The sequence below is a fragment of the Podarcis filfolensis genome (genome assembly GCF_964270895.1).
Source record: "Podarcis filfolensis genome assembly, chromosome: 1".
Lineage (NCBI taxonomy): Eukaryota > Metazoa > Chordata > Lepidosauria > Squamata > Lacertidae > Podarcis > Podarcis filfolensis.
Window position 1 is genome coordinate 5244041 of NC_139604.1, and position 122672 is coordinate 5366712.

Here is a 122672-nt window from a genome sequence, read left to right on the forward strand (position 1 = left end):
AGGGAAAGCGGGATAGTCCAGGATCAAATCAGAAACCAGGATGGCTTCTCTAAATCAGGGATGTCCCAGGAAAATAGGGACACTTGGATAGGGTTACCAAATGTCCCCGTTTCCCAGGGGCAGTCCCCGGATTTGCGAATAAGTCCCCGGAAAAATTGCATCCCCGGAATGTCCCCGGCTTTCATCTAATGTCCCCAGGAAACGCAGCAGCGGCAGTCTCAGCAGCCCGGAGCAGTTGGCTCTGGCTAGCTTCAGGAGCTGCTCGGAAGACCCCATATGATGGTGGTGCAGGGGCTGTAAGATGCAGCTTCCGGGCTGCCTCCACCTTCCTTGACCCCAGCAACTAAGCTGTGAAGGGAGGTTTCACGCTGCCTATCAGAGCTTGCGTGCAAGCAGGAGGGGGCAGGGATCTCAGTTTGGCAACAGGAAGCCTCCCTTCCCAGCTGAGGGATCCCTGCCCCCTCCTGCTTGCACGCAAGTAGGAATGGGACTGGGGCTGCTCCAATGGGAAGGGAGGCATCGCGCTGCCCGAGCCTCGCCGCCGCTCTCGGCCCTCCTTCTCCGCCTTCCATGCCTGACCCACCGCGCACCGCTTCCCCACCACAACCACCACCAAAGAACCAACAACTCAGGGGCTACCCAGGCTCATGGAGAAAGGAGACAGAAGCCTCGGAGGAAGGGGAAACGTGGCGGTTGAGGTCAAGGCAGTGGTCACCTCTCTGCCACCGCCATCACTGCAGCATCAACGTCCCGAACGTGTAGTAATTAATTAATTAATTGAAGTGTCCCCGGATTCATTGAAAAAAATCTGGTAACTTTATACTTGGAGGGCCTGTGCTTTGCACCCCCCCTTGAGTATCTTTGCTTGGAGGGAAGTGTTCCTGAACTCTGATAGCGCTTCTCACTCCCCAGGATGGAGGGCCGAGAGGGGTGTGTGAATGTGTGTGCAAACTAGCCTAGTGTCCAAAGTTCACGTTTGTTGCCTCACCCCACTTTTCCCTCTGGCCCTTCCCCTCCTCCCCCCCAGGGCACGTGGCTCCTGGAAAACTTTCCAAAAAGAAATGTGGTCCTCAGACTGGAAGAGGTTCTCCACCTGAACTGCAGTCACTGATTTACTCCAAACTACGGTGGTGTTTTGTAGACAGTAAGCAAGCTCTTTGTTTTCTGCCTTCAGTCTTTGCAGTCTGAATCTCCCCTTCTCTACTTTTGGACTGTCAGATGTGACTTATTGCAAAATGTCAGGGCTGTACATGTGAGCACAAGTGTGTTTGGTTAAGCATCGCTTTTCTAAAACAGTGAAGTGACGTCCCGTTTGAGAAACAGCCATGATGAATGATTTTAGGTCAAGGAAAGTCATTTAGTATTTGTTGTGTAAATATCTATCTATTATGGACTATGAGTCTGTGAATTATGCAAGCGCATGCGAAATAACTTTCTCCCTTCCCTCTCATTTATTCAACAGAATATAAATGGGTCCTTCAAATCAATTAGGGCCCTTTGTGTTAGAAGCTATTGTGTACTTAAAAACATTTTTTTTAAAAAAGGGAGCATGCATTATTTACTTAAAATAAGCTGATATTCAAGAGTTCTGTTAGCACAGATGCCTTTTAGGATTGTGGCTAGACGGCTTAAATCTATTAGGCTGCATCCAACCAAGAGATACTCCAAGTAGACCTGTTGGAATAGATAGCTTTAAGTTAGCTATCTTCAATGGGCCTCCTCGGAGTATGATTTAATCATACGTATAATGCACTGTGTTATAACTATCAAATCATAAGCAGTCTTTTTTTTTTTTGCCTTGATTCCTTGTACAGATAGTTGCTTAAGGCACTCTCTTCATAGGCACTGGACTGGAGACTAGTGCCGATGCCTTTTCATGGCTTGTGGCTTGCCTGGGCAGGCAAGTCTAGTTAGGTCCTCCAGGCCTTCCCAATTGGCTTGTGAGGCCATTTTGACCAGCCCACACCCACCAAGCCCTACATCTGAGGTCAGATATGATGTCAGGCAAAAGCACAGCTGGACCAAAGGAGACCTGCAGACCTCATCACCTGCCAAGACCTGTGCAAGGTGCTTTGGCTGTCAGCTGATTGCTGGGACTTGCAAAGTGCCGCGGGTGACATTTTGTAAGTCCTGATGATCAGCTGGTTGCCTGTGCAAAAGCAGGCCACCTGACACTATTGGGGTGTCAGGTGACTAACAAGTGTGAGGCCCTGCCCATCTGTCTAACTTGGCCTTGCAAAGGTGAAGGAGATTGGATCTGGCCTGTTTTAGGAGTTGGAAGGTAGTCAATGAAGAAGACAGGAGTCCTGAATTTTGGGCATTGGCTGCCTGTGTGTTGTTTACTTATGGAGGAGCTGATGTGGCCGAAACCCTAATCCTGTGTGTTTGCCTTATTAATGTTATTATTTATACCCTGCCCACCTGGCTGGGTCTCCTGAGCCACTCTGAGCGGCTTCCAGCACATATAAAAACATAATAAAATGCCAAACATGAAAACCTTCCCGATACAGGGCTGCCTTCAGATGTCTTCTAAAAGTTCTGTAGTTCTTTATCTCTTTAAGGAGGGAGCCACTGCTGAGAAGGCCCTCTGCCTGGTTCCCTCTTAACTTCACTTCTCACAGTGAGGGTACTCCATCTATTCAATTTGCATTATTGTAAATAAAAATATTACAATAAGCCTCCATGTCCCCAGTAAACTTTCTTTGCAAGGGGCACAGGATGCCCTAGAACTTCCTACTACTCAGGGAAGTGGGAAGCATAAAAAAACTAGTAGCAGCAGCCAACTACGTTTAACTCAGAGTATTTCCATTGATATGAATGAACATGGCTAAGCTAGGTCCATTCATGTAAATGGGTTTCCTCTGAGTAAAAGCATGCCTTAGGCTTTTCTGGAGAGCCAGTGTGGTGTAGTGGTTAAGAGCGATAGACTCGTAATCTGGTGAACCGGGTTCGCGTCTCCGCTCCTCCACATGCAGCTGCTGGGTGACCTTGGGCCAGTCACACTTCTCTGAAGTCTCTCAGCCCCACTCACCTCACAGAGTGTTTGTTGTGGGGGAGGAGGGAAAAGGAGAATGTTAGTCACTTTGAGACTCCTTCAGGTAGTGATAAAGCGGGATATCAAATCCAAATTCTTCTTCTGGATGATCAAGACTAATGCCCATTTGTATTTTCACTAAATGACAACGATTATTATATAATGTAAAGTTCCTACTGGCCTTCAGCTTTACTTTTGACAAGGCGGGCTGATGGGGAAGAAACAACGAAATCTCTCTGCCCCAAACAATCCAACCTCCAAAGTGCCATCACCTGGCAGGCTGCTTGTTCTGCAAAGACATGCTTGCAATGATAAACTTATCTTGGGCTTATCAAGAATGGGAGGAGGTGCATGGCTACCCCAAGGGGGCAGGGTTGACCCTGCCATGAGCCAAGGTGAATGCCTTGCTTCAGGTGGAGCCAAGGCCCACCTGCTGCCACCTGTCTCCTAAATGAAAAGGCAACTGGAAGACTTTCTCCTGCACCTGAAAGGAGCTCTGCACTGGCCACTGGCAGAGGGAGGCAAGTTCAATATTAATCCAAGATCAAGGCTGGCAGCGGCTGCCATCATTTCAGATCTCACCCCAGAGCCTCCCTCTCTGGGGATGGACAGAGAGAAAGAAGCATTTTAGGGCGAGCTGAAGCAAAGCACTGTGTGGAGCCCCACTGACTTCAGTGGGTGAGAGCTGCGCTTGTGCTGCTCAACTCCCCCCACCCCTTAAATCAAGGGGCCCTAAAAGTGTCCAGAAGTTTTGGCTGAACACCGAGTCACCAATGTAGCCTTGCAAAACGTGCTGACACATTGACTGCTGTCATAATAATAATAATAATAATAATAATAATAATAATAATAATAGGGGGAGAGATGGGGACCTTTTAAAGATTCCCGAAACACGAAAAACATTGACTCCCCAAAATCGGACCCCCGGATGTCACAACCATGCCCAAATCTCCACTTGCGTAATTGGCCCCAAGATTTCGGAGAGAATAAAATCCAATTTACCTGTCAAAAAAGTAGGTCTGAATAGGTTGCAGCCAAATGGGCCCCGGGAATGGAGTGCCACTGGCTGCCTCCAAGCCCCCGTTTCGCTTCTTTTCACTCTCCTCTCCGCAGGCCGCCCTTTTCTCGCAGAGCAGAGAGAGGAGGAAAAGTTGGAACAATCTGCTAAAGAGGCACAATGTTCTTTGCACAGTTAGTCCACTAATTACTATTAAGCTCTAGTTCCCTTTTGTGTTCCAATGGGGAGCCTTCAATGAGATGCTACCTCTTGGGCCTTTCATGGGGCTGGCCTACCCCTTGAATAGCAGACTTCTCCCCCACGTCTTTTCCCATATTAGTTGTCCCCCCTCCCCTCATTCTTTCCTCCCCTCCTTCGCCCCCATTTTCTTCAGATGCCTCTTTCCGCCCCCCCCCCACTTCTTTACTTTTCCTCTCTTTTTTTGTCCATGTTGTGTAAGGCCCTAAATGAATCTTGACTGCCCCCACGGCCGACTGGAGACGCACAAAAGCGTCCCGTTCCCCCAGCTACAGCGCCATTATGCGCCCTAACAATGTACTAATTGGCAGTGACAATCGTGCTGTTGGGGGAGGAAGGGATTGTAAGGGGGGGGGCTTGGTTCTTTTCTAATCAGCAAGCCCACTAAATAATAAAAAATAAGATAAAATAAAGAAAGGGAGGAAGGAAGGGGAGAGAGAGGCAGAGAAAGGTATGGGCTGGAGGGAGAGCAACACTTTGCAAGACATGAGGTTATTTTGTTTGGGTCAGAAAAAGAATTAAATCATTTTGGTAGGGGGGTAACGTGAAGCAAGGGGTGGTGGTAACGGCACATAAATCGACATTCTCTCCTTTCTGCATGGGGGCATTATTCTGCCAAGAAAACTTGAGGAGAAGGTGGCAGCGCATGCAGGTGTAAAAGGAGCGAATGCTTCGCGAATGATTCCCACACGAACTTTTTGGCACTGATCTTTTTTCCCTACAGGAACGTGTTTGGGGAAGAAGTAACCTGTAAATGCGTTTCCTGCACCTCAGGACCAGTATCTGACAGAGAAACAATTCCCATTCCGTTACTTGAGGTGCTTCCAGCTGGTTGTGATATTGTGGGTCAGATTCAATAGTGCACCAGCGAGCTCTGGTTGTGCAATTCCAAGTAGATTTTTGTGCTCTCTCACCATAAAACCACATCTTCCCTCTCCCTCCCCCCGCAGAAAAAGAAAACAGTGACAGCAAAACACACCTGGTGGCTTTAATTAGAAAGATGCAAGTGTCTGCTTAACAGTACAATTAACACCCCGTGTTGTCGATACACTTCTTTTTATGCCTCTTAGCAAAACATATCACTCAACTCTGCCAACTCTGGAACCCCAAAGGCTTATGAGGACACAGTGACTGCAGTTCTGGATGGGCCGTGAATATGCATTCATATCCATACTGTGAATTTGCTGGATGCCATTTCTTTTTACGTGTGGCTTGTTGTGCATGACAGGAGCAAGGACATGGCTGATATCTGCTTATTCCTTATTGTCAATGCTGCCCTGAGCCACAGCTAGATTTAACCCAACACTCGCTCCTTCTTCAACTGACAGGTCTTCTCTTGCTACCAGTGCTTGGAACCGAACTTGAGATATCATGCATGCCAAACACGTGATCTTCCACTGAGCTCTAGGACCCTCTCCGAAGACTTTAAGTATCAAAAACTAGGTGGCATTTACTTTTTTTAAAAAAATAGCACCTATTCACAACATGTTGTTGAAAAGTACATCGCAAAATGATTAAGCTTTGTAATACACCAGCCATTGCCTGCCTGAGGCCTTCCAGATGTGTTGGGCTAGAACTCTTTAGTCGTAGTCAAAAACATATGGAGGGTGCCAGGTTGTTGAAGGCTGTGTCATAGGAGCACTTGGAAATTCTACTGTGCTGACTTTTTTTTTTAAGGCATGCTAGCAATAAGAGGTCGTCCTATTCCAAATATTCCACAATGGGGATTCAGAGGCATAATATTACCTGCGCAAGATCTCACCCTACTCTCAGTGGTAGAGAAAGTTAATGGAAATAACCCAGATAATTATATTTTATGAACATCTAATCTACCAAGACTCTGGCCTCATTCAAGAGTTGCAGGGAGCAAAGCATTGAATGTTCTGTGTATGCAAATAATGATCTGGTACAGGGAAACATGTTTTCACCAAGTATCAGGACTGATTGAAAACTTTGCCCAGTTCCTATCTTTACAAGACCAGTTCCCAGGTTGCCCTTTGTCCTGGGATCCCATAGCAGCCGCAGCAGAATCTGTAATTACCAGATCACACAAATTATGCCAGACATGTCTGTAGTTGGGAAATTACAGAGATATGTGCTCTGACCTAATCTGAAGACACATCTGGTAAGTGCCATATAAAAAAAGTTTTGATGTAAAGCTGGAAATATACATGAAAACAGCAATGTAGGCACTGTTGCCTTATGATTTCTGTCACCCAGCTCTGAAAAGACTGCTGTGAACCACTTCTTTTTGCCATACACCTGTGTAAAATTTTGGACCTTATACTACGATGCTTTCTAACACCTTGTCCTTCCTTAAATGCTTTCCCCCATTTGCCTTGTGCCCCTTTCGAGTCCTAGGAGCCTTCATAAGGGCTTGGTGGTTATTTTAACCTGACCTGTTGGTAAGCTGTATGCTCACTTAAATGTTCATGTATCCTAAATTAACGGTTAAATGTTGATTGTTACTATTTTAGTATTATCTTGTTGTGATTTTATTACATATTGTTATTGTATTACTGTCTTTAGACACCAATTTCTGTGTGAACCACTTTGAGCCCAGATTTACCAAATGTGGTATATAAATAGAGTATAAATTCCAGTTCTGGGAAAGCATGAATTCAGGGCAGCTGTTTGGCAAGTAATTTGAAATGTGACAATGGTAGGTGGGGAAAGGGATTCGTGCCCCTCCCTTCTCCTGTCCCACATGCCCCACTGCAAGTGGCTTTCTCTGACTCAAGGAATGTTGCATTCATCTTCATGAGGTGTCTAGTTTGGCTTTGAGATTTCGTTCTTCTGCATGAATCTTTTTATTTTTTAGCAACATGATTCATGCAAAGTTGACCATATTCTATTCAGCAAAACAAATAGTGCCCCCCCCTTTAATATAATTTTTCGGATGCAAACAACTTCTTCAAATTACATAAGCATCTACATGTCCACAAGCATATATGTTTCGAATCAGTTCCACTTGCTACTTTGCCTCCCAACAGATCCATGAACTGGAAATCATAGTAGGTGTTCTAGAGCCGAACGCAAATAGTTTTAGTTTTCAGTGGCATGTAAACCAGGAAGTGACTTCTGAAAAGCGTGTGCTTTCTGCCAAAAAATAATATCTCAAGATAATACAATCTCCAGGGATAGAATGGCCGGGAATGGCAGCCTGTCAGTTCTCTTCGGGCAACTCCCAAGAAGGACAAGAAGTTATTGCTTTGCTCTGTTGTTTGTTCCATTATTGGGAACCAGAGGCAATGTGTTGTTGAACAGAGATGTTTAGCTGCAGAGGTGTCTGGGGCAGTGGCGTAGCGTGGGTTGTCAGCACCTGGGGCAAGGCAAGTAATTTGCGCCCCCTAACCCGTGGATTTGCGCCCCCTAGCCCATGGATTTGCCCTAACCCCAGATGTTGCGCCCGGTGTGCCCGGCCCCCCCTGCACCCCCCACGCTACGCCACTGGTCTGGGGTGCCCGTTTGGCCAGGTGGAGTGGAGGACTGGGCAGCTATGGGGGAAGGGAGGAGCCACAGGAAGACACAGTACAGCAGCAGCAGCAACTTTTGCCAGGACTCCTTGCTGGGCAGAACCCACCCAGCGGGAAATGCAAGTAACTGGATGGGTTCACCTGTCTTAGATGAATTCATCTCAACTTTTTTGTAAGTCACTGGAGGCTATCGCTGCATGCAATGAGTGCTGCAAGTTAATTACACGTATGGAGAAGTTCTGACAAATCAGTTACGCCTGCTCAAAAATGTTTCTCCAAGCCTAATTCTTGTTATGAAGATGAGAAGCAAAGAGTTGCAACAAAGGCCCAGGTACAGCAAGCGAAGAGTACTCATCCCATGAGTATCGCACATGGCTTTTTTGTTGTTCTTCTATGAACAGGTTGCTTTTCAGAGAGGCTTGTTTCCTTGTTGAGAAGTATTCTCTCAATGCTGGCTAAGGTACAGCGTGTGAAATACTGAATTATTTTTAATACGCTATCTTTCCCTCTCGTGGCAAAGGGCAGGTGTCTTAACATTATTTTAAAAATTGCAAGTCTTTTTGCCTTCCTTGTAAACAGTCGGCTCTAAAATATACAGCTATTCTTGAACCACCTGTCTAAACAGTAACTTTAAAATGTGTTTTTTTAAAAAACATGCAAAATCAGCATTTTGGGAGGCCTCTCTGAAGGAGGAAGTTCCATAAGGCCAGGGCCCTGGCTTTACCCTTGCAGTCATTATTTGCTACATACAGTGGTCGGATCTGAAGCAAGGTTGCCGCAGATTTCAATGATCGTGTGGTTCAGGGCTTTTCTGGTCCACTCACACTCAAGAGGTTGTGCAGAGACAACCAATCCGTGCCATTCTGCAGGGCAAGTCTGATCTTTTCTCGACAGTGGCAGGCCGTCTCCTCTTCTCCATGTTATGGAGAACAACAAGCCCCCCATTTCTGTACTTTCTGGCTGCACACACCGCTCTGCTTTGTGCCTTAATTTTGTCCACTTAGTTAAAGCAAAAGGATGTCTTACCCTGGTCCTCTCTAGATATTGTGGTATGGCAGCTCCCAGATCTGGGAGGGTACCAGAATAGTCACCTCTCAGTTACAGCAGCACTGGGAATGGAGAGCAACAATATGCAGCTCTGCCCATGTGTTCAGGCTCGCATTGGAGAGATTCCTTGAGCCATGGTTCTTGTTTCTTGCAATGGGTTTTGCCCGCATAGTTTGAATGCACAGCATCTGTAAGTTGTACTTCCATGGAAAACCTTCCCCCGTGAAAAGGCTTGGGAGAGACAGGTTAGATGCCAGTGGAATAATCCATGGCAAGAACTCACATCTGTGGCACTGTGGCTCTGCAGGAAGAAGTGCATTTCTCCCTCCCAGACCAGTCAGTGCAAAACTGGACATTTGGCAAATCCTTTAAGCCTCTGAAAAACCTCAGCTGCTGCAAACAATGGATTCGTTTAATGCCAACTGTAATGGGATTTTTATTAGGAACCAGAACAAAACCAGGACTTACTTTCACAGTAGGCTCAATCAACACTCATCAGGTGGTAGGAATTTTTAACTGTACTGAGTACCAACTTGGGTTGCCTATGAACAAACTGCAAAAACAACTATTTCAATGTCAGCTGCCCCTCTTCTCTGCCATTCACCAGGTCTCTTGCTAATCATTCCCAAAGTGAAACCTGACATTAAGAAGCCTATAAATCCACCTCTTCCACGGTCAAGTGGTGGATCAACTAGATGCCAGGAAAAGGAAACCCCAATGCTTTTTATTAATAAAGACTGATAAAGTGTCTAAGCATTGTGCAGCAACGAAAAGAGATAACACTTGCCTACAGACACCATATAGGAAGGCCTGTGAACAGATTCTCACAGAAAGAGCATCTGGAGACTTGCTGCAATTCATTGTAGACATGAAGGACTGATGGTCTTCCTCGATATATTAATAATAATTTATTTACACCCTGCCCATCTGGCTGGGTTTCCACAGCCACTCAGGGCGGCTCCCAACAGAATATTAAAAACACGATAAAACACCAAACATTCAAAACTTCCCTAAACAGGGCTGCCTTCAGATGTCTTCTAAAAGTCAGATAGTTGTTTATTTCCTTTTATATCTCTGATGGGAGGGAGTTCCACAGGGCGGGCACCACTACCGAGAAGGCCCTCTGCCTGGTTCCCTGTAGCTTCACTACAGTGAGGGAACCGCCAGAAGGCCCTCGGAGGAGGACCTCAGGGTCCGGGCAGAACGATGGGGGTGGAAACGCTCCTTCAGGTATAAGCTAACTGTTGTCTTAACAGTGAAAAAGGATGGGGGAAAGCATTAGAGTAGCTTCTGCTTCTCTCGACAATGGATGTTCTTGCTGTGTGCAGCCTCCATTAGCTATTGGATGGAGCCAGAGTGTAGTCGCATCCTGCTCTCCAAACCCCAAGCAACTGGCAGTTGTGGGACCAAGTTTTGGTGTGTTTTTTTCTGGTAGAGGGGAATGAAAAGCAAGTTCTCTGCATCTGCTTCTTCTCTGGCTGATGGGCGAGGCCAATGCATTTGTATCACAATCTACTGAATTTCTAGATTGTCGACAATGCATTTATTCATTCCACACGGGGGAATGGCCACAGGAGGGAAAGCAAAAATGAGTCCAGCCATTGGTTGCAATTAGCTGAACTGACAAGAGGAGCAGAGGCAGCCCAAGACATTTTGTAGCCTGAGGATAAGTCAAAATGGCACCACCCTGTCCATGATGGTATGCATGATCCAGCCCAAAGTTAAAGCACGTTGAAACCCCACTGACTTCATTGGGAAAGCTAAGCAGGCGCTATAATCTCGCTCATTAAAGTCAACGGGACTTCGAAGAGCTAAACTTCATGCTCGCTGTTTAAGAAGCACCTTGCACTTTAAATGGTTTCAATAACGACTATTGTGAAGATACCCATTTTATATTGAACTGTTTATTGAGTGTTGCCTTTTGTACAGTAGGGGTCAGTCGCCCTCAGCAATGTGTTATGGACCACTTAGGTTTACCTGGGAACAAGTGCCTTTGAACTCAAGGGATCTGCCTCACACTAGAGGAGGTTAGGAATGCAGTGTAAGAGATCAAACCCAGATACATTATCAACACATAATCTAACTCATTTGAGTGGAACTAATAATATAACATGTATTATTCATAAATTAAGCACACTGACGTGATAGCAAATAATTTAAAACATAACAATACAAAACAATACATGTAAACGACAAAGGTGTTGGCTCCATTGCAGTTTTTTAAAAAAAAAACAGGTTTAACACACTTACAACAAAGTAAAATTAAAAATAGCAAACTGTCTCCAGAAATAAACAAGCAATTGTCTGGTTTTGATTACCAGCTATAAAATAATGCTATGTTGTATTTCCCTCACTCAAACTGGGGAGAAAAAGGTTTGCATTTTCCAGGTTTGTAGGTAAAATGGCTGAATGTTAAGTAAAGGTTAGAGCAGGGGATGGACTTAGATCCCTCAAACACTACAAAAGTACATTTCAGTACAGCTTCTCCTCATACTGGGTTGTTTTAACAGGGCACAATTTTAGAGCAGCTTATTTCTTCCAAAGCAAATGAAATCACTTTTATTAGAAGATTTGGACTGCCAATCTGACCAACCAATGAATTATTATAGCATGTGAGGTTAAGTTAATTAGATACATCCATTCCATTTGCTGATTCTCTGCTTTTATTGACTATTCAGTTAATCGTTGGCTGCTAGCAGACCAAATTATTTAGCTATTTGGGCTGGATTAGCCAACAACCCATTTAACTGGATAATTCACATACATACTAAGATCAAATAAAGTTAAATAATACTAACAATCTATAAATGCAATGCCTCTAGAGTAAAAGCAGCTTTATTATTCTAAGACACAGAGAAATTCACTGACTGTGTGGAATAGTGACATGGATCATGTGGACTTAAGGTTTTCAAAAACAAAAAAAACTACCCAATGTGTTATAGAGTAGGGTGGGGAATTGTGTTAGCGAAAATGCTGCTGAGCTAAATATAAACTGATTAACAGCTTCATATCAGCAAAAAGCTGGATGAATTCGGAGCATTCATCAGAGGGGCAAGCAGCAACTTGCAGGACAGGAAAAGGGAGAGAATTCAATTGATTTCTTTTTTTAACATTTGGTTACCATTTATAAGTGTTAATCAAGACATGACATGAATGTTGCTTACCCCTGCTTTAGATAGTGAGGGGAGCAACCGTACAAATGTTACTGGACTACATCACCCCAAATCATGGATGTCTGAGGGCCACGGGCTGCTCCCTCCTGCTTTAGATAATGACATTTTTTGTACATCGCAACAATTTTAGAAATCATTGCTATTCAATTATCAGTGTTACCAGCACACCTTTAAAGTTTTGTTGATATTTACTGCAATTCAACTGACTCAAATAATGATGAAATACTGTACACTGATAATTAAATCCATACAGAAATGGTCATATTCAGGGTTAGTCACCTGATTGTTTTTAAAAACACCTATTTTGTAAATCCATGATATCCTGCATCTACCCATGCAATCTAATGCCCTTCTTTTCTTAAGAGTAACTAGCTAATTTCAAATACCCTGGGCGGGATTCAGCATTGTGCTCAAGCTACCAAAGATGTTGACTTGTTTTTCATAGGGGTTGACATTGGCTTCAAAATTACCCTCTTTTCTGTGAGCCAATAATTTGCCCATGTCTCAAATTGGCTCATAGCTACTCTAAGTAAAAGAAAAAATAAATAAATAAAAAGTTTACATAAAAAGTAGGAAGAGATGTTTCCTAAAGGCTGTTAGAATGTATTTTAAGGAAACCAGTAATTTGAAATAACTCCTTTCTCTCATAGCATGGAAGTCAATGGGGCTCAACACTGAAACTCAATAAACACGACTTGGCACTTTCTCTTTCTCATGCAGAGACTCAGAAAGAAGAGCAACTGTCTATGGCTTGGGAAACACATGGCTACATATTCTGAAAGTTCCTGCTGACAAAGCAGGAATTTAAGAACAGCAGATTTGTGGTGCACCTTTTTATATTAAGTGCTCAAGCATCCCTCGCTGCCCTATTCTATTCTGCCATTGCAACCCATGTGACAGTGGAGACTGCTGCTCAGCTCCCAGCTTCCAAGGGAAAGAAGAGGCATCCCATGGTATTGTGCTGCAAACACAAGAAACAAAATTCTGCTCTCTGCCATGTGGACAGGACACCTCCAGCATAAAAGTCCACCAAAGAAAGACCACTACTATCAGTAACAAGCCATAGGCAGTGTGAAATATGAGGCACGCCTATTCACTTCGGTTAGTCTTTCCAAGTGGCATCAACAGTTGGCACTTCAATGTTAGGTTAGAGCCTTTGGAGCTGCTGACAGTGCCACAGTCAAGAAGTTACCTGGTGTGTGCTATTTCCTTCTACAAATGGCTGCTATTTCCTTCCTTTCCTTTCAACATTATATTGTTTTCAGGTGTGCCCCCCCCCTTCTCATGTTACGGTAGATTCTCAGGTTACATATTTCAAAGCAGGGGACAATTCTCACGTATCACACCTGTATCTGAATACATTTGCAGAGCTCTTAAGTAAATGAGTAAAAACATTACTAATGGACACCATTTTACAGGTGTGTCCTGGAGCACGTTTCACAGGATAACATGTTTGTACATGTGCACATATGCAGATGCAGGGGTGACTTCCAGAAAAGTAATGTGGACAGCAGCTGTAAGATCCTGCCATTCTTTTCTCTAAAGCTTTTAGCTATAGAAAAACTCTATATCCCTACCCCTGCTATTTCTTCCCAAACCTCTCATTTATAAAATTCCCGTTTCAGACAGAAGTTTTTAATTTCCTGTTTAAAAGGCACGTTAAGGTTTGGTTTACTCAGTATCCTCCATTTTAAATATATTTGTTGCCTTAAATCTGAAATCTATAAGATACTGGATTAACCTAGTACAGTGGTGCCCCGCAAGACGAATGCCTCACAAGACGAAAAACCCGCTAGACGAAAGGGTTTTCCGTTTTTCGATGTGCTTCGCAAGACGAATTTCCCTATGGGCTTGCTTCGCAAGATGTTTTCGATTTGCGAAAGCCGCTAAACCACTAATAGCGCTAATCCGCTAAGAGGGTTGCTTCGCAAGACGAAAAAACCGCTAGACGAAGAGACTCGCGGAACGGATTATTTTCGTCTTGCGAGGCACCACTGTACTCTCCAGATGTTTCAGACTAGAACTCCCAAAACACCTGACCACTGAGCCTGATGGGACCTGTAGTCTAAAATACCCGGAGAGTACCACAGGGAAGGATGCATTAACAGGTTGGTATAAATACAGCTATGCATTATTTTCACAGAACAATGCACTTCCTACAAATTAGTAACCACATTTGCATCAATATATATGCACTGGAGGAAGAACAGGAAATATGGAGAAACTAACTGCACTGAATAATAAAAGATCTCAGAGACTGAGCATTTGGACCTAATACAGTGGTGCCTCGCAAGACGAAAATAATCCGTTCTGCGAGTCTCTTCGTCTAGCGGTTTTTTCGTCTTGCGAAGCAACCCTATTAGCGGCTTAGCGGATTAGCGCTATTAGCGGTTTAGCGGCTTAGTGGCTATTAAAGGCTTAGCGGCTTAGCGGCTAAAAGGCTATTAGCGGCTTAGCGGCTTAGAAAAAAGGGGGGGAGAGCGAAAAAAATCGTCTTGCGAAGCAAGCCCATAGGGAAATTCGTCTTGCGAAGTGCATCGAAAAACGGAAAACTCTTTCGTCTAGCGGGTTTTTCGTCTTGCGAGGCATTCGTCTTGCGGGGGCACCACTGTAATAACCTAAGGTTCACTGCGGTTTGCTACAGGAACACGCCCAGGGAAGCCTCAGGCTCTATCTTTGATTAATCTCAGTTTAGTGTTTACGCCCAAACCCTAAACTATGGTTAAGCTTAACTGGTTTACTGAAACAGGTCGGCAGCATCAACCAAGATGTGAAGTTGGCTTGTTTCACTAAACCATCGTTCAAACCAACAAAGGCCAAACTGCAGTTATCCAAAAGGGGAAGCAACAGCTTCCAATCTCTTCCTTGAGTAGGAAGCACATGAGCCTGAGATTCTCCTAAGCATGTTGCTCAAATGATAAACCATAAACCTCTGAACACAGCCTCAAAGTGGCTAAAAACAAAGAAACAAAATCAGGCTCAGAGGAAACATTTATGAGTGCCAGTAAATTCTGCTACCTTTTTATGACTCCCTGCCTTCAATGTACAGACTCAATAAGAATGAAGGCTGGAATTCTCCAAAGCTTACATAAGCTACCAGTAGGTGAATCTAGGTGCACAAGACTGGTCTGGATAAGGGCAAAATAAACGCAGCATTCGCAAACTTCATTTGACATATCTTTAAATACCAGATACACAGAACAGGGAGGATTAATGGGCCTCACTCCAAAGACAGATGAATAAGTGGGCAAAATGTTATGTTCTACTAGGATCCCATGGCAAATCCTCAGGCAAAAGACAAGGAAGCACGTTCCAATCTCTATCATAAGACACATGGAAAGTGCATCGCTATTCACAGTATGCAGTGCTGTGTGCACAGTGAGTGTGGATGCACACCTGACAATCTGCAGCCACCATGTGCCGTGTTCTGTACATGCACTTCCTTATGCAGAATTAGAAACTGCACAAGTCCCAATTTCTCAGCCAAGGTGTTCCAAGATGTGCCTCCTCCTCACTGCGCTGAAGCATTTGTCCCCAGCAATTGCTCAGGCTGCTATTCAGAGTCCCCATATGAAGTGCCGCCAAAAGCATACAGCAGCAGAGAGAGAGACGAAGCAGACCCCGGCCCTGCGAAACCCTCAGCTTACCATTTCAAAGTGTAAGAAGGTGGAGAAAGGTACTTAGAAAAAGTGGTCAACTTCCAAAGCAGCAGCAAAGCAGTGTGTACATTGTTTAACATCAAAATAGATGCATTTTGGTGTTTAATCGTGCTACATGTGAGAAAAATCACAGGGATTTGCATTGTTGACTTAGTAGGAGATTGGAATGTTGTGCAGATGTAAAGCTGTGCATGTTCTACAACCATGAGCTGCTGTTCCAGTAGTCAAGAACAGTAACGCAGGAACTAAACAGCATTTAGCACTTGGTTCATATAGCATACAAGGATTGCTATTCTAGTCATCTAGATGTGGATCTATAATTGAGTTTACTTTCTGAGAGGTGGGAGAGGAATGTAGTCTTAAGGACGGTTTACTAAAACATCCTTCTAAGCTGGAAAAGACTCCACAAATACATCTCATAGGCCCCCTGTGCAAAGTACTTTGGGGCCCTTAAGTTCCAGTGCCACCTTTGCTACTTCTGCAAAATAGTTCACTTGGAAACATAATAATAAATAATGCACACAATATTTCTATTTCTAACAATAAATGCAAAGAGAATAGGAAATATTTCAAGTAAACTACATTTGGCTTTAGACCACCTGGTTGACCTAGACTTCATGAATGCGTTCTGCCTTCAACCTTCTTAGCAACATTGACCCTTGCTATTCAATAACCGAAAAGGTGAATATTAGCCAATCTTTCTGCAGGAAAGGATTCTGCCTGGCAGTGGAACGTTGCCTTGTAAGCATTCATTCTACAGTAGGAAAGGGATCTCTGCAGGTTGCCAGCTTCCTCCTTGGAGTCAAGTGTTCTGATAGGACAGTTCAAACATGTTGCAGGCCTCTTCCAGGCTTTCATCCATGTTGAGTCTTCTCCAGAAAGACTTCTGCTTCATCTGAAGCTCCCTTCGCACACACCTGGGGCATGGCACCGACTTCACCTTGCACTCTGAATGGAAGACAGCACCACAGCTGTCACATCTGTGAAAACAAAATCAGGTATTTGTATATTAATATGTAGGTTCCTAGCTTCTCTTCCCCACCCCACTATGCAGAGGAAAGAAGTTCTGTGATAAGACTGTTCCTGTGCTGGCTGTATTCTGACCTCTGAAAGCCAGCCACACCGAGAAACGCTCAGAGGGTTCTCAGACATTGTTGAGTCCAGTGAGAAGCTGTCTTGTAGTGTTGGAACACTGAGTTATACTATGGCAGTGGTTTAGCGAGGCAGTTAGGGCACAATGCTATGTGCAGTTAATGAAGTCACTGGGATTTAAGCAGCCTGACCGGATGCAAGGTTGCAGCTGTTAGTATTTGCTTTAATCTCAAAATCTCTGGAAGATTTTACAAGCTTAATTACTTAAGCATGTTATCCATTCTTTACTGGATTGGAGCACATGCAGGCAACCCAAGTGGGAGCCAAGATGACAGCCAAAGAAAACAGTTGTGCCTTTAGAAATTTTAAATCATCCACATCTGACACTAATGCTGACTTTATCAAGCTAATTCCCCTTTCGTTAGTGATTTACAATTCCTTGGGAAACGCTGGAGACCAATGATTGATGAGAGTGTCATTTTGCATTCATTCATGGCCTCTCCCTTTTCCCTCTTTTGATCACTCTTCTCAGTCAACTGGAGAATGTAAACGCTTATCAGGAATTTCTGTCGAAATGGACGCCTGCAGGATTATGGAAGAGTGAAACACACCTGCCGTTGCTACCCAGATGCATTAAATCAGGGGGCGGGGAGGGGCAAGAGAAGATTGATGATTTCAAAATTAAGAGCAAATACATCATTCAAACCATTTGAAAAAGTTGCAAAGCACACAAAAAACCCCACCCACCACCCAAAACTTCTGTATGATCAATAATCAACTTGTTCCTTGATAAAAGGGAACAGATGATTACAAGCAGGAGGACAGGGAAAAGCAGGCATGAATGACACTCTTCATGGGCTTTGCTTAAAATCCCACCAGCACTTATGCTTCTAGCTCCCAAAGCCTTCCATAAATCAGCTTCTTCATTTTAACCACTACAGGTCCAATTGTTGTTTTCTCACTATCAAATTAACCCTTAATATACCCAGTCATTCCAGAACAGTAGTTGCATTAGCGTATAGCACCCTAATCCCATTCATAGATTGTTTGCTCAGAAACAACTCCTACTGCTTAATGGGATTTGGTTCCCAACATGCATACAATTGTGGCCTTCATTAGGGACTAACTGAATCACTGCCGCATAAGCTTTTGCAGGAAAACTCATATTTCCTGTGATAACTGCTGCATGCAGAAACAGAAAAGTGCAAACAGAGAATCCCTCCTGGACAAAGACAGCCTGGTCACTGTGACCCATGCCCTGCTAAAATCCAGATCAAACCTTTGCTCTGTGTTGTACATGGGTCTGTCTTTCAACACCACATGGACATTTCAGCTCAGTACATGGCTGAATTCCATTACCAGATTGAATCCCGTAATTTTAAAGCAGCTCCTCATTAACTTGCCCTCTTTAAGTCTGTGGTCATTAGAAGTCTTTCTCTGGATAACTCTGGCAACACAAGTTAGAAGGATGCCTACTGAGGAGAGGCACCTCTCTCTGGCGGGGTCCCAAGTAGCTCTTCCTAGGGCTCCCTGCCTGATGCCTCCGCTGCTGAGCTTTGGGTCCCAGATCAATTATCAGCATTAGCAGAACTTGTTACTTGCTTCTTACACAAAAAAGGTCTCTCCATGACTTAAAACCTATTTAAGATCATAGACCAAAGTAAAAATGCATTATAATAAAAACACATTTACACCAAGCATGTGCAATTCATTAAAATTGCCAAAAGTAACCTCCAGTAACATCAGCATAAAATTTTGGCTGCACAACCAGCAGTAAATAACAGCAAACAAACATACAAGATCAAGACTTTTCTATCTGGCCAGGCTTTTCATTAGTATTTTTACTAATAGGATCTATACTAAGTTATCACCATCTTCTATGTTACACAATAATTTGGATTAAGCCTTTTGAAAATCTTTCTTAGAGGCTAAACACTTGTTACCTAGTACAGATTTTCAGGTATGGGTTGTGGGACAAAGTGTTAAGGGTGAGCTGATGGTAGAGAGAACAGTGACAGAGAGATTGGAGAGAATACGATTGTTTCCTTCCCACAATGTTAGCACTCAAACGGCAAATTTCCCATGCAGTTTTCAGGTACTCGTGTGACCCAGAAGTTTCTTAAGATCAGGAAGATGGAGGGAAACGTGAGGTTCCTAATAAAAAGCAGGTAGTTTCTTTTGTGGGCTGGAAGTTCCACAAGGCCAATCCAGACCATTTTTTTTAAAAAAATAATTTTTTGCTGGTTTGCCCAATTCTATTCCAGTAATATATGGCAACGGTGATAACTTAGGTTGAAAATTTGAGTCAAGTGCATTGTGAAAATCCATTGGATCTGCTGTGCTCTGTTTGCCAGGAGCTATTCTGACTGGGAAGTAACACTTCAATTGCTCAGACATCTTAATTGCTGAGACAGTGAACAGAAGAAATCCAAATCAACGAATTGGCCAGAGGGTCCATGAATCCGCCTTGCAGTGAAACTGGTGGCAGCAACTTCCACAAGCATCTAATTACCATAGCTTTATTTTCAGGAGAAGGAGGTGGTTTTCAGTGTTGTGGTTGTGTAGAAAAGCCAGGAACACCTCTGAACAGTTTCTGATGAAAACTTGCTAAGACACAAGGATCTCAATGAAGCAAATATCCAAGGAATGAAGCCCACAAGCTCCACACATTTCCCCATTTCTACAGGATTTTAATGTGTGTTCCTGAATACCCACTGCCAACCAGCATTTCACGAGTCCTATTTCTCTTTCCTATTAGGATTATTTCACACCTTCCAAAAGTGGCAAACCTAGGTTTGCTACCAAATGTACACTCGTCAGTTAGCTGCAGTCAGTCAAGGCTCTTATACGCATTTGCAGGTGAAAATTTGACATAGTCACACGTAACATTTAAAACATCATTGATGTCAGGCCGAGCACCATGGGTTGGCATCACTGGGCATCTGCCCAGGTCCATGCCCCGGCAAGGGCCCACCATAAACCAGATTCTCCTGACACATACAAATTGCTGCTGGACAATGGAAATGGTTCTACTTCCTGCTCTTCTTGCAAACATGGACAGCTCCTTCTTCCTTGCCACTTCTGCTTGCTTCTTCTTCAGACCCAGTGGCAGCAATGAGGTAGAGGATATGTTGTTGCTGCTGCTGCTGGTGCTGCCATTTACATTACTTACCTGCTCCCAATGGTAGAGAAGCCCGCCCCGCTCCCCGCAGCCACTCATGCCATCGCATTGGGTAAGGAAGAAGAGACTGCAGCTACTATCTTCCGCCCCACTTCCAGATTGGGCCCAAAGAGGAAGAGAATAGAGTGGAAGTTGTGGGTGATGGTGAGATGAATGAGGAGGAGCTGCCGGTACTGGGGTGGACCAGAGTGAGTCCTGGCTAGCCCTGCCAGCCCAGTTAGGACCACCTGCACATGTGGTAGAGGACCTGATACACAAACGGAATGCGTGAAGTCAACTGCAGTCTCCCCAAGGGACTGACAAGTGAAAGCGAAATATGGCACTTAAGCACTCTGTTAATTTTGTATTGCACAATTCACTATACGGCTTAAGGAGAGAAGGAATCATGAAGCTGAGATGAACCTGCAAAACTTAAAAGCTGAAATCTTTCCCAGCTGCAACCTACTCTAACTTCCATGGAAAATTACAAAGGTGTATCTCCTGGCTGTGGCTGCAAGACCGCTCAGCATTTCAATCAAGCGATCAAACACCTGCTTCTTATCTGGCCAAGGCCACAGCTCGGTGCTGCGTCACCCACTTCTCTAACATCTGAGGGCAATGAGAAGCACCTGTGTTGGGAAAGAGGGTGTTCCTTTTATGGCACTTATTTACAAAACAGTCTCATTATTACTAAGCCTTTATTCTCCTTTTCTCAGATCCTTTTGAGCACAAATACAATGACATTGTGGAGAAGACATTTGTTGCTTTGAAGATGACAAAAAGATGAGACCTTAAAAACAAGCAACCGTGGACTCATTCATGTCTTCCGTTTTGCCTGCAGCAGTCCCAGAGGGGGAAAGTCCACTTTTCATGTTCGGCTTCCTATGGTCACAGCTGCTGTAGGAGTGCAATCGTATGGCTCATTGCCTAGATTATGCACATAGCGCCAGTGCCTGAAACACCTCTGAATCTCCGTGAAGGTTTTTGCATTTTAAATGATCAGGCTCCTGTAGGGCAGCCATTCTTAACACGGGAGATTTGGGGTGGGTGAAATGGTGGGTGGAGGTGCTGGAAACTGATAGCGGAGGCACATATTTCTCCTTAAACTTGTGTCCCAGCCAGCCCCATCCTTAACCAACTTCCTCCCTTCTAGCATTCTTTCCTAGAAGCCACAAGATAATTTCAGCTCTGAAGTGCAGAAGATTATACTTGTTTGCATGCCCTGAAACATATAACACAATAACACTTTTTTTTTTAAAAGCAAGATGATTCATTAGTATGGTAGTCAGTGAGATGCTTGAGCAAGTTATTTCATTTTCTGCATAGGCTGGAGTCATGATTGTACAGAAGGGTTGTTCTTGTGTTGCTGTTTTTTTTAAAAAAAGTAATACTGAAAAATTAGTTTTCCTATGACCCATTGCATGCAACAGCATGTGGGGCTTAACGCTTGTGCAGAGTTTATGGGCACATAGACAGTACATGTGTATATAGGCTCAAAAGTGGGAGGCAGCTATGCACAGCGACCCTGCATGCTCACAGTTGTCCTTAGGTCCATGTATCAAGGTTTGCTAAGATCCGACAAGTGATAGCCAGGGTCAGGAGTGAGAAAGTTCTCGGCCGGTGGGGGTCAAAGGCAAGTGGTATGATCTACAGCAGGCAAAAGTCAGTTCTCAGAATGGCTACTAGCACGCAGATGGGACAGAGGTAACCAGTGTCATCTAGAAAAGCAAATGGTCAAGTTCTAGAGGCAGAGGGTTCTGTGAAGGAAGGGGAAGAGCAGAAATTCAGCCCAGCAGGTTCTTCTCAATGGGAGTCAGGTTGTTTAGGGTGGGCCGAAGAGGATATCCTGGGGTAAAGGCTTTGCAAGGCCAAGTGGAACTGCACTGATTCCACCTGACTGGGTGATGCACCAGCCAGTGGGTCTTCTAATGCTTTCTAGAGGACACCTCTGGGTAAAGCAAGCCATTCCTTCAGCAGATGGGCTGCGTTGGTGGTAGAGGAAGAAAGGCACTGGGTCTTGGTTGTCTGTGTGGAATACCAGTTTGAGACCCCTATCCCTGAAGTTGATCTGAGAAACCAGATCAACAATGATCCAACAACAAAATGTTTCGCAGCACTGAAAGGTAGCAGAACTTGGAATTTCGCCATACTAAACATTTATCAGCATTTTACTTTGCAAGGAAGAACTCATTTTTTTGAATCCTTGCAGTAAAAGGTGAAGGAGATCTCAGCGACAAGAGCTTGTATCCGAAAGCTGCAAAAAATTCACAATGCAGTATCTTCAAGCATGTGCAGTGCTATTCCACCACCCCAGTGAGTAACTACCACCTGACACTCTGCCCCCTGGAAAGTAAAGCTTTCCTGAGAACACTGTTTCCAGCAGGTTTAAGTCAATTTCCATGTCTACTTAAAAACTAATTGCTGGAGCTGACAGGAAAAAATCAGAAGACCCAACTATTACAACATTTCCACTTGCACTTTACTATTCTTCTATTTTTAGTTTTCATTCCAAAACCCGACACCCAGGAAATCCAAGGAAGGGGAATACGTTAGCTTAAGCAATGTAAAACCAAGCAAGAAAAAAAGAGATCGAATTATTTGAGCATTCTACAACAGTGCTAAGACAGCAGACTTGGAAGTTGTGTATTGTCGGACAGGATGTAAGGAGCTTGCCAGGCACAGCCCACAAAACCCTGCTAATTAACTGAAATGATTGTGTTTGTTTTGGAACCATTTAGCCAACAAAGGAATGTGTCACACCGATTAGCAAGAAAAGGGTATGTAATATATGTGCATTCAAAGCCAGATGAGTGCATTATCCAGGTATTTGCTCTGTTTGCTCAAGGATTGACAAAAAATGAATGCTGAGCAAACAGCCTCCATGCAAATGGAAACTCCAGCTCTTTAAAAGCGGGGGGGGGGGGGGTGTCCTTCTGCCCTGAGATTTATCTGTCTCAGTAAGAGACAGGCCTTGAGAAATCACATCTGGAAATGGACCCACAGAAAAACTACTTTTCTACCAGAACTTGTTCTCTCCACAAGGCCCCTGTGAGGATGCCATTATATCAGGATGGTCGTCATCCAGTGCTGACCCTCTGGCAGGTCTTGGCAGGGGCACCTGAGACTCATCGCTTTGCTTTCTTCTTTGTCAAGCGGAAAGGTCAAGGCAAAAAGGCAAAGGGAAAATATATGCAAAGCAAGGTGCAAACACACTTCAATTCCTAGTCATTCAAGAATGCTGTGAATGCAGGGAAACTCTTTCACACAGTACAAACAGCTTCTTATTAAGGCAATTTATTGTTGGGGGGTTTTTTATACCACTCTAACAGAGGCTCAAGATTTATTAAAAGTCCAGTTTTGCACTCATTTAAAACGCAAGAGGCATTCATTTTGTTTAGATTTAGTGAAGCTGAACACATGCAAGTGAAGGAGCAGAAACAAAGACATTAGGACAACAGTAAGTTCATCACAATGCACATGGGTTAATATTTATTTTCATCTCCATTTAGGGACAAAGCTTTAGAAAACTAATTCGTGGATCTACAAAACTGTAAGTGTTATATATCCCTCTTAGATGGTTGTGGGAGGGGGTGGAGGTGTTAGCAGAACTTGCTGAACATGCCAGATTAAATTACCCTGTCCTTCTTACCGAAAAAAATGGGAAAACTCCTTAGTTAAAACAAAACCTAAGGTTTTCCCACCCAGGAATAATGTTTGGTTGACGGGACTCAACCTTCTCAATCTGTTTTGGGCACCTACTCCAATTCAAAGGCTATGCATTGTTTTTTGCTGCAACGGACTAACAAGGCCACTCCTCTGAAATTCAACGCCAGGGCATGTGTTTGCTGATACAGGTATAAACCTTTCAGGAGAACTACCAGCAAGGGGAATATCACTGTTTGATATTACTGATCAAACTAATTCACTTTTGTTCCTTGCCTATTCAAAAGTGGAAATGCGGAATCAGGCGCCAGGGTCCAACTTGTTCGTAACTCTGCTATCCTAGCAGGGGCTCAGGGTACAGAGGCCTATGAACATCCCAAGGCAGAGAGTAATATAAGAACTAGAACAGAACATCAGAATCCTAGTTAAATGGGGCAAACATTTAAGGCAATGATTACCTAAATAAGGGAATGCAACCCTACCAACAGAAATCTCAATATATTGAAATATTTGTGGGGTTTTTCTTTGGGGCGGGGGCAGGAGCACATAAGCCCCTGACTCATACCAAGTTGAAACACCCCACCTCCCCCCCCCAAAAAAAAATATATATAATGGACAAAGAGGGTTATAATTTAATTCAGAGTGAAACATATGAATCTGCAATGACTGGGGTTGCCAAGACCTGTCTTGGAATTAAAAGGCAGCCCACTTGATTTCTTTTAACAAACCTAAATTCAAAGCATTGCCTATGTGGCAATCTTACGAATGAATCCTATGTTAAAAAGAAATAGGCTATTACATCTGTTAATGGGCAACCTGCTTTCTATCAACACAGTGCCCCAACAAAAGAACATTATCCAATATGCAGACAGATAATGTTCAAACTAATTGCCAAAATAAAAATTAACTGATCAAACTAATTCACTTTTGTTACTGAACCACGACTTCACTGGTACAGCAATACTAAATATTATTTTGAAAATGATGTGGTTATATCAGTGTCATTAAATCTGTTTTTTGTATTGAATGTGTACACATATATATTACTGGCTGCCAGTGTAATAAGCACCAACAGAAGTCATTACACCCAGATATTACTGATCTGAGATGTACTGCAAATTCTCTCAGGGCATTTAAGATTTCAGAATTCTAAGGCATTTACCCTGTGATTTTAATGCACAGCAAACAGAGTAATCAAATCATTCTGCAGAGAAACTACATGCATTGCACTGGGAAACCTTCTTACATCAAGTATTTTGCCCCTTTCATTATCCTCAGGAGTCTCTTGCAGAAATCTTTGCCTTATATAGCCATGATCTTAGTTCTCCTTAATTCTTTTTCATTCACAACTTTCCGTCCCAGAAATTACTGTTTTGCAAGTGTTCTCTTTCCTTTCCTAATCAGTGTTTGCGCAGTTGTGCTGCACACCTCATTTAATATACGTTCAGGGCTTGGACCTCATACTAAAAACAAGGTACTGAAGCAAAATCAGGGAAAGGTGGGGCAAATATTAGCAGTAAAAGAGGTGCCAGTCAAAAATCCCAGTAAAAGGTGGCCTTGGGCTGCACTGGCACGGAACTCTTCTCCCAACTGGGAAGAAAAACAACTCTCAACAAATTATGCCAGCAAAGTAATCCTGGCCATCTCACAAACTGCCAACAATGCCCAAGGGAGGATCAACATCATGAATATACAAAACTTAGTTATTTATGACTCACTCCTGGACACTCCGTTGAAAAACTCAACTGGGGTGACATAGATGTTTAATCTGTGCCTGAATGACACAGGCATGATATGCAGTCAGATTAAGGGATAAGCATGCATGTATGAATCAGCCCCAACATGCAGCCTGGTCAGCTCCTTTATCTAACAATCCCCGAGTCCAATATGAAGCAAGATGATGCGCTCAGTTGCCAATGCACAATTACTTACGGGCTAATGAAAGACAAGCGTCAAGTGCCTGTCTCCTTTTCTCCTATCCTCAGGCTTCCCGTACGTCCAGGGGGCCATGAGAAGGGAAGAGACAGTCTGGATAGTGACCCCCAGAAAAGCTAAATATTCTTGAAACTTGTCAGCTCGGGATAGGCAGGTCCCATTAACTTTACCTTGCCTAGGGCCTCTAAAATATCAGACTTGCATTTACATTCTGAACTGCTTAGAAATAAATGTCTTAAGGAATTTTAATGGTCAGATTGTGAAAGTCCTCTTGAGTTCACAAGTCCCCTTAAGGCCCATTTGTGTGTTATGTACACTGTTGTGCCTGCCGTAACTACACACGTCTAGTCCTTTGCATTTACACACTGCAGGGAGCGGTGCTGAACTCCAGTTCCCTGGTGCATGCACATGTGGTGAAGCAGACCAAAGCATGACGGTACATACCCCATGAATGTGCACACTTTCCACTTGTGCTGGCTACAAATGCAAGTAGCAGCTGCGGTGGGTGATTACTGGTGGTGATGGTGAGAGGGAGCTTAATTGTAGTCCACATGAAAACCACTCCTTTGAAGCTGCTATTTGCACTGAGAGGAAATTCCTCCATTGGTATGAAGATGCATTTAATGTTGTGTCTCGTTTGGCCTTCATAAAAGGTTTCCACATAGAAAGGAGGTAAGCTGAATTCTTGCTCATGTTTGCCTCAGCCCTCTCATCATTACTGTACCATAGTAAATGTACACACATGCAAAGCAACACATGAAATCACCATCCTTTACCTGCTTGTAGAAATGTCCTCAAAGGGGTACAGGATCTCGCCGTTGTTACAAATCTCGCAAATGAATCCCTTTTGACTACAAAGGCTGCAGTTGTACACATGGGAAGTGGCAAATTTGATTACCTTCCCAAGGAAAGGGGCCAGCTTCCCTTCAATAACCTGTAAAGCAACAGAAAAGAGACCCCATCACCAAGAATCAGCAACAGAAATGACTGGACATTATACGTGTGTCTCATTACCAAAATAAAACACAATTCAGAGTTGATTAAACAGTGAAGGGCTTGCTGCAGGATGGGGTGAATCATGCAATTCAGGCTGAAGAATGCCAAATGAAACCCACCTATGGCAACAAGGTAACAGAACATTAAAAGGTAATTTTACACCTGTTTGGAGATGGGTAAAGTTAGATTGTTTAATTCATTTCCTTACAATGCTTGTCTGTTTTTATTTTACTAGTGTTTTTCTTCTATTGTTTTACTCAACTGATAACAATGGAAGAGAAGGGTGAGAGCCTGATTTCACACCGAACTATGGTGTGAGGAGATACTATCCTCTCTCTCTCTCTCTCTCTATATATATATATTTCAATAATTTAAGAGGCATGCAATGGCCCTAGTATGTGAAAATCCACATTTGAATATTCGCTTAAATGTGCCGGTTCCCTCCACCACGTGACTCAGTACTAGCAGTCTTTTTGCTTTCTGTTTACTCAAAATGTTGAGTATCCAATTACCAATGCCAAACAACTGTTTTAGTAATGATTACTGGTAATTACGTAATTACCACCGTGTCTGTATTTATTGGGTTCCATTTACCTCTGCCCTCACTATCCTCAATCTCCTCCCGAACCTTTTGTGTGTGTGTGTATTCTGCTACTCAGGGTAATATTATGTACTGTAGTCCACAAAAACTTAACACTGTAATAAAACTGTTCGTCTTTAAGGTGCCGCAAGACTCAAATCTTAAAGCAAAATAAGTAAATGCAGATTCCGTAAGAATGCTCACCTCACTTATGCTAAATGTATTTCTTATTCTAAATGTATTTCTGCAGGCCTAAACTGCAGCACATACACTAAATGGAAAAATGTAGGCAGGAAAGGAAGTTCATGGGATGGCTTGGGTCGCTGCCACGGGATGGAAATGCTGAAAAGCCCTCGTTCTTGTAAGAACATCTGTGGTAGCAGGAAGCTGAAATGTTATTGCTAGCCATGCGGACTCGACATCTGTTTGTACTGCACGGAAAGGTGATGCTTTTATTGTGTCCTGCTATAGAATGATGGCCTCACTCTGGACCTTAAACAATTCACAAAGGTCACTACGGGAAGGTGAGGTTCAAGGCCAGGGATCTGATACTGCTCTATTATAATAGACGGTCAAAGTCAGTACTATAAGCAACTTTTAAAAAATCTCTTCCTTAATTAATTTTGGTAATAAGAGTCAAAAGTCTAAACTGGTTAAGGGGAAATGATGTCCAACAAATATGAGGAAACGCAAGGAGCAGCAGATATGTTAGTGACAGAGCATATACACTTGCAGATTAATGTAAACAAAGAAATGCAGGCCGGAACGGAGGAAACGCGAATGATGCACCAGGATCAGTAATATATCCAGCATTAAATAATTCAGTATCAGTCTTACCGTACAGCCAATAGGCTGCAATAATAAGTTCTTAAAATAATAACACGCAAATTGATGTACACAGAAGTGGACAATCTCCATGCTTTACTAAGAAACCAGTACTGGAGGTTTTGCAGGATCTGGATTAGTCTGGAAAGGATGTTTATCAGCAAAGATAAGTGTGTGTCCATGTTAGGAGTAGAAAGGGGGGGGTTAAGATATATTATTTATCTATTCATTTATGAATCACTTCCCGTGAGGCATCTTGAGGAACTTGGTGGGTAAGGTTGCATGCTACTGGCTGGGAGGCAGAGACCGGCTGACAAGCAATTTATGAAAATTCTGGCCAGAGCAGAATTTTTTGCAGACAGCACTTGTACCCTTGCAGCCAATTGTCTCTAGTCAGAGGCTACTTGCTGGTACCTAAAAAGAAATGCAGTGCCATCCAGTTGCAAACCACTGAGTAGAGAAGGACTGTGCCATGACTTACATAGTTGCAGATGTGGACAGGATAATGCACTGCAAAGCTGGAACATGCTTTGAACATACAAAACAGTCGTGCTGACGTGGTTCAGCTGCATTAATGTGTTTAACAGGTGGTTTCTAGAATTCAGGAAGACAGGATTTGGAGCCGGCACCCCCAACCTTCGGCCCTCCAGATGTTTTGGACTACAATTCCCACCATCCCTCCTGTTAGCTAGGGCTCATGGGAGTTGTGGGCCAAAACATCTGGAGTGCTGCAGGTTGGGGATGCCTGATTTGGAGGCTTTTTGACTTTGTGATTTTTTTGTTTTGAGAGTCTGAAAGATGGATAATGTGACCTTCGATTTGTAAGGCAGACTAGGTAGTCAGACTATATCTAGCAACAGAGGGCTTTGAGGTTTTTTTGGTTTGTTTTCAAAGCAAGTCTGTTGATGATGAGAGTTGTACGGTTGATCATTTTACCTATGTGTGTTTGGGGAATGGCAAGCATGCGGTTTATTACTTCCTGGAAGATTTGCATAGCAGGGAGTGATAGAAATATATAAAACAAAAAACCTGAAATACAACCGCATTAGCAGAGCTTTGAGTTAATGATTGTACGCTGTAGCGGGGCTTCCTTGTACGCAAGCATCCTTAGGATTGCACTGCTAAATAGTTTTATTATTATGAATATATATATAATAACCTGCAATACAATCTTGAATGTATGTTTTATATTATCTTGCAATGTAATGTATGTTTTACATTGTAAGAATGCTTTAGTAATGTTTAACAAAGGTGTTTTGCACAATTCTGTACCCTTTTCAGTACAGTATGGGATTTCCTTGCCTACTGGTCACCATGGTGTGCTGTAGTTTGCTGTTCCATTTATTTAATGCCTGCAGAGAAGAGGGAACACTTAACAGCCAAAGTTGCTGTTTACAAAAATAACGCACTGGGGAAATGAGTACAAATAGCTTCTATAGAAAAGGCCTTAAGGAAGTCTCATTGAAAGCTGTACTATACAAAGAATGTTATCTCCGTATCTTCACAATGTATTAGGCATACGCCTAACATAGTCAAAGTACAACTAGAGAGCTAAATCAATACATGGTGAGAACTTCGCAGGGGAGGAGTAGGGAAACATTGACTCAGCAAGCAAATATTGTGCCTATATTTTCTGAATGTGGTGGCAACACTGTCCATTGTTACTGTTCTATGCCAATGAGGTTTCCCACCCACTCCCCCAAATAACTGGGCAGAAATGCACCCCAAATTAACTTACTAAGCCACTGGCTTTGTTCATCATGACCGGCCTCAACAATATATTCAGAGTATGCTAAATGCTTAGCATTGTTAAACACGGCCAACTAAAGTTTTATAGCAGGGAAGTGTCTCCATGTTGTGGCAGCTCCACATGGGACCATGTTGTGTGAAAGGAACTCAGCAGCATGGGAAAGTCTCCAGGCCAGCACCAGCAGGCCAGCAGGAATGTGTGCAGTTCTGAAGAGCAGTACTCTCTGTGGAGGGAAGGTGTCTCCTTCCCTCTTTCTCTCATGGGACAATCCATGTGGAGAGCAGCTTTCAAATCTTGGGTGGAGTCAACACCATACAGAACCACTTTCCGTGAACTTTACACATTGATTCCATCGTGTTTGAACTGGCCTGCATTTGACAACTCTTCTCTGAGTTAGGGGGAGGCAAAGTCAAGAGATATGGCGGTAGCTCAAAACTACCCAAGGAATTTCATGGCAGAGCTGAGAGTTTAATCCAAATCACCCTGTCCAGTGAACTAATGTTTTGAGTGCTAGGCTGGCTGTCCCTCATGATATCACCTGAAGGGCCTTGCCTGCCTCCTTCCATCCGGGCGGAGAGGGCTCCGTTTTTGTTTTTTAAATTGCTTTTATTTTTTATCTTTGTCATTTTAAATTGTAATTGATATTAAAGCTGTATTCTTAGTTTTAGATTTTATGATTTAGGTGGAAATTGTTTTCCATCTGTTTTTTTTTTTTTATTAAATATTTATTGGTATTTTCAAAAAAACACACAACAAACAAAAACAAAAAAATAAACAAAATAAAGACAACACCAAAAAAACATATTCGAAACTAAACAGAAAAATAGAAAAAACACATACAGTTTCTGATACTTATTTTCCTCAACCTTATTTCTCAGACCTCCTCACACCTCCCCTTCTTGTATTCCAATTTAAATTGTCAATTCAGCAAGTCCTTAACTTATTTAACTTATTTCTTCACCTTCACTTAAACATTTATTCTAACATACTGTTATTTTACTTTACTTCTTTTTTCCATTTCCTCCATTTATTTTTAACAGCCTTATTTTCACTTAATTTAAAAAAAGAAAAAAAAACCAATTTCACCTTATTAAAATTACACATCAATACTTATACCTCATTAATTTATTCTTAAACCTTTTTCCTAAGGTCGACCAAAATTTCCCTTCCACGGTTTACCCAATTTCCTTACCACTAACAAAATATAAAACAAACAAAGCAATGCAAATTATCCTTATGTACCCTTTGGATTCCCAACCTCCACCCACCCTTCTCCCGGTTCCAGTCCCCAACCAATATCCATCAGTCTTTATATTATTTATTTAGCCTGGAGATCTCAGGTCCGAGGCCCTTATGTCTCTCTCAGTTCCTTTCTGCCGGTCTCTTTGATAGACCTTGATGTTAAACCCCAGGTCTCGGAGGGGCTCCGGCCCAACAGAATCGGTGTTGCTTCTAGCCAGTCCTCCATACTTAAAAGCAAAAGCAAAGCCTATGGGGTATTCCAACTCTTGTTTCAAATTTCTTTCAAATCCAAATGTCCCCACAGCTCCAGCTTCCACCTTCAACAAATTTATAATCCTCAGGTCTTCAGATCTCCTCAAAAGAGGATCTCTCCATTTTCCAAATTCCCAATCAAACCAGGCTTTCCGCATCCAGTTTTTATTGTCCTTTTTTATCATCATGTCAGGCCTCATATTGTAGCTCTCCTTTGACTCCTGCAAACCTCCATCTCCTCCTTCGTTTTCTTCAAAAAGAACATATTGCTCCATCGTGTCTACGCTTTCGGTTTCATTTATTTGTTCAGTTGAATAGGCTTCCTGTTTCAAATCCTTATCAGACTCCAAGCTGTTGTTTACTGTCCAGTGTAATAGCGATACCTCTGTAGACAAAGCATCGTACTCATCTTGTAAGTTTCCCAAGAGAACCAGTGCTCTGTCCAATTCTGCTTGGAATTTAGACACTCCAGCCATTTTTGTAATGTAGTATCCTTGTTACCCCTCTAGGGGGATTTAATTCCTTGATCTTCCTTTCAGCTCAAAAACCAAAAGTCCAGTTATTTTGTATCAACCTTATTTTCAACAAGTTATCCCGAATAAACCAGCAAAAACAGCAGAAACAATGTTCTCTTTTTCCAGCTGACAACTAGCTGACTAGCAGCTCACTTGACAGCTGTCAAAATCTTCCATGCAACAGGCTTTCTCATCGGACGTTCCCGGGTCTGGGGGGGGGGTGTAGTTTCAGCTCCCAAAATTCTTTTTATCCTCCAGAATATCTTCTTATAATGTCCAAACCGTGAGGTCAGGATCTTTTGTTAAAAAAAGCAAGAAACAGATTCTCTCGACCTTAGCTGCCCAGTCCTTTGCTTTAAGTTGTTTACAAAGAGGGGGGGGGTGGACTTCCTTTTTAGCCCCTTCCCGCTCGTTCCAAATCCAAGATAAGAAATTTTTTAAAGTTCCAATCTCCGTATTACTCACGGGTTGATGTTTTAGGATCCAATCACTCTAAGAAGCAGTTGGCGCTCTCTGTCAATGGCTTGCGGCTTCACTCCGTAGACGAGGGAGTACTCTCAGCACCACGCCTTACCCTGCCTCCGTTCCGAAGCCTTTAAAAAGGCTCCGTCGCGGATTGGGGGGGCGCAAATGGTGCCCGCCGAGTCTCTGTGTTCACAGGCATCCGCGCCTGTGATTTTAAGGGTCCCCGCTTCGCCGCAGCGGCCAGACCCAGACACTACGGAGCCGATTCCCTCCGGAGCTCGGAGGGAATCCGCCATTAAACAGTGGCACCAACCCGGAAGTCCCCTGAAATTGTTTTCCATCTGGCTGTGTACTTTTCGATGTGTTTCATTTATTGCTCATGACTTTTGTTACGTTGGTAATTATGTAAATCTTGTCATGTTGTAAGCCGCCTTGGGCACTGTTTTAACTACGGACAAATAAAATGGTGATGATGATGTTTAGAATTATGGAACCTTAAAAAGAAAATGCCCCCAAAAGGTCTGTTCAAGGCCTGCCATTTAAAGAGAAATGCACAAGCGAAAAAGAAGAAGAGTAGAAGAATATTAGTAGGTAAAATATAAAGTTTCACAATCATTTTACTGAGCCTGATTTGTTATCTCACCGATACTTCAAGGCAGCTAACCTTGAGCTGGGCATCTCCAGGAAAAGGCAAGTGGAGTTCAACAAAGAGAGGTTAAGCCCGCATTTACCCTCTTTAATTTTAACGAGGAAGCATTGTGTTTTGTGAGGTTGCAGGTTAGGGTTAATAATTGAAGCTAAGAGGCAACAAAGCCTACATACCAAGGTGCTGTTGCCACTGGGAAGACAGTGCAGAGTCTGCAAATATCTTGTGACCCCACCCTTGTAAATCAGCATGTTAATCATTATCATCATATTGACGATAAGATTCTTTGTAAGTCAACACAGAGGCCGTAATTTCAACCGTCCGTTCACAATCTGAATTATTTCCGTTAAGAAAGGGCTCTCCTGGAAATACTGGTTGGCTTGTTAACTTCTTTTGACATTCTGGGACTTTCAGATTTGAAAACATGTGAGATTTGCTTCCTAAGTAATGCACCAAGTTAAGTAGCCACGGCACTGGCATTTTGCTAAGTCTAGGAAAAAGGAGAAACATGGATTATGGTAGCATACCACACTTTTTCTAGACTGGAACTGGAAATAGCGGCTGTAGGTGACAGAATAGTGTGGTGTTTATAGAATTTAGCAAAAGAGGAAACAGAAGGACTGGACAGTGTGCAATGCACAGCCAAAGACCGTAGAGGACTCTCCTCCACCTGCAGGCAGTGTCAAGAGTGAAAACATTAAGATGCAAAGGTTTAGTTTTAAAAACACCACCAATGTTTCAAGTTATTTCTTCGTCCACCACTTTTACAGCATGGTGGTGTAATTTTCTAGATCCATTTCAATTGGGGTTTAGGCCTGGTTTTGGCACAGAAACTGCTTTGGTCACTTTGTATGACCTGTATCAGGAGAGAAACAGAGGGTATGTTGTCCCTGTTCTCCTTGACCTCTCAGCGGTTTTGGATAACCACAGTATCCTTCTGCAATGTGTCATATAACTGCAACGCGCTATATGTAGATCTGCCTTTGAAGACAGTTCGGAAACTTCTGCTAGTGCAGAATTGGGTGGCACGGTTGCTCCCTAGGGCGAGATGGCCTGAGCATATTACACTGATGCTGGCCTGACTGTACTGGATACCAGTTAGTTTCCAGGCCCAATTCTGTACTGGTTTTGACCTATAAAGCCTTAAATGGCTCAGGACCGCAATACCTCAAGGGCCACCTCTCTTCATATGAATGTACCTGGACCCTGAGATCATCCTCTGAGGCTGTTCTTTGTGCGCCTCCTCCACGAGAGGTCTGGAGGACGACAACACCTGTTGCTCTCCACTTGTGGGGTGCTCTCCCCAGGGAGGTTTGGCTGGTGCCTTCATTATACTTCTTTAGGTGCCAGGCAAAAACGTTCCCTCTTGATCGACATCCTATGCCCTTTTAATTGTGTTGTGGGAGGGGGGATTATTGGTTTGTTGCTGGTCTTATTTTTACTATGTATTTTGTGATTTTCATGTTGTGATTTTATCTTGTGATCTGCCTGGGGATTCATAGATAGATAGATAGATAGATAGATAGATAGATAGATGATAGATAAAATGTTAGGCCTGGATATGGGAAGTTCACCTTCAGTTTTCCACCTGAACCACAACACTGGTTGGAGCAAGTGACTATACAGCACCCTCACTTACTGCACAAAAGAAGTGTTGCAAGAATAAAACGAGATAAGGAATGTATGGCACCCAGCTCGCTCCTATGAGCTAAACCAACCGTAGCTTAAAATATTACGCAAACTGCCAGGCCTCTCACAATTGTGCATTAGAGCAAAGACCTGATTACGCAAGATTGCTTTTCTGGGGTTGTTGCCTTCTCACAATATTTAGTTTACGGTCTTAAAAGGATTAAAGCAACACCAAATGCCAATTAAGGACTGGCCCACCTCGTGGCAGCGCTTTTCTCCTATCTGGCTGGAGCCGCACCCTTAGCAGAGGCCTTGGATGAAAAGAAAGCAGGCTTCAGTAGCACCCGGGCTAGCTTCCTTGACTCTGCTGCCTGCTGCTTGTTTCCACTCCGCAAGGTGCTGCTGCTAGGCCAGAGGCAAGACACCTGGAGCCTGTAGAGCAGAGGCAGCCAATGCAGTGCCCTGCAGAAGCGGCTGAACTACAGTTCCCAGCATCCCTAGCCATTGGCTAGGCTGGTCAGGGCTGATGGGAGTTAAGAGTCCAACATCATCTGGAAGTCATAACGTTGGCTATCTCTGCTGCAGAGGGAGCAGCTGTGCCCACATCGTATTGTAGGCCTACGTAGGAAATAAAGAAGCAATAGCTGGCATTTAGTGGGATTGTGTAGCTGGACCAGCTGTTGTGCTCAGCACATGATAAGAGAAATGGTTTTATTGCGTTTATTTATTTTTATTAAATCCTACGTGTGACTAACCGCCGTTTCTTTGGTTAAAGATCAGACCCGCTGAGCCATTCTTATTTGCACCCACGGTGCTTTCCAAATCATGAAAAGAATAAATGGCATTACTAGTAGTTTGACAACTTTACCAGAATTATGTTCCTCCTGCTACACTATTCTGTTCATGGAGCACAGGAGCATTAAAGGCTATTATGGAGTGGATTTGTCTTCGATTGTCCTATAATTACACTGCAAAAACCACCACCTGGGGCAAAACACCTGTCCATTCAGCAGCTTTTAAGGCCACCTTGCATATCGCATTCACACAATTCCACTCGTACAAGGAAAACCTAGTTTTCTTGGTGCTAAAATGGAACCAATGTGTGGCGTACAGCTAATACAAGGTTTGTTCAACACAGGTTCACCAGGTGCAAATGCATGGAAAGCAGCGTTCCTATTACTGGGGAGTAAGCCTGAGTCAACTCAATGTAACTTACTCCTAAGTAAACACGGTTTATCATTTATTAGCAGGACAAGCCTACTCAGAAGCTGGTCACACTGAGTTAAATGGGGTTTCTTCAAGGTAAGCGGGTTTAGGACTGCAACCTAAATTTACGTGCATTATGGAGCGCTAGCATCAGGCACCAGGCCTGTTGGCAGACCAACTCTGAGTTATACAGGTGTCTGCAAACATGACATAAAGGCTGGCAACATTAACCCTGCCACGTGGGAATCCCTTGCAGATGACAGCAGTGCCTAGATACACTTCTTTTCTAATAGAATTCATTTAAACTGATTTTCTTCCAGGGATATGGTTTCAAGGAACATGAGGCATTTTGCTCAAGGAAAGAAGGTCTAGGGCTGATCAGTTCCTGGATGTGAGACTTCCTGGGAACCACATGTACACTGATTTGGGTCCCATGGATGTTAGACAAATCAAGAATGTCACACTTCCTGAATAAGGATCTGGCTAGGGCATCATTAAGAGCACCTAAAGGGCATAGCTGTCAACGTTTCCCTGTTTTTAAGGGAAATTCCCTTATTCCGAATAGGATTCCCCACAAGAAAAGGGAAAAGTTGACAGCTATGCTAAAGGGTCCTGATCTTCTTCCAACCTTATCATTTCACCATTTTGACTGAAATGGCATGGCCTGTTTTCTCACTTAAGAAGAAAGGAAATTGTGGAGGGGGAAGGAGAGAGTGAGAGAGAGACTTTCTGGGCTGATAATAAGGATCCAGCCAGATTAAAAGCAGAATCCAATTTAACGCACCCGAGCCACAAGTGTAATTGAATTACATGATGAAAGGTTTGGGGTGCAGAAAGAGAAGGAAATAATGTAAATGTATATCAGGACAAAGAAATCTGTCAGAGTAGCAGCTAAATAAATGTGTGCAGTATGACTCTTGCAAGCCTCCACCCCCTTAATGACAACTCCCCATCCTTCCCAAGGAAAGTTTGATAAGCTACTGATCGCTTCTTGAAAGTCCGCTATCAATATTTGGCGCTAAGCAGCTTGCAAGGCATTGGAGATACAAAACTGGCAACTGGGGAGACTGACACTCCAAGTTTAGGCCACTTGCTCTTCTGCAGTTTGATTATCTGAAGAACGAGGCACTTAGAAAAAGCTTCACGGAGACCTATGCTCTCTTGAACCGCTTTGCTTGTTCCTATCTCACAACTCTGCCAGCAGACAAGCCACTTCTGCAATACAGGCGCTCAACAGCATTTAATGATTATTCAGCATTTTATGTAATGCTTTTGGAACATTCAAAATCAGTTCACACACATGAAATCTTTACAACAGCAATGTAAGCTAGACTAGTATTTTAAATCTCTAATTTACAGGTGGTGTTCTGAGCCTAACAGAATCATGGCCCATTTAAGGTCATTTATGGAATTCATAGATTAAGTCAGATTTAAACTGGGGTCTTCTTGGCTCACAGATAACCCCTTAACCACTTATATCGGCTCTCATTCATGAGCTTCTAACAAAATGTACGAGATCCTTTGCCCTGTATCTTTACATCCATGTAGGCTTTATTCCGGTTAAGGACATAAAAGGTATCAGCTCATCTGCCATTAACTGCATTAACGGCAATAAATTAGCATCACTGATATACGGGTTATAGATAAGAAGCGAAGAGTTTGGATTTGATATCCCGCTTTATCACTACCCTAAGGAGTCTCAAAGCGGCTAACATTCTCCTTTCCCTTCCTCCCCCACAACAAACACTCTGTGAGGTGAGTGGGGCTGAGAGACTTCAGAGAAGTGTGACTGGCCCAAGGTCACCCAGCAGCTGCAGGTGGAGGAGCAGGGAATCAAACCCAATTCACCAGATTACGAGTCCATCGCTCTAACCACTACACCACGCTGGCTCTTAAGCAATCTATGATTAAGGCATTTCTCTGAGTTACCATTTAGGAAGGCTTCTTGGTCTGGAAAGGCTCACCAAGACATAGCTTGACAAAATCTGTATTCACAGTATGTATAAGGCCCAGCTTCTGGACAAACTAAAGTCATTTACCTGCTGTAGGTCTGCCAAGGAGTACAGGTGGATCTGCTGAAGAAGATACTCTCTAGGGAAAATTCTTGGAGAAAAACAAGAATAAAAAGTGAGTATTTGTATAACTTTCATAGTTCAAAATCTCATACAGAAACTTCTTATAAGACTATATTAAAAACACTGAATTCTTCAACCTCCACGAGAGAAAAAAACACCCTTCCACCAACATCCCAATTTTTTAAAACAGTATTTAGAGAATCTGCATTACTTTCACGGACCATAGCATTTCCCGCAGGCCTACCATTTCCTTCTCACAAAGGAAGGTCTTCTTTAAAACTGGCTGGCACAGGGTATGATCACAGGCCACAGTATGAAGACTGAAGAGGAAAAACATGCCTCTACAGGTGGTTCCAGCTGCATCTTCCTAGAACCCTGTCATTTCCATTTTATCCCAAAGTTTGGAGAAATACTGGCACAAAATCTGAACCATCCTAGAGACTGGTGGTTGTTTTTTTTTAGTGCTGAATATTAAAGATTTTTACCCATTCACAAAATTCCACACAGCTTTAAACTAAAAACCAAATGACCTCATTTTAAATTGGGAAGTAACAGTGACATCTTAACAGATCTGTAGTTTTGTATATGCCCACATACAGGGCTTTCTTTCCCAGCCGGAACTCAGTTCCAGCACCTCTCAGGTGGGCACCATTGCCATTATAAGAGAACGGGGGGTGGCATTCATGGTGAGTTTGGGCACCTCTTTTTCTAGAAAAATAGCACTGTGCCACATGTCTGTTGGTTTTGACTCCTTTTTCTCTGAACAGTTTCTTGACAAAACATGGTTCTCTAACAACGTTAATAACATTCAAATGACAAATATTAAATTTTGTTACGGACATATGATTCACTTTATGATTGTAAACTGCTACAATAATAATAACAATAACAATAATTTATTATTTATACCCCACCCATCTGGATGGGTTTCCCTAGCCACCCAGACATAGAAGTTCATCCTAGGTTTTTACCACTGCAAAAATAAGTACAATGTACTTCTTGATGAAGAAAAACATTCCAGACCGGTATTCAAAAGTAGTTATGTCTAAATCTATCAATCATATCCAGGAAAGGAGAGTTGGAAATATAGTTCAAATATAACCATCACACACACACACACACACACACACACACACACACACACACACAGATGTTTGGGGCAAATATGCTTCTTCTTCTGAAAGCAGCTTCTCAAAGTGACATTGGCAGAGACGTCAAAAGATATCCCACCTTTTTGGTTCCATAAGAAAGCACTCTATCAAGGATGAAACGCAACAAACACATATTGGAAGCAACAAAGCACATGACCAGTAAGTGAGAAACCGTAAGAAAAGCGCACTTATTCCCATTGCCATGGAAACTGGGAGAGGGAAGAAGCCTTAAAAATAAGGTCTGCCCAATTTTGTTGACTTTTTATTTTAAACAAAACTCCTATTACTGCAGAAACAGGTCTTGTTCATTTGCAATGGAAGGAAGCAGCAGAATAGCCAAAGCCTACTTCTGATGACAGCACTCCAAGTGCATTAAGAAGCTCTCCTCGTCAAAATCAAAGAGCGCATAAGGCACTCAGTGGCACTAAGATCATGTGCCTAATGGATGGAACCAGTTGCATCCAGGGTCTGAGTGCTTTAAAGGCAACCTTATGAACATCTGCACAGTCAGATGGAGGTCAATTCAGCCAGGACATCTAGTTCAGTGCAATATTTTGTTTGAAGAAGCACCAACAAACATTGTCATTTATTCATATTGAGAAATCAGTTTAGATCTTGGAAAAAAAACTGCATTGCAAAATAGTTTGGTTTAGAAGAAGAACTAGCACGCTTAAACAAATGCTCCTCCTTTGCTGCAACTTTGGCACAGATTTTTGAAACGCTTTGAGAAATATAAAAGAAGACTGAAACAAAAATCACCGCAGCAGGGAGCCAGCAGAGGTTGTGCCTCTGGGTTCCTTTGGGAGGAAAGGCAGGATACAAATTCAAAAATACATAACAATAATAAAAAGGTGCAGATGGGCATGGCAATCCTTTACTTAGACATAAGCCCCACTGAGTTCAATATGACTTACAGTGTGTATATAACTGCAGCCTAAAGGTGAAACGTCAGTGGGATGCAATATTCTCAGCAACAACAATGGAAGGCAACACCAATACATTAAGAACAACAATAAAAATGGTGCAAGCCAAAGCTGTTTCAATCATTCCAAGACTTCAGGGTTAAGGACGTTGGATTGTTTACTTAGGGCAGGTGTGGAGAACCTGAAGACCACATTACAGCTGTTGGAAAGGGATGTGTGCCCAAACCTACAACCACACAACCCTTAAACACACAAGAGAGCTTTTCCCTTCTCAGAAGGAGGTTTGGTGATGGGGATATGCACTCTGAATTCCAGATACATCCCATCGCAATCTGTCCACTGGTGTGGACAGAAAATAGTTCAATCAAACAAAAAGAAATAAATAAAAGCTTCATGATTGCATGGAAAGGGCACTGTAGTTCTGCAAGCCACCAAAACGGGAAAAGAAGGTGGCTTGCGTTTGGAAGCAACCTGAACCTTACTTTTAAGATGGAATGGTGGGAATTTCTTTTTTTTTTTAAAAAAAAAAAGGAGGAAGAAAAGGTGAAGCCTCTTCTGGGTGAACAACTTAAGAAGTGACAGAAATAGAAATGTAGGCTTTTGCCTGTTGGTTCAGGGAGGGATTGGAGACATTACATCTAAGTGAGGAACTCGGGCACCGTGGGCAGTTTCTCATGAGCTTCCATTTCTTTTTCACTGGCAATTAGTTTGAAGCATAACAATTGTGCAAGATAGAAACAGACATTTCATCCATCCTTGGCTCTCAGCCTTATCAGGGATGTATCTGCACAAACAAAAGGTTATCTGTGACTTTTTGACTGTAAACAGAACCCAAGATAAGGCTTTGTTTTCTGCATTTAGGGCGAAGTTGCAGGGTTTGTAGCTATGTCCCTTTGTTAAGAATAAACACTGTCCAAAGGCATTTAAGAGATGATTTGTCATCAGCTCAGGGTAATTTTTCTGCACTGAATTAAGCACTCTGACAGCTAAGCTAAAACAACTGCAAACAGACCTGCCTAAGACCTATACGAAAAGCCAAAGTACAAAAGTGATAAGCGCAGAGTAAATTCTGAAGTTCACAGTCTGCAGCTCAATGAAATCGAGGCAGGTGGGCATAAATCAAGGAACTGTTCTTATGAGGATATATAAGAAAAAGATTCAAGTACAGTCATACCTTGGTTCTTGAACGTAATCTGTTCCGGAAGTCTGTTCGACTCCCAAAACTATTAGAAAACCAAGGTGCGGCTTCCGACTGGCTGCAGGAGCTTCTTGCACTCAAGTGGAAGCCGTGTCAGACGTTCGGCTTCCAAAAAATGTTCGAAAACTGGAACGCCTACTTCTAGGTTTTCAGTGTTTGGGAGCCAAAACGTACGAGTACCAAGGCGTTCGAGAACCAAGGTACGACTGTACTACTGTATGCACGAAAACAGTTTGGTCAAGTGCCACTCTCTTTCAGAACAAATAGTGCTGCTCTTGATCTACCCATTTTTAGAAGTTTATGTCTAGAGTAGATTTAAGCCCAGATCCTTTAAAAAATCTGTCTGACTGTTCAGTCCTATAGACTCGATTGTCCTGCAGCAGTGCAAACTGATTTTGTTTCAATGCTGGACAACTAAAACAGAGCTGCCCAGCTGCTTTCCCTGCCCCCTTGCCAGACAAACAACTTTAGAGTGAAAAAGAAGCACCAGGCTGTGCCGATGAATTGCATCCTAAGATGACCAAAAGGCTCTTAAGATGTGGCTGCTGGAAGCCCCTTTCCCACCTCTTCTGTGTAGCTTACTTGTTCTTGCTTTTAAAAAAAGATTGTTTTACTAAACACTTTGGCAAAAAAAGCAAAAAATCTAAAGAAGAGGTCCGCACAAAAATGAAATGTCAATGTCAACAAAGTGAATCCAAAAAGCAAAGTAGTTATAACACAGAACTGCTTCATCATCATCACCATCATATTTATATGCTACCCATCTGAATGGCTTGCCCCAGCCACTCTGGGCAGCTTCCAAAAAAATATAAAAACACAATAAAACAACATAAAAAAACTTCCCTACGCCCGGCTGCCTTCAGATGACTCCTTAAAGTCATACACTTGTTTATCTGTTTGATATCTGGTGGGAAGGTGCACACCACTACCAAGAAGGAACCTGGAACCCCACTTTTTGCAGTGATGAAATCGCCAGAAGGCCCTCAGAGCAATAAGTTAAGTGAAGGTGAAGTAGAAACCTATGCAGACTTGGTTAATAAGATTTATAATAATAATAATAATAATAATGTTTTATTTATACCCCGCCCTCCCCAGCCAAGGCCAGGCTCAGAGCGGCTTACAAGCAATAATAAAAACAAGATGAATGATTACAACTTAAAAACAAAAATAAAATACAACATTAAAATAATGGAACATTAAAATATTAAAATGTAGCCTCATCGCAGGAGGGGAAGGAAAAGAAAAAAGAAAGAGAGGGAGGGAGGGAATCAAATTGGCTCCAAGCCAAAGGCCAGGCAGAACAACTCTGTCTTACAGGCCCTGCGGAAAGAAATCAGATCCTGCAGGGCCCTGGTCTCATGAGGCAGAGCGTTCCACCAGGCCGGGGCCAGAGTTGAAAAGGCCCTGGCTCTGGTTGAGGCCAATCTAACTTTCTTAGGGCCCGGGACCACTAGGGTGTTGTTATTTATGGACCTTGAGGCTCTCCGTGGGGCATACCGAGAGAGGCGGTCCCGCAGGTACGAGGGTCCTAGGCCGTGAAGGGCTTTAAAGGTCAAAAGCAGCACCTTAAATCTGACCCTGTACTCCACCGGGAGCCAGTGCAGTTTGAAAAGCACTGGGTGAATATGCTCCCATAGCAGAGACCCCGTGAGGAGCCTCGCTGCAGCATTCTGTACCCGCTGGAGTTTCTGGGACAGCTTCAAGGGCAGCCCCGCGTAGAGCGAATTACAGTAGTCAAGCCTGGAGATGACCGTTGCATGGATCACTGTGGCCAGGTCGGGGCGGGAAAGGTAAGGGACCAACTGCTTGATGCGGCGAAGGTGGAAAAATGTCGCCTTGGCTGTTGCTGTAACTTGCGCCTCCATGGAAAGGGAGGCGTCAAGGATTACACCCAAACTCTTAACGGAAGGCAATGGCACTAATTGGGCCCCCGCAAGAGAAGGGAGTTGGTCCCTCATCCCCATGCCATCCCGACCTAGCCATAGGACCTCTGGCTTCGAAGGGTTTAGTTTCAATCGGCTCCCACGAAACCATCCAGCCACAGCTTCCAAGCATCTGGTCAGTGTGTTCGGGGCCGAGTCGGTGTGGCCATCCATCAGCAGATAGAGCTGAGTGTCATCAGCATATTGGTGACAGCCCAGCCCAAAGCTCCGGATAATCTGGGCAAGGGGGCACATAAAGATGTTAGAAAGCATTGGGGAGAGAATTGCGCCCTGCGGCACTCCACACACCAAGGAGTGGCGCGACGACATTTCCCTCCCTAGTGCCACCCTCTGTCCCCGACCAGAGATAAAAGAGCACAGCCAGTTACGGGCTATGCCCTGTATCCCCACGTCTGCGAGGCGGTGGTCCAGAAGATCATGATCGACCATGTCAAAGGCTGCTGACAAATCTAAAAGGATCAGCAGTCCTGACCCGCCTCGATCCAGTTGTCTACGGAGGTCATCTGTTAGGGCAACCAGAGCCGTCTCCGTCCCAAAACCAGGACGGAAACCGGACTGAAATGGATCTAATGCCGATGTTTCCTCCAGAAACCTACCAAGCTGTTCAGCAACCGCTCTCTCAATTACCTTACCCAGGTATGGAAGATTTGAAACTGGGCGGTAATTGGATAGGTCTAAGGGATCTGATGAAGTTTTCTTTAAGAGTGGACACACCACTGCTTCCTTCAGTTCCCCTGGGAATGTCCCCGTGTCAAGGGACAAATTGATAATTTCAACCAGGGCGGTCCGCGCAACATCTGGACACTCCCTAATCAGCCAAGATGGGCACGGATCAAAGAGGCAGGTGAGCTGGTTTATTTTGTTCTGGGTTGGCTCCATCATTATTATTTTTAATACTGCAGTATTGTTGTACATTTTGAATATTTGCAATTCAGAATATAATTGGTTGTTCAGAAACATCTATTAGTGATCATGTTTCTTTATATCTGAAAAATGAAGTACTGAGCAGGAAGTATTTAAAAGGCTAACCTTTCATCTACTTTGCCACAGAGGCAGTTGCTGTTTCTGCAGGTGCACTTTAAAAGACTGCTGCAAGCTTTTCCTAAAGTGATAAATATATGCTAGACACAGGTAGAGCCAATTTTTCAAACAATGCTTCTGCAAGTGAAAACAATTTTGAATCTCAGTGGGATTTTTAAAAAAGGCAATCTCTTATAAAAGAAAAGGGGCATTTGTCATTTTCTAATGTCCAGTGTTTTCTAATATCTCTTCTACAATACGATCAATGCCATTATCTCCTTTGTCATGCAGCAATTTTAGCAATCTTATAAGAAATTCTACATGCCATTTAAAGCTGGTTTTTGGAAAGCTGTGTTACGTCAGTCCTGCAACAAATACAGCATTTCTAGAGTCCCATGATTTTAATGTCACCTATTCTTTCAAAATCTGCAGTTTTGGAAATTTGGGGCAACAGATTTCCAGGAGCTGCTCCTGTGGAGAGTATGAAGCTGAAAATACCTTATGCAAATTTTCAACATGGACAGGCCTGCAAGTTTGTGAAATCCCATACATACATAATTTTATCTGTATCCGCTTTTCCACAGTACAAACCGTGCCACAGGTGGCTTTCAGCATTCTACATAGCAAAAGTAGTCATAAACAATTAAAACTTCTTAAAAATACACAATTAAACTGAACACATTCCACAAAAATCACAATAGCTAAAATAAAATTACAAAAAACCAAAAAACCCTGCTGTTTAGGGAAGTTTTCAATGTATGATGCTTTATCATGTTTTTAAGATTCTGTTGGGAGCTGCCCAGAGTGACTGGGGAAACCCAACCAGGTGGGCAGGGTATAAATATATTCTTATTCTTATTATATTAAAAGCAAATACCACTTCAGCCTCATGTTCCTTATTTTGACCAGATACTCATACTTGATTTGTGGTATTAATTGTGTTGTAATCTTCCATCTTTCACCATCTATCTCCCTCTTAACCATTGGTCAATAACACAAATCTTGGTTGATGGGTTGTTGTTTTTCTGTTTATTTGCTATAAAAGCGAAATAAAAACATTTTGAAAAACCATCTGTGCTTGCATTATCAAGTAGGAAATTAAAAGGGAATCTTAAATATGAACTCTTTTGGAGCTACTACGAGAGAGACCACTTCTGGTGGTAGTTCCAAGCTGCCACGACGTGAAGGAGAATCACATAGCTCTTCTGTTACTGGTAACTAACATTTCCACTTTGCTCCTACCGAGGACACCGCAATGTTGTGCCACTTTTCCTGGAGGAACTATTGAGAGAAAAGGCCCACTGAGGGCCAAAGGGCCCCCAGAAATGGCACAATGCTTCTAGATAGCTCTATTGTACTGGATAAAGCTAAGCTTTAAACTATGGCAAGTTCTTAAAGAAATGGGAGTGCCTGATCACCTCATCTGTCTCCTGAGAAATCTCTATGTGGGACAAGAAGCTACAGTTAGAACTGGATATGGAACAACTGATTGGTTCAAAATTGGGAAAGGAGTACGGCAAGGCTGTATATTGTCTCCCTGCTTATTTAACTTATATGCAGAATTCATCATGCGAAAGGCTGGGCTGGATGAATCCCAAGCTGGAATTAAGATCGCCGGAAGAAATATCAACAACCTCAGATATGCAGATGACACAACCTTGATGGCAGAAAGTGAGGAGGAATTAAAGAACCTTTTAATGAGGGTGAAAGAGGAGAGTGCAAAATATGGTCTGAAGCTCAACATCAAGAAAACGAAGATCATGGCCACTGGGCCCATCACCTCCTGGCAAATAGAAGGGGAAGAAATGGAGGCAGTGAGAGATTTTACTTTCTTGGGCTCCATGATCACTGCAGATGGTGACAGCAGTCACGAAATTAAAAGACGCCTGCTCCTTGGGAGAAAGGCGATGGCAAACCTAGACAGCATCTTAAAAAGCAGAGACATCACCTTACCAACAAAGGTCTGTATAGTTAAAGCCATGGTTTTCCCACTAGTGATGTATGGAAGTGAGAGCTGGACCATAAAGAAGGCTGATCGCCGAAGAATGGATGCTTTTGAATTATGGTGCTGGAGGAGACTCTTGAGAGTCCCATGGACTGCAAGAATATCAAACCTCTCCATTCTTAAGGAAATCAGCCCTGAGTGCTCCCTGGAAGGACAGATCGTGAAGCTGAGGCTCCAATACTTTGGCCACCTCATGAGAAGAGAAGACTCCCTGGAAAAGACCCTGATGTTGGGAAAGATGGAGGGCACAAGGAGAAGGGGACGACAGAGGACGAGATGGTTGGACAGTGTTCTTGAAGCTACCAGCATGAGTTTGACCAAACTGCGGGAGGCAGTGGAAGACAGGAGTGCCTGGCGTGCTCTGGTCCATGGGGTCACAAAGAGTCGGACACGACTAAACGACTAAACAACAACAACAACAACAACAACAAAAGCTAAGCGAGAAACCACCAGTCCATCAGAGCTGACAAGCTCCATGGCCTCTCTAGGGTCAGATGTTACTGACTGTGACAATGCAGCAGGACGCCTCAGTCTTCTCCGATAAAGAAAACAATGCCCGACCTGAAGAATTTGGAGCAAATGATTCAGCAGAGGAAACACAGTCCAGAATAACTAAGGAGATAGTACAAGAATACTTGGCTAGTCTAGATGTATTCAAGTCTCCAGGGCCAGATGAACTGCATCCAAGAGTATTAAAAGAACTGGCAGATGTGATTTCAGAACCACTGGCAGTCATCTTTGAGAATTCCTGGAGAACAGGCGAAGTCCCGGCAGACTGGAGGAGGGCAAATGTTGTCCCTATTTTCAAAAAGGGGAAAAGAGAGGACCCAAATAATTACTGCCCAGTCAGTCTGACATCAATACCAGGGAAGATTCTGGAGCAGATCATTAAGCAAACAGTCTGTGAGCACCTAGAAAGGAATGCTGTGTTCACCAATAGTCAGCATGGATTTCTGAAAAATAAGTCATGTCAGACGAACCTGATCTTGTTTTTTGACAGAATTACAAGCCTGGTAGATGAAGGGAATGCAGTGGATGTAGCCTACCTTGATTTCAGCAAGGCATTTGACAAGGTGCCCCATGATATTCTTGTAAAGAAGCTGGTAAAATGCGGTCTTGACTATGCTACCACTCAGTGGATTTGTAACTGGCTGACTGACTGAACCCAAAGGGTGCTCATCAATGGTTCCTCTTCATCCTGGAGAAGAGTGACTAGTGGGGTGCCACAGGGTTCTGTCTTGGGCCCGGTCTTATTCAACATCTTTATCAACGACTTGGATGATGGACTTAAGGGCATCCTGATCAAATTTGCAGATGACACCAAACTGGGAGGGGTGGCTAACACCCCAGAGGACAGGATCACACTTCAAAATGACCTTGACAGATTAGAGAACTGGGCCAAAACAAACAAGATGAATTTTAACAGGGAGAAATGTAAAGTATTGCACTTGGGCAAAAAAAATGAGAGGCACAAATACAAGATGGGTGACACCTGGCTTGAGAGCAGTACATGTGAAAAGGATCTAGGAGTCTTGGTTGACCACAAACTTGACATGAGCCAGCAGTGTGACGTGGCAGCTAAAAAAGCCAATGCAATTCTGGGCTGCATCAATAGGAGTATAGCATCTAGATCAAGGGAAGTAATAGTGCCACTGTATTCTGCTCTGGTCAGACCTCACCTGGAGTACTGTGTCCAGTTCTGGGCACCACAGTTCAAGAAGGACACTGACAAACTGGAACGTGTCCAGAGGAGGGCAACCAAAATGGTCAAAGGCCTGGAAACGATGCCTTATGAGGAACGGCTAAGGGAGCTGGGCATGTTTAGCCTGGAGAAGAGGAGGTTAAGGGGTGATATGATAGCCATGTTCAAATATATAAAAGGATGTCACATAGAGGAGGGAGAAAGGTTGTTTTCTGCTGCTCCAGAGAAGCGGACACGGAGCAATGGATCCAAACTACAAGAAAGAAGATTCCACCTAAACATTAGGAAGAACTTCCTGACAGTAAGAGCTGTTCGACAGTGGAATTTGCTGCCACGGAGTGTGGTGGAGTCTCCTTCTTTGGAGGTCTTTAAGCAGAGGCTTGACAGCCATATGTCAGGAGTGCTCTGATGGTGTTTCCTGCTTGGCAGGGGGTTGGACTCAATGGCCCTTGTGGTCTCTTCCAACTCTATGATTCTATGATTCTATGATTCTATGACGCACTCAAACTCAAGCTATTTGCTTTTTTTTGTGTGTGTGAAGCACTTCTGTTTCTGTAATAATCTTAGCCTTTATTTAAATAGCCGGTGCAACAAGCACCTGGGAATCATCAAGAAAAGTGATCTGATAAATCACCGTAAATACTACTTTGTTCAAAGGGAACACAGAGAACTCCAAGACTTCTTTTTGTTGTCCAACATGTTAGGCTATAGTTGCTTCAGAAATAAACTGCAACTCCACCACACAGATTTGGCAGCCATTTCCCCACACTTTCTCTTGTGAAGTGCCCTGGGATCTTTGGATGAAGGGTGGTATACAAATCAAATCAATTATTATTATTATTATTATTATTATTATTATTATTATTATTAGAAATACCCTTGTGCATTTTAACACACAAGCATGGATAGTAATGAAAACCAGAAGAAAAACAGGAGCGGACTCTTCTCTTTCCCTCAGAAGAAAGGCTATCCATGCTGTAAAAGCAACAGGGTGCCATCGTGATTAATCAGTCCACTCTTAGTTCTCTCTGGACGGCCCTATTAACAGTTTTGTTTCAGCTTGTTTATACCATACTGACAGGACTTCAAGATGGTGTTCTCAGAGCTGCTGGTTTTTCACATAACTGAAACGAAGAATAAGTGGGAACGGGGTGGGTAATAATTTAACCATGAAAAAACAAACTCCTAGATTACCTCACGTTCTGTAGAAATGGCGATTGTGTTACAAATAAGGGCTACAAAATAGGAAATAACATAGCGGATAATCACTGGCAAGGTTTTCGTTCACAGAACAAGAAACTAGGAAGTGTGATAAAATCTTGCGCGCACACACACACACACAAAATAATGAGGTTAAAACACACACACACACACACAGAGAGAGAGAGAGAGAGAGAGAGAGAGAGAGAGAGAGAGAGAGAGAGGCCCGCACCATAAACAAAAAGATGGAGAAAGGGAAAAGGATTCATCCTCATGATGTGAGTTCTTGTGAGGTTTGAGGGCATGACAGACTGTGTTCAGAGAATTGTAGCTACCAATATGGTTTTATAGTCCAAGGTTAAACCAAGCTGACCTGACCACAAGATAAAATTAAGCTATGTCCTGTTACTCAAACACCTTTTAATTTAGCCCATTTGAAACCTTTTAAAACAATTTTTTCTTCCCGCTGATTTTATTGGCAGCATCATTCCATGTGCCTACCACGTCTTACCCCAACGGGCTCTGCTGCAATGCTACTTTCCCCCAACGCTGATAACAATTTGATATTTTCAGTTCTTGGAAGCCCCTGAAAACCACATCCCAACTTCACCCTCCCTGCCTCCAGCACTATGTCCACGCGTCTGCTTCTTCCTCCGCCTCTAATCCTCCTTTGTTTGGGCACTTTGTAGCTCCCAGCGGTTCTTATTTTCTCAGGTTTGCTTTTGTTCCCGTGCTCTCCTGAATGCCTCTTCACAGCGTCTCCTGGCCCCTTTTCCATCACCTTTTCCCATCAGCTCTGGCTCTTCATCCTCAGCCCGCATCCTCACCTTCCCCTCTCTGCCCCATGTCTCCAGGCCCTGTTGCTTTTCTCTCTTTGTTTCCTTTGATCTCTTTTCTCCGACTCTCTTCATTGACTTGATTCAGCCCTCCCTGCCTCTTTATTTTAATCAGAACATTCTTTTATTTTTTCCCCCTTTGGTGTTAATCAAAAGCAGTAATTTCTTTCTCCGACACCTTTTTCTGAACTGCACCCTCCATAAGCCATCCTGCCTTCATACTAATTGAAGGAGGCACTATTACCAGTATTAGAAATGAAGGATAGGAAAGAAGCAGGAGATAATGTCGCTTGTGGATGCGTGTGTAAGGGCAAGGCAATAATTTGTAAAGCATTACATGCACCCTCCGTACAAAGTTGCAGATCTTTTATTTAAAAGAAAGAAAAAGCTTCGTTCAGTCCCCGCAACACACACTTAAAACAGGAATGTGGTTACCAGCCTCTCCCACCTTCCTGACACTGACGACTTGCCTTAGCTGTTCTTGACATTTTGAACCAAGGCACTGACATAGGTTATCTCCTGAATGGCAAAGATCACTTCCCTTTCGTTACTGGCAAAACAAGCAGGTGTCAATTGTCTTTCTTCCCCTATCCTGCAACAGGGCACAATTTAGGGAGGATAGCAGGGAATCATCTATATATATGAAAGCAAATCCACATTATTGTGTTCTGGCCACCCCACCCCACCACATTCTGGCACACCACAGTGTGACCAAGAGACAGAACCAAGGTACTGTTCCACTTTTGGGCTTCCTTGGCCCTTAATTATTTCCAGTGAACAAAAGAAACAAATAGTTTCTGGGGTTTGTTGCGTGGGTACAAGTCTGAACTTCCCTCCCCTCCTTCTTAGGGCTTATAAGCCGTGTTCAATTCAGAGGAGAAGGAGGGCACCATTTCAACAGCAGGCCTTACCCTGTTCCTTGCTCTGCCTGAGGCACCGACCTCAGTGATGGATGGGGGAGGAAAAGTCGGGCAGTAGGTGACTCCAAACCACAGGACTTTAAATGCAGTTCCCCTGGGATGCTAAGAGCTATTGCTGGATCGCCCAGTGGCAATTATATTTCAGACGCATCACTGAAATGCCTCTGCAAATGCACAAACGCCAGCTGAGTGGGAACTCTTCCAGCAGTAGCAGCGCTAGCCAAAATAACAGCCATGTTCATGTGCTCAAAGTGTGGCGTTTTGGTGCAGCTCAGTGTCACAGCACATGGTCTGCAGGAAGCGTTGCCAGGCTCAATCCCAGGCATCTAGAGTTGCAAAGGATCTCATGTGGCAGGGCAGGGAAAGACGGTGATCTTGGAGAATTACAGCAAGGTCAGAATACACCATGTGAGACTAGTTGGATTAATGATCTGACACAGCGAGTCAGTTCCATATGCCTTGCATGTATGTAACTTGTTCCAAAGACTACATATTCTATTGCTCTCTAATTGGCATGCAATGACTACTAAGTTTACATCTGCTGCACAGAAAACCATTCCTGCTGTAAGGCTGTCAGTCTGCGGAGCCACTCTCTTCCCAATATCCTTAAGAGAAGCGCTGGTGAATCAGAGATATTTTAAGGCCGTGGACCATCCAGTTGCATTGGAAGTATCCAGTTACAACGAGTAGGCAGACACAACGGGCCACACTTTAATTGCTAGGTCATGGGAACCAAGAAGAGGAAGTGAGAGACAGACAAACAGGGGAAGGGAGCCCCGAGGAAGCTTGCCTGATACCCCTTCTTCCTACCTCCTTCGCAGGTCTTCGGCCACTGCTGCTCTGCAGCTGAACAAATAGGCTCGGAGGGATTTCAGCTGCTGTCTCAGACGGACCACCATTGTCAGTGGCTCAACATGTCTATACAGCATCGGGTTTTCCTGCTGGATGTCAATCAGGGGCTCTTCATAGACATATTCCAGGAACTCTTTGGCTTGCTTTGATACCTAGAAAAGGGGTGGGGGTGGGGAAATCCATTAAGCTTAGCTCAGCCTCTAATAAAACCTCTAAATGCTCACGGGCAATCGATACTATCTCCTCGGCGGTGTTATACTAGTTACGCTAAAGTGTTCTGAGGTTGTAATACAACCTAATTTACCCAAATGGCTCAAGGGACATCTTTATGCATCTGTATTACTGGGTGCTTGGATCGCACTTGGATGCTTGAAATGCTATTCAATAGACCGTCATGAAGAGACAGAGGCTACGGGGGGTGGAAACAACTGAATTCAGATATTCAGCTAACCTAGATTCAATTACTGGAAGCTTCTATAGAACATACTGAACACACACACACACACACACACACACACTGACTTTTAAGTGTGCATATGAATAGCAGATTCTGCAAAACCTAATCTAACCTCACTGGCAAAGCCTGGATAAAATACAGTATATGCTTGATCAAAGCTCTCTCATTACCAGAACTGTATACTGTTCTTGCACTAGAAAGGCATTTGGGCTGGAGAGCTGTTTGAATTCAGCTCGTGTCCGTCCTCTGATACTAGTATCTGCCCATAAATGTTTCTATGTGAATGCAAAATAAGAGGCTCCTATAGGTTTTGAGGCATTCCACCCTTGAAACTAACCAGACAACTGAGGAAGACTATTACTTTTATGACCACCCTGCCCACTCCCCAATGTCAGCTCAGATACCTTTCCTTATTTTACTCAAACTCATCACAATCCTGCAAGAAAGGCGACTGTTATTTAATAGGATGAAGTACTGAAAGGCCATTCACCTGATTAAGACATTCAATGGCTCTTCATAAAGCAAGGTACAGCTGTGCGGAATCAGTAATACAACCAACAGGAAGCACTACTTGGCGGCAACTTGTATGTGTGTCAGGCTTAAAACAACAATATTGGAGCACTGTGCTTATGTGAATTGTCACTAGGACACAATACCTGCAGTGCTGGCTCTGGGGTTTGGGGGGCCTCAACAGGATCTTCTAACATGGAAAAGATGGGAAAGGCAAGTCAGATACTTTGTGTAAAGTGGAGAGGGGAGCTGCGGTAGTCTAGCGGGTCTCTGCTGGATTTAGGATTTAAATGCCCAACCTCCCAATCTGGAACCAGTGGAACCAGTGTGGTACGCATAACCATGCCTGATCAGATACGTGGAAAGTGTTGGTACATCCAAACCAGGCCAAAGGCCATAGCCTGATGAAGTTATACAATGAATTTCAGGGCCAAGTTGGAAATTGAATTCAGTTCTCCAAAGCCAACAATTTTGCTGGGCCCTGGAAAGCCATAATTGCAGTGTTCACAGTAAAAGCAGGATGACTTCCACTCCGCAAGCCCCCTGGAAGCTGTCTGGATCTATTGAACAACTTTATTTTGAATCGTACAGTGGTACCTCGGGTTAAGTACTTAATTCGTTCCAGAGGTCCGTTCTTAACATGAAACTGTGCTTAAACTAAAGCACCACTTTAGCTAATGGGGCCTCCCGCTGCTGCCGCGCCGCCAGAGCACGCTTTCTGTTTTCATGCTGACGCAAAGTTCTTAACCCGAGGTACTATTTCTGGGTTAGCGGAGTCTGTAACCTGAAGCGTATGTAACCCAAGGTACCACTGTATTGGCTCTCCAGTAGAGGAAAAAGGGAAGATGTACGGGTAACAAAGAAATAAAAGGGGAATCCCCAGAAAAGGGATACTCAAGTGTTTAGATCAGAGCTTTCCAAACTTTTCATGTCGGTGACACGCTTTTTAGATATGCATCATTTCATGACACAGTAATTCAGTTTTACTAGCAAACTGCAGGTGAAACTAACCCCTTTCCAGGCCTAGGAGGAATGCAGGGAGCATTCGTGTGACACACCTATATACTGCAGTCGGCACACTAACGTGTCGCAACACACAATTTGGAAAGCTCTGGTTTAGATGTTATATAAGTCTTTTGTGCACCCAAAAAAGGACTGTTCCAAAGCCATCCAAAATTACCAACTCCACTAAACGCTTGGTGCTTACTCATAATTACACAGCTGTACATTTTAAGACACAGGTGGGACTGTAAAATGAATTAAAAGAGCATGGCTTTCCAGATGTTCAACAAGCTGCACTGAAACAGTCATTTGTCAGCTGCTACAATTAAACAGCAAAACGAGCCCATTTTTTCTCAGTGCTTAGAAGAAAGTAACAAAACAAAACAAAAACTCATAATATACACTAATCTTCCTGCACACAGTTGCTTTCACAGAAATTCCATTCAAAACAGTGAGATTTAAAGCAACTATGCATAGGACCATAAGCCAGAAAGTAATAGTGTTGATTTAAAAGGGAAAACAGAACATGCCTCTGTTTTTACTGAATTATTATTTGAAGTGCTCAGGTTTTCCCTCTTTGTTCTCTACTTGGTCCACACTTGGTCATCTGGATATGGTGGATTTTATGCAGCATGTGGCTATGCGGTACAAAACTGAAGCTCCTCTTTGAAGACACGAAATGGAATGGATTAAAGTGATCTTCTGGACCTTTTCGGCTTTATGATATAATTTAAAAAATTAACTGCAACACTTTTGAGTTTAAGGAAAAAATCCATCAGATAATTGCTACAAAGTACTGAAATGAACAGTGCTCAAATTAATGAAATATAATAATCCTAAGAGTGAAAACAAGCTTTCCCAACACATTTTTACGGGCAAAGTATGACCATGAGAGACTCTTTCTCATTGTTCATTTCTGTATCTTTTTTTTGGCAGGGCAGAGGAGTGAGGATGGAAACTAGATGCACAGAACTGAAGAACTGTTAGTTTTCTCCAAAGTTTAGGATGTATACCCTTTTAGTTGGATATTGTCTCAAAATTATACATTTTGGCTTATGGATTACCTGCCCGGTCACTATGGGACATGATACAATTAATTCAGAAAGGTGAAGAGGCAGGCAGTAGAGAAGAATTGCTTATTTTTCCTTGCTATCCTCCTGCACTTAATTTGTGCTCTATCAGAAACTCAGCTTTGATCCAAGAGTAGGTACAGTGCACAGCTTGGAAAATGAGATTTTGAAACTATGATAACCCAACCTCACCTGCTTGGGACCTTGTCAGAACCTTGTTCACGAAGAGCTTCAGGGACAGCAAAGGACAAGGAATACCAAGCAAAGTCAATTCTACATACAGTCAGGGCGTTGTCTCCTAAATTCTCAGACCAGCAAGTAAATTTGGCCTGAAAGCTTCTACAGGGGTCAGGGAGCATCACCTGGCTCATTCTGGCCAATTGTGTCTAAGGGTCCAGCATTGGGGTAGCATGAAAAATCATGCAAGGAACATGAGGCGACATGAAAATTCCCCTAGTAGCATTATTCACACAATCCATGTCTCCAAGGATGGTTGTTATTGTTGTTTAGTCGTGTCCGACTCTTCGTGACCCCATGGACCAGAGCACGCCACTGCCTCCCGCAGTTTGGTTAAACTCATGCTGGTAGCGTCAAGAACACTGTCCAACCATCTCGTCCTCTGTCGTCCCCTTCTCCTTGTGCCCTCCATCTTTCCCAACATCAGGGTCTTTTCCAGGGAGTCTCATCTTCTCAGGAAGTGGCCAAAGTATTGGAGCCTCAGCTTCAGGATCTGTCCTTCCAGTGAGCACTCAGGGCTGATTTCCTTAAGAATGGATACGTTTGATCTTCTTGCAGTCCATGGGACTCTCAAGAGTCTCCTCCAGCACCATAATTCAAAAGCATCAATTCTTCGGCGATCAGCCTTCTTGATGGTCCAGCTCTCACTTCCATACATCACTACTGGGAAAACCATGGCTTTAACTATACGGACCTTTGTTGGCAAGGTCAACAAAAGGATGGAACATAAGAAAAACCCATATTTCAATCATATTATTCCGTTTTAAAAATCAGTACTTAAGTAAAATGGAGACTCTTAACACAGCTCTTTTCCTGTCTGCTCAAAGTGCTCGACACGCAGTTCCTTTTCCATGTTATTGTACAAATCTATGAAAAGGCCAAAATGCTGCCTACATGTGCCCTGAGGAAACTGTATTCCTTTGGGCAGAAACCCTGATTAATAGCAAGAACCGAGCCCAGCTATAAACGTGTTGAATAATAATTCAATCATAAAGTACTGGCAAAAAGCTTACATATGACTTCAATGGCACAGTTGCACATTCTGAAATACAGGTGGGGCTATAAAACAAATGTAACGTTATGGTTCTCCAGATGGCTAGGATCAATAAGCTGCAATAAATGCCCCATCTATTTGTCAGCTGCTAGTATTATTTTTTAAAATAAACAAGAAAGAAAATTGTCAACTGGCAGCCCCATCAGACACAATAAATTTGCAAAGACAACATCACAAATCTCAAAATTACAGAATCCAGAGAGAGAGAGAGAGAGAGAGAGAGAGAAAGAGAGAGAGAGAGAGAGAGAGAAGGGAACCTTTGCAGACATTGCTGATTTGCACTGATCTCTTAGAAAAATACTACTAAAAATTGGAAGCAATAATCTGAAGATTAATAAGACACAAAACACTTGTATGTTGTTATATAACGGTTTACCAATGGTGCTGTACACCATGAAATGAAATGCACACACACAAATATAAACATACAGAATATAAATGTTGGTATTGCTTTAAAAACAAAGGGGCTTTTATCCACATATTGCAGCTATGTGAAAGAACAAGAAAATTGTGGAAAACATAGTATTACAGATATTATAAATGAAATATGTAAAATTAAAACCAGAATTGAAGCTCTGCTTGCTGCATTTTGTATCCTGCAGTATTCAAATGCCAGTTCTGTATACAACAGGTGCAGCCAACATTTGTTAGAGTTTGGAAATGTTAAAAAGAGGCAAATAACAGAGAGAGGGTAAAGGCTTGGGACTTATTATCTCTAGTTAAATGAGCAGGTTAGCAAAAGGAAGATACAAATGATTTTGTGAAACCTGCACAGTCCACTTGCGATACCGTATTTATGCCATTGTGATAATAATATTTTGTTGGAGGCCGCCCAGAGTGGCTGGGGAAACCCAGCCAGATGGGCGGGGTATAAATAATAAAAATAAATGATGATGATGATGATTTAAATCTTTTAAATCTAATGTAAATATGCTGCTTTATAAATGATTTTATAAATTAATGAACTGTGCTATTCAGTGAGTATTATGATTATTACACTGGAAAAAGATTATTGAATGTGAATTACTGCCTGAGAGTGAATTTTTATGTTCTATGCAGAGTATTTATGTTGTAACTGTATTTAGGTTTTGTATATCACCTTTTCTGGCAATTTTATTGATTCTACATGTACAAAAAACATTCAATGTAACATTCATTAACAAGCACACTCAGGTCTCCAATGTTTACATTTGAAGGGAGCATTACATTTGGGTCAGCATCACTGACCCAATAGCCGATGTACTTTAGTGCAACAAGTCTCTCCCAAAGCTGGCATGAGATCCAGGTGGACAAAGATCCTCTGCTGATGTATTAATGAATGTGATAAAGAGAAAACAGATGGCTTCTAACGCTTCTCGCTCAGCTTGGCCCACAGCCAGCCTAATGCTATGGCTTAGTTTCCCCCTCAATAGAGCGCGGTGCCAAATGTGTTCATACCAGTTCTCAATCGAAAAGTCTGAAGTGGTCTCCTGGTCTCAGCCACAGTCGTCCTCACAGCAACCAGAAGAAAAATTGTGAGGTCTCTGTAAGCCAAGCTGAGGCCCGAGAAGAAAGGCAGCAAGACCAGCCACAATGGCACAGACTGACGGGCGATCCTAGAATCTATCTATCTGTCTAGGTAAAGGTAAAGGGACCCCTGACCATTAAGTCCATCCGGGGTTGTGGCGCTCATCTCGCTTTATTGGCCGAGGGAGCCGGCGTACAGCTTCCGGATCATGTGGCCAGCATGACTAAGCCGCTTCTGGCGAACCAGAGCAGCGCACGGAAACGCCATTTACCTTCCTGCCGGAGTGGTACCTATTTATCTACTTGCACTTTGACGTGCTTTCAAACTGCTAGGTTGGCAAGAGCAGGGACCGAGCAATGGAGCTCACCCCGTCGTGGGGATTTGAACCGCCGACCTTCTGATCAGCAAGCCCTAGGCTCTGTGGTTTAACCCACAGCGCCACCCACGTCCTATATCTATCATCTATCTATCTATTTTGAGCATTTGTAGCCCACTCTTCAGCCAAAAAGGCTCCCAGAGTGTCTTACATGAAATCAAAAAAAGATACTCCCTACCTGCACACTTATATTCTAATAAATAAACTTTGGCTCTATCCATTACTTTCCTGATGAAAGGACAAATTTTAAGACCACAAAGCTAGTTTGCCGTGCTATACAAGAATCACCTGTGTTAAAATGGAATAGTCTTTTGTATTTGGATATGGAATTAAATTTGTTAATCTTAATGGGATAATACTTGAAATGTGGTATTGCATAATTTTTTATATATATATTAAGGGTATATGCAACATTATTAATAAACCCGGTCACAAAACAAGGCAAGATAGCAGCTGTCAGTTATGATGAGGAACTTTTGTGTACATGTTTGTACATCTATATACAGCCATACCTTGGATCCCAAACACCCTGGAACTTGGACGTTTTGGCTCCCGAACACTGCAAACCCGGAAGTGATTGTTCCGGTTTGTGAACATTCTTTTGGAAGACAAATGTCCGACGGGGCTCCCACGGCTTCTGATTGGCTGCAGGAGCTTCCTGCAGCCAATCAGAAGCCACAATTTGGTTTTCAAACGTTTTGGAAGTCAAACGGACTTCCGGAATGGATTCCAGTTGACTTCCAAGGTACGACTGTATTGCCACATTCTTCCAGCTCATGTTAGAGCCACTGTAGCGGTGAGAGTTTCAGTCTTAGATTGGAGAGCTCCAGGTTCAAATCTCAACTTAGCCACAAAACTTAACTTGTGACTCCCTCTCACCCTCGCCTAATTCTAAGGCTTGTTGGGAGAATGAAATGGGGAGAAGCAAGCAAGCATATCACACTTGGAGGGAAAGGGGGAATAAACGGTTACAAAGAGCTCATGATTTCTATTCAGCCATATTTATCACCAAAGCTTCCTTATGAAACAAATCACCATCTCACAAGGGAAACAAAGTCCAAGATCTAGAAAGAGCTCCACAAAGCACTTCTAGTTTGAAAAACCTGGTGATGCTTCCTCAGTGATCAATCAAGTTGTTGTAGGTTGAACTGAAGCAAACAGCCACAAAGGTAGTTGTGTGGTGTCGATCTTGGTTGTACGAAGCAACGGGGGAAGACTCTATTTCAGTCAAGCTGTGAACGGCCAGATGATACACAGCCTACCACCTGTCAGATATTTTTGCCTGTGAAGTGCTTGATAATCCCATCTCCTGTCCCAGGGCAGATAGCAAAAACAGGATTTTATCAAGTTTCTGGTAGGAATGGTACCAGCATGGTAGACCGAGTTGTACCTGGTGGTCATACCATGTGCAGGTCTGGACTCCAGTTCCATAATCCCAATAATTTGTCTCATCAGATAAAGACTCAGCCAGGATTTTTCTGTATCTTTTCTCCATATTAAATGTACTCAGTAAGAACAAAATGTCATGTGCACCAGGGTAAGTCAGATATTATTTTGCAAAATGAGCCCAAAAATTTTGCCTTTATAATATTACTATTTTTAATGTAATTAGTTACATTATACTGTAATTGGGAAGGATATATGGAATGAATGGGATGTGAGCTCTGCAAGGTTGTCAAAGGGGGTTGGGGGACAGGTTACTGATGGCTATAAACAGGACTTGGTTTATTAACTACATTCCTTGGAAGAAGAAATGTCACATTTCAAGACAGGTGTGCTCTTTTGCTCACAGTCACCCTGATGTGGTCAGAGAATATGACCTTTTGTCATGTAGCCCTTGCAATAATAATAATAATAATAATAATAATAAAGTCTATGTCAGTTAGCGAGAGACTGAGCAAGTATAAGAACTTTCGGGACAGAAGCAATTTTGGATGAAGACCTCTGCAGCACCCAAGGAACAGAGCAAAGCTTCCCACAATTGCTCCATTCAACATTCAAAGTGTTGGTGCTGACCTTTAAAGCCCTAAATGGCCTTGGCCCAGTATACCTGAAGGAGCAGCTGCACCCCCATCGTTCTGCCCGAACACTGAGGTCCAGCGCCGAGGGCCTTCTGGTAGTTCCCTCATTGCGAGAAGTGAAGTTACAGGGAACCAGGCATGAGGCCTTCTCAGCAGTGGCGCCCACCCTTTGGTACGCCCTCCCAAGAGATGTCAAGGAAATAAACAACTATCTGACTTTTAGAAGGCATCTGAAGGCAATCCTGTTTAGGAAAGTTTTTAATGTCTGATGTTTTATTGAATTTTTAATATTTTGTTGGAAGCCGCCCAGACTGACTGGGGAAACCCAGTCAGATGGACGGGGTAATTATTCTTATTCTTTTTATTACTATTATGTGGTACTAGCCTGCCTATCTAGTTAGACATAACAACTGTCTTTGATAAATATATACCTGCAGAGCAATTGTGAATGTGCTGCATGTATAGATGAAATTAATCAATCACTTCTTTTGAACACTGGCACTTGTCCTCTGCCTTGTCCTCTGTGCTTTCCTCCTCTGATCCCAGGTTGCATCCATGATGGATCATAGCATTACACTTTTTCTAAGATTTCCCCCATGGCATCCAGTTAAGACAGCAAAACAGTGCGAAAATACACCCTCCAGTTGCCCTGAAGCTGGTCAGTGCAAGCTCATCCTCATTCTAAATCCTGCTGTGGTTGAGTGCTTCATATTCCTGACCCAGCACAATGCTGAATCACTGCCTCCAGTGCTTTGCTAGATTTAGACCTCTGTACACGAAGCAGACGTGTGGGCAGGGAACGGGATGACACGTAAAACACAGTTGATATTACACATGAACAGTGAGTTCCGAGTGAAGAAATGAAAACACATGCCTAGTTGTATCAACATTACCAAATAAGGCTCATGCTATGGCGCATACATTGATTCCCCTACGCAGAATTGTTGCAGAGAAAAATAGCAGGTTCACATTTCTACCCGGGAGCAGCAATAAGAACAGGAGGTGAGCGCTCTCAATGGCTCCATTTGACTCATTCTGTGCTCTGGAGATTAAGCAGCACCAAAGTTTCCAAAATAATTTGCAGAGGCACAGACATTTGCAGTTGAGAAGCATGTAATGAGGACTGAAATCTCACCAGGTCTCCGTGAAGCTTAACAGGAAATGTCTTGTGCACAAGTGAAAAGGGTGGAAAGCCAGAATTAAGAAACAACCTTCTGTCTGTCAAAGCTGGTTAGTGCTGCCCATCTCCGATAGCAAGTTGACATCAAACCCTGCTTTGGCTGTGATACCCAATGGATCTCAGCTCAAGGTCCCCACAGAATTCCTCCAGATATAACGGTATCTGAGCAAGCTGGCTTGCACTTGTGGTGACTTTAAGTGTCGGTCAAAGCACAGGAGAGGGTGTGCACCTTACTGGGGCTAGGCCAAAGAAGTTAAGCCAAGACTCCCTCTACCACACAAGCACTGTGGGGAAAAATCTCAAAATGTTCAGATGGAGGTGGGTTTATGTTTAAGACAAGGTGTCTGAGAGATTTCCCTCTCTTCCCCCAACTCATTTCTACAGAAAAAGAAAGCTTTGCCAAGTGGTGACGAGACTGCACCCTCAGCACTATTTCCTCCTCATGGGGGACAGAGTGCCTGATGGGAACATGCTATGTCACGAGGTTGTGTGGATTCCAGGGGCTTTCTTGGGGATGAGGAAAATGGCTTCCCCCGCTGGTTTCGCACTCAGCGCAACTGTTCCTATGGGCATTCGTCACTAAGGGCAGGAGAAGGGATTCCTTCATGTCCTACCTTGTATTTTGAAGTGTCCCAGTTATGAACCAGCCGAGCAGGAATTAGAAAGCTGTCGTCCACATGACAGATGCTGCAGTAATACCACCCGCTGTAACTGCACACCTTGGCTTTGCCATTGGAGAGGCCTATGGACCGCTGACAACCTGCCAATACAGGGGGGAAAGGGAAAAAAAACAGCTTTAAAAAATGCAGGACTCTTAGCAGTATTGGAAGGAAATCTCCATAACTACACGCTGTTGTGTTTTAGTAAGAGAGTGAACACAGAATATATAATTACCTTTCAAATCAGAACAATTACAGTTCTAAATAAATATTACCGGAATAAGAGAATGAGGCGTTTTTGATAACTGCTTGTGTGACATTCCATGCTATCCTATTACAAAATACAGTCGTACCTTGGAAGATGAACAGCTTAGTTCCCCGAATGTTTTGGCTCCCAAATGTCGCAAACCTGCAGCCAATAGGAAGCTGTGCTTTGTTTTTCGAACGTTTTGGAAGTCAAACGGACTTCTGGAACAGATTCCGTTCAACTTCCAAGGTATGACTCTATAAGATTCTGAACCACACAAATCTCTAATATGTCCTCATATGCTTTGAAATAGTTTCAGGAATCCATGTACAAGCCCAGTTTCATATTACAGCTTAGCTACTGGAAGCCCAGAGCCAAAGTGTGTCTCCTAAAGAGATACTGTATTGGCTGTTCTTCCAGGGGTGGGAAAGGCATGTAGGAGGCCTGATGACCGTGGTAACACCATTTGCTTGGCAGCCTGCTTTGTGGAATGGGTTAGGGTGTGTGAAGAAGCCCGGTCCATCACTTTCCAGCTTCTCAAAAGCACCCTTCTTACAATTCTAAGATTCTAAGAACATTGGGCTTGTTTTGAAACAATGTGCTCTTAGAATGCTCAAGCTGATAGCAAGTCACACAGATTTGGAGGTGAGGGAAAGGGGATTGTTAGCTGAGAGGAGATTTTTTGGCTCAGGCATTGATTACATGTGTCCACAAAAGAAGGTGTCATGGAAGCCCTGAATGATCTGCCCTGAATGTCAGGATGCACAGATTTTGCTCATCTGTAAAGTCCAGGTGAATATGCCCAATATAGGAAGAAGAATGTACATAGCTCGCTCGTACAGCCCATGCAGAAGGTCCCAGATCAAATTTTGGGCATCTCCAGGCAGGGCTTATCTGAAACGCCAAAGGGTTGTTTCTGGTCCATGTAGGCAATACCGAGTCAAGATCAATCAGTGTTCTCGCTCAGTAAATGGCAGCTTCCAATGTTCCTAATATATCGTGTGGGAGGAGTTAATTGGTGCAATTTAGCATCTATTCAAGCCTATCAACTTCTGCTTCAGGGTGTGCCTTGCCAAAGTTTACTCTTTTGAACCAAGAAAAGTGTCCAAATTGTGCATCCTGGAGATTCAATTGTTTTGATAAATTCAAACTCTGATCTCAGATTTAGTGATGATGTGAAATTGAATGCTTGGTTCTGAGCCCGCTTCTTGTTTCTTCCATATTTTTTTAAACTTTGGAGTAACCATCAACGTGGCTGCAGAGTATATAGCAAGGGGAAGAATATTCTGTGAGGAACCTGACCGGGAAAAGTTGACAACAGGAAGACAAACAGCCATAAAAGCTTCATTCACAGAAATTGCCTGAACATTTTCAGACATTTCAACTAGAAACCACGAGGGCTCGAAACGTGAATCTTAAAATAAAAGGCTGGAATTCCCAGAAGTCAAAGTTCTCTGCCAGGTAGCGGTCAGCCCTCTACACATATGCAATCGTGAAGAAGGCAGCTTTGTCCTGCTGCTCCCTTCCTCTAGAATTCTCTATTCCTCCTCTTTGCTCTATGACCTCTCCCAAGGAAGCGATTGCTGCTAAACCTGTTTTCACGCAGCAAAGCCATTCGCTTTCCACTTGATTTGTACTTGCCCTCCATTTCCTTGACAACACATTTTTGACCTGGGTCACACAGCAGAATGCACACAAACAGCCCTGTGTAGCCGAGTGAATTGCAAAACGACAAACTTAAGGAAGAGAGAGAGCTGCAAATAACAGTACAGCATCTTCCTGTCCCATTAGACATGACCGCTGAGGTTGCAGTGTTCTCCCTGCCCCAACTGTGTTGAAACTGTTCAACATCCCTCGCCTTGTGCCTGTCGCATGTTTTATTTTACAAGGACCGTTATTTCTACAACCCCTTCAAATCAAGTTATGAAAGCAGTCGATTCCTTTGATGTTAGGAGGTTCAAAGTGATGCACGGTGACAAATGTATCTCAGTGGCAGACACCAATTAAGCTATTTGCAAAAAATAAAGGGAAAGAAAGAGGCGGGAGCAGTGATACAGCACAAGGTTGAGTACCTCTGTTGCATAGAGTCTGGATTCTAAGGCTTACAATGCCATTCCTTTCTTAGACTTCCACCCCCCCCCTTTTCTTATTAACACCATTTCATTTACTGGAATGAAACGCCATTGGGTATCCCTTTCCACCCTCAGTACAGGATTTTGAGGGAGGCAAGTGGCCCATTTTAACTCGCAAGGGCACCTCTGTTGAATCAGCAAGTAGCAGCACTCTGTTCAAATCCATACAGGAATTTTCATGGCATCAGATGTACAACATAATATTGGTTATTGATTACTAAGACAGGGGTGGGGAACCTTTTTGGTCTCAAGAGCACGATTCTGTTTTGTGGGTTACACCACAGAGCCTAGGACTTGCCGATCAGAAGGTCGGCAGTTCGAATCCCCGCCACGGGGTGAGCTCCTGTTGCTCAGTCCCTGCTCCTGCCAACCTAGCAGTTCAAAAGCACATCAAGTGCAAGCAGATAAATAGGTACCGTTCCGGCGGGAAGGTAAACGGCTTTTCCGTGCGCTGCTCTGGTTTGCCAGAAGCAGCTTAGTCATGCTGGCCACATGACCTGGAAGCTGTACGCCGGCTCCCTCGGCCAGTAAAGCAAGATGAGTGCCGCAACCTCAGAGTCGGTCACAACCGGACCTAATGGTCAGGGGTCCCTTTACCTTTTATTACTACAACAACAACAGCAACAACAACAGCCGATAGAACGGGCAGGAGGAAAAGGAGAATGGTGCTGAAAGCCTGAAAAGATAAAATAGGCACCAGGCAAACTTGAGGAGAAAGAAGGGCCCTCTCCCTGGCTGCCACGCACCACACCTCAGGGGGCTGGGGAACCCAGAGGAAGGCTTCCAAGGAAGATAACTTTGCCTAGAAAATCCATGGTCAGCTGGTATCACCTTTGAGGAAGCATTCTGCCACGTGCGCGAGGAGGAGGTGTGGTGGAGAAGGAGGAACACCTCTTCTAAGATGACACCTGCACGCATGTCACAGCAGGCACTACCGAAAACCAGAGAAAATATTTGCTCTTCAGAATTCCTTGTGCGTCATTGTCTTTGAGAATTGCATCCCTGGGGAAAGAGACTGTCTTTAACACATTGAGCTTTGTGAGCTGCGCCGGGAGCCTGGGTTAAAAAATATGCTCCATATTCCTCACGCTTGGTTTTTCAAACTTCAACAGATTCAAAAGTGCAAACAAATTCAAATCTTTAGGATTCGTTGGCTATGGTTTTTTTAATCAGGTGGCAGCCCTAAGGGGGGGGGGAGGCAAGTACAATGTGCTCTCAGATAAGAGCCTGTTGCAACACACATATGCCAGCAGTCTGTCCATGACCCTACGTGCCATCTTGATAGGTCATCTTCTCTGCAGGCTTCGCAACATAAATTGTTGGCAGCCTGAAGACCTTTGCACAAGGCTCTGGTGACCAGTTTATGTCAACAGACAGTATTTGCGGGTTTTTCTGTGTGTGCTGCTCAGGAAGGCCATCGGAGAAAGCACACGTTACCTCTCCTGCTCCTTTCTTGGTAATTACAGTTGTGGTTCTGCTCTGGAAGGAGAGAATGAGATGGTCTGCAGACCACCATCACTGCCCGGCAAACGAGAGAGGTAGAGAGCTTCACTTATGCTGTGAACAGTTCTGCGCTTTGTGCATGTTCATTTGGCACAATTGCAGAAGTCTAGCAACTGGGTAGGAAAGCTTTCAAACGCTTGAAAAATTCAACAGGCCTTCTTCGCCTGTGCATCCTGAAGCTCGCCCACCACACCAGACACAACACAGCTGACAGTGCACATAATGGACCACGGCAGCAAGAATCTGGATGCTAATAAATAGCTTGTACAATGCCCTGGTACAGACAGGCCTGCGGTGTTTCAAGCAGAAAGGTTCTGCCTTTTCCCAATCCCATTCTCCTTTCCTCAGCCTCCCCCTCATATCACGGGCAGTGGAAGGAGAGGTGGAATACATATGTAGTCATAAAAATAAATAACGGAAGGTCTCCAGAGGTCTCTCTTATTGCTGGCCAAGTTGCACCAGCCTTTAGCAAGGCAAACCATTTTTAAATAAAAATTTAAAAATCCTGCCCTTTGGTATGTTTGCAAACCTCAAAACCTAAGCCAATAAAACCTGAGTGAAATACTACACTGGTTATCTCGCAAAGGTGAATACGCTGCAGGAGAAACCTTCACCCTTGAAACTGGCTGACTTTTTATTGCTTGGATTTCACAATCTCAGCATCACAAAACCGCCAAGTACAACAATGCGGCACATTGCATACCTGCAAACACGTCTCACCCCCCCCCCCCACGTTAGAAGCAATAAAGATGATGCAAGGACTGGGGAATAGCATGTTTCAGAGCTGAGTGGACCTGCTCTTTGGCGAGGTGAGGAATAAGAAAGGGAACGGGGAGCCAACCGTTCCCCAAGCACTGCATTTCTCACACACTTGTCTGAAATGTGGGGGAAAGGGTTTTGCCTGGATTCAAAGCAGGGAAAGGTTTTTCTCCTCTATTTATTTATTTCATAAAAATTCTACACCCCTTGCTTGAAACGGATCTGCAGCGGATTCAGGACAGCGAAAAGAAGAGCTCTTTCTCACAGACAGTATCATTAACATATGGAATCTACTAATGGCACCAGTTTCGAAGGCTCTGAAAAGGGATTAGCCAAATTCATGGAAGGGCATTCTTATCGGGGGTTTTTAATTAAAGATTTTTTTTGGGGGGGGAGGGTTTTTTACAAAAGTACATACATCATTTCTGTTTTCAGATCATCAAGTCCTTTCAACAGATAAGTTATATTCAATGTGAGACATTAATGTTGTGGTCAATATAAGGTTGGGGGAGAAGGGGGGGGCAGTAAACTTTCATTCTCTTACCTGGTTGCTACTAGCTGTTCTAGCTAAATGACAACTCCAATTTCACTGAATACAGTTGCTTCCAAGGGGAGGGAGAGGCAAGTAGGAAAGATATGCTGATTTCATGCACCCTGCTTGTGGGCTCCTTGGAAGATTCTTGTTGGCCACCACCGCAAACAAACATGGGTGCACAAAAGATCTGATCCAGAAGGGTTTTATGTCCAAGGATGAGGAACATTCCCTTTTTCTTTTTCTTTTTAATCTTTCATTAGATAGATCCTCACCTTGACCGAGGCAGAGGGCAGTCAGTCCTTCCTTCCCCCTAACCAAAAACCCCTGAGCGCTGAACCACTGCTTCCATCAGTTGCAAATTTGCACACTGCAGGAAACATACTATGATTATAACAATGCTAAGGTAAAATTGTGTCAGCAAGTTTGTGGGCTACATGTGCATGCATTATACACAATTCCAGACCTATTGGAAGATTTTCAAATGCCCCTAATATGCAAGAATGATGGCATGACTGTTCGAGCATGGAAAATGGCCCTGCGCCAAAGCATTCTGAAGGCAAAAAACCCCACACACCTTCATGCATATGAATTGAACACATGCAAACAATCTCACTTTATTTTGAGGTCTGGTGAAACATAGTGGCCAAGAGTGCCAGTCAAGACCAGGACAATGACAGGGTATCTCTGGCTCACGGGCCCATAAGGCAATTTTTGACCAGCCTTCCTTCATGCGAGTGACTTTGTTAAATGTGGCATGCAGAGGGCTGACTGCTTTCTGATCCAGCCCATCAGATGAAAGTGGCTTCCTACCCCTAGACTAGGATCAAAGAGACCAAAACTTAAAACAAGGTGGGACACAAATGAAATAACAAGGCAGCAAAGTCCCTGGTTCAGTCCTCATGTCAGCCATGAACAGTCACACACAAACACTTCTGCAATATAGAAATACTGATTTTGGCCTCTGACAAGGTGGGAGTCAGAGTCCATATATATATATATATAGAGAGAGAGAGAGAGAGAGAGTGTGTGTGTGTGTGTGTGTGTGTGTGTGTGAGTTCCCCACTCCTGGTCTTTGGAATCACCATGAAGCTTACTATACTTAAATAACATATATGAAGTCATTTGAATTCTCTAACACATTATATAAATTATGATTATGATTCCAAGCGTCATATCTGGGTTTGTAGCAGACATTTGCCCGCATTCTCCCTACCCTGGAATTGTTCGCTTTTCTCCTACAGCTGCTTGACTTCCCCCTTAAGTCTTTCCTATTGCAATGTGTGCATGGGAATCGGAAGTTTACAGGATGCCGACAGAGGCATTTAGCATCCTAACACTTGAGCAATAAGAAAAGCCATGTAAAAATAGTAAATGAACTGTATAACAATTGGGTCCATAGGATGAGGTTGCCATAAACAAAACAGGGTGGGAACAAACTTCCTTAAAATGTTTATACAGCGCAAACTATAATGGGACCCCTGCCTGAGCTAAGCATATATACCCATTTCCTATTGCAATGCTTAGGCTGCAATCCTCTGCACCGTTACCTAGAAGCAGGTCCCAGTAAACTCAATAGGCCATGCACAGGATCGCACTATTAGGCTGCGATCTTATTGGAAGTTCAGTAGGAGGCTACCCCAGTGGACTTCCTTCTGAGTAAAGGAGATTAGGAGCACGGTGCACATCCTAAGCATGGTATAATTACTAGCATTATTCTAGTCCAGCAATAGTTTCAAATGGCTTCAGTACCTCCTGAACAATTTGACTACATTCCTTACTTTAACGCATAGCATAGGCAAGGGCAAATCTTTTTACTTCGTATTCAAAGGACACCCTGCCACCAAAACAAAACAAAACAAAACAAAACACAAAAGCAACCCCCCAAAACAACATTGCTGAATTAATAAAAAAGGGCTTTAAGATAAACTAATTCATGAAAGAAGACAGGATTGCAATCAACAACTGGGAAAGATGCCTTAATGCCCTTTGAAACACTGGAGGTGATGAAATTCTTTGGCCGTTTGGCATAGCACCATGGACAGTTTGTATCTGGATCTGACCACTGATGCAGAGAAGATCCTAGGTGCTGAAAAGGACCTCACAGCAAAACAGAATCAGACACACTTATTCTGGTGGAAAGAGCTGAATGCAAATGGACAGAGTTAAACCTCTTCTCTTCCCAGGCAGAGTGAAGGCATCCGTTCCTGAAGGAAAAACTTTTCCCCTCCGTTTTTGTTTCTTTAATCTGCCCTCCTGACCCTGATACACTGAGAATCCATTTCCCCCCTTCCTCTTCTCCTTCTGCCACATCCCCAGGCCTGATATGGCTGCCCTGGCTTCTATCCGTGGTTGGAAAAATGCTAGCTGGCGCCCAAGATAAACTTGTCTAAAGCTACATTCTTCCTTACCCACTTCTGAGTGTCAGCTGTTTGTCTGGAAGCTTTTGCTGCAAAAGCTTTTAAACAAGGAGGATAGGAAAAGGGGGGGATGTAGAGTGCAATTCAAACAAAACCAACTCTGCCCCCCAACCCCCCCAAATCCCTGACACAAGAAAAAAAAAGAAAGAAATGGGGGAAGGATGGGGGGGAGAACCTTCTCCCCAGCAAATCTTTCCAACAAACTCCTCTATCAGAGGTTCATTGTCAATCAATTAGTCAAGGGAGTGGGACTTAGTCGGCTGGGGGGCAGTTGGAGAGACAATGGGTCATATTACTATTTAATCACTTTTACTAAATAAATAAAGCAGCCCTAAGGTGCTGTCATGTCAAGGGAATTTACAGCAAAACAAAAAACCCCAAAGAAAGAAAAAGCCTATTTTTTCCATTACTTTTTTCCTCCCCTGAAGAACAAGAGAGGGTTATTACTGTAGCCTTAAGTCTCATCTTTGTGCAGCTCCTCTTTGATTCCCACTCGGACCCTGCCACTTTCTGGCACTAATTTGTCAGGCTGAACAAAGGAGGGATTTGTACCTCCTGTAAGGTCTCAATTAGGAAAGGCTTCTGCTGTATTATGTGCCATTCAGACAGGACACAATGATGGTAATTACAGGAATTTGCACTAAATGGCTGAAGAATTCGCAGCAAAACTTTTTTTCTCCACCTCCACAAAGCTTGCCCCTCTTTTGCAGCTGTGGGGGAATTGGATGAGGGTAGGGGGGTGGAGAGAAGGGAAGGGTGGGCCTGAGGCCTACAAGATGCAATTACCAGCAGTATTCCTATTCAGTTAAACAGCCACCCCGCAAAGTTAAGACAGCAGACATCTTTCCAAGTGGAAAAAGACAAATGGCTACCTTCAACAAGGACTTTCAACAGACAAGCCCGGTTCAGCCCAGTTTCCACAGCACGGCCTTTCCACTCTTTAGCTTTAACGCATTTATTATGTCGTTAAATTAAAATAAATGAATAATAACAATGCATCTTTTTGTTCTTCCCTTCAGGAACCCCAGGGCTCTTTTCATGGGATTATGTGATCCATCTAGAATGAGCTGCAAGATTGCATGCGCACACCTCAATCCATACCCAAGTTCACCTTTCCTGGGGAGAAATGTTGGTGTGAGCTAGGAAATCACAGCTAACTTTAACAGTGCATGAACCTCTATAAGGTTCTCCAGCTGGTAGTTTTTTCCTGAGGCACGGATCCTGCCAGAATGGCTCAGTAAAAACAATAAAGTGCACTCGCAGGGCCACCTTTCAGCCAATGCACAGCTGGAAACTACTAGCATAAATTGCCAGTGCGATGCTGCATACAGAAAACTGGGTTTTGAGCATACAAGGCCCAGGTTAAAAGCCCTGCTCAACGACAAAACTTACTGGATTGCCTTGAGCTACTCACGAGATCTCAGGTCACAAATGCACATGCAGAGGTCCCTGGAGAGTTTCTGTTCAGAATGTGCCCATGCCCCGGATGAAGAAGGGTACAAGGCTTCTCTACAACCTTCTGCTGCGACCTGGATGGCAAAACACCGGGACCCTACACACACCTGCCCCTACCTACATCATCTCCAAAGTGTTTCCTTGCTGGAAAGATCTTAAAGGTAAGACTGGAGAGAGAAGGGGCTGCAAGAGGGCTGTGGAAACACTAGTGAGCAACCTGGGCTGTGTGCACAGATGCAACCGGCAGTGTCCAGCTTCAATATTTGCTAACATTTTGCCTTGCCTTCACTGGCTGTATCTATATATATCCAATACCTCAAGGACCATCGCTCCCCATATGAACCGACCCAGACCCTGCAATCATCATCTGACGCATTTCTTCGTGCGCCTCCTCCGCAAGAGGTCTGGAGGGTGGCAACATGAGAAAGGGCCTTTTCTGCAGTGGCTCCCTGTTCGTAGAATGCTCTCCCCAAGAAGGCTCACTTGGCACCTTCATTGCGCATCTTTAATCACCAGGCTTGAACGTTTCTCTTTAACATACTACGGCTTTTTAAAAGTGTTTGTGGGAGCAGGGTTATCGGGTTTGTTTTTGTTCTTGGTTTTATTATTTATTTTGTGTTCTCATTTTGTATCTTTATGTTGTGAACCGCCCCATGATCTTTGGATGAAGGGCAGTATACCAATTTAATAATAAATGAATGTGCTCCTGCTTTCACACTGACCTTCTTCATAGGAGAACTTAGGGAAAGCTCCACTAGGAATTTGCCTGAACTCCTCCTGCTCTCCCAGATGGGAGCAAAGGCAGCTGATCTTCCACCCACTTTCAATATGAATGGGGAGAAAGTCAACCAGGAGTAATAACTGTGGGTCGAGGGTAAAGGTTTTTTGTTTTTGCGGAGAAGTCACCAGAAATGGATTATTGGGCGTGATGCAATAAAGGGGAAACAAACATAGTGAGCAGCCTCTCCCAAACTGGTGCCCTTCAAATGTTTGGGACTACAACTCCCATCAGTCAGTATGGGATGGGAGTTGTAGTCTAAGTGTCCTAGTGTTGCTAAACTGAAGAAGGCAGGGGGAGAGGAAATGGCTGGTTTATTTTAAAGCTAAATGTTCCATTTTAAAAAGAATAATGATTATTATTTACAGAACAAGCACACCAGTCTCTCACTTCTAGAGGATCTATATATGTAACTAAACAAGAAATTCAGCCTGCCGGAAAGAGGAAACTCACATTTCGCCAGCCAAATACTTTCCAAACACCACTTTTCAATTACGATCCGTGAAATATAGTTGCTTTTCCGGGCTTTGACCCTAAACTTACTAATGCCAAATAGCTAAATCTCTCCTTAACATGCAGGAACAGAATGATGGCAATAAAAGGATTTTTTAAAAAAAAACTTTCAAAACAAGGTTGGCTGACCTAAAATATAAAGACAATTTACTGACACTGCCCCCTGCTGGAAAGACTAATTGCTGCATTCCTGGGCATCAGCAATCAGGTGTGTTACTACCACAAGTTCCCTTCCAAAACCTTTCTCTGCCTCCTGACCCTGTTCAGGGGCAGGAGAGGCACAGATAAGCATAGGTTGTGCCCAGTGGGGCTTAAATTTTTATTATTTATTAAATTTGAATACTGCCCTTCATCCAAAGATCACGGGGCGGTTCGCAACATAAAAATACAAAATGAAAACACAATGTGATGATGACCTCCAACGGAGAAGCATGGCCCATGCTTCTCTGTTGGAGAGATAAGGTGTCTCTATGGAAGCACCTTATTTAGGCAGCCAGGTTGCCCAGCCTGTTCCCCAAGTGTCCACTTGGATTCCTGCTGGTGCAAATCAGGACCTACTTAAAGGATCAGGTGCCAGCAGAAGACTTGTAAGCCCTGGCAGCTCATCACAAGCCCATGCATTCATGAACCATGTCAGCACAGCTAAGGATACACAGAAAGATTGCCCAAGTTATAGAATTGCAACAGGAAGCTGTGCAAAACTCAGCAGAAAGCCCTTATACCTTGGAAAGGCATGTCAAGTAGTAAAGGCAGGCAGAACAAGTACAAAACGTCCGACATTTATTTGCTTACCTGCACACTTGAAACTCTGGGCAGTCAGTCCTCTTTCCAACGACAAGGTGGTCAGGATGCTCAGAAAGCTGGTGGTTACCGACTGGCGTTTGATCTTCCTATGCTCTTTTCCGCACGACAGGCCTTGGGTTTTGTTTCTGAGCGTCACTTGCAGATTCTGACCCAAGCTCCTGGTTGCATTGGCGGCAGACTTCAAGGCCTCCATCCATTCCTGAGCTCTTTGACGGGTTTCTGCCCGCAGACGAAGCACATCTTGAGGAAAGATAACCTGAAAGCAAGAGTCACAATCATCCAGAATATCAGTCTGGACAGACAGGCACACGTCAATGTTGTAGCTCAACAGAGGGTCTTCGTCAAGCCCACCGGTCTGAAACGCCATGAGGAGAGACCGGCTGAGTACAAAATGGAACGCTTTCCAGTTATTCTGGAGCGTCAGTCTGTAAAGAGTCCCTGATTTGAGAATGTTTTGGTAGTCCTTGATGTTTTGGGTCAACGATGCGGACTGGAAGAATTGGGTAGGTTCCTTCTGTAAACCACGATTTTGGATGATGCCGCTCTCATCGTTGTCTAATTTCTGCGAGCGCCCCAGATCTCCCTGGGACCTCATGAAAGAGGGCACTGAAGAATGAACAGCTTCCCAAAGCTTCTGCCCCCAGTCCAAGGCCTCCCATGGAGACTCTGCCTTCAGCTGCAGGTGCGAGTTATTGAACAGCACTGCATCAACCACATTCGTTTCCACATTGATGCTTTGGAAATGCAAAAGCAGGTAGACAGTAGGAAGGTTCTGGTTCCCACTGTTGTCAAGCCAATACAGGTACAGTTTGTATGGAGTGAGTTCTGCGCAGCATGTCTGCCAATAGCTGTCATGGTTGTTCTTAATTTCCAAGTATCCTTTCTTCAGGATATTTGAGAACGTCGGCTTGTGTTCTAGAAGAGAGTAGAAATAAATGTTAACTACAAATATTTTAAGGGACGCGGGTGGCGCTGTGGGTTAAACCACAGAGCCTAGGACTTGCCGATCAGAAGGTTGGCGGTTCGAATCCCCGCGACAGGGTGAGCTCCCGTTGCTTGGTCCCTGCTCCTGCCAACCTAGCAGTTCGAAAGCATGTCAAAGTGCAAGTAGATAAATAGGTACCGCTCCAGCGGGAAGGTAAACGGCGTTTCCGTGCACTGCGCTGCTCTGGTTCGCCAGAAGCGGCTTAGTCATGCTGGCCACATGACCTGGAAGCTGTACGCCGGCTCCCTCGGCCAATAAAGCGAGATGAGCGCCGCAACCCCAGAGTCGGTCACGACTGGACCTAATGGTCAGGGGTCCCTTTACCTTTACCTTACAAATAGTTTAAACTTCTTTCTCTATTGCAGTTTCTCAAACGGTGGCCACTTTCAAGTGGGACTCAGTGCCACAGCCCAGTCAGGGTCTTTTCACTCTCCCGCCATGCCCACTTACCCTGCTCTACTCTTCTGGTTGGAACAATGGCACCGCCAGCAAACCTCCCCGTGCAAAATTAAGATGACAGGAAGAAGAGAGAAGGGAGATTTCCCCCGGTGTTATCAGACAGCAACAGAAAGAACTGAAATGTGCCCACTGGTCCAACAAGGTTGGCACCCCACCTGCCAGCTGTTCTTTAGCTGCAATCCCTGCATTGCTGGGGGTTGGACTAGATGATCCTTTATGTCTCTTCTAACTCTAGCTATATGATTCTTTATTATGATAACCCATCCTGGGAACTTACGCTGAAGGGCAACTAAGAAATCTAATAAATGAGCAATTGTTGTCTGCACAACAGTTTTTCAAGTTTGCAGATGGGTCCATTGGCCTACAAAGATTGGCAAGCCCTGATCAAATCACTCTGGAAGTTAGTTTTTAAATACAATGAACAAACAATAGGGTTTGAGCTATCAATGAAATGTTTCCTTTGGCTACGTGGAAACTATTGTCAAAAATTCAGGTTTAGAGTCTTCTGATGGCAACGAAGGTGTCTGTTGCATTATGTTGGGAAAAGGACCCACACCAGCACCCCAAACTTGTGAAATGGTTCCACTACATTCGGGCTAGAGTTATGATGATTCAAGTGATTTAATCAGATGTACATTCATGAAAATAGGGTGACTGAAAACTGCAAGAGGAGGGACTTGGCTTGTAGCTTTGTCCGTTACTGCCCACTGGGGAGTCAAAGCACTTAACTGGACTAGGACAATCGACTTGTAACAAGAGAGACTAACAATTCCAATTAATTATTCCTTTTTACTGAGCCGTAAAAACTCGGGAGTTGATTTCAAGAATCTGAACATTATTGGCAGCCATCTACATGACACACGGGTGCTTTTCAACGGGCTTCATTATACTAAGAACTACTCCTCAAAATAAATGCAACGAAAGCAGGAAATTAAGTGAATCTAACAGCAAAGAGTATGACAGATTTACAACTCAACTCAGATGCAAGAACAACGGAGTCCATTACTTCCAGTTACAGGATTTCAACCTTAAGGTGACATAGCAGGTGAGAAAGGTGTGAAACTCTAAAGAAACAATAACTGAAATTACATTGTGAGTGGGTAGGGCTGAGCGATATCTGGTTTTCAATACTGCAATATATCACCAGTTAAACACTGCAATATACCGATACATCACAATGTCTGAAATGATGGAACTATGTAGAGGCAAACAGTAGGGCTGGGCGATAACTGCTTTCCAACATTGTGATATGTCACCAGCTAAACATCACAATATAATGATATATCACAATGTTGGAAATAAGGATGGAACTATGTAGAGGTATTGGCTGGTTTTCCCCACATTGTGATTTTTGCATAGCACATGCACACACACACATCATGATTTGCAATATATTGCCAGGTCAAAAGTTATGAAACCGGTATCACAATATGGACTTTAAACTGGTTTTGGATGAACAGGAGTTCCATTTTAGTTCTGCGTAACTTGCTTCTCCTGCACATACCTGACATCACAGGATGAAGTGAATCCCTCCCGGTGGCATTACTCCCTCTTCTCTCTCGCAAACACCTACTATGCACCCATGTTCAGGGACTATGTGCTCCCACTGGGCTCTCCTTCCTTCTCTTTTGTGGGTTATGCTTCAAAACAGAGGTTTAAAGAGTGCAAAGGAATTTGATCCCTGCCTATAGGGATGCCTGGGGGTCTGCAGGGCTGGCTATGCCACTGGTGGGCTGGGCAATGTATCTATACATCACCCAAAATTGGTTTGAAGCCCACATCATGGTAATGGTTTCGTAATATGCAACATGGTGATATACACTGATATCTCGGATTAAGAACTTAATTCGTTCTGGAGGTCCGTTCTTAACCTGAAACTGTTCTTAACCTGAGGTACCACTTTAGCTAATGGGGCCTCCTGCTGCCACTGCGCCGCCGCCATGCAATTTCTGTTCTCATCCTGAAGCAAAGTTCTTAACCTGAGGTACTATTTCTGGGTTAGCGGAGTCTGTAACCTGAAGCGTCTGTAACCCGAGGTACCATTGTATTGCGAATCGTGATGGGGGGGCATGTAAAAAATTGTGATGTGGGAAAAACCATGAAGCCGGTCATCGCTTCTCTTATGATTCCTGCTGCCCCTGTTGTACTATAAAATAACAGATGTAACAATATGTTAAAGATAAGTAAAATGCATCAGTTTTAGAACCCTAAGTAGTAGCAGTTGCCGGGACATTACCCTGTTTTGCCTCCACATTGTTGCATCCTTATTTCAGACACTTTGATATATCAGTATATCATGACGTTTAGTGGGTGATATATTGTGATGTTGAAATTCAGACAAGGGGGGGGGGCGTGCTATGGCACTGCCTTGCACGTTGAGTGTGCAGTGATGCAGAGTTTTTTGAGATCCATTGCCACCATTGCGAGTTCATCGGCTCCCTCCACATTTGGGTGTTGCCATTGATAGTTTCCGATTGGTGGGGAATGGCAGAACTTCCAGAGGTGCTGGGGGGGGAGTGCCTGTCACTTTTGCGTTTCCTGGATATGTGTGTGTCTCCCTCCCAGACTGAGAATGCATCGGATTTGGTGTTTGTGTAGTAACAACGCATCTTCACGCCTGCCGTAACGCGTGTGCATAACATCCAAAACGCAGCTTCCAAAAAGGAGCTTTATTTCGCATAAACTGCCGGGGTGGTGGGGGTGGGGAGTAATTAAATTCAATCTAAATTGGAAAAAGAAAAGGTCTTTTTTAAAAAAAAGGTGTTGATGAGGCAAGGGTATAAGGAAGAAACCAATTTGATTTGCCTTCCCTCTCTGGTCCTAACATTCGTTGGGATTTCTGCGCTAACTCAAAAGCCATTAATTTCTTTGAAAGCCACACGGATCATGCGTATATATTCCACAGTTACCTTCCCTTTCTGTTAATCATCCAGTAAGAGAAACAGCGCAGCTAGCGCAGACCCAAAGTGAAACTTCAGCCCCTTGTTCTCGTTTCCATCAAGCACAGGTGACTCTTCCAAGCTTCTCACAGGTTTTATGCCACACTCACCACTGTTTCCCCTCCCTCCTGCCTTTAGCTACCAGAGACTTGCTTGTCTTTTGTTGAAAGAGAGAGAGGGGGGGGGAGCTGTCTCTCCTCCCCATCTTTCACAGCCAGACAGTCTCTCTGCCAGCTTTTTCTCTCCAGCTCCTGTGAACTGGCTTCATCCGCTCCCACTTAAACTGGGACAATGACAGTGGCCGACTTGATTAAAATTCAAATGCAGCAGACCCTTCTGATTTGAGAAGTGGCCGGCTCCTGACATAGACAGGTGGAATCACAGCTGCTCCCCCCCCCCCCACAATCTCTCACTCTGGTTCCCTCCTGCCACCTCACCTGCCTGGTGTACAAAAGCTGCATAATACCTTTCCGCTGAGTGCTTTCTGTCCACCCTCTAAAATGGAAGCAGCGTTTCTCTTCACTCTTTCCCCAAACAAGGAAATTAAATCAAGGCAGAGCGAATCAGAGCCCATCATAGAAAATAGGAGATAATCACACCAAATAGCCTACATCTGGGGTGCCTTCCTTTTTTTAAAAAAAAAAGTAATTTCTTGAGAAATAAGGACCAAAAGAAGAAAACAGCGAAGAAAACAACCTGCTGAGAGCCTTATAAGATTCCTCTTATCTACAGATTATATCCCTTTTCTTGCTGTATTAGGTCTCATTACGATCTTTTTTGCATACACTGTGTTTCAAAAACGGTTGTTCACAGAGGCCAACATTTCTCTCCTTTTGTGCTCAAATAGTCTCCCCAGGTACTAGAAGAGGAAAAATTTGAAAGTGGCATGAGCAAAACCTGGGATGTTTATCACAGATAAATAATCTTGTATTGGTGGTCTAGTCTGCAAATAATAGAAGAGCTGTCTGATGGAATCAGCCCCAAAATCCACCTAGAACAGCCTTGTAAGGAAGACCACAAAAGATACCTGCAAAAGGATAGAAATGCAGCTAGCCTGTCTAGGACTGGCAGCTGTGGGAACTGAGAGCTCCGGCCCCCTGCAAAACTGCCCCATCCCTGCTGAGCAGAGAGGAAAGGACTTTCCCCCTCAGGCAGCCTGATTGGTTGCTATACTGGGTGCCAAGGACAGATGGAGAGCACCATGTTGGCATGCAGTCCCTTGTTGCCCATGGCTATCAGGTGAGTGCTTCAATATAAGGCTGAACAGGTGCCTTGAGGAAGCTTGAGGAAGCCGTGCTTCCTCAATGGCTTCCCATCCCCAGTGGCAGACTGCCTTGTAATGCAGGTGTTCCATTTAGCTCTTATGCCTAATCTCCATTAATAAGCCTGTCTTCCATGAATCGTCTGACTTGGTCAGGCCACCCCTGGAGCACTGCGTTCAGTTCTACGGAACTCTCTCCCTTCAAAGGTGCTCATCCTATCCAACCTAAACTTTGGATTTTTAAACTGGTTTTAAAAAAACAAACATATCTTCCAAGTCGCCCTTTCCTAATAGCCCTTTCCATGTTACAAAATACAGTGGTGCCTCGCAAGACGAAATTAATTCGTTCCGCAAGTTTTTTCTTCTTGCGAGTTTTTCATCTTGCGAAGCACGGTTTCCCATAGGAATGCATTGAAAATCAATTAATGCGTTCCTATGGAGACCGCTTGCCAGGCTGGCGGTGCGGAGAAGGGCTTTTCTCCCCACCGCAAGCCTTCAGGACAGGTACGGGAACAGAGGGGAAGGTGCGCAGCGCTTCTCCTCTGTTCCCGGGGCTTGCGGTGGGAGGAGGGTTTTTCCTCCCCACCGCCAACATTCAGAACAGCATTCTGAATGTTGGCGGTGGGAAGGAAAACCCTCCTCCCACTGCAAGTCTTCAGGACAGCCATCCGAAGGCTGGCGCGGGGAGAAGGTCTCTCCGCCCCACCGCCAGCCTTCGGAGGAGGTCCGAGGACAGTGGGGAAGACGCGCTGCGCTTCCCCGCTGTCCTGGAGATTTCCCTATGGGCTTTCGTCTTGCGAAGGAGGCCCATAGGGAAATTCGTTTTGCGAAGCGCCTCCAAAACGGAAAACCCTTTCGTCTAGCGGGTTTTTCGTCTTGCGAGGCGTTCGTCTTGCGGGGCACCACTGTATACAGTTGGCCCGCCACTTAGGCGAGGGTTCAGTTCTAGGGGCACATGTGCAAAGGCAAAATCACGCAATATCAGGAACCCCCGGAACGCCCCCCCCCCCCGCACTCCCAGTGGCTCCCCCAAGGCCTGGTAAGCGGAGCACCTCTGGGAGCATTCCAGAGACCTCTTGAAACCTTCCAGATCCTGGTAAGCAAGGAAAACCCACTGGGTGCACAGGACAGGGGAAAATAAATAAGTGGAGAGTGGGTAATGTGAGTTTTCCCTGCTCTCCATTTATTTATTTAACACCCCCCACACACACATACATATAAGGTTGCGATCACATATGTAAAATGAGCAAAAGTTGCAGGCCTACTGTAGTATGATTTCTTCTTTTAGTAGTCTTTGTACTAACCCCCCCCCCCCAAAAAAATCCTGGCCTTTTTATAATTGCTAATGCTTTCACCTTTATTAATTTTTATTATTTTAGGTCATTGCACTTACAGTGTTTTCCTTACACTGTGATGCTCCTTGAGCCAAATATAAATAATCTGATAAATTAAAGTGCTAAAAATTAGCCATAGTGTCAGGACTGCATAGGCTGACCATCCTGGGATTCAAAGTCACCACCTTTGTCCTCACAGAAAGAAAGAATCAGTGAACAGAGCATCTTCCAGATTCTCTCCCTTATTTCCAGATACTGTAGTGAGCTGGGTAGCATAATTTAGACAGGCTGCAGAATCAAAGTCTTCTACTGCCAAATGTGTCACTGAAATATTTATATTTACAACCGTAACTCAAGTTGAGTTCCTCTGCTTTTAAGGTTGAGAAATGGGCAACTTGCTTGAGACAATCTTTGCAACCCATGGTGGGAATTGGGAACTGAATTTCGAGGTTCACAGCTCCAAGTCCAACCTGGGATTGTGTTGCCTCACCAAACCGGTCACTTTCTGCCTTCAATAAGAGACAGGTACCAAAAGAAGAAGCAGGAGGAAGCCAGGTGTAGCAAAGTATCAAGCACTCACCAGAGTTCCCTTGAATGTCCTCTCCCTTTTCAAATCCAGTTGGTGCAAATGAAAGTTTAGGACATCGATTGTCTTGATTAGACGGCTGCTGTGAAGAAGCATCAGCTAAGATGACACCCCAGTCTATGTGGCTGACGTCGGAGCGTGACCGGTTGTGGCCTTGCTTGAAAGTGGCCGTTTCCTCACTCTGCACTATAATATCGTTCACAGAACGGGGCCGACCCCGCCTCCTCTGGCAGATGTTAAAAGCCGAGGCCTCCCCCCGTTCCACCCAAGAGAGGTTGTCTGGAACCATTCCCCTTTGTACTCCAAACTGTTCTTTGGCAGGAATTGCAGTCTGCACTTTGGTTTCCAAGAGTCCGTTTTTGCAGTGCTCCCAAACGAGGTTGGTTTTCCCCAAAGTGATGTTCCTCAGGTCTCCGCAGGCTGCAATCCTATTAAACACCTCGTGGCCGACCAGCTCAGGAACTTCCTGGACCCCATAAACCTCTGGCGGCTGCACATTCTCTCGTTTAACATCAAAGGTGCTAAAGAAATCTTCCGTCACTTCCAAGGCTGGACTGATGTCATCGACCTCCAATGCCTCCATTTTATTGGCAGTCAGACCAGAAACTTTGGGGGAATTTTGTCAAAAAACAACATAAAAATTCCAGGCGCAGAAGAGGAAGGTGCCTCTGGAAAGATTCTGTCACTGCTTGAACAAGGAGGTGATGGGAGCTAAATGGTTAGGGTTGCAACTGGCATTGGTCTTCAGATGTTTGGCTTGACTTCCCTTTGTAAACGTGCTACTGAAGAATAACTTGCCCTGACTTACCAGTCTAAATGGTAAGATAGGATGGGAGGGTATTGGCTGTGCAGTAGAAGTCCACAGAATCTGGATTTTCCTGTAAAACATGTTACAAAACCATGTTAGTGAAGTTGCTCTCTCACCAGAGACAGGGTGAGTGGAACACCAGCAGAGAGATGCTGTTCTGCATGTCTTATCTGCAAAATGCCTATCAACACTCAAATGTTATAGGGTTCTCTGAGTATGGGCCATAACTTCACTAGACTAACTAAAGGAAGATTGCAAGTCAAGTGCTTCAAGTTCCCTCAGGCTGTAGAAAAAGTGGTGCAAAGGGAACGGAGGTTAGGAGTCTGAGGGGGAAGACGCAAGGCGACGAGGTAGAGAGCTCAAGGGGTAGGCAACATTCACAGACACTTGGTTTCTGAAGCTCTGGGGAGAGGAGAAGAATCAGTGGGGCAACAGCCCTATTTTCCTCCTTAGGCTTTTTGGTCCCAAGAACACACACTTCAGAGATGTCTCTATCTTAATAGCCCTCACAGATATTTTTTCTTTACAACTGGTCACACTTCTTTTGTCTAAGATACACTTGCACCTGATTGTGTTTTCTTGACCTAAGAAGCCCTTTGTGGTAAAGTCCAAGTACATACATATTTATCACTCAGCACTGTTAATTAATATACGTTGCAGAACGTTTCCTGGGCAGGTATATACCCTGTTTGTTATTCTTTAACTTGAGTGGCTGCCTGTGAAAAGGGTTTCAGTGCCAATGGCACTGTGACAAACAATTTGTTTACATCTCTTGATTCAGTCAAAGCAATTGACGCCATTTTCTAGTTAAACAACTCTTGTGTTCTTCAGACCAAAACACATCTAGTAACTTAAATAGCCACAAATTAACACCCACCAGCCCATAAATACTGTGATTTATTTTCATAATTTAAGCTAGCAATTAAACTGCCTAGACAATGAACAATTTAGCATACTCTGTGCAAGGTAAACTGACTAAAATGCTTTGATCGGCTGCTACTTTTACATGGCAATCTTATACAGGTCTACTCACAATCAAGCCCCGTGGAGATCCACCAGGTAAAATGCAGCCTTGGAGATCACTTTTTCTTAGATTGGCATTGTAAGCATTTTCTGCCGCATCACTTGGGTACATCCAAAACTGTTTTACTGCCAAAATATTTATCAGTTGCAAATCGCAAGCCCTGTGATGGGAAGACATGACTCAGCATCATTGTACAATAGTGGAGAAACCACGATGCAGCGAGATTTCCACAATCAAAGGAGATTCCCAGAAATGTTGGTAACTCGGTTTTCAAATAAAGGGTAAGGCAGACCAAGAAAAAGAAAGAAAGAAACCTATCATCTTTGTTATTATTACTGACAAAATGTCCGACATAATGACAGGCAGAGTGTGAGCCTGTATACTGCTCTGGGGAAATGCAATACATCTTTGTGTGCTCTGGGCCAGAAATATACTCTATCCCCTTGTGAGAGCTCTGTCAGTGGAAGGCCATCCAGTGTCACCGCTGGTTTTGCCCTCGCCACAATAGTGTGTCCTCCCACCCACCACACAAATGCAGCACTGTTCTCTTCCCCATAAGAGAGAGAGGCAGTGTTTAGAAACTCAAATAATATAAGCTAATCACCAAATGGCACCTTAAATCTAGATTACCGTCACTACAACGGTATGACTAGGTGCTCCCTCCCCCCCCCCCGGCTGGGTTTGTTGTTGTTGTTTATTTCATTTGTATACCACTTTATGTTTTAAAGAAAAAAATCTCAAAGCAGTTTACAACACATTTAAACATCAAATGAAACAACCCAGGATAAAACTAAGTCAAGCTTCAAGGAAAATACAGTTTGCTTTCCCCATACAGTGGTACCTTGGGTTACAGATGCTTCAGGTTACATACACTTCAGGTTACATACACATCATGATTCACAATACAATGGTACCTTGGGTTACAGATGCTTCAGGTTACAGACTCCGCTAACCCAGAACTATTACCTCGGGTTAAGAACTTTGCTTCAGGATGAGAACAGAAATCGTGCTCCGGCGGCACGGCAGCAGCGGGAGGAGTTTCAGGTTAAGAATGGACCTCCGGAACGAATTAAGTTCTTAACCCAAGGTACCACTGTATTTATTTTCCTACTTAATTTACAGAGCTGCCCCATAGCAGAAGGACTCTAGGGAGCCAGTGGGGTGTAGTGGTCAGAGTGTTGGACTAGAACTTAGGAAATCAGGGTTCAAATCCCCACTCAGTCATGAAGCTCACTTGGAGTCAGTCACAGCCTCCTAACCTACCTCACAGGGTCATTGCAGGGACTGACTAAGCAGAGGGGTGAACCATTTACTCCTTGGAGAAAAATGTGGAAAACTGACACAATAAATAACCTCTTCTGCTTACCTGCTTAAGAAAGCTGGAGGGGCCAGCCAGGTGGAGATGTCATTCGCCAGCCTTGCATCCAGATATCTCCACCTGGTCACAATTTGATCCATGCCAGTCGCAAAACGCGCCTGGCACCTGGCTGATTTCTAACACTGGAAAGTGGCAACTGTTTGCTGATGGCAGTGAAAATAAAGACATGCACTTGTGGATAACGCTGGAGTGTGCGTGTGAAGTAACCACCCCCACACCTGAGTGATATCACTGTCTTGGCAAGTGGTAGTTTTCTCCCTCTCTGAACTAAGGAGGAGGCTGCAACCTGTTTATTTTGTCCCTTGGCACCAAGCCTGCTACCTCCTGGGTTCTGCTTCTCAGTCAAGTAGTAGAGTTCACTATTAAAGAAACTGGCATGGGCAGATTAAGCCAGGTGTGTTAGGTCTGCCATATGCTGCTGAACTACAACTCCCATCATCCCTGGCCATTGGTCATGCTTGCTGGGGCTGATGGGGGTTACAGTGCAGCAACATCTGGCAGCCCTAAGGTTCCCCTCACCTTGTTTAGGTAGCTGATCACAGGAGCCCCTGGATTCTTGTTGCCAACTTCGGTTTCAGCAGTTCAGAAAGAGGGCTACCAGATTCAGAGACTGCCTGAAGCTTGAAGAGCTGCAGGGCAGAAAAAGAGTGTGCAGCAGCAGTCTATCTGACCCTCAGTGCTTTAACTGTTTACCCATCCATTCTGCGGGGTTCAGTGAGAGTCCTAAAGAAGAGAAAGGCCTGCTTTTCAAAAGCAAATTCCTATTCCTCAGTGCCTGAAAGACATGCTGAAAAAATGTGTTGGCAGTTTCTGTTGTAGGACTGAGTGGAGGCTTCAGACGTTATGGGAGATGTCACTTTATTCAACCTAACAGTTCCCCCTCTAGTCTCCATTCCCTTGAACTAGCAGACCTGTCTAAATACATATTAGGGCAACGCCTTTATTGGGCCAATCAAAATGTCATAAAATACTGTGCAATTTTGGTTGGCCTAATAAAAGTAGTGCTCTAATATTTGGCATTTTTCTTATAAGTCAACTCAGCTATCTGTATATTTTTTTACATAGAATTGAATTGCACACATCTAAAAGCCGAAGTCTGAATTCAGCACGGCTTCATCTACAGCATATCTATATGCAGGGAAAACCAGAGTAATCTTAGCACTATGGAGACAACAAACCCATTCTGAATTAAACCACTGAGAAATGATCTAAGATTAAAGGAGCCTGAAAAATCTATCAATGGGGTGTGTTAGTCAGCTAAAGATTATCCATCACTCTCCATGGGGATAGATCTAGCAACAATAATTCATAATACAGCAGCAATTTAAGCAATTTCAGTCTCTCTCACATGCATGACTTTAAATGCAGAAAATGAAAAAAGAAACAGAACTGTTTGCTATATACAGGAGCACTTCTCTAAAGCTCTGTTAGAGCAGCTACTGGTAAGCAGGGCTGACTATCCAGGCTGACTATCCCTCTGTGTCACTGTCAGTCTGATTTCCAGTCTGAAACCACTCAGGAGCAGGTGACAAGGAAAAGAAGAAGTGGCTCAGTTCAGAGGGTGAATGCAAAGCAAAACACTGACTCACTAGGGAAATCATGTCATGCAGTGACCTTTCCCAAGCATTTTGCATGTTGTCAGCCAGAGGAAGCATTTATACCCAAGGCTCAAGGTACCGAATCTTCCTATCAACACAGCAACACTGAGAAGCAGTCAGAGAACTTCCTGGAAACTCTTGTCTTTTTTGAATACACTATTTAGCACAACTGCTGCTGCTGGCTTCTAAGAAACCTTCCTCACACACCCACACCCAAAACACTTCTGATTTAACTATCAGTAGCAGGGGTCCCCACAAAGCAAGAAACTTCACTAGGGTTGAATTAAATTACAGTATATCTGAAAGATTGTGGCAAGAATAAGGAGGCATTCAACTAAATCAGAGTTTCCCAAACTTGGGTCTCCAGCTGCTTTTGGACTACAACTCCCATCATCCTTAGCTACCAGGACCAGTGGCGGTCAGGGATGATGGGAACTGTAGTCCAAAAACGGCTGGAGACCCAAGTTTGAGAAACTTTGAACTAAATAAACACACAAGTGCAGCTAGTTCTGCTTGAATGACGGGACTTCCCCCTGTCCCTTCCCCAGACACATCCACCCCGCTGTCCCCAAAATTGCTCCAGAGGGTTGGAGGAAACCCCAAAACAGATTTAGTGGACACATGGGGGGAAGAGAGGGAAGGAAGTCCCACTGCACAAGCAGAAGCATTTCACTCATGCAAAGCTCTTCTTGGCGATCTGCTGAATACAACCCACTGCTATCACAACATTATCAACATCATACGTTCAGAAATATATCATCATCTAGCTGGAACAAGCCATAGAATGTGCCCAGACTGGCACCTTGTTGTGCCCTTTATTACTTACATCATATTTTGACTCTCCTCCACCTCTTTTGGCAGCTCCTGATGTTTATAATTATTTTACTGCATTTCTAAATTAAACCTACAGTGGTACCTCAGGTTAATTCATTCCGGAGGTCTGTTCTTAACCTGAAACTGTTCTTAGCCTGAAGCACCACTTTAGCTAATGGGGCCTCCTGCTGCTGCTGTGCCGCCAGAGCACAATTTCTGTTCTCATCCTGAAGCAAAGTTCTTAACCTGAAGCACTATTTCTGGGTTAGCGGAGTCTGTAACCTGAAGCATATGTAACCTGAAGTGTATGTAACCTGAGGTACCACTGTATTTATTATTTATCACATATAGTCAATATTTGTTTTATATCACTGCACATTTTTGTAATTAATCCTGCTAATGTCTTAATCTGTTCACAATATTTTTAAGTATTTAAAAAATGATTTCAACTCTATATTAAAAACTTTGTCGTCTTGAACGTACCAGGGTTACGTTCCTGCGTGCATCAGAGGAGCACGCATAAGCTTGTTACGCCCTATTTTTGGCCACTTCTAGGTTGCTGGGATGCACACATTGCACAGTCACATGTCAACCAGATGCACATAAATTGGTCACTGCCTGTTATGTCAAAATCTGCACTTTGAATTGAGCCCAGAAACTTATCAGCAGTCAGTGCAGTTGTGGCAGAATCAGTGTAATATGAACATACCTTCTGGTCTCACTCAACAATCTGGCTGCTGAATTCTGCACTAGCTATAGTCTCCAAATTGTCTTCCATCTAGCCCAGACATTATCAGAGCGTAGCCAACTCAAGCTAGGTTATCCTCATCCAGAGAGGGTCACAGCTGGGTTCCCAGCAGAAGGTTCCCGCCACCAAAGCAATTTGTGCCTCTAATAACAGAAGCGGATCCAGAAGTCCCGCTAAATTGTGCACCTGCCTCTTTAGGGGGAGTGCAACTCCTTCCAGAACAGGATGAACCCCACCCATCCGGTGAGTAGTAGAAATCAAGGAGAGCACTCAACAGCCCAGTTCCTGGCCCAAGCAAAGGGCACTCAGAATTTGAGATGGATGAAGAAAAAACTCATCTCCACTGTCCCTTGTATCATGCTGAAGGTTTATACAGTGGTACCTCTGGTTACATACTTAATTTGTTCCGGAGGTCCATTCTTAACCTGAAACTGTTCTTAACCTGAAGCACCACTTTAGCTAATGGGGCCTCCTGCTGCCACCGGAGCACGATTTCTGTTCTCATCCTGAAGCAAAGTTCTTAACCCGAGGTACTATTTCTGGGTTAGCGGAGTCTATAACCTGAAGCGTCTGTAACCTGAAGCGTATGTAACCCGAGGTACCACTGTACTTAGTCATCAGTGTTTTCTCTAACAGGCTACATGTTTCAGTTCTGGATAAACAGACCCTGTTTCACTCTCAGACAGATTGAGTACTCAGTTAGTACACAAATACATTGACCTTGGAATTCTCCTACTAACAGAACAAAGCCATGCATATGTGCGCATTTTCTTTTTGCCATGGAGGCAGCTCTGAAGCATCATCTATGCTCAGCACAAACAAAAGCAAGTCATACAGACATTGCTAGAGATGAGGTCATTAAGCAGGGAGGCTGATGATGAGATGGCTGTTTATAACCATACTCCCTTTTTCTATACTTCCAGTTCCTGTAACTGAACCAGGAAGGAAGAGAAATGTGGAGTCTGTTATATTGCTTCACGTGAGAGAATTTGGGGCAACAAAAATGAATAAATCAGGTAATTTCAAAAGATGCTGCAACACTGTCTTTTGGATGCTAGGGGAATGCCTGTGCATAATTTAAGCAAAAGGAAGTCTCTGTGTATTCAACAGAACTTAGACCCTAACGAAAAGGAAATTATGCTATTGAGAATATCATAACCAAAACAGGAAAATATTTCAAATATTTGCCAGCATCAAAACCCAGGATTATTCCAACCCCCATTTTCAGGGCAGTTTTAAAGACGAATGTATAACATTTAAATGGTCTTATTTTTCTCTCTTTCTGAAGAATAGCCATATGCAGCCCAGAAAAAGAGAAGATAAATAGACTCCTCCTCTTCTCTCTACTGAATCCAATTTGCAACTGTTGAATCCTTCACTTTCATCTGGGTTATTCCATGGCCTGCATCCTAGACTGGAAGGGGGATACTCTGAACAAAGTATTGACATACTATAGTGCAGCCTTGTAAATAAGTTTACAACCGTTACTAGCCCACAACATTTTTATAAACATGCCTACCTGCCTTATATTCCTCTGCTCCAACCCAATCTTGGAATGAGTTCTATCCCTGGCTACCTTAAAGAGCACTATTAAATGACAGGTGAATGTACTGTCTCCTATAAAGTATCTCCTAACAACTCCATAGTAGAAAAGTTGGCTTTTTATTGGCAAGTTGATCAAACTGGCTCACTTCCTCTCTAGTCAATATCAGTCCACAAGGATGGAGTTTTGCTACAGTTTATATACTTGATATTCAGTCATTCTGAGAATGGTGTATTATATAGTTTATGATTATTGTGAAAGAATCTGTGGCAGTGAAAACTACTGGGATTCAAGTAACTAACAATGCAATCCTATACATATCCTCTTAAGAACCAGCAAGTTCAATGGAAGTCACTTGCAGTTAAGACTGCAGCCTATACTGGATTAAAAACAGAACAAATGCTAATCCTAATCACATTTGCTCATGAGTAACAAGTCTTATACAAGGGATGCGGGTGGCGTTGTGGGTAAAACCTCAGTGCCTAGGGCTTGCCGATCGCATGGTCGGCGGTTCGAATCCCCGCGGCGGGGTGAGCTCCTGTCTTTTGGTCCCAGCTCCTGCCCACCTAGCAGTTCGAAAGCACCCTTAAGTGCAAGTAGATAAATAGGTGCCACTTTATAGCGGGAAGGTAAATGGCGTTCCGTGTGCTGCTCTGGTGCCGGTTCGCCGGAGCAGCTTCGTCACGCTGGCCACGTGACCCAGAAGTGTCTGCGGACAGCGCTGGCTCCTGGCCTCTAGAGTGAGATGAGCGCACAACCCTAGAGTCTGTCAAGACTGGCCCGGACGGGCAGGGGTACCTTTACCTTTAACAAGTCTTATTAACATCAATTAGATATATGTATGGGTGTGTGTTTATGTATATGAATATATGTGTGTGTACATCTGTGTGTGTGTGTGTCTGTACACACACACACACAAACACACATTCAAAATTAGCCAGACACCAGGCACATTTTGCACCTGCCTATTGGCCACTTGCTACCAAGTGAAGATGTCTGACATCATTTGGAGAGCATATCTGGGGATCTTGACTATGTTTACACACTAATACCACATTCTGTAGGAACAGGCCAATATATATGTAGACTGTCCCTGGATAAAGTGACTTTTCTTCTTTCAGTTCTCAAAGTTCTTAACCTATCTCAAGGTTGCCATCTGAACTAGCCAAATGTTTAACAGATAATCACAGCCAGTCCATTATTTGAAAAAAATAAGACTTTCAAACCGTCTTGCCCCAAAATAGCAAATATAACCTCCTTTTTCATACTTTGCATTCTGGAGTAAAAATATGTGTGTTCTCAAGGAAGCCTGGGTAGCATGGTACACTCATAACACAAATAGTAAACTATTTTCCATAATGCTTAAAAAAAAAATCAAAGAGAACATTAATATACTTTTAACTCTGATTCAACAATTTGCATGCCTTCAGAGGGCACCACATATGTGGTGCACATGTAATGTGCTAGAGAGCTATTCTGGTAGAGTCTTGCCTGAAACAGGGAGACCCAGCCTCAAATCTGCACTGCACCACAAAGTTCACTGAGTGATTTTGAGGCACCTGCCATCATTCAGTTTAAAGGAATTCAATTTATTCCATAGGGCTGTTGCAATGATACAAGTAGGATGGGGACGGGGAGAGGGGAATAGGAGGCTCTTACACACCACCTTGGAAGAAGGGCAGGTTAAACGCTACATAGAGAAGAGAACGAATATATATTAGATGCAGCAACAAGGGCAAAACACAGTTTACATAAAACGCTTAAGCCAACTGCACAGCTTTGTGCTTGTCCTGCAGTTACTGCCGTGGCTTCTTTGCTGAAAGCTATAACTGCATCCATGGGATGACCTAATATTGCATAATTTAAGGAGCTGGGGGGGGGGGGAGAGACAGAGGATGAATACAGATCTAGGCACAAGAAATGCACGACAACACCAACAAACCCCCAAGCTGCTTGATTTTATAAGGATGCGCGCCTCCTAAAAGTGCCAGGCTGCAGAGCCTGCCGAGCAAAGAGGGCACCTGGCACAATAAGGAAGGCGCCATAAACGCCCAGGCTGGACCTTCGGGATGGTCAGGGGCCGAGCCGGCCTTTCCACTCCCATCTGCGGAGCCTCCAGGGACTCGGACGCAAAGGCAAAGGGGCTCAAGCCACAGGCAGCCTCGACCCGGACTCCGCACACGCGCCGCTCGGGGCTCCCGCATTTATTCCCGCCGGTTTCCCTTGCCTTCTCTTCCCGTCCTCCTCGCTCCCTCCGCCACCGGCGGCCACACACACCGGCAACCGCCCTCAGCCTCAGCCGCCGCCGCCGCCGCCGCCTCGGCTCTCTCTGTTTACAAGCTGCCCTGGCCCGGTGCTCGCCTCAAACGCTTCCCCGCAGCAGTCAGGGAAACCGGAACCGGCAAGAAGGTTCCGGCCGGCAGCCTGTGCCGCACTCCTCAGCCCCGCCCAACATAAAGATAAATGATGACGATTATTATTATTATTAATAATAATGGGCCGCCCTATATCCGGGGGGGGGGGTCCTTAGGGCGGTTCACAAAATACAATCAAGATACAAAACCACAAAATACATAATAAAAACAACCTAATAATAATAATAATAATAATAATAATTTTTATTTATACCCCGCCCTCCCCAGCCAAAGGCCAGGCTCAGGGCGGCTAACAAGCAATAATAAAAACAAGTTGAATGATTACAACTTAAAAACAAGATTAAAATGCAACATTAAACTATTAAACTGCATCCTCATCACAGGAGGCAAAAAGAAAAAGAAAGAGAGGGAGGGAATCAAATTGGCTCCAAGCCAAAGGCCAGGCGGAACAACTCTGTCTTACAGGCCCTACGGAAAGAAATCAGATCCTGCAGGGCCCTGGTCTCATGAGGCAGAGCGTTCCACCAGGCGGGAGCCAGAGTTGAAAAGGCCCTGGCTCTGGTTGAGGCTAATCTAACTTCCTTAGGGCCCGGGACCACTAGGGTGTTGCTATTTATGGACCTTGAGGCTCTCCGTGGGACATACCGGGAGAGGCGGTCCCGTAGGTACGAGGGTCCCAGGCCGTGAAGGGCTTGAAAGGTCAAAAGCAGCACCTTGAACCTGACCCTGTACTCCACCAGGAGTAGTAGTAGTAGTAATAGTATAATAATAATAATAATAATAATAATAATAATAATTAATAATAATAATTTTAAAAAAACAATGCAGACCCTCCAACATGGGCATAGCCAGGATTTTTGTTAGGGGGGACAGAACCTGTTATTGAATTATTTTCTATTGATTTACTTGATCTAGAGGGGGGCAGATGCCCCCCCTGCCCCCCATATGTCCCTATTTTCCAGAGACAGACCCAGATTTACAGAAGCCGTCCTGGTTTCTGATTTGATCCCAGAATGTCCCGCTTTTCCTTAGGACAGCCCTATTTTTATTGGAGAAATGTTGGAGGGTATGGAGTTACAGTACGTGACCCCCAAGCAAATATAAGTAACCATACAACCTTTAGAAGACATCTGAAGGGAAGTTTTTGTAATGTTTGATGTTTTATTATGTTTTTTATATATGTTGGAAGCCAGTCAGATGGGGGTTGGTGGGGTATAAACATTATTGTCATCGTTATTATTATTATAGAATAGGATGTCCCTGTTTTCGTCGGAGAAATGTTGGAGGGTATGGAACAGGAATAAACAACTTGGGATGGCTGGTAATAATAATAACACTAATAAGGGATAATTGTAAACATTTTCAAACACTGGCAGGATTGAAATAGCTCTTACAATGTATGACAGATATAAGAGTTAAAAATATATACCGTATTTTTCGCCCTATAGGACGCACCGGCCCATAGGACGCACCTAGATTTGGGGGGGGAAATAAAGGGGAAAAAAATTATTTCCCCCCCCCCAGGTGCGGGGCTGGGGCGGGGGAAGCCTGAGCTTCCCCCTCCCCCAGCCCCCAGAACGGGACCCAGAGCGATGCCGAAGCTGCGTGCAGCTTTGGCATCGCTCTGGGAGCTTGCGGGGCTGGAGGAGGGGGACGCCCTCCGCCAGCCTTCTAACCAGGTTGGGGGATAGTGGGAAAGGCGCGCTGCGCCTCCCCGCTGTCCCCCGAGCTTGTGGGGCTGGCGGTGGGGCTCTCCCGGCTTCAGCGAAAGCCTGCATTCGCCCCATAGGACGCACACACATTTCCCCTTCATTTTTGGAGGGGAAAAAGTGTGTCCTATAGGGCGAAAAATACGGTAATACGCGATACAAGAAAATAAGGGATACTCGCTGAAGAGATGGAGAGAAGTCGCAGGCTCAGCAGAGCTAAGAGTATTTAAGTGATTTACTGTAATGTATTGTAAAAGTATGTATAAGGAAAATAATAAAAAGTAATTAAAAACACACACACTAATAACAACAACATCAGTGTGTGATGGCAGGTAACAGCCAGAGGCCCTAGTGTTACGAGAATGAATCTCAACATTGTGGGTACTGTTCAAAAGAAAAAGCCCATTGGTTCTTTTATTCTGTTCTCCCCACATCACACACACAATTGGTTTTTCTGGGATTTTGAGATGTTCACCAGGGCTAGCGTAGTTATCTAGTCCAAGCCCCTGCAATGCAGGAATCTAAATGAAAGCATCCAAGACAGATGGCCATCCAACCTCTACTTAAAAACCTCCAAGGAAGGAGAGTCCACAATCTCCCAAGGATGGAACAGCTCCTACTGTTAGAAAGCTCTTTCTGATGTTTAGTCGGAATCTCCTTTCTTGCAACTTGAAGCCGTTGGTTCTGGTCCTTCCCTCCAGAGCAGGAGAAAACAAGTATGTTCCATCATCCACGTGACAGCCCTTTAAATATTTGAAGATGGCATATATATGAAAGGGAGGAGCTCCTGTCCTGTTTTTTGATGCCTGCTATCTGTAGTTTTATAAGTACGCATATTAAAAACATTTTTTGTAAATGTGTTGTTCAATTAATAAAGGATGCTATTATGTATTTAATTGCCAGCACAATACTATGCCTGCCTGCTCAGAAGCAAGTGCCATCAAGTTCAACGGGGTTTATTCACAACGCGGGTGGCGCTGTGGGTTAAACCACAGGGCCTAGGACTTGCCGATCAGAAGGTCAGTGGTTCGAATCCCCGGGACGGGGTGAGCGCCCGTTGCTCGGTCCCTGCTCCTGCCAACCTAGCAGTTCGAAAGCACGTCAAAGTGCAAGTAGATAAATAGGTACCGCTCCGGTGGGAAGGTAAACGGCGTTTCCGTGCGCTGCTCTGGTTCGCCAGAAGTGGCTCAGTCATGCTGGCCACATGACCCAGAAGCTGTACGCCGGCTCCCTCGGCCAGTAAAGCGAAATGAGCGCCGCAACCCCAGAGTCGGTCACGACTGGACCTAATGGTCAGGGGTCCCTTTACCTTTACCTTTACCTAAAGGGTTATAGGATTGCAACCTTAAAAAGAATCTTTCAGAGCAGTCCTGCCAGGTTAGGGGATGGAGCCAGTGGAGCAGACATACCAACAATTAATCAAAGTTTGCGACAACATTTAAAATTGAACTAAATTCTTTTGTTCAGTGTTCAGCGTTTTATATGTAAAAATAGTACAGACCAGGGCTTTCTTTAGCTGGAACTTGATGAAACTCTCAGCACCTCTCAAGTGGGCGCCATTACCATTCTAACAGAATGAGGGAAAAGTTCATGGTGAGTTCCGGCACCTCTTTTTCTAGAAAAATTGCACTGATATTGCTTTGAGGCTGCAGGATGTCTGCATTAGGTTCTGCTGATCAGGGAAAGGGGTGGCTCGGCTAGAATTTGGGCACTGACCATCTTTGTTTATATTTACAGAAATTCTGATTCGATCCAAATAATTTCCTTCCACCAGAGTGCTCTGCTGTATTCCTGAGTTAGGAATGCAAGTGAAAAATTCTGCCTTAGAATGGGAAACATGCTTCAGTTTTTGCATGAAAGAGCTATGAATTATTATTAAAATTAAAATTAAAATTAAAATACCGGCCTGTACCCTCAGGGTATGCTTGGAGCCAATAGGCGTTTTGCTCTTCCCTGTCTCGGATTACAATAATATTTATTTCCTGCATGCATCCGTTTTGCTTTACGCTTACATTTTTCACAAGCAATTTCTTCACAGCAGTCCATGGGGGCGGCGGGGGGGGGGGGATGTAACATCAGAGCTGACCCTTGGAGGCAGAGGAAAAGCTGCCCACTGGAATTCAACACTGTAGCAATTACCTTTTCTTTACCATTCAATAAGCTATGTTTTACTTCTCCTTTTGATGAGAGATGTTCCCATCCGCGAGCCCTTCTGCCAGCCAGCTCCTTCTTTCCCAAGCCACTTAGCTCAGGTCTTTTTAAAGAGGGAGATTGTTTTTGAACAAGCTTTTCCTGGCACAGCTCCTTCGCCTCGCAGAAGCGATCAGGCAGTGGGCATAGTTCATTCCCACTGCAAGGCCGCCGCTACCACCACAAACAAACATCCACGTCCCTAGAAAGGGGGGCGCTTTTCTTCTGCTAATGGGACTGGCACCGTTTAGAGCAGTCTGCTAGGACATTGTCTGCGGCCACAGCAAGAGAAACATTATTCAAAGGCCATTCAGGCCCCAGAAGAAGCGGCAGAGCCGAGTAATTATCGGAGGCTCTCCATTAAGGAGGGCATCCCTGCTCTTTGTCTGCACGGCTTTAATAAAGCTCACTAATAGGGTTGGTGGGGGAGGGGCCCCCTAATGGCTCCAAACAAAACCCTTTTTCTTTTCTCCCCCACCCCACCTCACCCCACCCCACCGCCTCCTTGTTACAAGAAGTGGCTTTATGGAAACTGACAGCAGAGCCATAAGTTACCATACTGAATAATGACCTTCAGGAAAACTTTGTGTGAACCCAAATGCTTTCGAGACGCACGTCTTCAGTGCCATCGGAATATCTCTTGCACCACGTTTAGGCGTTTCTCTCCTCGCCTCCTCTCTCCTGCATGTGGTGAGTGAGGACCCTGTTGCAACAGTTTAATAAAGATCAGGCTTACTAGCTGCTTTGCTTCTCAATATTCTCTGGTTGGCCTCTGTTATTTTCTGCTACCGATAGGGAACCCACTTAAGGACTCTATATGGGCTCTTGGATACCCCACAAGGGAAAAGGAGCAGATTTTTCCCCACGTCACTTGCATGAGGGAATCTCAACATATAGCACAGTTAACGGGAGGAAGCAGCTTAATGTGAGCTGCCCAAGTCAAACAGTGATCGATGGAGCTGTCATCAGATTTGCTGCTCTAATCCCTTGGGCGCGGCAGACAGGCAGCTGCAAGGAAAATGGTCCCTGCTCTCAGTGGTGCAGTTAGGAGAATAATTTTAGGTGCTGGACTTAATGGTCTTTTGCGGGAGGTACCTCTTTAGCATTAACTTCACTTGCTTCCCTATGTGGTCACTAAACCAACCCTGTGGTATTGGGGTGCCCTCCTGCTAAGTTGGGCCTTGGGTGCCTGCCCTACATGGCTGGGTTTCTCAAATGAGCTGTGCACATACCCCACTTAGCCGAGGCCGGCCCAAGACATTTTGACGTCTGAGGCAGACCCCAAAGTGGTGCCCTCCCCAGGGAATAAGGGGTGAGGAAAGATCTCCATCAGGAACAAGAAGAAAGATCAGCATCAGAATCTGCTGCCTCGGGGACTGTGACGCCTGAGGCAGTCACCTCACCTTGTCTCATGGTTGGGCCAGCCCTGTACTTAGTCATACATTAAATTCCACTCTTTGTAAATAAATATCAAAACCACCACACAATGATATCAAAGTAAATACCCCAAACACCAAGCGTTTATAATACTCTCCCCTCCCCAGAAAACTGATACTCTCCAAGAATGTCCTAGGCACTTCTGGTCACTTAGGAAAGTGCAGTGTACAAATGCTTATAAGACTTGGCTGAATATTTTGAGTGTCACAAGAATGCTGGTTCCTTAAATAATAAGTATTTTTGTGTGTGCCTCAAAACACACTTATCACTAGAATTTAAGAACTACCAGTGAGAAGGAAAAAATATCTTATCCAAAAGACACAAAGGAGTGCCTTCCGCAGACTTTGCTGAATTCTGCCTAGGAATCTGTAAGGATTGTGGCAGAAGTTCATTAAACGTTACACAAAACAGGGTGGATTACCCTCCCCCGTCGCTTTTATTCACTGAAACCCAGCAAAAGGAAACAGTGCCAAGGAATGCCATTTAGCAAATCAGCAATGTGTTTGTTTGCAAGCTATTGTGAATGGATGAATGAATGAAATATTGGATAGGAAAAGGCCATTAAGCTTTGCAAGAGTTATTTAGTTTAGTAAACATGTGCTTACCATCTTTGTCTCTGTACTTTCTCAGCTTTTGTCTAGATACATGACATGCAGCAGCCTTGACAAATTATTGATGTTCTTTAGTTCATTGACATTGTTTGGCTACTTACACGCAGCTATTTTTCCTTTGAATGCAGCATGCCTCAGCATGCAGTCGTAAGAGTTATTCAGCCAAAGCACCATCTCTAGGCTGAAGGAGAAAAGCTGGTGTTATGGTTAAGATTTAAGGTCTGGTTCTTCTAGAGGACAACTTCACCGCTGGTGTGTGGACATGGCTGCCAACTTTGGATTTCAGTGCCATCCCTTGTGAATTGAATTGGCACAATGGATTTTTATCACATTATCTGTGCCAATTGGTTTACCAATGCCAGAATATTTGTGTTATTAACATGACTGACTTTTGTGAATGTAATTATCTCCATCGGTACTTTTTGGGGGGCATTTGATTTATTTGTGACTTCATTTATTACAATCCTCCTCCCCCCCCCCCACCGGCTGCAACTCAAGATAACTCAAGCATCTGATGAAGCAGAATGTAGCCCACATAAGCTGATGCCACAATAAATGTTTTGCTCTTTAAGATGCCATATTATACTTATTCCCTGCTTTCTGAACAGGTAGCATCCAAGGCAGAATCTGGTGGCTCAAAGACCTAGTAGAACTAGGAAATAGTTAAGCCAAGCAAGCAAAATAAGTTATTTCCTTCTTCATTTGGCTCTCAAGTTCTTTGGATTTTCAGACCCTGACACTAGTAAGTCGCCAGGCAGTGGCTGTAGTTTTATTGGTTGTAAAACTGAGCTGGCAGCATCCTTGCAGAAACCCTCTGCTGGTCCGCAGGCCAGAAGAACTGTGGGAGACTCATAGTGACAGGTTACCAAACTCCACACAACATAATGGTCACTTCAGTTCACACAGAGTCTGGTTTTAGAGTACATCTCGTTTCCTTCTGCCTTGCCATATCTATACTTTCCAAGTTTCCACATTTTAAATTATAGTGATTTGTCATTTTCTGGCACACTCCTTCACTTCCAAGTTGAGATGTCCAATAGTAAAATGTCCAGTGGTAATAATTTAAGCACAGCCCATGGTTACACTGATGTGGCTAGCACTACTGGCAATTGTCAGGGTCAGATTCTATACAGGTCCCTGCCTTTCAATATCCCCATTGAGAGACAGTACTACTATTTTTACTTTCCTTTGGATTGGTACTGTGCCCCGGACAAAGATTCATCTGTGACAACCCAAAGCATTGCGGCCTTCAACTCTGGCTAGGCTTGTTCTAGAGATCTAAACCACTGAGCCTCTTGGGCTCGCTGATCAGAAGGTCGGTGGTTTGAATTCATGCAACAGGGAGAGCTCCCATTGCTCTGTCCCAGCTCCTGCCAATCTAGCAGTTTGAAAACACACCATTGCGAGTAGATAAATAGGTACCGCTGTGGCGGGAAGGTAAATGGCGTTTCCGTGCGCTCTGGTTTCCATCATGGTGTTCCATTGCTCCAGAAGCGGCTTAGTTATGCTGCCCACTTGACCTGGAAAGCTGTCTGTGGACAAACGCCGGCTGCCTTGGCCTGAAAGCGAGATGAGCGCCGCAACCCCATAGTCGCCTTTGATTGGACTTAACAGTCTAGGGGTCCTTTACTTTTTATTCCCAAGGACTCAGGACCATTCTGTCAGTTCATGCACCTTGGGCCCATCCCTACCAGCCATGCCTCTGCTCCCTGGCATTTCAGGTCCCCTGATCACCCAAGTCTGCCCAAGTTAGGAAGAAGATGGGAAGCTGCCTTAACAATCTGACGGTGCGACCATTGGCCCTTCGCCTGTCTTGTCTATGCGGCCAGTAGCTCTGAGGATTTCAGATTTCCCAGCCCTACCTGGAGAAGTTGGGCACCTGAGCCCAGGGCCAGGGTCTGATCATTTCGGTTGCCACACTCGCACCTTCAAGATGCAGCATGCAAACTGATTCTCTCCCATGCTGGGAGAGGTGGGTGGGGTTGGCAAAAATTGTAGTCCCCTGCCTAGAACCATCAGCAGGCAAAGCTCATACTCTCTCACTACACCACTACAGTTGAACTTGCAAAAATGTAGAGATATGTTAATGGGGCACAAGGGGTGAAAAGATAATTACAGTGGTACCTCTGGTTACAAACTTAATTTGTTCCGGAGGTCCGTTCTTAACCTGAAACCGTTCTTAACCTGAGGTACCACTTTAGCTAATGGGGCCTCCCGCTGCCGCCGCACGATATCTGTTCTCATCCTGGGGGAAAGTTCTTAACCCGAGGTACTACTTCTGGGTTAGCGGAGTCTGTAACCTGGTGTTTGTAACCCGAGGTGTTTGTAACCCGAGGTACCACTGTATTCAATGTCTCCTGTGTGGGGGGTGGGGGAGGCATTAGATAGATAGATAGAGTGCTCCCACATTCAGTTTTCCTCATGGATTTGCAGATAAAAATTACTTCCATAGAGCTTTCCCTCAGAAAGCCATGCATGTCAGTTTTCTTTCAGCAATGTAGCATAATAAGGAAAGGCAATTCATGCTGTTTCCTGCTGCCGAACATCATGATTAGAGAGATGACTGCCACCCCAGCACTATGCTGGACAATCTGGGAAGAAAGCAGACGAAAAGCAGAGCGCCTCATGTCCAAATGCACTCCACACCTGGCTGCTAGAAACCTTTTGTGCTGCTTTGTTGTGCCGTATCTTCGGGCTGGAGGCTTTCAAGGGACCTTTATTCCTCTGATTACAAAATTAGTGTTGGGTTTAATGAGATTTCTCCTTTTATTTGTGTCTTCTCCTGGCTTTCTTCCTTCCATTTGATGGTACAACCATTTGCTCTTATCTATCTCCATGGTGATGTGTCTTGTCCCAAGCCTGCCTCTCCCTCCCTCCCTCCCTTTCTCTCCATACCCCCCACCCCACCCCCCCAACTACTTGTGATGCTGTGGGGATTTAGGTTGCCTGCTTAAAACCCTCTAAAGTAATACATGGAAACAAATTGGTTCTGTAAATAGATCTCATCTTCAAAGTAAGATGGTTTTCTAGAAAATCTGGCCTCTCCCTCTTTGCTTGGAAAGCAACTCGGTTTTACAGTCATTACAATGAACATCTCCATGAATACAGAGGACATACAGGAACTCTGCACAGAAGTCCTATTAAGGACCTTCTACAGGAGTTAAAGCCTGTAAATCTAGGCTACTTTTTATGCTCTTGTTTTAACTATTATTTATTTACATTTGATTATAAGCATTTATAATCCGAAGGCCTCAGGGCAGGAAACATGTAATATAAACATGTAAAACAAAAATTAATATAAATTCAAACAATTATCAGAAGCTGGTTGGCCTACAGTTTTAGGTGGAAAGCACTGTGGTAATGTATGCAGTGCTTAATTTCTAAAACAAGATGTACTAGGAACATACTTGGGTAGACATCATGCTCTCTTCTCTGGAAGGTCTACTTCCAAAGGCCAAATATACATGATTAGTGGCTGCTAAACTTAGTGGAAAGACACAGTCTAAGCACATCAGGGACACCAGCTCCTGGGAGCTGAGCCCTTTCGAGCCCCTCAAATATTTTTGGGGTGGGGTCCAGCCCCCATCCATGTCCAAAAAGCACAGAGGTGAAATGTGGAGCTGACCGCGGCGTGACACTTTGTCAGTTAAGATGCTCCAAGTCACTGCATTCACTGCAATGACGCCACATGCTTGAAGGCTGAGCCCTGTAAACTGCACACAGGTTCTAGAGCTGCACCATAGTGATGGGAAGGCAAGAATGGGGGCTTATCCACACTTCTGTTCGCCCCACTGCTTTCCCCCAAGTAAACCCGTGGTTTAGCACTGAATCGGAACAAATGGCAATCAGGTTTTCTGCAGATTGCCATTTGTTCTGATTTAGCACTAAAGAGCAGGTTTCCAGGGGAAAGGCAATATTGTTCAGACCCATGCCTAGTAAGCGTGGGGCAAGTGGAAAACTTGTTGGACTTCTGCTGTCTAGGACGAGTGTGTATGAGCTCTCAATTTTCAAAAATATGTAGGGCTTTAGTAGCCCATACTAAACTGCTGGATGAAGAGAACACAGTTGTGGACCACCGGTATGAAATTTACGGCATGTAATGCCTTAAGAGAGAATATTATGAAAATGATATACAGGTGGTACATGACACCAGTCAAGCTTGCAAAAATTTATCATTTGCCTGATAATAAATGTTGGAAATGCAAAGAAAATGAAGGTACATTCTTTCACCTTTGGTGGACGTGCCCAAAGATTAAGGCTTTCTGGGAGATGATCTATAATGAAATGAAAAAGGTATTTAAATATACCTTTCTGAAGAAACCAGAGGCCTTTCTCCTGGGCATAGTCGGCCAATTGGTGCCAAAGAAAGATAGAACTTTCTTTATGTATGCAACAACAGCAGCAAGAATACTTATTGCAAAGTATTGGAAGACACAAGAGCTACCCACCCTGGAAGAGTGGCAGATGAAGGTGACGGATTATATGGAATTGGCGGAAATGACTGGCAGAATACGAGACCTGGGAGAAGAGTTGGTGGAAGAAGACTGGAAGAAATTTAAAGACTATCTTCAGAAATACTGTAAAATTAATGAATGTTAAAATGATGTTGGATTGAAAATAAGTGGCATTAGCAACAAAGTTAATGAGAATATGCAAAAATGAATTGATAATGGATGAAAATATAGAGTTATAATATGTTAAGATACAGAGTTAAGATAAACGAAAGAGGGTAAGGATTTGCTGATTTGATTATTTAAATGGGAATACAAAAAGGGGAGGTGTGAGGAGGCCAAGGAAATAAGCTAATGAGTTTAAAGTTACAAAAAACGGATTTGTTTTTAATTCTTTTTTAGCTATTTGTCTTTTGTATTTTGTACTTTTATTCTCCTTTTTTCTTTTTCATGTATTTTTCTATGTTCTCTTTTTTGTATCTTTTTCTTTTTATATGACCTTTTTTATTTTGTAAACTTATGTTTTTGTAAAACTTCAATAAATATCTTTTTTAAAAAAAAGAGAGAACATAAGCAGAGCCCAGCATCCTGTTCTCTCACTGGTCAACCAGATGCCTGTGGGAAACCAGCAAAGCAGGATTCGAGCACAAGAGTGCTCTCCCCTCCTGCGGTTTCCAACAGCTGGTATTCAGAAGCATTGCTGATTCATAAGTAAAACAGCAGCAGTGGGCTGGGGAAGGGCTGTAGCTCAGAGATGCATGTAGAAGCTCCCAGGTTCAGTTTCTGGCATTTCCAGGTACAGCTGGAGGACTCTTGTTGGAAACCATGGGCAACTTCTGCCAGTCAATGTAGACAATCGAGACCAAGGTTGGCCAAGTGTTTGACTCAGTATAAGGCAGATTCCTGTGTCCTATGTATTAATTGTTGTGAAAGCAACCACTGCTTCTTATTTGTAATGAAAGGGAAACACCCTCACAATCTTAACGTTTTTCATTAGGCTTTCTATTTAACTGTGAGTGAGTGGCCTGGTTCTCACATAGCCCCAAGCCAAAACCATGCGGTGAAGAATCACAGATGATTTGCTCCTCACCAGTCCAGTTGCTGTTGTGCTTCTTGGAGCTAAGCCATGGTTTGGCTTCGCGTTATGTGTGAAGCCAGGCTCATGGTCTGCCTTGGTCCAAACAAACTATGAGCTGTAGCCAATGACAATCCAGGCTAATAAGCGCAACAATTCCTTATGAGCTAAAGTCAGTAAAAGTTAATTTTCAAACCAAGTTGGCTGGTATTCTGAGTGGTTCAGGTCTCAAAGCACTGGCCACAATATCTGGATTCAATCCATTCTCTTGTGGGCGGATTTGTGGGCACAATCAAGAATTTGAAAGAGCAATTTAGTATACTCAAATCTAATGAAATCTGCACTGTCCAGTTCAAAATATATGAACTGCCTGACAAAGGAGGCACTTTCACTTCCCCAGTCAGACTGGTTCTCCCTTATAAGCAAGTGTTTCAGTGGCCTCTAGTGATCATAATGGAAACTGCAAGTATCACAAGCGTCCAGAATGAACATGAGATTAAATGGTCTGGTTTGAATGGTGGAACAGGGCCTCCTCTCTTACTTGGCTGGAGGCTTCATATGGGATTGATTGAGCTGCTAGAGTATCAACCTTGATCTAATTTGTGTCTCTCAAATTCACAGCAAATGTGAATCTTGCATAGTTCAAGAGGGCTGTTAGTCTAGCCATCCAGAAATAGATTTGAGTAGTTTTGAACAAAACAACATGAATGAGATAATCAAATTGATTTTTATTTGTGGCATACATTTGAGTACCGCCAGAAAAAAAGCACTGGAGTTGTGGAAAGAAATCAAAACTGTAAACTGCTACAACTGTTGTTAAAGCAGTGTTGGAAACTCCCTGGCTCCTAGTGCTTGAAGCTCCCTTTTTTCTAACATATGAAACTGGTAGCCAATAGGGAAAAGCAAAATGTGTATGTTGTGTTTACAGAAATGAGACTTCTAAGGTTAAATATGAGTAGAACAGAGAAGGCTAACTAAACTACTGTGACTGGGATTAGAAGGACTGAGACAACTTATCAGGATCATGGATAGGAAGGACATCTGCAATCAAATGGCTGCATTGGATAAATTATTGTATTTATTTATGACACTCCCCTGCTTTTATCGACTGGAGAGAGGTTTCTGCCACAATGGTGAAATTCCAAGAGGAGGCAGAGTGTAAGTGAGATGTGCCTAAAATATCTAAATAGAGGTGGGAGATAAACACCTGTAGGAATTCCTAAAGCAACAGTGAAGCCTGTTAAATGTAAGGTTCTGCGACAGCACAGCTGTAACTTCCAACAGCACCTTAAGGCTGCAATCCTATCTGAAAGCCCATGAACTTAAGAGTAAACATGGATAGGACCAGGCTGCCTGAATCCAGAAGTTCTGTTGTTAGTGGAGTCTGGTCTCATTTGATTTATTTGAAAAACCTACTTTCTCATGATCTTCCTTTCTTGAAACTAAAAGTTCTGGTTGTTTCTAAATTGTGCCCATTGTTTTTCTTGAGTTGCTGGTGGCATTTTTGTTTGCTTCTGTCCTGTGGAACTTGACACCTTAAAAAAGAGAAAAGAATAGATTGTCATTCCCCCAACTCCTTTGTCATTTAACTTGAAATTGGCTGACATGTTCCTGAAACATTCCTAAGATCAACAGTGAATGTGGATGAAATGTTTTGCTGAAACTGCATACCAATCCTGGGTATTCCCTGTCTAATTTCACTACCACACAAGGCTGTCCTTTGATAATCTCCAAGAATTTCAAGGTGGGCAGAACTAAGAAGAACCGATCCCCTGGCAGACAGAGGTCCAGGTTCTTGTTTGACAGCTCCATGGTGTGTTGAGAGAGTCAGAACTTACAGGGTTAAGAAGTTCTGAGTGACGCTTCACATTCCTAGAGGTGTGTTTAGAACACGGAAGTGGGAGTGGTCAGTATCTCTGAGAGAGAGAGAGAGAGAGACACGCAGTTTGCGAAGCTCGAAGCTCCGGGAAGATGAGCTGTATGTCACCGGGAGATTAACGATCTGTTGTTTTTGTACGAGATTAAAGCTACTTGTAAGTTAAAGACGGATATAACTTTCTTTATGTATGCTACAACAGCAGCTAGAATACTCATTGCGAAGTACTGGAAGACGCAAGAGCTACCCACACTGGAAGAATGGCAGATGAAGGTGATAGACTACATGGGTTTGGCAGAAATGACGAGCAGAATCCGAAACCAGGGAAGAGAAGCAGCGCAAGAAGAATGGAAAAAATTTAAAGACTATTTAAAGAAATATTACAAAATTAATGAAAGTTAGAATGATGCTGGACTGGAAAGTAAATGGTTACTATTAGCTATGGTTAAGACAAGGAGAATAAGGAAGACTAGTCTAAATTTAAATTAAAATAAGGGAAGATTGGCTGAACAATCGATAAGAATTTGGAATACAGAAAAGGGAGGCATGAGGAAGTCGGGGAAGAAAGGTATAAGAAATTAGGATATGAAATGATACATGTTTTTTGTTCTGTTTTTGTCTTTGTATGTTTATGTATGTTGTATTTATATGGAAAAAATAAAAATATTATAAAAAAAAAAATAAAGCTACTTGTAAGATAAGGAAGATACCGAGTGTCTGCCTGAGTTATTGAGCACACAAGGCTGCTTGCTTCTGACGCTGTACTTTACTCTGCTAACTGGTAGAGCTGGAAGCCCGGAGGGAGCAGAGGCGCCACGGAAGCGTGTGGACTCCAAATGGGGCAAGCTGCCAGTAAAGGTCCCAAAAGGTTATGGAAGATCAGCTGACGCTGTGAAGCAAGCCAGGTTTGTGCCGGTGTGTGCTGGATCTCCTGCCAAGGAAGAGGGCAGTGGAGAAAGACGCTGAGAGGAAAGCCAGCCAGCTGGGAAGCTGTGCCTTTGATCGTGAGGCAAGGAGCTCGCTGGGAGGAGCTGTGCTGATACCGGGTGCCGGGAGAAGCTACTACTGGTCGTAAGTAAGCTGGGCCCCGGGGGAGAAGATGGCAGACAGCCATGAGTCTTGTGCAGTCCTTTTTGAAGAGGCAGACGGGAAGGAGCCCTGGGTCGAGTGGCAGGCACTGAAGAAAGTGGGAGCCAGACCAGAGGGGGCTAGACGCCAGCCTGAGGGACGCCCAGAGGGGGCCAGATGCTGAACAGAAGCTGGGGAACGCCCAGAGAGTCAAGGAGGGGCTGTGGGACGCCCTGGAAGCCCAAAGTGGGCTGGAGCCGTGTCTGAAAGCTGCTGCGATGCTTTGACACGCCAACGTGATGGGCAGCCGTGTGCTGGAAAGCTGCTGAAAGCTGGGAAGAGGAAAGCAGTGGCAAGCTGTTCCTCTGGAAGTAATGCACCCAAGTTTGGGGGTGCAGGCCAGAAAGGCCAGTCCAAGGGTCTTGAGAGTGCCAAGGCTGTTTGGCAGGAGCTGGAGAAGGTTTGCAGAGAAACCACAGAGCTGGAAGCCAAAGGCCACGTCCCCAAGCCTCAAAGGAAAGCCTTGAGTAGAGCTGCTGGCAAGAGTGGGGGGGCACTGCAGTCCAAAGGCAAGTTTGAAAAGTTTTCCATTCGTTGCTGTTTTGTTTGCGGTTCTCCGGAGCACCTGCGCCGAAGCTGTCCACAGCGAGACAAAGGGCAGGAAAGTCCCAAGGACATTTCCCATGGGAACCAGCCCGGGAGAAGAGGCCAGCGTGGAAAGTCCCAGGGTCGGCCGGAAGGGGAAGGAGGAGCTTATCAGATGTTTGCGTCGATGGCTGTTTTGAAAGACGCCTGTAAAGGCCCTAAGGAGGGGGGCAGAAGGAACTCTGTTGCAAAGGCAACGAAGGACAATGTGTTACGTTGGGTCATTGACTCTGCTGCAAATAGACATCTCGTGTCTGAGTCACCTGATGTCCAGTTAAAAAACTGCAGAGCTGTTTCAGCTGAGAAAACAGTGTGTTTTGCTGATGGGTCACAAAGGCTTGTAAAAAAGTCTGGGAATGTTTACCTTGTTTTCCTACAGGCGCAGCTGGAAGTCTACGTGACGCCGGGACTGAATTGTTGTCTTTTGTCTGTACCGTGTCTTTTACAGGAGGGGTACATGGTTTGTTTTGAGAACAATGTCTGTACAATTTCCAGAGGGGGGAAGCAACTGGTACGTGTTGAGAAAAATCAGAACAATCTCTTTGTTCTGGAAACAATACCTCTGAAGGAGGGAGCTGGGAAAGAAAACATGAACACTCATGTTTCATGTGCATGCGTGTGGCACAAGAGGATTGCACATGGGTCTTGTGATGACTTGCAGATGTTATCAGAATGCACCAAAGGGTGCAAGGTAAGAGAATGTGGTGCAACCCTAAGTTGCAGGGCTTGTAGAAAAGCCAAGAACAAGGGATGCAGTTATCCCAGGGTGGAGAGGGTAACCACGAAGCCTTTTGAGCTTGTGCACGCAGACCTGTTTGGGCCTATGCCTCAGCCAAGTCTGGGCAAAGCCAGGCATCTGCTGATTTTGATCGATGATTATACTAGGAACTCCTGGGCTTTTACGCTGCAATCGCAGGAGGAAGCAACGCAACTGATCAAAGATTGGGTTGCGGCGGTGGAACAGAGGTTCTCCACCAAGGTGCAAGGTTTCCAGTTTGACCGTGGTTCAGAGGTCACTGGGTCTGCTCTAAAGAGTTTCTTTCGCCAGAGGGGGATACGTCACAAGGTGACTTCGCCTCAGGAAAGTGGCGTGGCAGAGCTGAGAAGTAGAGTTCTGGTTCAAGTTTCAGAGGTCCTATTGAGTGACTCTGGGTTGCCTCACAGTTTCTGGGGGGAGGCAGTAAAAACGGCCAATTTCACGATGAACAGGTGCTACAATGCAGTGGTAGGTGACACCCCATATTTCTTGCTCAACGGACAGAAGCCGCAGGTGCATTTCTTCCGTTCGTTTGGTTGCAGGGCCATGGTGCCTGTACCAAAGTGGTTGCAGCAAGAGGGTGGTCCAAGGTACCAGGAAATGATCTTCTGTGGGTATGAGCCCGCGACAAAGGGGTGGAGATTTGCGTACCCAGAAGGTGATCAGACCAAGCTTCTGGTCAGTAAGCATGCTAAGTTCAAAGAGCAGCAGGGAAATAGTCCAAGGCGCAAAGTCAGCCATGACATTGTCTCAGATTGTCTGTCTGAATCCGAATCTGAGCAGGAGGGAGAGCCAGGTAATGGTGATCTGGTCGATGATCAGGATCAGCACCAGGGGGAGGCGTCTCCACAGGTTGTGAAAGGAGTGTCCAAGAGTGAGCCCTCATCTCCTGTTAGAGTGATGGAGAAAGCTCACAGACGGGTCAAGTCAGAGGGGGAGTCTGATGAAGAAGACGCACTTGCTGGCCCCAGTGGGTCAGGAGAACAACCCCAGTTTGTGCCCAGGCGGTCTTCACGGGCAACAAAGGGAATTCCACCTGAGAGGTTTCGAGTCACAAATGCGTGGGTTGGCCTCGCACAGTGCGAACCAAAGATTTGTGAGGAAACTCAACAGGCAGGTGGGAAGGTGTGGGACACACAGAGGTCTGTAAAGGTGTGTTCACAAGTCCTCTCAGAATGTGATGCGAGAGGGGGTGTTGAGAGAGTCAGAACTTACAGGGTTAAGAAGTTCTGAGTGACGCTTCACATTCCTAGAGGTGTGTTTAGAACACGGAAGTGGGAGTGGTCAGTATCTCTGAGAGAGAGAGAGAGAGACACGCAGTTTGCGAAGCTCGAAGCTCCGGGAAGATGAGCTGTATGTCACCGGGAGATTAACGATCTGTTGTTTTTGTACGAGATTAAAGCTACTTGTAAGATAAGGAAGATACCGAGTGTCTGCCTGAGTTATTGAGCACACAAGGCTGCTTGCTTCTGACGCTGTACTTTACTCTGCTAACTGGTAGAGCTGGAAGCCCGGAGGGAGCAGAGGCGCCACGGAAGCGTGTGGACTCCAAATGGGGCAAGCTGCCAGTAAAGGTCCCAAAGGTCCATCCAGGTGTGATGAGGGAGGAAAGTCCTTATAACACCCACTCCCACCAGCTGTGAGCTGGGAAGGGAGGTGAGACTCATGCATGTTATGTGGAGCCTCAGAAAGCTGTCTCCTGTTTGGCAACAAATTATGCCCATTTGACACAGAAACAGCCCTAAGCATGTGACTATAGTGATATCTGTCTGCTGGAAGTCCAAAGCATGCAATTCATGTAGCACATACTAAAATGAAGAATTGACTAAGCTAAAGGAGCCTTCAGCAGAAGCTGTGGGCAAAGTACCACAGGCTGTTTGAAAGGGCTCAGACTTCATAAATGGAAAGGCTGTGTATGCCTTCACTTGGCATCCAGTGCACTCCCACCACTGGTTTGTGAAGTTGTGTACCATGATGTTAGCAACAGTCCACACCTGCAACGTCATTGGGGTTGGCATGAAGGTCTGGGGGGAAATGTATCATGGCTGAATGATGTTTAATGAGCTAAAAATGTTCGGGCAGAAACCCAAACTCATACAAATCAACAGTAATGAGCCACTATTACAATGTCTTGTCCACATTGTTGCAGTTTATCCTATCAGTTCAATTGGACTAGTTATCTCATCATCAATCCCACTTAGGGAAAATAGCTACATCCCAAAAAAGCTGGCAGGCTATTTTTAGTTATCTCCCAGTTGTAGCAGAGAGTGACTTATAGATAAGAGAGATTTGCTTGTTGGCAAAACTGAAGTAACAAGTCTTCAGAACTCCCTCTCCCCCCCCCCTTACTCCATAACAACCAGTATGCAATTTTGTGAGAGAAGGTAATATCCACTTACTCTGTTTCCTTGCATGTTCTGCAGCTTGGGGGGCTGTCAACATGGCAAAAGGATGCAGTGAGAGATTACAAGGATGAATTCGGTGGCCCTGCAGGTTAAAGAAAGTCACTGGTACCTTACTTTCCCCCCATAACTTGTGGCAGCAAATATGAGACTACATTATTATAAGCCATCATTTACATGCTGAGATTATTGGGAGAAACCAGAGCGAAAATGTTTGGTAGCAGAATACCAGTAGGTTATTGCAATTACGGGAATAAGCACTAATTATTTATCATTCTAGTTCACCATTTCTGACTTTCCTTTTTGCAATATCTCATCAGGATTGATTTCCGCTGCTGCATTTCTCTTCTGTTATTTTCTTTAGGCACTTAACATTGGAATCTTGTTAGGATTCAATTAACATGACACCTAACACCAGGATATGTAGACTATGGGATCTTCTGAAATGTAGCCAGTGTTATTTTCCTGCAGCCTATAGCCTTAGCACAGAAACATTATTTGCACACTAGATGGCATCCTATAGCTGCTCCCAATGGACAGCTCTGAGAGCGATCCACTCATTGCTCTCCCACTGTAAGACTGGTAGGAAACATTTTTAAAAGTTATAGGGTGGGGGGGACTGTACGCATTACTAAAATGTCAAGAAACATAGCAGGGGATTTAAATTTCATTTTGAAAATTGGTGTTATAATACTTATTTAAGCACTTCTTGTTGGCATTCATCTCGAGAGACAATGGAGAGCACCTCTGGGGGTGAAGCCAAAATGAAGTGACCTCCCTAGGGCACAAGCCTGGGCAGTGTAGACGGAGGTTCTGGGCTGGCCAGACAACAAGACCCCCTCACTTGGCCTCACTGATGGGGTCCAAAGGAAAGCAGAGCAATACATTTGGCACCAGCTTGGCAGCAGGAATTGCTGGAAGGAGGGGGATAAGGTGCCACCCCCTTAGGGACTCCACTCCAGATTTGTGTAGGGTTTACTCCTTAGCCCTTTCTTCTCCTGAAGATATACCACAAGGCAGCAGAGGTTTAGGATCAGAGTTTCCCATCTCCTAGATGGGCTACCTTTCCAGTTTGACAGGCCTTCTGGACCACTGGACCCACCTTTGGTGTCATCTTCCCAGTCTGCCAAAGCATGTCTTCACATGCAGGGGAAGTCCTTAACTTACTGAGCGTTTGAGACCCATTGGCTACCCTCACCTGGTTTAGCCGGCCAGTCTACTGTGCAGATATTTTAATATATTTTAAAATGTAGCTGGGAAGTGTTTCAGGTGAATAAAAAGGGTGATAATACTGAAGGTGTGCTGAATGGTTGTAGGGTTACCTACCCAATACATCAAGACATATACACACTGATGTCAAAACCATGTCCATAGGGGGAAAGAGAGTAGCTGTAATAGCAACCCAGAGCTGCAGAGATTACACTACTATTTTTTTCTTTTTAAAAAGTCAGTGCACATGCTCTGAATGCTTAGGTTTAATTCCCATCATCTCTACTTAAAGGATCTTAAGTAGTCAGGCTGCATAAGATTATTCTGCCTGGGACCTTGGACAGCTGTTGCCAGCTGGGAGTAGATAGCAATAGGATAGTTGGACTAATAATCTCAGTACAACACAGGCTTATATGAATCAGATTGTGAAAAGAAATGATTGCAAAGAGTCCAATACTGAAAATCCAACCGAAAGAATGGAACATGCATTCTCCTGTATTATACAAGAGGGCTGAGCTGCTTATTTGGCCTCTGTTGCAGTCTTGCAGATAATATGGGAAGTATCTAGACCAGGGATGGGGAACCTGCGGCCCTTCAGATGTTGGGACTTCCTATCAGTCCACAGACAGCATGCCCAGAGATGATGGGAGCTGTAATCCAACATATGATCTAGACACCTTTCATGGGCGTGTGTAACTCAGCATCACATGTAAGGCTCCTAAGTGTTATGAATTAAAAAATTTTAGAGGGCTGGGTTGAAAATACCATTGCAGTCTGGCAAGATTTTATAGATTTACAAAGGCAAGGAGGGCACCTTATTTTCTCAGTGACTTTCAGTAAAGCTGAGCCAGAGGACAAATGGTACTTCTCTACAGAACACTCACTGATATAATATTCTTCTCCATATAGTGTCAGCTGGTATCAAGCTTTTTGTAAAGAAAAAGAAAAGAAAAAAATCTTTTCATTGCTTTCCCCCTTTTCTGCATTTTAGCCTGGGGAATATATCATAGTATGCAGGAGAGAGAAACACACAAAACATTCCCAGAAGATCAATTACACAAATATAAAAAGCTTTTATATATGCTTGTATACTAGTCTTACACAGACATTTTGTGGGTTTCTTCATGTCCCCCAGGAGCATAGAAAGATATAAACTAACTAATTAAAACTAACTGGAAAGCCCAACATGGCCAATGTGGAACCCTAATAGCGAGTAAGATTTCAGGTAATTGGTCCAAAATTAATAAAGAATGATATTATGATTTCACTTACACATACATGCTTCACGCCACTTCGATATATGAAACAATGCAATATTATCATTTTTATTTTTAGCTGAACTTGTTGAAGTTATATTAAAAGTTAATGATGTTTATATGTGTGTGTATCATTTAAGCCAGGGGTGTCCAAACTTTTTCCAAAGAGGGCCAGATTTGATGAAATGAACATGCTTTTTTTTTTGGGAAATAAACTGCCCCAGGGGCCAAAATTAACCAAACAGCAGGCCGGATTAGGTCCCCAAAACAGACTTTGGACATGTCTGATTTAAGCAGTGTGTGTGGCAACATCCATAGGAATAAAAGACGCTGCCTTATATCATCAAGATTATAATTGTTCATTGTGCCCACTACTGAATGCCAATGACTCTTTAGGGCAGGGATGATAAACCTGTGGTCCTCCACATTTTGTTGTTTACAAGCCCTATCACCCCGATCATTAGCCATGCTGGCTGGTGGTGATGGGAGTTGTAGTACAAACCTGATCCTTCCTTTCCTTGTTTAAGCTAGAGGTGCCGGGGACTGAATTGAAATTAACTGAAAAACAGCCATACTATAGGTAATAGCATTTGACTGCACTGATTCCTGAACTCAATAATAGAAGCATGGGATAAACATGGGATTAAACTTATAATGCAGGTTGGGAAGGTCAGTATGAGTAGATCAATGCCCCCAGAAGGAAAGGAAGCCTGTTTGTCACACGGCCTAAAACTGGTAACAGATTAATAATGTGCATGTAACTTACTTTTGCAGAACTCTGCCAGTGGGTTGCACAGGCTCCAGTGGTATAAATCCCAATGACATCTTCAACAGGAATGCTGTTCTGTAGAAACAGTGGTACAGGCCAGTTTTTGTTTTAAATATCTTTCTGCTTTTTATCTAAAACTAAGGGCCCACCAAATTTGTGAGGCAGGAGAAGCAGATGGATGCAAAACTCGTCCTTTCTCCAGTCCCACTGCCCACCTCAGGCAGAGTAAGGGCACTGATTGAAAGCCAATGTTTTGTTTTGCTCTACTCCAGTAAGAGTAAAAAAAAAAAATAGAGAAAGGCAAAGTGCCGAAATAGAGGGCAAATTTTGCAACCCTCAATTTAATAAAAAACAGTAACTTGCCTGCAAGAAAAATACATCTAAAAGAAAATTTGATAACATATTTTTCCTCCTTGGGAGTCTTACACACCATTTCTATTAAAACAATCAGTATTTAAACAAAGGATTATACCATTAGCATCCCGGCATAAGATGATAAAATCATAGCTTCTCTTTCAATTCGGTTGGGATAACCGTATCGTCGATGAAACGGTAGCTTCCTGTCCAGATGAAATCAAGAAAAAAGTAACAGGTAAATTTATCTAACAATTTATAAGTGATATGTACTGTGGTTTTCACACCTGCATGATGAAATTGAAGAGGAGGGTATCAAAGCCCAAATCTTTCCTAGGTTCAGGGGAGAGTGCTAACCTCAGCCACTGCCTGGTGGGCCTTAACAATGATCAGGGCAGAAAGTGGTGGACAAGCAGATTGCTGTGCCAGCCTGGAGCTGTTGCAGCAATCACACCCAGTCCTGTCACCTGACAGCAGCAGGGCTGACTTGGGATCCAATGGATCCAAAGGAGTTTTGGATTGTTCTACCTGGGATCCCATTTAAGACTTTATTTTTATTTTTTAATGATATTTATTAGAAGTTTTAAAAAATTACAGAAAAAAGAAAAAAAGAAAACAACAAAAAATTTAACAAAACATACATAACAATACATCAAAAAAGAAAGCAAAAACAAAACGTAAAAATCAGTACAACAATAATAAAAAAACAACAACACATCCAATATTCCATATCTTTATCTTTCATTTACTTGTTTCATCGACCTCCTCACACCTCCCTTTTTGTATTCTAGTTTAGTTATTTGTTTCAGCAAATTCTTTCCATCTTTCTCAATTTTTATTGAGTAATTTGTCTTAACAGTCTAACCTTTTAATTAACTCAGCAAATCCTTTCCATCTTTCACTATATTCTGTCATTCAATTTACCTTAATTTATTTTAACCTTATCTTACCATAAAATACCTTAAAGCTTAAAACTTAATATTTATTTGTACATAATTCCTTATATCATTTCTACTAAAGCCAAATATTTTCATTCCAACATTTTTCCTAATGCTCATTAATTTTGCACTAATTCCCAAAGTAATTTTTTTTAAAAAATTTCTTCCAATCTTCCTCCAACGTCTCTTCTTCCTGGTCTCGGATTATGTCAGTCCTTACTGTCCATTCCATCTAGTCCATCAACCTGGTAATCTTATGTCCGAGGCTCTTAAGTCTTTTCCATGTCCCTTCTGCAGATCTTCTTCTTGTTTGTACCTGCACTTTACCTTGTCTTTTGTTGATCTCTTTCTTAATTTCTTTTCTTTCTCGTTGAGGAGTAGGTCTCGGGGATACTCCAACTCAAAAATAACTCCATCTCTCCTCAACAGATCAGCCCATTCCCCACAGTCCCATTCCCCACAGTCGGCTGTATAGTCCAGAAAATATTTAAAAGCATGTTTCAAAGTCCCTCCAAAATTAAGGACCCCCACATCTCCAGACCCCCCCCCCCGGCCCACTCGAAATTCAGTCTTCAAGGACAGCGGCTTATGCTCCTGCAGGGCCTTGGGTCTCTCCATTTGTGTTACTTGAGGTTCAACAGCAACCTCCTCCATTATCTTCTGCATTTGCACTTGCCCTGTCAAAACAGGTTCCTGCGTTGGCTCCTGAATGGTTTCTGTATAAATATTCACTGTTTGTCCAAAATTTTTGACTGCAACAGTCATCAAATCCATCTTCTCATGCATCTGCTCCAACACCCATTTAAGACTTTAAAAAAGTGTGACTCTTGAATTCTGATTTATGCACCATAGTGTTTTGAACCGTCAAGCTATAATGTTTCTGTTTGGAGCTCTGGAATAAGGACTGTTCATTCTGTTTTATAGATCTAGAGGATTGTGGAATATGGGGCAATCCCTTTAAAAAGTATTTTCTCCCTTTGGCCTCCTGATCCCGTAAGGAGTACCTGGCAAACTATGTGACGCACAAGTTCAGAGTCCTGTAGATATGTGACTCAACAAAATACAGGCCAGCTTCCTATACCAAGGATAATGTGAGGATAAATAAGATAACCCTTATAGGTTAACACAAACTCAAATTACTCTGTATTACCAACATTTGTGGGCATGTCTCCATTCAGATCAATAGAGTTAGGGTTCCTCCAGATTGGTGTTTTATTGTGGGTGCATTTTGCAACATATTTTTTTTTTTTTAAACTTCTTTTTATTGAGTTTCATATAGGTAATCAAAAAGAAAAAGAAATAACTTCACAATTACAAAACGAAAGAAAAATACAAAACAAATGTCTAAACGTAACATAAGTATTATCTATTTCCGTTACAATTCTTTATCCTCACAATTATCTCTTTGTGTTTCAAAAACTTAAATCATTCTTCTACGCTCTATTGACCTCCATCCCTCCCGCTTTCAGGCTTCTTAATATACATAATTTATTTTCCTCGCAGCTAATAATTGTTAATAGTTTACACGTCGTAAGGTTTATATCAGATCTGTTATAGTTTTTAGGCTTCTGTAATTCCCTTCAATGTATGTCATAAATTTTTTCCAGTCATTAATAAACTTTGTATTTTTTTGGTTTCTGATTTTTTGAGTCATTTCTGCAAGTTCAACAAATTCAAATAATTTTGTTTGCCACTCTCTAATTGATGGGATATCTTGATTTTTCCAATTTTGGGCAATTAATAATCTGGCGGCAGCTGTGGCGTACTGAAATAATGTCTTGTCTTCGTTTCAAGGGAATTTACTTTAAGAACTATAAAGTGTGAAATTCAACCTAGAACTCTTTCAGATCACAATTCGGTAGTTTTGGAAATAAAAGGCAAACCACAAGGCGGATTCAGATGGAGATTGAATGAACATCTATTGGAAAATGATGAAGTGGTCGGGAAAGCTAAAACCACTCTAAAAAATTATTTCGATTTGAACCTCAATACGGAAATAAGTTTGGATATAGTTTGGGACGCCAGTAAGGCTGTTTTAAGAGGGTTTTTTATTCAACAAAATAGTTATAGGAGGAAAGTAAGAGAACAGAAGAAAGAGGAAATCCTAATTCAGATAAGAGAATGTGAGAAAAAATTAACAAAAATTAACAAAAATTAACAACAAACCCGAAAGATGAACAAAATATCCAAATAAGAAAGATGTTACAATCTCAATACTCAATGTTAATAAGTCAGGAGACTGAATGGAAAATTAAACTAACGAAACAAAAATACTTTGAGTCAGCTAATAAAACGGGTAAATTATTAGCTTGGCAATTACGAAAAAGACAAAGACAAAATGTGATAAACAAAATAAAAATAGAGGAGCAACTGATAGAAGACCCAAAAGAAATAAAGGAGAATTTCCTCAAATTTTATGAGAAGCTGTACAAAAAAGAGAAGGAAGACATAACCCAAATAGAAAAATACCTAGAAGAATATAACGGGAGAACCATAACAGAGGAAGAAAGAACCCAACTTAATAAACCTATAAAAGCAGAAGAGATCCAAAATGCGATAAAGAAAATGAAAATAGGGAAAGCCCCAGGACCAGATGGATTGTCAGCTAAATATTACAAAGTATTCGAAAACCAATTAACACCAGTGCTATGCAACATTATGAATGGTATACTGAGAGGAGGAAGAATACCAGAGACATGGAGGGAGGCTCATATTACGATGATCCCTAAACCAGATTCGGACAAATGGAACATTAAAAATTATAGACCCATATCACTTTTAAATAACGATTATAAAATTTTTGCGGAAGTGATGGCAAGTAGACTTAAAAAGTGCCTAGTAAATATAATACATAAGGATCAAGCAGGATTCCTTCCAAATAGGTTCCTCAAAGATAATGTAAGGCATACCATAAACATTATAGAATATCTGGAGTGTAAGAACGAAATACCTGCGGCATTAATTTTTATAGACGCAGAAAAGGCATTTGATAATGTCTCTTGGAAGTTCCTATTGAAGAGCATGGAAAGAGCAGGGTTAGAGGGCGAATTTATGAATGGAATAAAGGCAATATACTCGAATCAAGATGCAAAATTGATTATAAATAACAACTTAACAAATTCCTTTAAAATTGAAAAAGGAACAAGACAGGGGTGCCCTCTATCCCCTCTTTTATTCATCATGGCACTAGAGATAATTCTAAATAAAATGAGAGCAGCATCTGAGATCCGAGGGATCAAAATAGGGATAAAGGAATTCAAATTAAAAGCATACGCGGATGACCTAATGTTATCTATGGAAAATCCGCAAAAAAGTGTTGGCAGGGCCTTGGAAATGCTAGAAGATTTCGGTAAACTATCAGGGTTCAAATTAAATAAATTAAAGACAAAAATGCTGATTAAAAATTTGGGGAAAAAAGAAAGTGAAAAATTGGAGGAACAACACGGAATTAAGGTGGTAAAAAAAATAAAATATTTGGGTATTTGGTTAACCACAAAAAATATAAATTTAATTCAAGATAATTACCTTACAACGTGGAAGGAGATCAAGAAAGAAATAGATATGTGGAATAGAGTGAAACTTTCGTGGAGGGGAAGAATGGCGGCGATAAAAATGAATATACTACCGAGAATGCTTTTTTTGTTTCAGAACATCCCAGTGATTAGAGGATCTAAAATGTTCACAGATTGGCAAAGAACCCTGTCGAAATTCATATGGCAGGGCAAAAGGCCAAGAATTAGATTCAAAATCCTTACAGACCGAAAAGAAAGAGGGGGCTTCTCAGTACCTAACCTGAAGTTATATTTTGAGGCTGCCAGCCTCTGCTGGATTAAAGACTGGATTAATCTAGAAAATGCCGACCTGTTGGACCTAGAGGGGTTCGACAACAGGTTCGGCTGGCATGCCTATTTATGGAAGAATAAAGAGAAGATACATAAAGGATTCTCAAATCATATTTTCAGAGGACCCCTACTCGAAGTGTGGGAAAGAAATAAAAAACTCCTGGAATGGAAGACACCCTGGTGGTTATCACCAATGGATATTCTAATAATTAAAAAGGCAAACATGGAGGGAGAAAGGCTGACTTATGAGGACCTACTGACAGGATCAGAAAATGGTTGGAGGATGAGACCTTACGAGGAGTTGAAAGACAAATTAACGGGCTGGTTACAATTCCATCAAATAAATGCAGTATGGAGTGATGATAAAAAAGTAGGTATGAATGAAAAGAAATCTAAGTTTCAGATAGAGATAATTGAAGGCAAATCCAAATTACTATCCAAAATGTATAACATATTATTAGAGTGGGATACCAAAGATGAGGAAATAAAGGGGGTAATGACGAGATGGGCAATGGATTTGGGGTATAATATAGAGTATGACAAATGGCAGAAATTATGGACTAGTGGAATGAAATTTACCGCTTGTGTAACACTCAGGGAAAATTTAGAAAAGATGATGTACAGGTGGTACATTACCCCAGCAAAGTTGGGGAAAATGTACAAAACTGGGAATAAGAACTGCTGGAAGTGCAAGGTTAAAGAAGGTAATTTTTTCCACATGTGGTGGACTTGCGAAGAAATGAAGAAATATTGGGAATATATTTATAATGAGTTAAAAAAAATATTTAAATATACATTCCCTAAAAGACCGGAAGCATTTCTACTAGGGATAGTTGGGGATGACATTTTGCAACATATTTTTGATACAGTAATAATGCATTGGTGCTGAATTTATCCTGCTTTGGTTTGTTCTGTAATGCTTCCCCATTGCCACCCCATTATTGCTGTTTGGAGGGGCTATAGTGCAACAAAAGCGGAGTGTGAGAAGAATAAAAAGTTACAAGATTTCAGCAGAAAGTAATGGAATATGCAATGATTGGAAGCGAAGCAGTGTGACTACCCCAAAGCTTTTGCAGACGCAAACAGTGTTGAGAGTGGAATTGCCTGTGACCACTCTGATAGCATCATGAGCACTATCAGCATGAATTTGCAATAAAAAGACCATCTGGAGGGCCCCATAAATGTAAGTTTTTAAATGGGTAGTGGATTAAACATACAGCTCCAGCCACTGCTATTTTTCTAGAAAAAGAGGTGCCGGAACTCACCATGAACGCCTCTCTTATTCTCTTATAATAGCAATGTTGCCCACCTGAGAGGTGCCGGAACTGGGTTCTGGCAAGTTCCAGCTGAAAAAAACCCTGGCTCCAGCTTTCCTACGCATATTAACAGAATCACTACATCAGTGAGACCTTACACTTGCCTTTTTTCTTTTCCCCAAGGCATTTGGGCTTCTGAATCAATGAGCCAAGGTAAAGCAACATTTATGGCCAGGTCATAGTGAGCCTAGAAGAGAAAAAAAGTTTGTGTGTGATGTCAAACTACATGATTTCTTTGCACAACAGCTTAGTGCAACTCAAATGTGTTACATGTGTGATGCTGACCCACAGGGTTTGGATTGCTTTGGTCTACTTTTGGATTGCTTTGACCACCTACCCTTGAAAAGAGAACTTAGCACAGGTCAAACATGTGTGCTGTTGACTAACAGGGTCTGTGTTATCTTTGGTTAAGTTACACAGCCTATCCTGCAAATAGAGTTCCCAATAGGAAGCACTGGTTGCTGCATTGATTCAGTGCATTTGTGCAAAAGCTGAAAGTGTCCCGATTTTCCAGGGACAGCCCCTAAATTATGAAAGCCATCCCAGCTTCTAATTTGATCCTGAAATGTCCTGATTTCCCCAGCCAGTGCTGTTGCTGCTGAGCTCAGAGAGGAGGATGAGCCTGTGTTTGTCCTGAGCGACTGCAGTGGTGGAGCATCCTGTTGTCTCTCCATGGCTGCCACTGCTGGCCTGCTCCCCCTGGGAGCAGAATTCCCTCAAAGAATTCTTTGAGGGAAAGTATGTGTTTTGAGTATGTTTTAAGGGTAAAGTGTGCATGCAGCCACAGCTGCAGTGCGCCATGAAAATATTTGTTTCCTGTACACCTGACTCACTTCTGAATGGAAGATGCCACTTTTTGGCATGCTACAATTAAATAGCCACCTCTACTGGTGGCTGTGTCCAATGAGCATGTCTGCCAGCAGCACAGAGCTGACACAATGAGCCGAAGGGTCCTCCTCCACAAGCAAGGAAATTACATCCTTCATACATCCTTTATACATCATTCCTTAGTGGGGGAATGAAGTTTCTCTGAATGATAAAGACATTCGATTTGTTGTTGTTGTTCATTTCATTTATATACCGCTTTATATTTTTAAGAAAAATCTCAAAGCTATTTACAGAATATTAAAACATCAATAAAACAACCTGAAGAAAGTCAAATATAGCGTATACAGTCAAAGCAACATAATTAACAGAAAACTAAAATGAAAATGTTATCTTAAAGATTTCAAAATAAAACATTACAAAGGAGGACAACTACAGAATACATATTTAATGCAAAGTTAACAAAAAAAACTTAAACATTTCAAAAAATAAATAAATAAAAACATTGCTAAGTGAAGTCAAATACAAAATGCACATTTAAAACAGCATAATTAACAAGGGAATAAAATATTATCATAGTTATTATGCATCACCTGGATTCTCCTTCTTGCCTTATACTGTGTCAGTCAATTTCTAGCTCAGGATTCTCTACACCGAATGACGGTCTACATTGCCCCTCCATACTGCCAGGCAGGGAGCACTCCCAGTCCTACCTAGAGATGTCAGGGATTTAACCTGCGAGCGTCTGCATGCAAAACAGATGCTGTACTACTGAACTGCAGCCTTCCCCAAAGGCCTTTGGCTAAAAGCCAGCAAGAATGTAAAGTAGTTGCTTACCAAGTCATCTAGAAAGGTAGTCTTCCTCTTTCCTTGTGGGTCAAATTCATTTTCCCGAAGTCTGACACCAACATAATCTCCCCTTCCAGGAAAAGAATAATTTTGAATTAGGACCAATGCTCAGCCACTCAGTGCATTATTATTTATCTGTGTGCGCTGGGGTAGGAGAGGAAAGTGTGAGGTGCTATGCACACTGGGTATAAAATGCAGCTATTAGATGTAAATCTACTTTAAAGTACAGTATATAAAAAAAATAGAAGGTGGTACTTACAAGAGTTTTTCAATCTCTTGTTTCAAACGTTTTCTCTCCATTAATTTGTGTGTTCTTTCTCCATGTTCCAGTTGCAAAGGTCCAGTTAGGTAAGAACAATGTACAATGAATGAACATAAGACATTAAGGATAGGTAAGTCAATAAAGGAAAACTAGAAGGTCATGAGATTGTAAGCTTCTCAGGGCATGTATTACAAGTTTTGCTCCTGTTAGCAATTTCAAGATACACAGCCAACTGTAGGCAGACCTGCCAGCTTCCCTGGTTAGAGGCTACTAATAGGAGCCCCTATCCTCCTCCTATGGGATGCGGGTGGTGCTGTGGGTTAAACCACAGAGCCTAGGGCTTGCCGATCAGAAGGTTGGCGGTTCAAATCCCCGCGTTGGGGTGAGCTCCCATTACTCTGTCCTAGCTCCTGCCAACCTACCAGTTTGAAAGCACATCAAAGTGCAAGTAGATAAATAGGTACCGCTCCGGCGGGAAGGTAAACGGCGTTTCCGTGCGCTGCTCTGGTTTGCCAGAAGTGGCTTAGTCATGCTGGCCATACGACCTGGAAGCTGTATGCCGGCTCCCTCGGCCAATAAAGCGAGATGAGCGCCACAACCCCAGAATCGTCCATGACTGGACCTAATGGTCAGGGGTCCCTTTACCTTTTATCCTCCTCCTGGCATTGCCCATAATGTTACTCAGGTGTAGCAGCAGCTGCAGCATTCTTTACAAAGTTAACAGCTGCATGCTATGCAACGCACAAAGAATTTGAACATGTAATTCTACCTTGGCAACCCACTATTCCCTGTACACATCTTCCTCCAGGATCCAATAATATGAAAATCTTCCACTGTATATTAATGGTACATTTCCCTACTATACATGCACATGTATAAGGATAAGAAACCACAGAGAAAATAGAGGTAATATATTCCGGTGGTGATATTTTACTGTAAATACTGATATCAATGAATTCTATTAACAACAAAAACCCATCCACAGATTCCCATAACTGAAACATGAATGTGTAAACTGTATTTTAAACATATCTGATGTGTGAAAGAAAGATAATTAATTTAGCAGTTACAAGTACTTGGTATGGAAAGCAAAATTGCATGCTACCTTCTGTCCATTTAGCAGTGAGATAAATAAATTGACTGTCAGCTGTGAAAAGAATGCAACATCTTAAATAGCATCTTGAAGATGATACAGTGTGGTACTTCTACATAAATGGATGAAAAATAAGCCATTACCTCTTCCCACGCAATTGTTATTAAAAAGACTCAGGTTCTGGATTTCATTGACTTGGTATCATTAGAAAAGCCTTCTGTCCAGATGATGTTATTCTCTTCTTGCTTGTCCTGCTGAGCCTTAACAGAAATGAAAGCCTTGCTCAGGGAAAGCAAGAGAATGAACCACTTGTCTGTTGCTTAGAAACACAATATTGCTGAACTGAATTTTTAAGAAAAAGAATACAGTACTAGCAAGCAGCTCCCCGTTGGGCTGAGCTGCTGGGCCAGAGTGCAAGAGATCCTTTTACATGCCAAGGCATTGGATTTCAAAGCTAAATGTTTTATCTGAAACACTGATAGCTGGTTGATAAATGAGAACTGGTCCCTCTTCTGCCATGGACCTTATTGGATGTAACAGTTTGCGTCAACAATCAATCACTTGCATCAAAGCAAGGGGTCAAGAAAACAAAGAATTGACATGTTCCTAGGGACACTTGAAGTCTAATCCTGTGTGGATTGAAGCACACCTAAGGCCACTGAAATCAAATGGATGTTAAGTGTGTTTAATTTAATGCAGTGTTCAACTCAACAGTATTTGTTGCATGACACCCCAATCTCTGAGTGGTGCAAAATTCCAGGGATTCCAGGTGTTTACCCAGGTTTTGTTTTTTCTCAGAATGAGGGACAGCAGAGACTGTGGTGTCTTTATGATATATGGTTTATTTTACATATATACAACCTGAGCCCATGATGGAGGGGTTCATACCATTAACACCCCAAAAGGGTCTTGCTTCTCCCATAGCCACAGCCTCAGATTCAAGCATAAATCAGGCATTCTGTCTTTCTGGCTTCCCAGCCTGCCACTTTACTCCCAGCTTCTAGCTCACATAACTCAATTCTCCACTCTGGCACAGAGCAACTTTGTTACCTTAATGACCCATACTCAGGCCACTACCTCACCAGGAAGCTAGCCTGTCTTATTTCAAGATAAGAATCCTTGTTTTACCACTTTCATCACTTGCTGGATCCAGGAATTAGAAGGGGCCCTTGCATACAAGCCTACCCCTGCTGCCCAAACTCCTAACAGTATTATACAGAATATGAATATCACGGTCCGGTTCACG

The 122672-nt window shown here is 43.5% G+C and overlaps 2 protein-coding genes across 4 annotated transcripts; both read right to left on the reverse strand.

Annotated features, from left to right (window-relative positions):
* Positions 1 to 10700: 10700 nt before the first annotated feature.
* PLEKHM3 (pleckstrin homology domain containing M3) lies at positions 10701 to 90511 on the reverse strand. 3 transcript variants are annotated; one of them, XM_083628856.1, is made up of 11 exons: positions 90345 to 90491; positions 82047 to 82197; positions 80200 to 81083; positions 72630 to 73556; positions 61454 to 61599; positions 51384 to 51577; positions 37640 to 37703; positions 26271 to 26428; positions 14592 to 16624; positions 13978 to 14256; positions 10701 to 13726 (listed from the first exon to the last, which is right to left on the reverse strand). In XM_083628856.1, the coding sequence occupies exons 3-9, from the start codon at positions 80786 to 80788 to the stop codon at positions 16447 to 16449; spliced, it is 2256 nt and encodes a 751-aa protein (XP_083484982.1). In that variant the 5' UTR covers positions 80789 to 81083; positions 82047 to 82197; positions 90345 to 90491; the 3' UTR covers positions 10701 to 13726; positions 13978 to 14256; positions 14592 to 16446. The 3 variants fall into 3 exon arrangements, with proteins under 3 accessions (XP_083484982.1, XP_083484983.1, XP_083484984.1); XM_083628857.1 differs by lacking the exon at positions 90345 to 90491 and adding an exon at positions 85005 to 85257; XM_083628858.1 differs by lacking the exon at positions 82047 to 82197 and having other exon boundaries at positions 90345 to 90511.
* Positions 90512 to 102673: 12162 nt separating this feature from the next.
* Positions 102674 to 120390, reverse strand: LOC310743222 (uncharacterized protein C2orf80). Its single transcript, XM_083573342.1, has 7 exons — positions 120331 to 120390; positions 120060 to 120141; positions 118498 to 118584; positions 112420 to 112503; positions 111945 to 112022; positions 108711 to 108798; positions 102674 to 103500 (listed from the first exon to the last, which is right to left on the reverse strand). Exons 1-7 carry the CDS (start codon positions 120369 to 120371, stop codon positions 103427 to 103429), a joined length of 534 nt encoding a protein of 177 aa, XP_083429468.1. The 5' UTR covers positions 120372 to 120390; the 3' UTR covers positions 102674 to 103426.
* Between the last annotated feature and the right edge of the window lie 2282 nt (positions 120391 to 122672).

Coding starts and splice junctions, on each gene's coding strand:
- LOC310743222 (XM_083573342.1), bottom strand. CDS start 120,371: ATGGAGAGAAAACGTTTGAAACAAGAGATTGAAAAACTCTT. Junction 118,585..120,059: donor CTACCTTTCTAGATGACTTG/GTAAGCAACTAC, acceptor TTTCTCTTCTAG/GCTCACTATGACCTGGCCAT. Junction 103,501..108,710: donor AGAACATGCAAGGAAACAGA/GTAAGTGGATAT, acceptor CTCTTTTTTAAG/GTGTCAAGTTCCACAGGACA.
- PLEKHM3 (XM_083628858.1), bottom strand. CDS start 80,788: ATGGAGGCATTGGAGGTCGATGACATCAGTCCAGCCTTGGAAGTGACG. Junction 37,704..51,383: donor GCCGAAGACCTGCGAAGGAG/GTAGGAAGAAGG, acceptor TTTTTCTCCAAG/AATTTTCCCTAGAGAGTATC. Junction 26,429..37,639: donor CCTTGGCAGACCTACAGCAG/GTAAATGACTTT, acceptor GTTGCTTTACAG/GTTATTGAAGGGAAGCTGGC.